Source organism: Cupressus sempervirens, chromosome 10, assembly GCF_028749045.1.
Source record: "Cupressus sempervirens isolate cs-2001-9-10 chromosome 10, ASM2874904v1, whole genome shotgun sequence".
NCBI classification, from domain to species: domain Eukaryota; kingdom Viridiplantae; phylum Streptophyta; class Pinopsida; order Cupressales; family Cupressaceae; genus Cupressus; species Cupressus sempervirens.
The window spans coordinates 370,291,761-370,435,939 of record NC_143127.1 but is presented as its reverse complement, the minus strand read 5'-3'; the positions used below and the strand labels follow the sequence as shown (position 1 = coordinate 370,435,939).

Here is a 144,179-nt window from a genome sequence, read left to right as displayed (position 1 = left end):
CCATTTGCAAATTACATCTCTCTATTTCAATCTGCCATTCTGCTCAGCTTTCACTCACTTCAACTCTGATAGCTTGTTCATCCTTCAAGTATCCATATCCCTAAGCCTTCTTTCTCATCATTTAAATTTAGACTCTTCACTTAGGTCACTAAATGAAGCAATACCCTAGACTCCTTTTCTTCCTTGGGTTCTTGCACATGACAACCTTTGCTTTTGACTAGCCATCCCTATAAATAAAAAATTAAGATATTTTTTCATTCATTATCCATTGTCCAATTTAGGGTTAGGTTAGATGAGGTAGTATTCAATGAATCTACCCCTTATTTCATTTTACCCAAGGTAAACTTGAAGCAACCCACCTTGAAAAAGACATATAAAAATATTGGCAAATCTTACATTATTTTGAAAAATAAAAATAATTTCTATTATTAATTGGTGCATCTTTAACTATTTAAATATTTTTTATAACTAAATCTAATAAAAATGTGGCAATTTTTAATATTTTTAAGAACTAAATTATTAGCCAAAATTTCCTAAAATTAGCCAATTAGTGAATATTAGCCACTAAAAAATACCCTGATTTCACCCCTTTCTAGAAAATTCTCCTTCAATCCTCTTTGAATTCACCTCAAAATGGTTTACACAGATTCTATACCACCATCTCATCAATATTATCTTCTACATAGTTTTCACAATCCAAGAAAACAAACTTGTTAGATCAGATCTATCAAATTCATGTTCTTTCAAATAATGTTGATATTAGGCATTAACTTACTTTTGATACTCGACACATACTGCATTGCTCGGCATCCTCTATGAAAACACTCAGCATGAACTAAAGCTTACTAGTGCTCAGGATTAACTAAACTTTACTTCAACATCAACTATTTTACTTGGCATACACTAATATAGACTTTTACTCAACTCCAACTAATTTTTTGATTGGCTTGCACTAACTTTTCTCGACACCTACTATCTACTCAGTTAAGCTTGGTATATAAAATTTATTTAACTTGTTCTTCTAAACTTTCTTAGTGTAACCAAAACTTAAAACCTTAAGTAGATTATGAATGCACTATGTTATCACTATCTTAGTTGATTCTTGTACACCTTTTCATATCATAACTCAACCTTTCCTCTAGGTTCTGTTGTACATCTTTTGATCAAATCCTCTTCATCAATCAAATAAGTGATAGTACTTCAATTATATAAGCAATTGTCTTACCAATAACTACCAGGTTTGATTTTAGAGACAAAAAAATGATTGAAACACATTTATCATATTTGTATCAATCTATTTTCAACAATCTCCCACTTTGACATTGATGGAAAACCAAACTGATCAACCAAATTGACTCAATTAAAACAATAAGACCAACAAAATACCAAAAAGAAAAATAATTCCTTTTATTGAAATCTCTCCCTTTATAAACAATGTTTATCTTCTGAATAGGTTACAAAAATTTGTTCAGTCATCCTTATGACTCCTTTTGAATTACTTCTTATATCTTTCCTCTTACTAGGTAGATGTAATCAGAAGATACACTTTCTTTCTTAGTATTCAAAATTTCTCCCTCATACTGTGTGTTAGGATTTCTCCCTCTTTGTTCAATATCTATCATTAATATCTTTTTTTTGATCAATGTCTATCTCTCTCATATCTACCAATCTCTTGTATTTCTCCCAATCTTCTATATATCTCCCTCTTTGATAATAATGCCAAAGACTTGTCATCTTTATATGTGGGTATGAAATTCTTCTATTTTTCACTCTATCACCTTGCTTGTGACTAATTTCTAGTTTCAGCTCTGTGATTACTTTAGGCAGCTCCTAAAGTAAGATCCACTGCATCAATTTGTAACATATTGCAATTAGCTTGTTTGATGAAGGGCACTCCTCTTTTTTTCTTAGATAGACTTTTATAGGGGTATACCCCTATTTTACCTCTTAGATACTCATGAGCATCCTTAGTTTATGCATTTGTGAAGATATCAGCAATTTTCTCTTTAGTCTTAACATATTCTATCTTCACTTATTTATCTAGTGTAGAAGAACCTATGTAGGCTAAAGGGTAGACCTAGAGCTTCTTTGGTGTTTTGGTTTGTAGTGATGTTAGCCACATAACTAGTGTAATAATAGGATCAACTTGGTTCTAAGGTGAGGTTAAATAGGTTTGAAGACTAGTTGCTCAAAAAGTGCTCGTTTGGCTTCATAGAGCATTTTTTGGGTTTTGATAGCCAAATAGAGTAATAAAGTTTTTTGTGGTCCTTATAAGGTTTTTTGGATCCATCTTAAGCCTTTTTGAAAGTTTTATAGAAATTAGAGCAAGTTTGGCTAGAAAATTTACAAAATTGCAAAAATTGCTCATTTCTTGCAAAGTTGTCATTAACAACTTTTGCAACTTTTATTCAAAAAGAGAAGCTTCTTCATGGGAGCCCTTCAACCACTTAAATTAGTTGGAAACATACATTCCAAGACTATATAAGGTAGAACTCTACCTTTTCAAGAGGTTCAAAGAAGGAGAAATGAAATTGTATAGAATGTAATCAACATTTCTCATTATTATAGCAATTTCTTGTTTTCAATGTTTTTTTCATGCTTGTATGGATCAGAATTGGGGATTTATGAGTTTTAAGTGTTATTATAAGTTTTATGAGTTTTACATAATTTCTTTTTTTATTTTGTGCATTTTTTTAGAGATTCCTTTGTGTTCAAATAAATTACCTTGTAAGTTAGCAGGTTGTCATTCTGAACTAGGCAGCTAGCACAAAATGGAGTCTCAGGGCCATTTCCCATGTATAAAATGTATGGTCTCTTTGGATTTGGAACTATACTTCTTTTACATTATGTATAGAAAATGAGAGCCCATGGGAAGCATGGAAAGCATTTCTAGTGTGATGCCCTAGGCAAGCAAACCATGTTTAGTTACAGATCACAAATCTAAAAAAGAGAATTTGGAGTGGATTGAAAGGTCTTATTCTTCAATCCAAGAATGTGGTAAGTATATGGTGAGGGCCCACTCCAATCCAAAGGAGGAATCTTGGTAAGGATTTTTAGGAGGTTTAAAACCCAAACAACACAAAATCCTTGAAACCCTCAAATTAAGCCTAAAATTGTACTTGGGTTGTATAGATAAGTAAGGGGCTAAAGAGTTACAAAATCTTCAAGTACTGCAAAAAGAGTATCTAGAAAGGTGATTTTTTTTTGGCCATTTTTAAGGGATTTTTCAAAATATCTCAATTTTAGTGTGTTTGGAGGGCTAATTCTTGTAGCCTTTTTCCAAGCAATTGAGTACAAATTGACCTATGGATTGCAATTTGAATAGGGTTTTGCACTTTTTTTGGGTGTAGTATGTTGATGAGTAACCTAAGGCATGCCTAGGTGGAAAGGTCCAAGGATCATTGGGGTTATTTGTGGGTTTTTGGAAGTTTGAGCAATCTTATACTAACCTATTGATCTACACTAGTTCAAGAAGTGGGATCTCCTTGATAAAATCCTTAGAGGCATAAGAGGTGAAATAAGCCCTATTTAATTATGTGGAAGACCTAAGAATAGCCTAGAGAGATTAGGTTTTGTGAGAAATATTGGTTGTCACACTAGAGTGGTATCAAAGCAAGTTAAAGATTTGGGAATAGTTGGTGGATGTCTCAACTACTAGATAGTCAGTAGGTGAAACAAAATGGTGACAAATGTATAACTAGCCAAGTAAGTTGATGAACAAAGGGATAATAAAAGAGTTCTTGAAGAATACTTAGTAGAGGTGAAGGTGAAACTTGATGCATTTACTAAAGCAGCCAAGAGAAAGGGAGAAGAAGAATTTGAGAAGGGTAAAGAGGTAGCAAAGGAGAATGTAGTCCGTAAACCTAACCCTATCTTAAATGAAGATCCTTTCTTGAAGTCTATCAAAGCCCTAGGAGTAAAATCTTTGGAAGGTTTACTACTTTTTAGTGGAAAGATGGGCATAGATGCAGTCATGGACTAGATAGATGACATGGAGAACCATTTTGAGTGTGAGGGGGTACTAGAGGCACAAAAGGTTAAAGTTTCTAAGCCAAGGCTTAGAGGCTCAGCTCTAACATAGTGGAAATGTGTGCAAGATGAAAGAATTGGCATGGGTAAGACTCCTATAGCTAAACGAAAGGCTACGATCACTAAAGTGAAGCAGAACTTCCTGCTTGAAGACTTTGAAATTCACCTCCACAAGAGAAGGAAAGGATTGAAGAAAAAAGACCTAGATGTGACCTATTATACTGAATAATTTCAGAGGTTATGTTTGAGATCCAAGCATAAGAAGATGATTCAATCAAAGTGGCAAGATATCTAGGTGGCTTGAAGTGGAATATCCAAGAGGAGCTCAGTTTGTGGGCACCTACCATAGTTTAAAGATGCCATTAGATAGCACTAAATGTAGAGGAAAAGAATAAAAGGAAAGGAGATTATAACTTCAAGCATAGAGGCAAGGGTAGAAACCAAAGAGGGAAAAGAGGAGGCTACTAGGGTAGACGTAGTGAGCAAAAGAATCAAGGTGAAAGAAAGTTCACAAAGCAAGCTAGTGATAACTCCTCAAGAAGTGGTTGTAGTAGAGGGGAAGGAAACCAAGGAAGATCATGTAGAGGGAGAGGATAAAGAAGATCCAATTCATACTTTGCAAGTATGAAATGTTACAATTGTGGTCACTTGGGTCAGCCAGCTTATAGATGCCTAGAGAAGCCTTCTCCCTCGAATCAGGACAAAAGAATGGCATATGTCCAAGAGGATTATAGAAAAGAATCTAATGTAGGAAAAATTTAGTCTAAAAAAGGTGAGAAACTCATGTTTAGGAGAGTTCTGATCAAACAACCAGCTCCTAATGAACCTAAACATATGAGGGAATTCTTAAGGATAAAATGCAAAATCATAGGAAAAGTATGCAAAATAGTGGTTTATTCAAGTTCTAATGATAATGTGATACCAAAGGAGGCTTTTACTAAGTTGAAATTGTAGAAGATACCTCATGAAAACCCTTACAATATTACTTGGCTCAACAAGGGACAAAGCATCTTAGTGAATGAGAAAGCTTGGGTGGAATTCTCCATATCAGGATACAAGGACAAACTATTGTGTGATGTTTCTCCATGGATTCTTGTCATCTTTTTCTAGGTAAGCCTTGGTAATTTGATAGGGAAGTTTTGTATGATGGTAGGCAAAATTTCATAACTTTTTTAAAAGGAGGAAAGACCTTCAAAAGTTAGTCATTATTGGAAGGGGAGGTAACACAAGAAAAAGTGCCTAGTGTGCTATTTTTTAGTGGGAAAGAGTTTTTTAAATACCTCAAGGATGTGAAATGTCAAAGTTTTGCAGTAGTGTTGAAGTCTGAAGTAAAGGAGAATCTAGCCAAGGTACCCTTACCAATTTAAGTCCAAAATTTTCTAGAAAAGTACAAGGACATAGTGAGTGATGGTACTCCAACTACTCTACCTCCTAGGAGCATTATTAGTCATCAAATTGACTTTGTTCTATGTGCTTCCTTTCCTAATAAAGTAGCATAAAAGTTGACTCTAGATCAAAACTTAGAAGTGGCAGGACAAGTCCAAGAATTGATTGATCAAGGTTTGATACAAAAGAGCATAAGTCCATGTGCAGTTATAGTTGTGTTGGCATCTAAAAAAGAAGGTAAATGGAGATTATGTACAGATTCAAGAGTCATAAATAGGATTAAAATTAGGTATAGGTTTCCCATACCTAGGATTGAAGACCTTATGGATTGTCTTGGAGGCACTAAATACTTCACTAAGCTAGATTTGAAGAGTGGTTATTAGCAAATAAGGATAAAGGAGGGAGATGAATGGAAAAAAACATTTAAGACTATTGATGGTATTTATGAATGGCTTGTAATGCCATTTGGTCTTTCCAATGTTCCTAACACATTCATGAGGCTCATGAATGAAGTGCTCAACAATTTCACAGGCATATTTACAATGGTGTATCTAGATGATATACTTATCTTCAGCAAGACTAGTGAAGAGCATATCAAGCATGTTGAGGCAATTTTGAAGAGGCTTCATGAGGAGAAGCTAGCCATAAATCTTGACAAGTGTGACTTCTTTAGGAAGAACTTGTGCACCTAGGCTTTGTGGTATCTCAAGGAACATTAAAGATGGACAAGGAGAAGGTTGATGCTATACTAGATTGGCCTACACCTACCACATCTATTGAGGTAAGAAGTTTCCATAGTTTGTCTCCATTCTATAGGAAATTCATTAGGAATTTTAGTGGTATTTGTGAACCTTTGTTGGATACCATAAAGGGTGGAGTCAATTCTAAGTTTAAGTGGACTTTAAAAGCTGAAAGTCATTTGAAATGTTGAAGAAACAAGTAGCTACTCAACCTATCCTACAATTGCATAGTTTTGAGAAATTGTTGACCTTAGAATGTGATACAAGTGGCTTAGCAATAGGTTGTTTTTTGAGTCAAGAAGGTAGACCAATGGATTATTATAGTGAGAAGCTTAATGAGGCCAAGCAGAAGTAGTCATCCTATGACTTAGAGCTCTATGACTTAGTTTTGTGTCTTAGGAAGTGGAGACATTATTTGTTGCCCAAGGAAATTGGTGTGTTTATAGATAATTAAGCTCTTAGATACATCAACACTTAAGGGAAATTGAGAAATAGAAACTTGAAGTGGATGGATTATTTGTAGGCCTTTACCTTCACAATCAAGCATAACAAGGGATAGTTGAACAAAGTGGCATATGCACTAACTAGGAGGATTATGGCAGCCCAAGAGATTCAACTCCAAAGCATTGGAATAGAGAGTTTTCATAATCTCTACAAAGAAGATGAGGACTTTTCTAAAGCCTACAAGGTATGCATGGATTTTGAGAATCATTTTCATAGAAATTTTTTAGAATATACCTTGCAAAATGGCTTGTTATTCAAGGGTAATCATTTGTGTGTACCAAGGGGATCCATAAGAGAGAACCTAATATAGGAGAAGCATAATGGCAGCCTAAGTGGTCATTTTGGTATCAAAAAAAACCATAAAACTAGTGCAAAAGTTCTACTATTGGCCAAAATTAGCAAGGGATGTAACCAAGTATGTGGAGCAATGCATAGTGTACATTAAAGCCAAAGGATAAATCAGAAATGCAAGTTTATATCAACCTTTACCAATTCCAAATAGGCCATAGGATTGTGTATGTATGGACTTTGTTGTAGGTTTACCAAAAACCAAGCAAGGTTATGATAGAATTTATGTTTTTGTTGATAGATTCAACAGAATGGGGCATTTCATTCCATTTAGGATAACTAATTATGCTAGTCACATTGCCCACTTATTTTTCAAGGAGGTTGTATGGATTCATGGACTCCCATTAAGAATTGTATTAGATGGTGATGTTAAATTTGAGACATTTTTGGAAAATCTTGTGGAAAAAGCTTGGTAAAAACATGTCATTTGGTTTAGCTTACCATCAGTTTGATCAAAGTTGGGATGTTATCATTTCACAAGAAAAGCATGCCTATAATAATAGAAAGAATAGGACCACTGAAAAGAGTCCTTTTGAGATAGTTTATGGAATACATCCAAGGGGTGTATGTGAAATGAGATATCTTGGTGATATGGATCAAAGAAGTGGACAAGTTGAAGACTTTATTCAAACTATGAAGGAGATTCAAGAGAAACTCAAGAAGACCATCCAAGATAACACTCAAAAAATCAAGGCCAAAGTGGATGAAAAGAGGAAAAATGTTCATTTTTTTGTTGTTGGCTATGTAATGACTCATTTGAATAAATAAATGCTTCAAAAAAGTGTTCCTACCAAGATCAAATGAAGAGGGTAGGGCCTTGCAAAATCTTGGCAAAGTATGGAGAAAATTCTTATAAGGTAGACTTACCTTCAGATTTAGGCATATCCCTTATTTTCAATGTGCAACACTTGGTGGAATACAAAGGTCCCTTACCTCAGATCATTCTAGGTGTTCATGCTGACCTTGAACTTGCTACAACACCTAATATCAACAAGTTGGAAGTGGAGAAAGTGTTAGACTTTGAAGAAGTCTATAAGGCACAAGGTGTATATGGAACATCTCATTCAATGGAAGGGAAAGACAATTCAGAGGGTACTTGGGTTGATGAAATAGAGTTCAAGAATTTTGGAATACCCTTAGACATGTTGCCATCAGGTGGGACCTAGTTTTTTTTATGGGGGAAGTAAGGTGTAGGAGAACCTAGGTAGGCTAAATGGTAGACCTAGGGCTTCTTTGGTGTTTTGGTTTTTAGTGATTCTAGACACATCACTAGAGTAATAATAGGATCAAATTGGTTCTAAGGTGAGGTTAAATAGGTTTGAAGAGTCCCACAATGCAATATTGCTCCTAATTGCTTAAAAAGTGCTCATTTGGCTCCATGGAGCATTTTTGGGTTTTGAGGGACAAATAGGGTAATAAAGTGTTTTAGGGTACTTATTAGGTGTTTTGGATCCATCTAAGACCTTTAGGAAAGTTTGGTAGCAAGTAGAGCTAGTTTGGGTAGAAAATTTGGAAAATTGCAAAAATTGCAAATTTCTTGCAAAGTTGTCATTAACAACTTTTACAACTTTTATGCAAAAAGAGAAACTTCTTCTTGGGAGCCCTTCAACCACTTAAATTAGTTGGAAACATAAATTCCAATTCTATATAAGGTTTAATTCAACCTTTTTAAGAGGTTGGAAGAAGGAGAAATGACATTGTACATAATGTAATCAATATTTTTCATTATTACAATAGTTTCTTATTTTGAGTGTTTTTTTTATGCTTGTACAAATTAGAATTAGGGTTTTATGAGTTGGAAGTGTTAGTAGAATTTTTAGTTAATTTATATTTATATTTTATGTTTTTTTTCAAAAAAAATTGTGTGTTCAAATAAATTATCTTGTAAATTAGTAGGTTGTTGTTTTGAACTGGGCAACCAGCACAAAATGGAGTTTTAGGGTCATTTCCCACCGTATGAAATGTATAGCCTCTTGAGATTTGGAAATAAACTCCTTGTACATTATGTATAGAAAATGAGATCCCATGGGAAGAATAAAAAGTATTTTTAGTGTGATGCCCTAGGAAAGCAAACCATGTTTGGTTAGGGATCACAAATCTGAAAAATAGCATTTGGAGTGGATTGAAAGGTTTGATTCTTCAATCCAAGAATGTGGTAAGTATATGGCTAGATCCAACTCAAATCCATATGAGGAATCTTGGTAAGGAATTTTAGGAGGTTTAAAACCTAAACAACATCAAAATCCTTGAAACCCTCAAGTTAAGCCTAAAATTGTGCTTAGGTTGTACAGATAAGTTGGTGGTTTAAGAGTTACAAAACCTTCAAGCACTCTGAAAAGGGCGTCTAGAAAGGTTTTTTTTTTCTGTTGTTAAGGGGTGTTTTAAAATATCTTAGTTTTTCTATGTTTGGAGGGGTAATTCTTGTACTCTTTTTCCAATAAACTGAGTACAAATTGACCTGTGGATTACAATTCAAATAGGTTTTTTCACTTTTTTTGGGTGTAGTATGTTTATGAGTAACCTCAGACATGCATAGGTATTCATTTGACCAAATGGAAAGGTCCAAGGAGCATTGGGGTTATTTGTGTGTTTGTGGAATTTTGAGCAATCTTGTACTAACCTATTAATGTGCATTGGTTGAAGAAGTGGGATCTCTTTAATAGAATCCTTAGAGGCATAGGGGGTGAAAGAAAACCTATTTAATTATGTGGAAGACCTAAGAAGACCCTAGAGATCTTAGTGTTTGTGAGCAAGATTGGTTTTTACACCATTATCTTGAACTAATTCTCTCAGGTAATGATACTTGATAGTAATGTTCTTAGTCTTTATGTGCATCACATGATTCTTTGATACATTTATAGCATTTTTATTATCACAATAAATTATCATGGGTTCAATCATCTCTTCCTTTATACATTTGAGTAGCTATTTGATCCACACAATATCTGTACAATTTAAAGCAGTAGCAACATATTCAACTTCAACAATAGATTGTGAAGTGCAATTTTATTTCTTGCTAGACCATGTAACAACCTCTTTCCTAAGAAAATGATCCTCCACTAGTGTTCTTTCTATCATCAATATTTCTAGCCCAATCAGCATCAGTATAAGTTCTTAATTCAAATTTCTCCTTTTTCTTGTAGTATAGACTGTATTCCTCAGTTCCTTTCAGATATGTCATTATTCTCTTTATAGCCATCAAAAGATTCTCCCTAAAATTAGCAGAGAATATTGCAACCATCCCCATAGATAAAGAAATATCAGGTCTGCTATGTGCTACATATTGCAATTTTCCAATCATAGACCTGTATAATGTTTGATTCACCTCAATTGAATCATCATTCTTTGAAAAATTATGTCCTATCACCATATGTGTACATACTATCTTGGAATCCTCCAATCCAAAAGTTTTTAGTATCTCCTTTACATACTTTGACTGAGTGATGTATATACCATATTTCATCTAGTGTACTTGTAAACTCACAAAGAACTTAATCTCTTCTAACATAGACATATCAAATTCTTTCTTCATTTCATTTTTAAAAGCCTTACATAAAGTATCTTGACCTCCAAACATGATATCATAAAAAAAAAATTCAAATAACAAAATACATTTTCCTTTCTCTTTTTTTAAGTACAAATTGTTGTTATCATTAGTCGTTTCAAATCCAATCTTCACAAGATAATTATGAAGCCTCTCATACCATGCTCTTGGTTTTTTCTTCAAATCATATAAAGCTTTGTGTAATCTACATACCATTTTTTTATTCTTAACATCAAAAAATCCTTCTAGATGTTCTATATAAACTTCTTCCTCTAATATACCATTTAGAAGTGCAGATTTAACATCCATCTGATAAAATTTGAAATCTTTGTATGCAGAATAGGCAAGTAGTGTTCTTACTCCTTCCAATCTAGAAACATGGGAAAATGTTTCTCCATATTCAATCCCTTATTCTTCTGCATATCCTTTACAGACTAATATTTCCTCGTTCCTTGTGACTTCACCATTTTCATCTAACTTGTTTCTGTATACCCACTTGGTGCCAACCACAATTTTCTCTTCTGGTCTAGGAACTAGAGTCCATGTTATTTTTCTCAATTTTTTCAATCTCTTCTTCAATGGCTTTACTCCATATCACATCTTCTAATGCATCCTTGATTGTTTTGGGTTCCTTTATGCTCATAAAACATGTATCATTTCTCAATTTTTTCTTTGTCATTGACATCTTTATCTCTAATGATTTTTGTAGCAGGATGATGTCTCTTGACATATTTAAAAAATCTTGGTTCAACTCTAGTTTCTTCATTTGGTCTTTCAAATTATGATTCACTATGTACATCTCTGTCAAGTATTTCATTATTTATTTCATATACACTAATCTTAGAATTAGAATGTGCCTCAACTTCATTTTTTAACTTAGCACTTGAATGTAGCTATGTTACTGAATGCAACTCGACATTCATAGTATGTGACTCAACGGTCACTAAAATGTGTTGTTGTTTTGTAGCTTAATTTGTAGCATCTTCTTCAGTAGGAATACCTTCATAAAAGTATACAAATGATTTGTATTCTTCTAGTTCCTTCATAGATTTAGACTCATATAGTTTGTATATTCATCAAATTTCACATTTGCACTTTCCACAACTTTATCAGTTTTAGTATTTAAACACATAAACTTTGCTTCTTATGGAATAACCTAGGAATATACCTTCTTCACTTTTTGCATCTAGTTTACCATTCCTGAAGTCTTTGATAATATAGCATTTTCTTCTAAGTACCTTAAAATACTTTACATTTGGTGAGTATCCATACCATAGTTCAAAATGTGTTGAATGAGTACCTTTCATGACTTGTACACAGTTCAAGGTATAGACAACTGTACTTATAGGTTCTCTCCAGCATTTCAAAGCAATATTTTTCTCCATCATAAGTGTCCTAACACAATCCATTATAGACTTATTCCTCCTTTTAGCAATTCCATTTTGTGGAGGGGTTCTAGGAGCAAATGTTTGTCTTTTGATTCCTCTGTCATTACAAAACATCTCAAACTCATTTGATGTAAATTCTCCTCCTCTATTAAATCTCAAATATTTTAGACTTTTACCTCTCTCTTTTTCAACTCTTTCTAAGTATTACTTAAACATTTGGAAAGCGTCATATTTCTATTTTAGAGACATAACTATCATCATTCTAAAATAATCATCAACAAGAAGCATAATGTACCTATCTCCTGTGTAGCTTTGCACTTCAATTGGTTCATACAAGTTAGTGTGAACAATCTTTAGTATTCCCTTAGAGGTATGAGTTTTATTCTTAAAACTTGACTTTGTCATCTTGCCTAACTAACATTGCTTCCACATTATATTGTCAAGCTTCTTGGACTTAGAAAAACCTCTAACTCTTCTCATGTTACTGATACTAACCAACTTATCAAAATTAACATGACATATACCCTTGTTCCATAGCTAAAAATCATCAAATTCTACAACTAAACAAGTAGCATCCTCTATATCAAGGTAAAATAGATTACTCCTAGTTTGATCACCCTTTCCAATCAATTTTCCATTAGTATCATATATCTTAGAAATCTTATTTTCAAACTCAACCTTGCATCCTGAATTATTTAGTTATGACACACTCAACTAATTATAGTTAAGTCCAACATAGTAAGCATTGTCACAAAAGATCTTTTCTATGAATTTGATAGAACCTTTTCCTTTTACCAAACATGATGCATCATTACCAAATCTTACACTATTTCCATCATAAAAATTTAAGGTAATGAACTTACTTTTATTTATAGTCATGTGATTTAAACACCCACTATCAATGATCCTAACACAAGGAGGGATGAAATAACTAGGGCCAATAGGCACACCCAGTTATCTAAACCGCCATGCAAGAGTTAACACAATGGAAACACAACACAAAGAACATAAATCAAAGGAGGAAAAAGAGAAAAATACTTTTATTGATTCATCTGATAATCAACATACACACCCAACTTTAAGGCCTTCTAGGTTATGGCTAGATATAAAATACAACTTGTAGATCCATGATCCAACTTTAAATTTGCATTCCTAGACACATATGCATTTCCTTTCAAACCCTCTAAGTTCTACCCTAACTCTAAGCCTAAACATCCTATTTTTACTTTCCAAAATGGCTTACAAAATATTCTAGATCATTACATAATCAGAAGGCTGACCCAAAAATGGTCTGCACACATCCCAAGATAAGATCTTATCATAAATGTCACAATTGAAATAAATCTCGTAAGTCATCTCTCACTAAAAAATCCAGAAAACATAACCAAAATTTTGACACTCAACATAAATAGGGGTTCTTAGTACATGAAGGATCACTCGGCATACACTAAATAACTTGGCACACACATGATAACTTGGCACACACTGGATAACTCAGTAGCAACTAGAAACTGGCACTTGGCAATAACTTAAAAAATGGCACTCGGTAATAATTGGAAAAAAGCACTTAGTAGTAACTAAAAACTAGCACTTAGCAGTAATCAAAAAATTGGCACTCGACAGTAACTAAAAATTTGGCACTCAATAATAACTGAAAATTGGCAATAACTGTTAGAGTGAACAAAAGTGTAGGATTACAAGGAAACCTAGTATGCTCCTACATCAAACAATCATGGCCAAAAGAAATGATTCTCCTAAATCATGGAAGTTTCACAACCTAAGCTAAATCCAACTTAGCTTGAGAAATCCATGTAGCATTTTCAATTGGTCTATTCTTCCACTTCACCAAATACTCATAGTAATATTTTTCTCTTGTGCTCTTACCAATTCTTTGATCCAATGCCTTTTTAGTTTCTTCAATCTGCTTCTTAGGATAATCATCTAATACAATAACTTCATCATCTGACTCATGATACTTATATAAATCAGCAACATTGAATGTAGGAGATATATCCATGTCATTGGGTAACTCAACTTAATAAGCATTTCCACTATCAAACTTCTTCAAGATCTTACAAGGTCCAAACTTCTTCATCTTCAGCTTACTATATGTTCCAATAGAAAATCTTCCTTTCTTTAGATGAACCATCACCTCATCGCGAACTTAAAAATCATGATGTCTTCTAGACTAATTAGAATTCTTCTTATACTTTTGATTACTTTGTCCTGACCTCAAATTCACTTATGTAAAAATTTTATAAAATCAAAAAGTGTCTTCCCTGTACTCCTATTTAAAGAATTATTGTATGCAAATTCTACTTGTGCCAATACCAACTCCTAATTACTTGGCTTATTCTCAACTAAACATCTTAGCAAATTACCCAAGCTTCTATTCACAACCTCTGTCTATCCACCTTTTTGTGGGTGGAATGTAGAAGTAAACTTCAACTCAATACCCATCTTCTTCCACAAAGTCTTCCAAAAATAACTAAAAAATTTACTATCTTTGTCAGAAATAATACTTCTTAGTAGTCCATGTAATCTCACAATCTCTTTAAGGAAAATTTTAGCAACATCTTAGAAAATCTATCCACTACAACAAATATGGAATCATACACCTTCACTATCTTAGGTAATCCAAGAACAAAATCCATACAAATGTCACTCCAAGGTTTCTCTAGAATAGTAATAGGTGTATACAAACTAGTATTTTGACTCACTCCTTTTGTAACTTCACAAACTCCAAAATTCTAAAAATTTCTAAACATACTTATACATTTGTGGCCAATAATACTTCTTCTTTAGCGAACTCAATGTCTTATCAATTCCAAAATATCCAGCCAATCCACCACTATATTTTTCCTTAATCATATTCAACCTCATAGAACTTCTCAGAATACATAACTAAATACCTTTGAACAACATACCTTCTTGAATGAAATACTCATCATACTTACTTATATGATCTATCAAGTTTGGTGCTCTACACTCTCTCTATGCCTCAGAAAATCAAGATCAACATCATACAACTCTTTCATTTCATCAAAACCAAGAACTTCAACCTTCATTTAAGTCAAAAAAGAACTTCTACTCAATTCATTAGCAACTTTGATAGTAATTCTACTCTTATGTTTAATCACAAATGTAAAACTCTACAAGTATTCAACCCACTTCATATGTCTCTGATTCAATTTATGTTGACTTCCCAAGTATTGTAAAGATTTATGATCAGTATGCAACACAAACTCCTTAGGAACCAAATAATGTCTCCACTTCTTCAAGGCTTGAACAATAGCATAAAACTTGATCATACACATCATACTTCCTTTTAGCATCATTCAACTTCTCACTAATGAAAGCAATAGGTTTACCTTTTTGACTTAATATAGCTCCTATTGCATTACCACTTGCATCACATTCAACTTGAAATACATTATTGAAATTAGGCAAAGCCAATATAAGTAACTCAAAAACCTTTTATTTAAAAGTCCTAATACTCTTATCAACTCAATGTGTCCACTTGAATTCCTTTTTATCTCCCCTCCTTCTCTCAGTCATAGCGTTACAAAAAAAATTGAAATTTCTATTGAACTTTCTATAGAAACAAGCCAAATCATGAAAAGATCTTACCTCACCCACATTCTTCGGCATAGACCACTCCAAGATTTCTTTAACCTTCTTAGGATGTATCATTAAACCATCAACTTAAATCACAAATCCCAAATACACAATCTCCTCTTGCATAAAAGAACACTTTTTCAGATTAATCAGCACATTTCATCTTTCAATCTCTGCAATACTTGTCTAACATGCTCAACATGTTCTTCCTTGGTCTTACTAAATATTAGAATATCATCCAAATAAGCAATCACAAACTTACCCAAGAATATTTTTAGAACTTCATTCATCAACCTCATGAAAGTACTAGGTGCATTAGTCAAACCAAAAGGAATAACCAAACATTCATAACAAACCATATTTTGTTTTGAAAGTAGTCTTTCATTCATCACCTTCTCTGATTCTAATTAGATCATAGCCACTCTTCAAATCAATCTTGGTAAAATACTTTTCTCCACTCAAAAAATCCATTATCTCATCCATCCTTGGCATATGAAACCTATATTTCACTATGATCTTGTTAATAGCTCTAGAATCAGTACACATTCTCCATTCTCCATCCTTATTAGGTGCTAATACAATAGGTACAACACATGGACTCAATATTTCTCTAATAAAACCTTTCTCCAACAATCCATGCACTTGTCTATTAATTTTTTCATTCTATATAGGTGTCAATCTATATGGTGCTTTTTTTGGCAAACTAACTCTAGGAATCAAATCCATACAATGACTTATACTTCTCATTGGAGTTAAACCATCGGGTATATCCTCTACAACAATATTTTTATTCTCATTTAGTAATTTTGGAATTTCTTTTGGTACTCAACTACCACTATCTATTGTCACTCTGTCATTACCAGCTTTTGTTGCTTGGTCATTACTACCAACACTTGATCCTCTAGGAACTATAGCAACACAAACTTGATTCTTCTTTACTTCCTTTTCAAATTGCTTTCCATTAACCAAGCAAATTTTTATTGTAGTAAAACTAACTTCATTTGGACTTTCAATCATAGGCAACAATATTTGTTTTTTCCCATTTACCCAAAGAGTATATTGATTCAATCTTCCATCATGTATAGCATATCTATCATATTTCCAAGGTCTACTCAAAATAATATGACAACAATCCAATCTCAAACTTCACAATACATTGCTCACTTACCAATATCTTATACTCATCTTTGATCTATGAAACATGATAAGGTTTGGGATGTTTCAGCCTCTACAATTGCAACTTTGTAACTAGCTCTTCTGATGCCAAATTTGTTGATCATACACTATCAATGATCACCTTGCAGCATTTACCATCCATCTTACATCTGGTCTTGAAAAGACTTCTTCTCAAAATAAGTTCCTCATCACTTCCCTTATTACATAAGGTTCTTATCACAATTAGACTTTCTCCATCCTCAGGTCCGCTTGGTGAACTCTCAATGTCTTCTTGAATCACAACATTTCTATTATTCTGCCCACTTTTAGAAGATCTACATTCAAAGATCTATGCCCTTCTTTACCACATCTAAAACAATTACCATGAAAACCACCTCTAAAATAAGAATTACCTCTTCCTTAATAAGATCTAGTACCTCCTCGATATGAACTACCACCTTTCCACTAGGTCTTGTCTTTTTCACCATTCTTCCATTCATATTTTCCATTATCATGCATAGCACTATTAGATCTTCCACCTTCTCCATAAGATCTACCTTTGCCTCTCTAAAATCTACCACCTCTACCTCTTTGTCTTTGTTCATGCTTCTTTGTCAAGATCTCCTCAACTTTCAAGGCATATTGATATGCTTCTTCCACACTTTCCAACTTCACAAAACTTATTTCATATTGAATTCTAGATCTCAATCCATTTATGTACCTTAAAATTTTCTCAACATCATCATCCACATGTCTAGATTTGATGTCCAATCTATAGAATTCTTTGGTATACTGTTTCATAGTCATGTCCTTTTTTTCTCAAATTTTGCATCTTTCTCAACAAGCTAACTTGGTAATCAGTAGGAAGGAATTTGTTCTTTACCTTGTTCACCATCTTTGGCCAAGTTTCGATCTTCTCCTTTCCTCTCCTTTGTCTATCGGTATGCAAATGCTCCCACCATAGTGAAGCATGACCTTTCAACCTAGTAACTACAATATTCACCTTCTTATTATCAGGAATTTTTTCATACTTAAATAGCTTCTCCATATCTAAGATCCAATCTAACACAGTATTGGTATCTAATTTTTCATCATAAGGAAAAACTTCTATAGAAGGTTTCGAATGTGCCTAAGATAATACTCTCAACAATATTTCCTTGTCTTGATCTACTTCAAGTTCTGGATTATGGTTTGGTGTTACTACTTCATCATCATTTATATTATCAATATGTGCTCCTCTCCTCTGGGCTATCTCAACAACGTCTAATGTGGTTGCAATTTGTCTCAATTGATCCAATATAGCATTATTGGCATTTCCTCTACCATGAACCATCTTTGTAAATTAGGTTTCTACAAGATCATAATCCTCTACAAGTTATAGGTAAAATCCATAGATCTAGAACCTTACAACCAAATTTGAAACAAGGTTCTCCTTGATCTTATCACCACAAGGATGAACCTCAAGCTTTGATACCACTTGACGTAGGGAGGGATGAAATAACTAGGACTAGTAGGCACAACCAGTTATCCAAACCACCATGCAAGAGTTAACAAATCGGAAACACAACACAAAGATTAGCAATCAAAGGAGGAAGAATAGAAAAACATTTATTGATTCATTGGATAATCAACATACATGCCTAGCTATAAGGCCTTCTAATTTATGACCAGATACAAAATACAACTTCTAGATCCCTGATCTAGCTTTAAATTTTCATTCTAGATACATATAATTTTTTTTCAAACCCTCTACATTCTACCCTAACTCTAAGCCTAAACATCCTATTTATACTTGCCAAAATAGATTATTGAACATTTTAGATCATTATATAATTGGAAGGTTGACCCAAAGATGGTTTGTACACATCCCAACATAAGTTCTTATCATAAATGTCACAATCAAAATAAATCTTGTAAGTCATCTCACACCAAAAAATGAAAAAAACATGACCAACATGTTGACACTCAACATAAACAAGGGTACTTGGCACATGAAGGATCACTTGACATACACCAGATAGCTTGGCACACACTAGATAACTCAGCACACACTAGATAACTAAGCACACCCTAGATAACTTAGTACATACTAGAACTTGGTAGCAATTGGAAACTAGCACTTGGAAATAACTAAAAAAAAACTAGCGCTCAATAATAACTGGAAACTGGCACTCAAAAATAACCAAAAAATGGCACTCAATAGTAACTAAAAAACTAGCACTTGGTAATAACTGAAAAATTTGCACTCGGCAATAATTGAGAACTGGCAATAACTGTCAGAATGAACAAAAGTGTAGGATTACAAGGAAATCTAGGATGCTCTTACATCAGATCCATCTATCATTATTGTTCACACAAGACATAAGTGTAGTTGCCTCATCTTCATCAAATTCATCCTTCATTCCAAAATACACCACTTCATCATCATGTTCATCAAATTCATCTTGCGTTTCCTCTTCAGCAATGTAGTAAGACTTCTTTCATTTGTCTTTGTAATCTTTGTTGTCTTCATCTCTTCTATTGTTGTGCTTGTCACTACCTCTGTAGTTCTTCTTCTCTAGACATCTAGTAGCAATATGACTAACTTTATTGCAATTGAAACAAATGATAGGTGATTTACCTTTAAACTTGCCTTTACCTCTATTAAATCTTCTTCCCAATAGTGCTTCAAGTTGATCTCAATCCTCCTCAGTTGTATCACTATCACTAGACACATATTTTGTCTTTTTCTTCTTCTTCTTTTCATCAGGTTCCTTCAATGATATATTAACTTTGAAAGTAGATTCAATATTTTCAAGTTTTTTATTATCAAAATTATATAGCTCAAAAGTAGTGATTCTACCTACCAAATCTTCAAGTGTTAGATCATTCATTGGTACACATCTTAGTTCTTGTATTGTAGAAACTCTAATAGCATAGATGGGTAGTTGTGTTCTCAAAACTTTGTTTAGTACTCTATCAACATCTATTTTACCAGTAGCTCCTCTTATTGCATTAACAACATCTTGTATCCTAGAGAAATATTCTCACCTTCTTTCATTCTCATATCATCAAGCTTACCTCTGAGACTTTCAACTTTGGCTCTCAGAACATTCTTGTCTCCTCCATAGATGGTGTGTAGAGCATCCCACATTTTCTTTGCACTACCAAAACTTTTGATATCATCAAACTCAACATAGCTTAAGGCAGAGGCAATCTCCAACATTGCTTTGTTGTGTTCTTTCTTCTTTTTCAAATCCTCAGCAATTAGGGATCCAGTAGGATCAACATGCTTAGTAGTAATGGTAGATTGTGCATAATCTCCAAGTCCTCCAATGTGTAGCTTCATTAGATTTTGCATGCAGGAAAGTTATCTCTATTAAGCTTGGGTACTTTTCTTTTTTAAATCTTTATCTTTGTGCTTCTAGTACCTTCAAACTAGTCCTCTTAACTAGAAGATGGCTATGATACCAATTGTTGGAATTCTTTAGAATAACTGAGAGGAGGGGTGAGTTAGTTATCAAGGCTCCAAATGTACAATTAAAAATTTTCACAACTTAGTGAACCCATAAAACATTTAACATATTGATCTATGTGCTTCTAGTACCTTCAAACTAGTCCTCTTAACTAGAAGATGGCTATGATACCAATTGTTGGAATTATTTAGAATAACTAAGAGGGGTGGTGAATTAGTTATCCAAGCTCCAGATGTACAATTAAATTTTTTTAGAACTTAGTGAACCCATAAAACATTTATCATCATGCATGTATCCATAAGATTATGCAATCACTTAAAACTTGTAGGTTACTATCAAATCAATTTGCAAAAATGTAAACATGAAACATAATAGATTCAATAACACACTTGACACAATGACTTACATGGAAACCCAATTTGGGAAAAACCACTAGCAACATGCTACTCTTTCTCACTCTTCTAAAGTGATGCCTTGCAAAAGGTCAACCCTACTAAAGGTTATAATGCACACTGTTAAATGTGACCTGATTAAAAGATTTCAATCACCCTATTAAGAGTGAGCCTTGTTAGAGGACTTTAGACCATTCACTTGGAATGTCACTTGGTTAAAGGATTTACAAATGGCTATTAGTTCAACCTTAATCCAAAGTATTTACCCTAGACTAATTACAATTATTAGAGAGTAATAGTAAGGCTTGATTTGATAACAACTTACAACTCCATTTGTAGATTATAGATCTCCATTTCAGTTTGCCATTATTTAAAACTTCATTTGTAGATTATAGATCTCCATTTCAGTCTGCCATTATACTTTTCTTTGACACACTTCAACTCTGATAGCTTGTTCATCCTTCAAGCATCCATATCCTTAAGTCTTCTTTATCATCATGCCAATGCAAACTCTTCACTTAGGTCACTGAATGAAGCAATACCCTAGACTCCTTGTCTTCCTTAGTTTTTTACACATGACAACCTTTGCTTCTGACCAACCATTCCTATAAATAGAGAATTAAGATATTGTTTTGTTCATTCTCCATCATCCAATTTAAGGTTAGGTTAGATTAGGTAGGATTCACTGAATCTACCCCTTATTACATTTCATCCCTTTCTAGAAACTTCTCCTTTAATCCTCTTTAAATTTTCCTCAAAATGGTTTACCATAGATTTTGTGCCACCAGCTCACCAACCTTATCTTCCACATGGTTCACACAATCCAAGAAAATAGACTTGTTGGCTCAAATCTATCAAATTCACAATTTTTCATATAATGTTGACACTTTACATTAAATTTCTTCTAATGCTCAGCACATACAGCATTGCTCAGCATCCTCTATAAAATTACTCAGCACAAACTAAAGTTTACTAGTGCTCGGCATCAACTAAAATTTACTTGGCATCAACTGTTTTAATCGACATGCACTAAAATAGACTTTTACTTGGCTCCAACATATTTTCTACTTAGCTTGCACTGACATTTCTTGGCACCTACTATCCACTTGATCAAGCTTGGCAGAGAAACTTTTTTTAACTTTTTCTTTTAAACTTTCTTAGTATAACCAACCTTTTCAACCTTAAGTAGATTATCAATGCACTATGTTATCACTCTCTTAGTTGATTCTTGTACTCATTTTCATATCATAACTCAACCTTTCCTCTAGGTTCTATTGTTACACCTTTTAATCAAATCCTCTTCATCAATTAAATAAATGATAGTACTTAAATCATAAAAGTAATTTTCTTACCAACAACTAGTAGGTTTGACATCAGTGACAAAATAATGATTGAAACACATTTATCATATTTGTATCAATATATTTTCAACACTATTAAATTAGGGAATGATATTTTATGTCTAGTGAAAGGTAGAGGTTCATTGATATTAAATTTTTTATAAAAATATGATTATGCATATAGGGTGCAAAGATTAAAATGTAATCTTTTGAGTGTTTCTTAGTTCAATAATACATGTCAGAAGCTAGAACTTTATAACACGAAAGTCAAGATCTATGATTATAATGATGGTAATTTGATTAGCATGAGTGAAAAAACAAAAAGTAATCTTTTTTATCTTGATCCTATTGTTGACACACGTCTATTTACAAAATTTGTAGATGTGAAATTGTGGCACAAAAGGCTATGCCATGTTGAATTTGAAAATATGGTCAAGGTTATTAGAAAGAGAAGAGTTAGAGAGTTACCAAATTTGCATAAACCTTAGAATGCTATGTGCAAAGAATATCATCATAGTAAGATAACAAAGTTATTTTTTTCAAGACACATACTTCTAATGAAATTCTAGAATAAGTGCCTACTAATTTCTATGGACTAATGAGAGTAGAAATTTATTATGATAATAGATATTTCATAGTGTTTGTTGATGATTATTCTAGGATGATGACTTTCATTTCTATGGAGTTGAAGTCACATGCTTTTGATATGATAAAATGGTATAAAGTTAGAGTTGAAAGAGAGACTAGTATTAAACTATTAAAATGTTTGACAATTGATAGAGGTGGTGAGTTTATGTCTATTCAATTTACAAATTTTTATACTAAGAATGGTATGAAGGGATAGTTTTTATCAGTGAGGACACCACACAAAAATGGGATTTCTTAAAGAAGGAATAGTAACTTGTTGATTGTGCAAGAACATTTTTGATTCAAAAATAAATTGCTCAAATGTTTTGGAGAGAAGCCATTAGCACTACAATTTACACTCTTAACCTAGTTCAACTAAAGAATGGAGCAAAGAAAATACCTTATGAACTTTGATATTATTATACACCTGAGTTATTTCAAGATATTTGGAAGTAGATGTTACATTCATAAAGATGCAAGGAATGGAAATTTTGGTTCAAAAGGTGATTAATGTATTTTCCTTGGTTATTCTTCTAAGAGTGAGGCCTAGAAATATTTGAAAAGGGATACTAATACAGTTATTAAAAGATAAAATCTAAGAATTGATGAGTTATAGACAAGAACAATGAGGAAAAAAAAAGGAACTAGATGATTACAAAAAAATTGTCTGTCTATGAAGATTTTATTGGCATAAAGCCTAAGAAACAATAGAGAACCACCAAGCATCAACCTATAGTACCTGAGACATAGACTGAACAACCTGAGAAATTTGTTGAGCCCCAACCAAGTGAAGATAATGTTGGAAATTAAAAAACTAAATATGTGCTAGAACAATATGTGATAAGGAACCATTCACCTGAATAAATTATTGGAGATAAAAGTGTTGGATTAATGAGAAGAATTAAGTTGAAGGATAGTACATGTTTAATTGTTTATTTTGGATCAAGAACTATGAAAGTTGTACTTGACAATGAAGATTGGATTAATGTTATGCATGAAGAGATTAATCAGACTGAGAAAAATTACACATGGACAGTAGTGTTGAGACCATCTAATAAGAATGTGATTGGAACAAAGTGAATTTTCATTAAAAAAATAAATGAAAATGGTGAAGTTGTGAGGATTAAGGCTAAATTTTTTTACCAAGGTTATGCCTAAGAAGAAATAATTGACTATGGTGAGACTTTTTCCCATGATACTAGATTGGAAGGAATCATAACTTTGTAGGCTTATGAGAAGAAAGAATTGACTATGGTGAGACTTTTGCCCGTGATGCTAGATTGGAAGGAATCATAACTTTGTTGGCTTATGCTACATACAAAAGATTCATAGTATATAAAATGGATATTAAGTCAACATTTATAAATAGAATACTTAAAGAGGAAGTCTACATAGAACAATGTGAAGGATTTGTTGAACCAAGTCATAGGCACCTAGTTTTCAAATTAAAGAAAGCTTTATATAGACTGAAGCAAGTATTGAAAGCATGGTATAAAAGGTTACATTCATATTTGTAAGGTCCCTCCTCACATGTACTTTTTTTTAAAAAATATGAGTTTCTTTATTAAATTTGTATAGGAGATTTGAATGGATATGAAGTAATGTTGTATGTGTTAGATGTCCTAATGAATATTGAGATCAGATAATACATTCATGTTTTAAATACTCAGTGATCTAAGAACTACTACATTATCTCGACTATTTAAACATTAAAATTTCACTAATGATGATACAAGGTGTTTTCACCTGATGATGAGGGTATTGATTGTGGTACCTCGATGATAAGGTTCTATGCATTCAAATAGTTCAATGTGCCCTATTTATGATGTTTATGATATTTAAATATATGCAAGCCTAATGGTGATTATTCTAGTATTTTAATTTGAATTAATGAATAAGTTATGTTATATTAATTATATAATTACTGATGATTAAATGTGAGAAAAAATGAACTAAATAGTTAATTATATGAAAGATTTATGTATTGATTTATGTGATTATCCAAATAAGTTTTAAATATATGCATGTGATTTTCTTGAGCTACTGATGTGTGAAATGAGTGTATAGGATATTCTAGCCAAGAAATCTAATGGAGAATTGGAACTAAACCCTATGTACCATTTGTGAAAACCAAAGTTGAGTCTAACAAAATATACAAATGTCATTGTTCATATTTTATTTATATTGTGAGTTGAATGAATATATCATTTTGTAATAATTAAGTGTTAATATTTTGTAACAATATCTTTATAGTGTCGCTTGACACTCAAGAATTATATATACATTCCAACATGGTAGTTAGGGTTAACCGAGTAACCTAAAGATCTAAGTTGGACAAGGTTAGTGACCTTTTCAATAATTATTTAGTAATTGAGATTAATTATCCTAATCAAGATTAGTGAGTAATATGCATTTTTGAAAGTTGTTAGAAAGTCTTAAAATTTTCAAGCTTTTTGTTAGGTCCCTAATTAGTCCTAAAGGCCAAAAATTATGAAATATAAGTACCTAAGAGGTATGGGTATGGGTTGGAGGCATTTTCCACCCCCTAACCTCTTTTGTTGACTTTTATGGTCACCCAAAAACCCCATTTTTTCTTTATTGTGAAAATTGAATATTTTCATCATGAGTTGGATAACTTTAACTCCACTTTGAAGTTAGCCTTATGACTAGTTGAGTTAGAAGACTCTAGAACATTTAAGAAAGTGTGAGAGTTATTAAATTTTTTAAGTGGTTGAGTTTAGGATCTTATTTAGAGATAATTTTGAAAGAGAATGAGTGTTCACCCAACCTCCAGTTTTAGAGAGCATTTCATGATTGAAGGAGAAGGAGAAGGGAGGGAAGCTCATCTCAAATTTTCCAATTTTCATAACCTTATTATGAAGGTAGGAACCCTTTAGGCTCTTTTGGTCTATGTTATGTTTGATGCTTAAGTCATTTTGTGTTGCATATGTATGTTTGAATGTTTGTTGAATATGTTTGGGAGGGATTGAAATAGGTTTTCTTAAATATTTTTCCTCTGTATTTTTGCTTTGAATTTCAAAGGGATTGTATGGGTTGTATTGGCATTACTCACCCTCGGATAGGGCAAAAGTGGCAATGTATAGGAGGAGGTCTTTAGTTAGATTCCAACACTGTAGAGTCTCTTTTCAAACGAGAAGAGGGAGAGAGAGTAGGGTGTTATAAGCACCTACTCATCAACACAAACCATTTTTTGAGTTTTGAAAGTTGAGAAATGGAAGAACAAAAGTTCTTGAGTTTATAGCCCCAAAAGGGCACCTGTTATGGTGTTGTGTCTGACATCTCCTATTGAAAAAATCCACCTTCTCTCTAGTCTGGTTCAATGTCGAACCTATTGTGCAAATTTGGATGGGAGTGAATATTTGAATTTGTCTTCATGTTAAGTTTGGTTGTCTTCCAGTCAGTTTTCATTTTCTCCATGATCACCTTGATATGTTGCAGACTTTGTAATGGTTTTCCTATTGTGAAGCCAAGAAGGAAATTTAGAATTGTTATTGAACTTCAAATATGTTGGAAGATTTATCCTCAGGATAGTAATACTGTGTAAAAATGTTATTTTAAACTTACTATGGAAATGGCTACAATGTCAGATTTTTTTCCTGGTTCTTTCCCAGTGGAGCCTTTGAATTAGGTGGTTCAATAAAAAAATTGAGTATCATTCTTTCAAATGAGTCTTCTAGTTTTTTTTAATTTTTGCATATGTTATTTAAAAATCAAATGTGATGATGTTTACTCTTCTTGCGGTATTTTTATGTTTCGTAATCATATTCATTTAATTTAGATTAATTAGATAACATGGTGTTATATATTAAATTATGCAAATTAAGTTCAAAATATGTTAAAGAAATTCAATTACTTGAATGTTAGATTATTTTGCATTTTTCGTAATTATCAGAATGCATTATAATATTTTTCGACCACTCAAACAAAATATGAAATCTCTATGTTAAAATTATATATATATATATATATACCCCTTACTATGTAAATTTAATTTAGAATCTAACACCTTGAAAAAAAACATATATAGACAAATGTGTGTGTGTGTGTGTGTGTGTGTGTGTGTGTGTGTGTGTCTGTGTGTGTGTGTGTGTATATATATATATATATATATATTCCCCTTGGTCAAATAGATATGCTTGTACAAATCCAATACTTGGAGAAAAAAAAAAGGAAAACACAAAAAAAAAAAGATATTCTCCTTTGGCAAATTAAAACAACTTAGAAAATGTACACTTAGAAATATATTGGGCTTAAAAAAAAGAATTACCCTCTAGAACAAATAAAGTCTTGAAATTTGTATGAAGAAACAAATTAATTCCCCTTTTTGAAACATAGCATAACATAAAGATTTCACTAATATTTTTATTTGGATATATTTAATACTATATATTTAAATAAAAGAAGAAAAAAGAAAATAAAGTAAAATTTATTAATACATATCATAAATATCTTAAATACCCTATCCTATTATAAAAGACCCAACTACTAAACTTTATACGTTATGAACCCTACCCTCCTTTGTTGACTTTACGAAATTTGTAAAACCATAGCAAACACCAGAATTAAAAGATCGCACAACTAGAAATAACACAATAAATTCTTTTCTCAATCACATTCCATGAACATACATTCACAAAAATATGACACATTTAGGCAAGAATCACTAAACTCCAAATGTGAGCACCAAAAGCATATATTATTGCAAAATAATAGTAGCCTTGATTACATATTACAATCCCATATTTATGAGAAATCATCCCCTCAATTTTTGTTGAGAGTGAGAGGTATTTTTATGCAATTATATACTTCTAATTTAATAAAACAAACTAGTTATATACAAACTAACTATCTAACGGGTGCTTTGTAGCACTCAGTCCATTTTTATATCATTAATTGGATGCATGAGCCTTTACATGTCATAAAACAAAGAAATTATGAGAGGACAAGAAAAAGAGAGCCTTTAGTTGTGTAGAAGTGTCTCTCAGAGTTAAACTATTGTCAGAATGTGTTTTAGATGCATGGAAAGCTCTAACTTTGGAACTAGTAGTTAACTGTCAATGCACCTCTAGAAAAGTACATGTCTGGGTGCTTGCCCTTGAATTTATCTATTATCTTGATGACCTGCATTGCATCCAATAAATCTAAGGCATTATATTTATTTTTCACTTTCTGCCTATAATTATCCACCTCTATACGAGTTTTAGAAAAATCCTCGAGTTTTATATCAAGTTCCAACAAAGCTTCCTCTATCCTAAATGCCTATTAGATATCATCATCATTCCAAACTTCATAAAAAAAAAAATTGGAATCTCTAAACTACTACCTCTATAGGTATTAATTTCTCTCATGCATCATCTTCAAAAATGTCTTGACATGCATCACTATATTGTTTCTCAACTTCCAAAATTTTCTCTTAGGCTTGGTCCTTAAGCCTACTAATCTTTGCATGTAATGACTCCATTACTTTATTACTATTTGCTATCTTCTCAATCCAATCATCTATTAAATCTAGTTCCTCTTACATTTATACATCCATGATCATCTAATACCTTTGGCTTTTGATCACCTATAATACCTGTAGATCCTTTCCCTATGTAAGCACCTCATTTGTAAGACCAAAATATTGATTCAAAATTGCTACAATTTTATCTATATTTTCCTGCATGACATGTAGTAGCTTAAGATTCCCTTGGATGATGAGTACACCTTTCTCCTTAAAAATTTCCCACCATTGTTGACAGACATTCAGAAATGAATCTAATTGCACTACTCCCCTATCCCTCCTTTCAATGGTAGTTTTCAAAGTCTCCTCAGGGTTAGCAAGATCCAAAGGGCCAAAAACTTTGTTCAAATATAATTTTAGGATTTCATTTTGTCACTGAAGTGTCACCAACTCTGCCCCATCTTGTTCCAAGCTTTTGAAAACTCCCTTCATCCTTGTAGTGACCATCAACTTCATAGTTTTGAAGGTTAGCTTTCCAAGCATGACCTCCCAGATCTGATAATCTTGTGGAGTCAATTCTTTGACATTTGATTATGGAGGAGGAAGAGCTACATGAGAAAAAAGGTCCTAATTTGAATCACTCATAATGAAGGCTAATAGTCATGCATCCTTCAGAGGTGAATTAGGTTTCTTTAGTACTTCTATTAATTATATTCTATCCTCCTCTTCACTAGTGAACTATTGCTTCTTGCTTCTGATTACTTCTTTTCAAAGTCACCTTTGAATATGGTACATTGGGGACTTTCCTTATGAGAATGAAGGAGTTTTTTTGGCTACACTCTTCCCCTTATCACTCCTTTCTGGGGTCTTCTTTCTTTGTGAGGGCTCTTTGCCTATATTCTCTATTTCTATGGAGCCTGCAGTTCTCACCTCTATTTCCTGGGAAGTTTGCTAAGGTTGTTCAACTATTTGTCCCTCTTTTGACACTTCATTGGTGGATACTTTTTGTGGTTCCTCTTCAAGTTCTACCTAGACCTATTCAATTTCTATTCCATGAGGAAGAGGGGTATTCGATCCCTTGTCAATACAAAATGTGACTTGCAACTGGGATGTGGGAACCATTTCCAGTCCTTGTGACTCAGGGGGCATCTGAGTCCAATCCTCCCATTGAGATTGATTGGTTGGCATATCTCTGATCTTATCCCCAACCAACTTAGTACCCATAGGCATAAAGTCAAAATATAACATCTCAAAGACATCAGTGCCCTCTAAATATTATTCATCTATCTGTTGTTACATCTCATCCTCCAATGTAGTGGTTTTCAAAGGCTCATTTGGGATAGTTCGAGGCATAACTTTAGAGGTTCTCCTTCATTCTTGTTTTATTTCTCTAGCTAGTTAGGTCCTCTAACTCAATGGTATATTATCTTCTTCATCCTCATCATGCTCTTATTCTGCTTCTTTAGAGATGGGTTCAAGTATGGATGGAAAAGGGATCACTTTCTTGATCACCTTTTGTCTCATTCTCACCAGAGTCTTAATCTTTTTTCTTTTTTACGCTAAGTGGGAGGCTTGTTCTACTTTTTGAGGAGGGAAAACCTCTTCAACATCAATTTCTATTTTCATTTGGCTTGGTGTAACTAGTGGAACTTAAGGATCAACTTGGGAACTTTAGTATTCTCTTACCCTTGTATATTTGCTTCTCCCTACTATGGAGGTGCTAGGATTTCTCATTCTTTAGGTTCAACTCTTTGAGGAGAATTCCTCTTCCTTTTGCCCTTGCCTTTACCCTTTTGAGCTCTATAATAACCAACTAACCTATCAAGTTATAGAGAGGGGAGGGGTGAATCAATAACTTTTAAAATTTAATCCTTGTTAGCTATTAATCTTTTACATGTATTTTGATCTAGTTGCATGCATGAGAAATTGAAAACATGAAAGCATGCATAACACTTTAACACACAATTTGGTGACCCAGAAACCTTCGAAATAGAAAGTAAAATTCTGGTGGGGATGATACCCACAAGCTTTAGTACTATAGTATAAAGTTGGCTAGTTAAGGCTTACAATGATCACTTCTAATGATCTACCCTGTTAGGAGCAATAAGGATTGCTAGGTTCACCTTGCTAAAGGATTTACAAACATATAATGAAATATGCACTCAGTAAATATATTTACATATGACCGTTAGGTCTACCTTGTTAAAGGATTTAACTAATCCACTTGTTAGGATGAAATAGTATCTTGATCTCTTATCTACAACTTGTCTTGCTAAATGAGATACCTTTGAGTGTAAAATCACCTTGTTGTGATAGATAAATCTTTGTTGCTCCTCATACTGCTTATGTCCTTGTACTTCACTCTTATGTTCTCTTCTACATTGCTTTTCAATACTCTATTACACACTTTGGATGTGATAGAATTCATTACATATATACTAATCCAATTAATCAAATTACAAAGTCAGCCAAAATACAAGTTTACACAAAATGCACAAAGTTGACCCATACTGTAGGAACACAGGTTCCAAAGACTAACTTAGTGAGGTTCTGATACTCAACATCCATTTTCAATGCTCAGCATCATCATACACTCAATAGATGTAGAAGCTCGGTCCATACTGATCACTTCCAAGTAATCTTGAACTCGGTCTACATTGGTGTCTCGGTGAATATTGTGAAACTTAGTATATAAATTGAACCACTTGATTAACACTAAGTGGCCTTGTCAACACTAGATTCTCACTATTATAACTAGGAATTCGGTAGCAATTGTAGAGCTTGGTTTACACTGAGATGCTCAATAAAAACTAAAACTATCCAAGGGACTTGGTAGCAACTAAAATGATTGGTTAACACTGTTAACTATACAATATGCTCGGTAGATGCTTACAATCTAAATAAGTGCATGTCACTAATAACAAACATGACTATAATGTCAACAATCTACCACTTTGGAATTAGAGACAAAAACACTTATTAGTTAAAACTGAATTCAAAAAGTCCATTAACACTTTTATCCATCACCTATCAATTAAAACTAAATTCAAAAATCTCATTAAAAATTTTATCCTATTGGGAGTAAAAATTGCATGCTTCATTTTCTGTCCTATTTTAAAATTTTGAGAAAATCAAGCCCTATGAATGCCTTTTTGATAAGATTGTACCCAGCTATCTGTATGAGGCCTACATGTTTTTCAATGCTTCTAACACTGTCCATCCACCTGTCTCATGAAGTTAAATAATCATTCTGAGCTATTTGGCGAAGCCCTGTTTCAAACATTTGTCAAATTTCCAATTCTGCCCTAGTGTCAAACAGCGACAGGAGGCTGTGTTTGCTAATGAATATCTCACACCCAGGAATGTTTTGTGATTCACCACTTTGAGAGTGTCTAGTTTCCATACCCAAGAACCTATGTTTCAGATTTCAAGTCATTTAGGGTTCATTTTATTAGGTTTTGAATCCCTTAAAGTTGGTAGTTTACTGTTTTCACACATTTGCGAATTGCACACGTTTCTGAGAAGCCCTGTTTGACGTACTATAACTTTGATCTAGTTGACCAAAATGTTGAAATTCTTGTTGCACTTCATTTTAGATATCAGAGACTTGTTATGTTTCAAGTTTCAGCCTATGACGAATACATTTGATCAGTTTTCAAACGTGATTCCAAATGGAATTTCTATCTTTTCACTATTGTCAGCATTTGCAGATTGTTTGGTACCTTGCTCAGGACATTATATCTCCTAATCCATGATAGGTCAAGTCAAATGGATTTTACCCCTGTGTTGTATACTGAAAATACTATAAGTGTGCCAGTTTTTTAGCTTTAACGAATCCATTTGCACACTTTTCTAGGTCAATTCCATTTGCAAAAAATCGTTATCTTGTCAATGTTTCCAATTAGTAATTCTGAGTAGCTCACTTTGACCTCTCGCCATTTGCATCTTGTGATTCATCATGAGCTTGAATTGCATATTCATAATGTCCTCATGACAGAGAACCAGCACCCCAATTTTTGTCTTTCGAAGTGTCTGTTTGCCCAATTTTCTAGGTCATTTCCAAATGCAATTTCTAGCTTTCTGACATGTTTAATTGCAGGTAATTTCAAGTGAGCAACTTAATTGGTCGATATCTTTTGACCCTGATGTCATCATGTGATGAGATCAGGCAAACTTGTTGAATGTGTCAGAGAAAATAATGATCCTAAGTTTTAGACCTCTGTCAGATGTTTGAATCAATTTTCAAAGCCCAAAAGCAGGCCTCCTAACAGAGATTTCACAGTGGTGCATATATGATTAAAGTGTGTTTTCAGCGATCAATCTATGATCCAAATTGATTCCAATCAGTCTAAGAAGGTCAATGGACTAGTTTGAAGGTTCAGTTGTTTGGAAATGAAATTTTTTTTTAGCCAGACCCACTTTTGGGCCCAGCTAAATTCATCAATATATAGGAAGCAAGTAGAACCATCAGCACAAAAGATCTCTCACAATGATACTCATAGGGCTGGACTAGATGCAGCACCAAATAATGATACATTAGTCATTCCGAAACATACTTCCAAGTTAAAGATACATAGTGGATGTGGTTGGAGGACTGATGCCCTAAATTCACCCAATGTGACACAAGTAATTTTGTTAGTTAAGACTCCAGTAGAGAAAGTGATAACAAACCAATGATCTGAACTACCTCCATTTTTAAAAGAAAGTAATACAAAAGATGGTAGAATTTATTGCAAGAAATGAAACGAGTTTGAAGGCATCATTGTAAATCCATATAGAACAACTCAGGTATTTCTATTTCTTATGTAAAACCATTCGGTATATCTTGAAGTGCTAGAGTAGGCAATAATGAGGAAGTTTGCACTTAAAGGAAGGCACCCATGGCTTTAAGAAGCGGGATGCTAGTTTGAGATTCAAACAAGGAGCCTCGTGTAAAGAAAGAAGACGCAGCCTCTAAAGAATACCATCCACGTTAGGCAGCCCATGTTTGAAACCACACATGTGATTAAGGAGGAACCCTACGCCAAAGTAAAAGAAGAATGTCCAACAGTTATAAAACTAACTCACAGATCACCCATGTTATAAGAAAGGACTCCCACACTATCATGAAGACAACAAAGGTAGCGGCAAACTTCGAAGGAATAGCCAATGCATTGAAAGTGCAAAAGACACCTTCAAAGCCAGTAAAAATTCCAAACCACTGCAAATAACAGAATGCAAGTTAAAAGGCATAAAAAGAGCCTCCATGCCATAAAAACAAAAAAGGGGAGGATTTTATGAATACGCAAGCAAATTGAAAGAAAATACTGAACACACAGCCAACCCTGCAATTAACGCCAGATGCACAACCAAGACGCCATGCAAGGAATAGAACAGTCCATGCCATAAGAGGATCACGCCCAATAAAATAGGGAGAACACGTGTGGATGAAGAAGGCAGGCGACATTGAAAAGCAAAGAAAGGAAGCTCACGCATTTGCAGCAGCCAGCGTTAAAAAAGGAATCTCATCCATAACAAACAAACAAGCAGGCAACTCACGTTCAAAGCTGCAGGTCAGAGCTTTTAAAAAAAATGACCATTCATGCAGAGAATGGAGGGGAAAACAATGATAAACATTAATCCCACATTTACTGTGGAAGGGGACAATATAGTTTTTAAATACTATGCAATACATATTTCAATGTGAATTCAAGTAAAGGCCTTTTGTAAAGGCAACCGCATGCCATGGCCCCCCCCCAAATCCGACCGAAAGCAAATTGACCTCAGTTGTCCATAAGGACATAAATTTTGAAAGAACTTGCAAATACAAGAAATGATGTCAAAAAATTGTCAGCAAGGTCCAAAATTTGACGACTCGCTACCTCGCCATTGAAAAATGGTGAGAAATTTCAGCTAGCAAGGTAGCGACTAGCTGAAAATTTTTTGAAGCTCGACGGGAATAAAAGCCAATGTAAAATGAAAAGTGGGTCCCATTTATGAATTGAAAACAAATCAAGTAGCACCAAGTGGCAAATGGTTGAGCGAGCAAGAGGTGATATGCCAAGATCAGATCAATTGCAATGAGATTGTGCCACGTGGCAGATCTGACGGTTCTCGCTAACTCAACAAGCAGAAGATGCACGAGATTTAGCATAGCGAGTTAGTGAGAAAAGGACATGTGGCATCCATTATGCAGGCCCAGACTAATCAGAGTGTGCCACGTGGCATTGGTCAAACCTGGAGTTGACCCAAAATTAAAGAGGCTCGGGAAAATAAAATGATTTTAAAATTTTTATTTTAAAATTATTTTTTCAAGAGACTGACGTGCAAGTTTTTTAAATTCAAAGAACAATTAGGCTAAAGTCTAGACTTTAGCCTAATTTAAATTTTTCAAATTTTAAAAAATGTGAAGAGTCACAAACCTGAAGTTTCTGGCAGAGGAGGACTTTTTCAAACTGTGATTTTGGAGGCTTCTGGTATGCAAAGTATGCCTTATCATATACCGCCAGAATCATGAGAAGATGAATTTTCTGATTCCAAGGTTAGTTTTTGCATAGGAATCCATCTGTTTAAGCAGTACAAGGTTTTCTTTTAGGTACCTAAATTGCAACCACATTTAGACCAAGAAGTTCAGTTTTGATTTTTTGTCAAGGTAATGACTTGAATATCAGTAAAAAATAGTTGAAATGTAGTATTGGTCAAAATTTGAGCAAATTCATTCAGTAAAAACTAAAATTTCACCAGCATTTCAGTGGGTAAATCAGATATTTTGGTGACTCAGCAAGTTTTCATCATTCAGAAACAGACATTTGCAAATCAGTTGCAAGAAATGATGAAAAAAAAACTCAGATCAATGGTAGAAGGAAGGAAGAGGTTTCTAGTTGCCAGAAGATTGAATTTCAAGTGGACACTTGTCAAGTAAAGATCAGATCCAGGAATTCTTTCTCTTTTATATCTTTCTATCTTTCTTTGATGAATAGGTTCTAGCTTTTGTGACTCTGAGACCATGGTTGGTAGAAAAGTTGCAGTCATTCTGTGAGACCACTTCATTGGACCCAGAACTGTAATTCCACCTTCATTCTTCAGCATTTTTCTCTCATGTGAACAATAGTAGTGCAGATAATACAGATAGTTCTAATATGTTTGGTATTTTCATGTTTTCATTTCATGTATCTGAATGTATATTTTCAAAGAAAGTGAATACATATGAGCAGTATTTCATTAGTTTTATTCTGGTTCTCGTCTCCTGTCTTAGTAATCTGTAGTCTTATGTGGTCCTGGAACAAAGAGTTGAGATCAATTTGCTCCACCTTAGGGTTGTATGTTTGATATATTTTGCTATTGGAACAAAGTGCCAAGTAAATGCTTAATGTGTTTTGATAGGGTTATTGGTTATGTTGAGAAGGATATTTTGTGAGAATGAGATCTAAATGAACATTGATGTCTGAATCACAAGGTGATTAGATAGATCTGATGTCTGGGCATACAGAATATGTCCTGATGTCACAAATGTATGTTTTGGATTCATGAAATTTCCCAATGGATTAGGCACTGATCAGTTATAGGATCATTAGGTTTTGTTGCATGCTTGAGGATTTGTTGAACATCAACATCAATAATCAACGCTTTTCCCTTTCATGTTGAAGAGCTATAATAGAATGCCCTACTCAGCTTATGAGGTTCATAGATCTGCACTTACCTATCATAGGTCTATGTTATTTCATGAGTTCTTAGGAGAAATAAGGGTTGTATCTACTTAATAAGATTCAGGGAAATGTTTTGCACCGATACGATATCATTTGAATCTGAGGTCTACCCACCTAGGTCTAGCAAAACCTGAAGTAGAAGAAGGGTCAAGCCTTATAGTTGGCCTGGTGTCTAAATGGGCATGTTGAAAATGGGAGTTAGCTGCCCCTAGATGTGTCATGTTCTCATCGGGATAATTAAAAACCCTCCAACATTTTCAAACACCAACAAAATGTTGACTCTACTGGGGACTCTATGAAGAAATTCATTGTTAGAATTACTAGAATCTCTAGTATAAATAGCAAGGTCATGAAGTATTTTCCATTTCTTTGCTGAAGATTTCATGTCCCCCAGTGTTCTTATTCATTGAAAGCAGATGTTTAATTGAATTGAATGATTTGCAATATCAAAGTCACTTGAAGTTTTGATAAGTTGCTGTCAAAATTCAGAGTTGATGTCATGTTCTTTTAGTTTGTCAAGAATGTGAAATTCCCCTGTTGTTGAATACAATTTGCAAATACCAGTTGTAAGTTCTGGACCATCTTGTTTTGTTTTGCAAGTTGGTTAATCTTTTCTCACTAAGTGAGTGGCGACTCAAAGTAAAATCTCTGCACCAGTGCTTCATCAATGTGAAGGTATTATGAAGAGAACAACAGTGGGAAGGCAGATTTGAAGAATTCATTTAAAGTTCTTGACACTGGGTAAAAGAATCAAATGAGATGCAGTTCAAGTGTTAATAAATCTGGTTAAGATTTGAATCTGTTGTTATTTGCAGAATTGAAGTAGTTGCATGCATCCATATTGAGAGGTATTTTCCACTTTCATGTGTTCTCATTTACATGAAAGTAAGATTTCAAAAGTTTCTCCAACAAATGGTTTATAGCATTAAATAGGAGATTGGTTCAGTATAGTTTAACATGCTTTGTGGAAAGTAGATTCAGCAAAATTGTTTTATATGTCAAAGTGTGTTTGAAGTTTTGAATTGGTAGAAAGAACTCCGATCTACTGCAATTAATAAATTCTGAAAGTGTCTAATGGTGAATGAGTCTTGAGTTTGAAGAATGTTGAGTTTCATCTCATCTAGTATGCAGCCTGTTAGTGAAAGTTTTAGATCTGTTTCTACAAAGTGGTATATGCCATTAAATTTTAATGGTATCCATGGTTTCCCAAATACTATGCCTTGTAACCTCAGATAGTATTTGCCTAAGTTTGGTGGAAACCATAAAAATTTAGCTAGTCATCATGTTCAGTTGTTTAGTGACTTGGTTGGTGATTTTGAAATTGCTCATGAAGACATTCAGATGAAATTGTTATTCCAGACTTTAGAGGATGATGCTAGGGACTGATTTTCATTCCTACCAGCATGTTCAATTTCATACTGTGATGAATTAATGTCAGCCTTGATGATTCAGTTCATGGAAAGAGTAAGCATCTTTGATTATTTTGATAAGTTTTTGAAAATTCAAATCAGGAATGGTGAGTTAGTTCCTGAATTTAATATCAGATTTGCAAAGATTTTAAATGAAATTCTTGAAAGCTACAAGTTGGATGATCAAATGCGTTTAGTGGTTTATCTCGGTGCGTTTGATAAGAAGATGAGCTATCTGTTGAGAGATAAAGAACCTAGAACTTTGCATCAGGCATTCATGATAGCAATAGAGATTGAGAATAACATAAAATATGGATTAACCAGGAATCACTTCTCTAGAAATATTTTTCAGCAAGACGAGGTGCAAAGAACAAATCAATGTCATATAGAATGTTTAATTTCATATCAGCAAATAAGAACACTTGTTGTTGTAAATAGTTTTGTTGAAGGTTCAGAAATAAAAACATGTGAACATGAAGCCTCTTTGTTGCAAAGAAGAAATGATTCGATTTGTGCTGAATTGAATGCACATGTTTATGGTATTACAACAGTGAATGATAGAATTGATTCACTTGATGAGTTATCCATGCAAGATATAAATCCAGTCATTCATTTTCCCATTGATGATTTGCATTGTGTTGAAAACATAATAAATCAGGAAGAGGAAAGGAATTTATCTCAGTATGAGGATGAAGAACCTGGAAGTGATGTATCAAGTGATAAAGATGAAACTGTTGATCTGACATATTGTGAAGAAGCATCATATGAAGGAGATGATGAGAGTGGTTGCTTGAATCATAGTGAAGAAAAAGACATTGTATGTTCACCTTCATATGAATCTAATTTTGATTGGGAGGAAAGAAATGATGGCAGTGAACATTCATCTGAAGCTAAAGGTATGAATTTTTTATTTTGAAAAGGAAGGTACAACTCAATTTTTTCATCATACAAATCAGTTAGCCAATGAAGATTTTAATAGTGATCTGTCCCCAAGGTATGAAGATAAAAGAATGATGAGTCCAGTTAAGGTTAATAATTCTGAAAACTTCAGTAGAAGGTTTTCAAATGCTTTTACATCAGACAATAAAAATCCAACATGTAGTGAGGAGTTTAGGAATGAATCACAGTTAGTTCGTAATGGTTATCCTAAACAAGTTGATAAAGAGGATGTGAATATAGACACCATATGTTTGGTAGAAGAAATAGAAAAGGAGTCATCATACAGTTCAGACTTTTCTTCATACAATGAAAGTTTCCATGAGGATAGGATGGGTAATGAATTTCAAGTCTATAATAATGTTTTATATGATGATGCTTGTGAGGATGATCAGCCCATGTTTTGTCCTAATGTTCAAAAAGGATCACTACATGGATTTATTAACCCATTGTTTGAAGATGACATGGAGGTTTCATGTTTAGCGGGGTTAGATGCAAATGATGATACTCTATCATACTACTCTAATAAATCAAATTATTGTTCTTCTATTTCTGATATTGAATCTTCTAATGATGCTATATTTGGTAAGTGTGAAGATGAAGTGTGTGATGGAGTTGTCATTGAAGAGAAATCGACACTTCATGGTAAGTTCTACGATCATTCAAATGAGCTAAAAACCAATCAGCACTTTGATTATGAAGATATATTAGGTGGTTGTGAAGTGATGTCAGATTTTGATGATGATGTCATGTGTGAATATAAATCTGACTGCTCTTTTGACATTCAACTGGAGATACTTGAAGAAATGCAAAGTCAAGGTGAGTTAAAAATGCATGATATATATAACTTTTTCTGTGAAGTTGAGAATGAGCTCTTTGCATTTCTGACAGATAGCATGCATGAATCAAGCAGTAGGGATGAGTTTTAGTTTGATGTTGGTATTCGAGAGCATGCTGATGTTCTTTTTCATAGTGAGCAAGAGGTTAAATTTGTGCCTTATGCACTATGAAAGTGAAGGTGTTAATCTCATTTTACCAAGTGATTCGTTGCATGATGCTGATCTGATTGGTGAAATGGGTAGAAGTAATTTCATTTTACCTCATGAAAGGAATGAGAATCAGGTATATGATAGAGGTAAATAATTTTATTCAAGTTCGGTGGCCTGGGGCCATCGTGTGTACATAATCTTGGTAGTTGTAGTTGTTTCCCTGTTCTCAATAAAGCTGTTTGAGGAAATTTTGTTGTTCAGGTGTGTGGTCTGCTTCACCCAGAGATCTAAGATCTTACCATGCCCGCAAGGGACATGCATCCCCAGATAGAGCCACTATTGGGACTAAAAATTGCATGCTTCATTTTTTGTACTATTTTAAAATTTTGAGAAAATCAAGCCCTATGAATGCCTTTTTGATGAGATTGTACCCAACTGTCCGTATGAGGCCTACATGGTGTTCAATGATTCTAACACTTTCCATTTAGCCTATCCACCTATTTCATGAAGTTAAATTATCATTCTGAGCTATTTGGCAAAGTCCTATTTCAAACATTTGTCAAATTTGCAATTCTGCCCTAGTGTCAAACAGTGACAGGAGGCTGTGTTTGCCAATGAATATCTTGCACCCAAGAATTTTTTGTGATTCACCACTTTGAGAGTGTCTAGTGTCCATACCCAAAAACCTATGTTTTAGATTTCAAGTCTTTTTGAGTTCATTTGATTAGGTTTTGAATCCCTCAAAGATGGTAGTTTACTGTTTTCACACATTTCTGAGAAGCCCTGTTTGGCGTACTATAACTTTGATCTAGTTGACCGAAATGTTGAAATTCTTGTTGCACTACATTCTAGATATTAGAGACTTGTTATGTTTCAAGTTTTAGCCTATGACGAATCCGTTTGATCAGTTTTCGAACTTGATTCCAAATGGAATTTCTATCTTTTCACTGCTGTCAGCATTTGCAGATTGTTTGGTACCTTGTTCGGGATGTTATATCTCCTAATCTATGATAGGTCAAGTCAAATGGATTTTACCCCTATGTTGTATACTGAAAATACTATAAGTGTGCCAATTTTTGAGCTTTAACGAATCCATTTGCACACTTTTCCAGGTCAATTCCATTTGCAAAAAATCGTTATCTTGTCAATGTTTCTAGTTAGCAATTCTAAGTAGCTCACTTTGACCTCTTTCCATTTGCATCTTGTGATTCATCATGAGGCTGAATCGCATATTCATAATGTCCTTGTGACAGAGAACCAGCAGCCCAATTTTTATCTTTCCAAGTGTCTGTTTGCCTAGTTTTCCAGGTCATTTCCAAATGCAATTTCAAGCTTTTTGACATGTTTAATTGCAGGTAATTTCAAGTGAGCAACTTCATTGGTCGATATATTTTTACCCTAATGTCATCATGCGACAAGATCAGGCAGACCTATTGAATGTGTCAGAAAAAATAATGATCCTGAGTTTTAGAGCTCTGTCAGATGTTTGAATCAGTTTTCAAAGCCCAAAAGCAGGCCTCCTAACAGAGATTTCACAGTGATGCATATATGATTAAAGTGTGTTTTCAGCGATCAATCTATGATCCAAATTGATTCCAATCAATCTAAGAAGGTCAATGGATTAGTTTGAAGGTTCAGTTGTTTGGAAATGAAAATTGTTTTTAGCCAGACCCACTTTTGGGTCCAGCTAAATTCATCAATATATAGGAAGCAAGTAGAACCATCAGCACAAAAGATCTCTCACAATGATACTCATAGGGCTAGAGTGGATGCAGCACCAAATAATGATACATTGGTCATTTCGAAACATACTTCCAAGTTAAAGATACATAGTGGATGTGGTTGGAGGACTGATGCCCTAAATTCACCCAATATGACACAAGTAAGTTTGTTAGTTAAGACTCCAGTAGAGAAAGTGATAACAGACCAATGATTTGAACTACCTCCATTTTTAAAAGAAAGTAATACAAAAGATGGTAGAATTTATTGCAAGAAATGAAACGAGTTTGAAGGCATCATTGTAAATCCATATAGAACAACTCAAGTATTTCTATTTCTTATGTAAAACCATTCATTATATCTTGAAGTGTTGGAGTAGGCAACAATGAGGAAGTTTGTGCTTGAGGGAAGGCACCCACGGGTTTAAGAAGTGGGATGCTAGTTTGAGATTCAAACAAGGAGCCTCATGTAAAGAAAGAAGCCACAACCTCTAAAGAATACCATCCACGTTAGGCAGCCCATGTTTGAAACCACACATGCTATTAAGGAGGAACCCTGTGCCAAAGTAAAAGAAGAACATCCAATAGTTATAAAACTAACTCATAGATCACCCATGTTATAAGAAAGGACTCCTGCGCTATCATGAAGACAACAAAGGTAGCAGCAAACTTAGAAAAAATAGCCAATGCATTGAAAGTGCAAAAGACGCCTTCAAAGTCAGTAAACATTTCAAACCACTGCAAATAATAGAATGCTAGTTAAAAGGCATAAAAAGAGCCTCCACGCCATAAAAACAAAACAGGGGAGGAGTTTATGAATACGTAAGCAAATTGAAAGAAAATACTAAACATAGCCAACACTGCAATTAACGCCAGATCCACAACCAAGATGACATGCAAGGAACAAAACAGTCCATGCCATAAGAGGATCATTCCCATTCAAATAGGGAGAACACATGTGGATGAAGAAGGTAGGTGACATTGAAAAGCAAAGAAAGGAAGCTCATGCATTTGCAGCAACTAGTGTTAAAAAAGGAATCTCATCCATAACAAACAAACAAGCAGGCAGCTCACGTTCAAAGCTACAGGTTAGAGCTTTTTTTAAAAATGACCATTCACGTAGAGAATGGAGGGGAAAACAATGTTAAACATTAATCCCACATTTACTATGGAAGGGGAGAATATAGTTTTTAAATACTATGCAATACATATTTCAATGTGAATTCAAGTAAAGGCCTTTTGTAAAGGCAACTGCATGCCATGGGCCCCCCCAAATTCGATCAAAAGCAAATTGACGTCAGCTGTCCATAAGGACATAAATTTTGAAATAATGTGCAAATACAAGAAATGATGTCAGCAAGGAGGTAAGTTGTCGGCAAGGTCCAAAATCTGGTGACTCGCTACCTCGCCACCGTAAAGTGGTGAGAAATTCTGGCTAGCAAGGTAGCGACTAGCCAAAAAAAATTGAAGCCCAGGGGGAATAAAAACCAATGTAAAATGCAACATGGGTTCCATTTTTGATTCGACAACAAATCAAGTAGCGCCAAGTGGCAAATGGTTGAGCGAGTAGGAGGTGATATGCCAAGATCAGATCGGTTGCAATGAGATTATACCATGTGGCAGATCCGACAGTTCTCACTAACTCACCAAGTAGAAGATGCATGAGATTTAGCATAGCGAGTTAGTGAGAAAAGGACATGTGGCATCCATTGTGCAGGCCCAGACTAATTAGAGTGTGCCACGTGGTGTTGGTCAAACCTGGAGTTGACCCAAAAATAAAGAGGCTAGGGAAATAAAATGATTTTAAAATTTTCATTTTAAAATTATTTTTTCAAGAGATTGACGTGCAAGTTTTTTAAATTCAAAGAACAATTAGGCTAAAGTCTAGACTTTAGCCTAATTTAAATTTTTCAATTTTTAAAAAATGTGAAGAGTCATAGACCTAAAGTTTCTAGCAGAGGAGGACTTTTTCAAACTGTGATTCTGGAGGCTTCTGGTATGCAAAGTATGCCTTATCATATACCGTTAGAATCTTGAGAAGATGAATTTTCTGATTCCAAGGTTAGTTTTTGCACAGGAATCTGTCTGTTTGAGCAGTACAAGGTTTTCTATCAGGTACTTGAATTGCAACCACATTTAGGCCAGGAAGTTTAGTTTTGATTTTTTGTCAAGGTAATGACCTAAATATCAGTAAAAAATAGTTGAAATGTAGTATGGGTCAAAATTTGAGCAAATTCATTCAGTAAAAACTAAAATTTCACCAGCATTTCAGTGGGTAAATCAGATATTTTGGTGACTCGGCAAATTTTCATCATTCAGAAACAGACATTTGCAAATCAGTTGCAAGAAATTATGAAACAAAAATCAGATCAATGGTAGAAGGAAGGAAGAGGTTTCCAGTTGCCAAAAGATTGAATTTCAAGTGGACACTTGTCAAGTAAAGATCAGATCCGAGAATTCTTTCTCTTTTATATCTTTCTATCTTTCTTTGATGAAGAGTGTCCAGTTTTTGTGACTGAGAGACCATGGTTGGTAGAAAAGTTGCAGTCATTCTGTGAGACCACTTCATTGGACCCAGAACTATAATTCCACCTTCATTCTTCAGCATTTTTCTCTCATGTGAATAGCACTAGTGCAGATAATATAGATAGTTCTGATATGTTTGGTATTTTCATGTTTTCATTTCATGTATCTGAATGTATATTTTCAAAGAAAATGAATACATATGAGCAGCATTTCATTAGTTTCATTCTGGTTCTCGTCTCCTGTCTCAGTAATTTGTACTCTTATGTGGTCTTGGAACAAAGAGCTGAGATCAATTTGCTCCCCCTTAGGGTTGTATGTCTAATATATTTTGTTGTTAGAACAAAGTGCCAAGTAAATGCTTAATGTGTTTTGACAGGGTTACTGGTTATGTTGAGAAGGATATTTTGTGAGAATGAGATCTGAATGAACATTGATGTCTGAATCACAAGGTGATTAGATAGATCTGATGTCTATGCATATAGAATATGTCCTGATGTCACAAATGTATGTTTTGGATTCATGAAATTGCCCAATGGATTAGGCAATGATCGGTTATAGGATCATTAGGTTTTTCTGCATGCTTGAGGATTTGTTGAACATCAACATCAATAATCAACGCTTTTCCCTTTCATGTTGAAGAGCCATAATAGAATGCCCTCACTCAGCTTATGAGGTTCATAGATCTACACTTAGCTATCATAGGTCTGTGTTATTTCATGAGTTCTTAGGAGAAATAAGGGTTGTATCTGCTTAATAAGATTCAAGGAAATGTTTTGCACTGGTACAATATCATTTGAATCTGAGGTCTACCCACCTAGGTCTAGCAGAGCCTGAAGTAGAAGAAGGGTCAAGCCTTATAGTTGGCTTGGTGTCTGAATGGGCATGTTAAAAATGGGAGTTAGCTGCCCCTAGATGTGTCATGTTCTCATTGGGATAATTGAAAACCCTCCAACATTTTCAAACACCAACATATCCCTCACCTTATGACTCCAACTCGGTATAGTATATTGTTTTTGAGATTTTTTTTTTAATTGGTTTTTTAAAAGATGCATTTTTGTACATGATAATGCTCCCCATACATAATATACAATATACATTTTATCACATCTGATATATATATATATATATATATATCTTATCTATAGTCTTCAATCTTCTCCCCCTTTATTCAATATACATCTTTAATGTTCAATCTTCTCAAATTTTTGAATCTACTCTTCTCCAATCTTCTCCCCCTTTTTGACATTAATGCCAAATATTTATCCTATTTATACTATACAGTAATGCCAAAATGTGACAAGAAATCTTAATTTACTTTCAAGATTAGTGCCAAAGTCTTGTCCCAATTCTCTTGCAACACCTTGCTTAGGTGCAATGCAGTCTACATTTGTCCTGATAGCTCAACCATATGGCCTACAATGGAAAAATTATTGTCATGGATGAGTATTTTTGCATGTGAAATGTATTTCTACAATGTGTCCATATTTGGGAGAATCATGTTCTAAATGTCTATCAATGAACCTCTTATTCTTGCTTCTTCTCTCGGCAATTTTGCCTGCTTATCAATTAGAAATCTAATTTTATTGAAGTGGATAGAACTTGAACTCAAGTCAAGTTGCAATTGTTGTGCACTTTCCTTAAGATCCTCATCAATTTTTGACAATTTATCTTTTATTTCCTTGGTAAAAATTGATATGTCATAGAGTTTACCAAAAAGAGAAGATACATTGTTGCAGGAGGTCTCTAGTGAGCCTAGAATAGTAGATAATTCTACTTAATGAATGGAAATTTGTTGAGCAATAAATTCCAAAACTTTATTCTTAAACTTATTTTCAGCTCTCTGCAACAACTTTTCTTGTCCATTTAGATCTTCATTGTATCTTTGGACTACCTCTACTAACTAAATCAAAATTGTTTGAGAAGTATCAACCCCTATTCCTATAGCCTTTGAAATGATATTCTTGGCATCCTCTATTATCTAGAATTCCTTATTCCTTTCCTCTCTAAGCCTCTGCTGCTTGGCTTTCTTCTAAAGAAGTTTTTTGAAAGTTTGCATCTGATCAGGTTTGAGATTGGAAATATCCCAATTAGGAATCACAATCCCCTCATCAAGATCTATGTCTTCTTCCTTCTCTTTTCCTTTACTCAAAAAAATTATGCTTAGTTGAGGCTTGGTCTCAACTATCCTTGCACTTGTTAATTGCATGCTAGGAATAGAAACAATTGTGGAAATGGTAGGGCTTACCAAAAAAGTGGAGATAGTAATTATTGCCAAATTAGAAATAGTAGAAATAACAAAAGTTACCAAAATTGATGTAGAAGGGAGTTTTTTCATCTCAGTAGATGAAGTGTCTAACACTTCAATCAATGAGGTGTTGAGCTAGATAAGTGCAAGGATTGATTAAGTGCTTGTGCTAGTTGTATTTTCTACAATCAATCCTATTGAAGCTTTCTTCAAGCTAGATGTTTTCATAAGTTTTCGTGGAGAATGAGGAAGTGAGGCTATGACCACTGTAGCAATCTTTACTTGGTCAATCTCCTTAGTATCTTGTACATCTTTCTCGGTAGCTTCCTACCCATGTTCCTCTTCATCATCAACATTATCCAAATGAGTGACTTCTTCATCATCAATATCTTCATATTCCTTTTGTTCATCATCATCCTCATCCTTGTCACTAACACTAACTACAAAATCACTTGGCTTGTGAAGAAGATAGACATTCTTCCAAGTGTTTGTAGCATTCCTTACTACATATTCAATATCATTCAATAATACAAGACAAGTGTTGAATCTCAAAGTAAGTTTTTCTTCATTCTTCATCAGAGATTTCTTTACCTCCTTGTCATTTAAACTTGGCATGATTTGCCTCAGGGTTTTCTCATTTATGTCTCCTTTTATTTTGATGGAAAATTCCCATCTTGGCTTTATTTTATCCATCAAAACATTAGGAATCTAGAGTGCAAGTTATTCTAATGAGTACTTCCACTTACCCATCTTGGATATTACCAAGTCTTCTATTTCTTCTACTCCTCTTCGGTCCTAGTTTCATACTTCAATTATTTGAATTTTTTTATACTGGCCCCTATTTCTAATTCTTTTAATCTTTCTTGGAAGGTGGGTGGAGGCTTCCAAAAGATTATATCTCCTCCTTCCTTGTCTACTTTCTTCCTAGATGCTCTTCTAGTGAACACAATAGTTTTGGTAGGCTTGGTAATGATTACCTTGCCTTTCTTCTTCAATGGTTCTTTATCCTCAATTTTTTCTTCATCATCTTCTCCTTTTCCTTTAGTCAACAAGAGAGGAGTGCTAGTTTTTAGCTTGGAAATTCTCCTTTTTCTCTTGTTGGCTGCCTTGGGAAGTTTGATCTCCAACATGTTTGAACCTTTCTTTGACTTGCTACTTGTAGATGCCATCTTCATTCTGTAGGGCTTTGGGAAACACAAAAATCTTCAACAACTATTCACTTAAATCACTTGAATGCTCAAAAGATCACTCTACACAAATAACTCTCAAAAATTCTTGGTGAGAAATGACTTTGATTTCACCCTTTTTATCAAATTTTTCCATAAATGCTTGGTACAATTATTTTCTCAAATGACAAACTTTCATCCACTTTACTTGCATTCAATGCTTGATAGAGTCTTTCATGACTCGATAACCACACTAAACTTTAGTTACTCTCTACCTTGCTTGGTAGAGTCTGCAACCAAACCTTGCTCTATAAGATAGTAACTTGACCTCACTTGGTAATGATTGCCATCTTTTGCTTGGTGATCCTTTGCATCTTGAATGTTGATATTGATCTTTCATCCTACTAACTAAAACTTATATTAGATGTATTCTTCAATATCCTAGTTCTAGTTGTCTTTTAAGAAATTAAGTGAAAAAGGTGGAGTCACCCAATTCTTGAGTGACTTGTTCATCATAGCTTTGACTTGAATTTTGAGAAGATTTTGGAACCCATTGCTATATCATCTTCTTTCTGATGTTATTAACTTTTGCCTTCTTTTCATCTTCAATTCTTCTAGTATTCATATAGTTCTTGGCAAGATGACCAAGTTCTATACAAATGAAACATCTTTTGGTAGTATCTCTTGTCTTCATATGATGCTTTACACAATTCATTCCAATATGTCCAAGTTCTCCATGATAATGACATCTACACCAAGTGTTATAGTCCCAACCAAATATAGCTTTCACAATCTATTACGTTGGGTTTAGTATTTTAGTTTTGCATTCTGATGACTTGTGCCCATGCTTGTTACATTTGTGACATTTTCCTTCAAACTTAGGTTTCTCTTTGCATTCATTAGCCCTATGACCATGCTGATTGCAATTGTAGCACTTTCCATTGAATTTTGCTTTCCCATTGCTCCAACATTTGTTTGATGTATGACCTATCTTACCACAATAACTGCAAGTAGGTCTTTGATTCTTTTGAGCTCCTTTCTTAGATGATTCACCTTCTTCTGTATATCTAATTCTTGCTTTTCCTTTTTGTCTATAATGACTTTTCTCATTTAACTGATTTATGTTTGCTTGAGATTTTATCATTCTCTCATTGGTTTTCCTTTCAATGTTTAGATCATTTTGCAACCTTCATTCTCTAATATTAGATTCATGATTTCTTCATTTGTATTGGTGATCTGATTAATGAAGTCAACTTGCTAAAGGGATAAATGTTGAATATCATTATTCTTTCCTTCTATTTCTTCTTTTATCTTGTTTTTCTTTTCCATAACTTCACATAGTCTTACTAACTAAATTTATTTCTCTCTTCTTAATTTTCTTACTTCTTATTGAAGCGAACCATTCTTTTCTAAAAGTTCTTTGATTACTTCATTGGTTCAATTCTTTCTTCAATGTAGAGATGATCATTCATTTGGATTGCAAGATCTTTTCTTCTTTTTAGAGATTGAGAGAGTTGGTCCTTATCTTTCTTGAGTTATGCAATAGCCATTTCCAAATCTATCTTCTCATTATCAATAGCCTTGTCAAGTCTAAATATCTCCATAGCCTTTGATCTTTTCTCAAGCTATTAAACTTTTCTCTGAGAACCAAAAATGCTCTAATACCAATTGTTGGAAATATTATGATACGCTAAGTTACAGAGAGGGGAGGGGTGAATTAGTAACTTGTAAAATTTAATCTTTGTTAGCTATTAATCATTTACATGTATTCTAATCTAGTTGCATGCATGAGAAACTAAAAACATGAAAGCATACATGACACTTTAACACACAATTTGGTGACCCAAAAACCTTCCAAATAGAAAGTAAAACTAGGGTGTGGATGATACCAAGAAGCTTTAGTACTATAGTAAAAACTTGGTTGGTTAAGGCTTACAATGATCACTTCTAATGATCTACCCTGTTCGGAGAAATAAGGATTGCTAGGTCCACCTTGCTAAAGGATTTACAAACATATAATGAAGTATGCACTCAGTAAAGAGATTTACATAAGAATGTTGGGTCTACCTTATTAAAAGATTTGATTGATCCACCAGTTAGGATGAAACAGTAGCTTAATCTTTGATCTACAACTTGGCTTGCTAAATGAGATACCTTTGATTGTAAAATCACCTTGCTTTGATAGATAAATCTCTATTGCTCCTTATACTACTTATGGCCTTCTACTTTTCTCTTCTACTTTCTTCTTATTACATTCCTTTTCAATACTTTATTACACACTTTAGATGTGATACAATTCATTACATATATACCAATCCAATTAATCAAATTACAAAGTTGGTCAAAATACAAGTTTACACAAAATGCACAAAGTTAGCCTGTATTGTAGGAACTCAGGTTCTGAAAACTGACTCGGTGAGGTTCTAATACTCGACATCCACTGTGAATGCTCAGTATTATCATGCACTCAATAGATGTAGAAGCTTGGTCCATACTGATCACTTCCAAGTAGTCTTGAACTCATTCTGCACTATGTGACTTGGTGAATACTGTAAAACTCAACATATGAACTGAATCTCTTGGTGAACACTGAGTGGCTCAATCAATGCTAGATTCTCATTATTATATCTAGGAACTTGGTAGCAATTGTAGAGCTCAATTTTAGAAGTGAGTGTGTTGCCTTATGTAGGGGTGAGGGGTTATTTGCAAGAAGAGGGTAATTTAGACTGTTTAGATTTTGTGGCATCCTTTTCCAAAGCTTTGGGCATTGGTAATTTAGGACAAGTGGAGTGTTTAATCTGGTGCTATAGTGGTCATTTATCCCAATAGGCTTGTGAAGAGTTAAAAGGCAAGGATAGATTAGTTGATGAACTTATAATGCATGATCATAAGGTATTGGCACATATTGAAATGATGGGGTCTTTGGCTAGGCAACCTATCAGCATTATGTAGATTGATAACCCATTGAGCAGCTTGGAACTCTTGGTAGATTTGGCACCTTCTTAGATGGAGCGGGAACCATATTGAGGAGTATTGACTGACTACATACTTGTACAATTGGTTTTTTGATGAGACTAGTAATGGATATAACATGCCTTCTACTAGTTAGTGGTTTTATGGTATCATGCTAGTATAGTTGGGGAGATTCTTTTTCCCTTTTATTTGGATACGTAATTCATTTTTTGCATACCAATTCAAGGCCAAGGTTGTTGGGCTATATAGTTGTCATTTTCACAATTTTGCAATGCTTTTTGTAAATGCGTGAATTTTTATCATTCACAAATGTAACTTTTAGAAAATTTAATTAAGGTAAAGACTAAAGGGTTTCTTGTTGAGTTCTTCCCTTCATGAGCCTTTGAACCATCTTTATTAATATATGTATATTCTCACGGCTTGCCACCTTTCACCAAAAAAAAACTGTAGAGCTCAGTTTACACTAAGATGCTCGGTGCAAACTAAAACTATCCAAGGGACTTGATAGGAACTGAAATGCTTGGTTAACACTATTAACTGTACAATATGCTTGGTAGATACTTACAATCTGAATAAGTGTATGTCACTAATAAAAAACATGACTCTAATCTCAACAAAAATCTCTTAACTAAGTGGACCTATCAATTCTTTAAAATATTATATGGTAACATCAATTAGTGATGTTTTTATGTCACTTAGAGTAGGCCACTCTTTAGTAATGACAAGGAGTGATGAGATCTAGATGATCTTTCATTAAAATCCTCTAACTAGGTCACACTAAAAATGATGTAAGGGCACCTGAGGTGCCTGAATATTTTGGCATTTTTGGTGGAAGATTGGAGGTGTTTGATCATCTCTATGGTATTTCTCAGTTGGAGGCTCGACTGAATGGACTTGGTGGATAAGCTTGGTGTTTGGTCAAAGAAGAAGAGTGAATACTCAATTATTACTAGGCATAGTGTTGACTAAGGTACTTAGTCGTTGTGATGCTTGGTCATAGAAGGAGCTTGACATATATTATTTCTTAGTATGTACTATGTTTCTAAACAATTCTTATGGGAGATCAAAAATGCTTGCAGTTTGATTAATGCTTGATAGTGTGGTTGAAGGATGGAATTCTTATAGATTGGATTGGTCAACTTGGTGCATTTAATTTATGTAGTGTTTGATCATGATGTGGATTAATCTGGAAGTCTATGTGGACCTATTTGGGATTTGGTTACCTCTCCTATGTACATTTAATCAGTGTTGTAAGCTTGGGGGCTTTTCCTAAGTATGTCCATGTGGTTATCATAGGTTAATATAAGGGTTAATGTTTTTCTAAGCTGACTTATGGCTTACTTGGGTATAAGTAAGGGGGTTTTAGGGAGTCTTAAGTCACAATCATGCAACTTGAAGAAGAGGATAAAGTAGAGGAGTGAACTTTGGGAAGGGCTAGAAGCTAGGGCTTGGGAAATAAGGAGATTTCTTGGTGGTATTGCGAGCATTAGTTTAGATATTATTTTGAGGTTTCTACCAGAGTGTGGATCTAGACTAGCTAGGGTTTGGATTGGATCATAAGGGATTTAGTAGAACTATTACTTTCTTTATATTTGGTCATAATTAAGAAGGCCTTACAACTTGATACATTGCATTTAATTAGTTATTTTATGAATAAAGAGTTATGTTTGGTATCAAATTTTGTATCTTGTGTTGTGTTTCCACTATGTGGTTATATTCCAGGGGATAGGACATCTCCTTTGGTAATTATCCTACCTTGCACTGTGTTAGATGGTATTAAAGCACAATTTTTCCTATGCATGTAGATAGATTGCCAAAGCTAAGGCAGTTTACACTAGGACCTTGTGTTTAGAGAAGTTGATTTGAGAAGATCTTGATCTTATTCTTTCTAGAGTCCTAGATAACTTGGTTTTGATGTGGTAGATTATGGTTCTGACTTGTAATTGTTAAAGAGTCACAGATGGATCGATGGATGTAGAGATGGAAAATTGATCTTGTTGAAACATGATCACATAGAGCTTGTATGATTTATGTTGCAAATTTTTGTTCTTGGACTTGTGATTTATTCTTGGTTATTCATCTGAGGTGGTAGTTTGTGATCTGACTTGCAAACAATTTGGGTTTTCACAAGGTGTGTGGGAAATATTTGTTATAGAGGGTTTGCAAAGATCTTGGAAGATATATTCAAGAAGATTGGATCTTGGGATGATTGTGAATCTTTGTGATGTGGTACAAAAGAAACTTTCAAAGATGTTTGCTTGGTTTGAAGCTAGATTGACCACTTGAGTTAAAGAAGGGATGGTTGAGTTTCATATAAATTTATGGAGCTAGAATCTATCAATATGGAAGAGAGTTGTCTATCTAGTTAGAAGGCTTTTTTGAGAGAGAAGATGGCATAGCAAGGTCAGGGTGGAAGAGGTTGGTTTTTTTGATTAGTTTGTAGAGAAATTTTTTGTTATTATCGAAGAGGTTCCTAACCTTGTTGATGTTGGGATGGAGATTGGTCTTCATGATTAGTTGTTTGATTCTATCATGGAAATTATAAAATGCTTGGTCATGGATAATTAGGTTGTTGTGGATGATGATTTACATGTTGCAGAACATCTTGTTATGAGTAATGAAATTGTTGGCATTAGGAGTTTGGAACCTAGTGATGATGCTATTGATGTGTATTTGGTTTTAGATCTACATGTTGATGTTGTAGATATAGAGTTTGATGCTCTTATCAATTGTAGTCATAAGTTGCATGGAGATTTTTTAGTGGTGATACAAATGATTTTGGTGTTTGGATGGATGTCATAGATGTGGGTGATTTGCAGATTTGTTCTTTTGTTTGTATAGATTGGCAAGTTTTGGGTGAAGATGAAGTGGACATCTAGTTCTTATGGACGGAAAAAGTGTGGGACACACTTTAATACCTCCAAATTCTAAAGAAAGGACATCTGAGGTTCCTAAAGATTCTATAATTATTAGTGGAAGACTCAAGGTTCTCATTCATCTTTATGGTATGTCTCAATTGGAGGCTTGACCAAATGGGCTTGGTGGATAATCTTGGTGCTTGATCAAAGAAGAAAGGTGGATACTTGATCATTATTGGGCATAGTTTTGACCAAGGTACTTAGTCATTGTGGTTCTTGGTCACTAAAGGAGCTTGGCATATACTATTTCTCAGCATGTACTGTGTTTCTCAACAATTCTTGTTAGATCTTGGTGATGCTTGTGATTTTATAGATGCTTGGCAGTGTGGCTACAGGGTGGAGTTATTATGGATCAGATTGGTTAAATTGGTGCATTTAATGCATGTAGTGTGTAATGGTGACATGGATTGATCTTGGAGTTTGTGTGGACCTATTTGGGTCTTGGAAATCTCTCGTATGTGCATTTAATCAATGTTGTAAACTTGGGGGCTTATCCTAAGTATTTTCATGTGGTTATAACGGGTTAGCATTTTATATTTAATGTTTTTTGTGAGGAAAATTTTGGCTTAGTTGGGTATAATTAAGAGGGTTTTAGGGAGTCTTAAGTCATAATCATCTATTTGAAGAAGAGGATCAAGTAGAGGAGTGAACTTTTAGAAGGGCTAGTAGCTGAGGCTTGGGAAACAACAAGATTGCTTGGTGGGCTTGCAAGCACAAGTTTAGATCTTCCTTGGTGGTTTCTACCAAAGTGTAGATCTATACTAGCTAGGGTTTTTATTGGATCTTGAATGATCTTGTAGAACTATTACTTTCTTTGTATTTGGCCATAACCAAGAAGGCCTTACAGCCTAGCACATTGCATGTAAACAATTATTTTATGAATAAATAGTTGTGTTTGGTATCAAATTGTGTATTTTGTGTTATGTTTCCACTGTGTGGCTATTTTTAAGGGGCTACGACATCTCCTTTGGTGATTCTCTTGCCTTGTAGTATGTCAAAAATGTGCATGTAAACCTTTAAAAAGGTTAGATCCTAGCAGAGCTCACTTCAAAAGTCTAAAAAATTTAGGTTGTCAGTTCCCAATTGGTTTTTTCCTTTACAAGGTTTCCATGTTAAAAATTTATGTCAAATGTGTGAATTCTAATGTGTTTCAAAGTTTATTTTCATGTTATTAGCTTATTATTGCAACTCTATATAAGTTAAGTCATTGATCTGATACTCGGTATAAGTAAGAACAGTGAAATAATGGTTTGAAGTAAAGTTGACATAAGTTTGATTTGAGAAGTTGAATATGATTATCGAGTTATTGTTGTGAAAGTTTATAAAGTTTGAATTAGTACTTTTTAAAAAAAATTCATGTAGAATAACTATATATAATTGATTCATCCCCCTCCCCACCTTCTCTTAGTTATCTAATAGAATTTTTGCACCTAGACTAAATGTGAAAGATTCACTTTAAGCCTAATTTTTTTGGCTCCTAGAATCCATAATTCAGTTGACTTTAAGATATGACCCCCTATAATATGTATTTGATTATTCTAAAAAGACAGTTCAAACTTGGTCAAATTTATCCTTAACTAGGTCAAGTCAACCTAGTCCTAAGGGTTTCTAGACAAAAATGCAAAATGGATTAGATATAACCTTGAGCCCCTATTTTTGGATCTATAATGAAACCTACACTTCTAGAACCTAAAAATCTAAATGTGTGTGTGTGTGTGTGTGTGTGTGTGTGTGTGTGTGTGTGTGTGTGTGTGTGTGTGTGTGTGAGAGAGAGAGAGAGAGAGAGAGAGAGCAGAGATATATAGGGGTTTTCCTTAGTCACACTCCAATTTTGATGATTTCTACCTCTACGAATAGCCATTAGAATATGTAACTTGTGTGTTGTGCCTATTAATCTAGAGTATGTCAAGAACATAACTGATCTAATCTCCGTAGATCCAACCCTATATGTAACAGAGTGAAACTTTAGCATGTAAATACAAAAAATATTTATTGAAATCATGAAAATGTATACATTAAAGTATGAAGTATCCATGTGTAGATTTTTTTTTTTTTTTTTAAATCATACAAAGCCCTAGTGAGAAAATGTGTTAGAGTAAAAGGTTTTAACTTAATTATTTTATTAAGTTACCTTTAATGTCTTCTTAAGATTTCATTTTATGCATTGTTCACATTTAATAAAAAAAATTATTAAATATATTTCCTTTAGGGTTTCGTGATCTCCTTTTATAAGGATTGACCATTTTTATTCCGTAATCTAATTTTATAAGGGTTTAGAGATTTTAGAGGTTTTTTTATTGGATTTAGAGGTGAGCCTTTTTTTCATATAAAGCACATCAAGTTTGGACATTATTGATTGGTGAGGCAACAAAAAATTGCCACTAGGTTATACGACCTTGGAACATAAAATGAGGATGTCATTTTTTTATCAAAAAAAATTATCAAAGTCTATTGGCAATTTGGCTAGGTTAGAGTATTTGATGTTGTTATTTATGGAAACATATTTGATGTGTGAAGAGGGTAGATTATAAAGATGAAGACATGATATAACTGTACTTAGAAAATTTTCTAAGTATCACTTAGTATATTTGGTAGAACATATAGAGTTTTGATCAATGTAATTTACAAAGGTAACATTGACATGTGAGGAGTTAGGTATGGATATCTAACATCATGATGATGAAATATCCAAGTGTGTTGGTCAGTACAGATAATACGAATAAAGTTATGGACAGATTACCAATTACAACACTATACAAGAAAAACAAAGCAAGATAGAGTAATATGTATTTTGGGCTAAGGAATTATTTTTTTACAAAATAATTACTTAACTAATTAGGGAAAACATTGTAGATGTTAACTCTAAGAGGTAAAAAATTAATTTTATATTTTGATAATTGTATGAAGGTCGACTGGACAGATAATTTGTAATTAGCAAAGTATAAAGGAAATATTATGAATGCGAAGTTAAGTGTGGTACAATGTGATATTGATGTAATGATCTATGATGTGAATTCTGATGTATGATTAAAAGAATGTGAATTTTGTGATGAGAAACAAAGATAATATTAGATATACAACATATCAGTAGCATCAAAGATGTTTTTTGTATCTATCTCTTTGTATTGAAGGAACTATATTGTAAATTGCATGTGTGGGCAGTGGTCTCATCTTGCATACATCTTGTATTTGTATATACTAACTCCTGATAGAGTTGAGGCTTCTAAAAATGCCTTGTCTTCTAACAAGGAATGAGATACTATATAAATGTAATAGACTACTAATAGGGTCAATATATTTTACAAGATATTTTTGTGGGCACCATTCCCACCAGGGCTTTCCCTTGGCCAGTGTTCCCCTAGTTAACAAAATATGGTGTTACGAGTTCTCTTATTGCATGGTTATGTTTACTTTTCAACATAGTTAGTTTCTTTCATATGCAATTTATAAGACTATTATTAATATCCAACTTTAGGCTAAAGTTTGTAAAATAATGATTCATGCCCCTCCCCAGTATTTCCTATTTCTAACAAAAAACTTGTTGAAAAAAAGTAAATGGGTTTAGTTAGAAAGTGCATGGATTGATAAGTGCACATTTTTTTAGAGGAAAACTTTGGGGCCCACAATACCCTACTGACACATCACTTGCATACTCTTTATCCATGTTAGGCCATTGTCTATCCTGTAGGCACTACTCCAATTACCTTTTTTCTTGTCTCCCACCCTCAGCTTGTAGGCTCCACACCACTGTCAAACTTCTATCTAACCATGTGGCTTCCACATGATCACACTTGCAAGTAGGTCCCCTCCATGTGGTGTCATATAAAAAGAGATCTTTGGCATCTACAGCAATGCCACATGGTCAATCACTAGTGCTCCCAACACTTCCTATGCCTTGTCTTTTTTATAGTGCCCATGCATATGCTTTTTTGAGTATTTTGCAACAATTTTTTCCTACCTTAAATAGTCATTTTACAAGTTTGTAATAAGCATTTTTGACTTTGGGCGACAATTTTGGATTTATGGTTAGTGGTTACTCAAGACTAGATTGTTTTTTTTGGCCTTTTTAAAATGGTTTCTTGGTTATTAGCAATATTTGGCTTATTTTCATGTGTTTTCTAGTAATAGTCTTTTTTTTGGTCACCAAGATATTTTCTCAGCCATCAAACATTTTTCTCAAAAAAAATTCTAGTAGAGGGCCTTTTTACGATGACTTGGCTTTTTCTTGTTGGTTTTTCTAGTAAGGGAATATTTTTTTCCAATGATAACCATTTCTTCATCAAATTTGGGCTCCTTAGTGCCATTTCATCACTACATCATCTCCCAGCTAGAACTTTTGGCTCTATTTGAACCTACCTATATTTTTTTGGCCATATCTTCCTCATATGGATTCTATTTTGGGCAAATGAGATATTACCAAAAATTTGGTTTCGAGCCCATCACTATGGCATAGGTGTTTTTTCATTTCAATGCATTTTTAATGGCATTTTTTTATTATCAAAGTTCATGGTTCTATTTTACACTTCGGGAGACATATCTTGAGCATCTAGTCTTCATTTTTGGAAAACTTTATATCTTTGGAAAAGAAAAATTTTACTCTTTCCAAGCATGCTGGATATTTTTCCAGATTCTTCTCCAAGCATATTTTATTAAATTTTTTGTATTTTTTGCACGATTGTGGACATCTTGATTGTTTTAGGTATGGAGATCATTTTTGTTACATGAGATGACTCATCTTGTGATGTACTTTCTATTCTATTAGTCTAATGTCTCTTCTAATATTTTTTTTCATGTTTTATAAGCATGTTGATGTAAGTGCACTAATATAAAGTGTCATATTTTATTTGTCTTGTTGGTATCTATTACATCTTGTGCCTTATTGTACATGCACTATAGATAAAGTTGTTGGAAACTACAATTGGAAAAATTCTTATGTTGTCATTGATGTCAAACCTATTGTTGAGATAGTTTTCTATCTGATCTAAGTGTCATATCTATTTGATTGATGAAGAGGATTTGAGAAGTTGTTCATAACAAAAGTATCTAGAGGATAGGTTGAGTTATGAAGAGGAAACTATAAATAGGCACTTGATTAGTTGGGCTTTGAAAAGATAGATAGATTTTCTAAATCATGTTACAAGTGGAGAAGAAATTAATGTTCAAGTCTCAAAAGTGTGAGCAAAGGCAGATCAAATTCATAGGCTTGATCGAGCATTAGAGAAGAAGATAAAAGAATTTGAAGTACATGTCAAGTGATGCTAGTGTCTACTGAGCCACAGTAAGTGTTGAGCATAATTAGTGTTGATTGAGTCATAGTGTATGCACTAAGAAAGAAATTTAGTAGTGACCAAGTAACCCAATGATGATCGAGTGTTAAAATACAATGTTGGCCGAGGAACAATATTTAAATAGTTTATGAGAAATTGCAATTTCCAGCCAACTAGGTTAATTTCTTGGAATATGGAAAGTGTGTTGAAGGTAAGGATCAATGAGTTAGATTATTTAATGCCAAAAGAGGATTAGGTAATTGACCTAAGGAATGGATTCTTAGAAAATTTTCTAGAAAAGAAGAGGATAAACAAGATGATGATTAGATAATTATATGTGATGAATCTAATTATAAACCCTAAGATCTATGGTGATGATTAAATAGAAAAAGTTTAGAATTACCTATTTAAGGAGATACAAGGGTGAACTTTCAATATGTTCCAAAGAGAGTAAAGAGTAGGAGTAGTTGTTGATATTATTGACTAGTGAATATAAGTAGAAGTTTGAGAAGAGGTGAAGAAGTGAACAGTGATTGCTTGAAGGGTTGCTAAGAGAATTAGAGACCGAGATGACAATGGAGACCAGACAGTGAATTAGTATTTATGAGCTAAACTGATATTTATACATGCAAAGTGAGTTGTACTTAATAAATCAAAACATAATGTTACTTTCTAACCATTGTAAATAGTATTTGAAATCCTTCAATCAGGGTTAACCTAATAGTCATATATAAATCTTTTAGTAGGGTGATATTCTAAGGAAATATTCTAAATTCCTCTAACAAGCCCACCCCTAACAGGGGGATTAAATCCTTTAACAAGGTCACATTTAAAAGTGTGTTTTATAATCTTTAACAAGGTTGGCTCCTAATAGAGCTCACTTCAAAAGAGTGAAAATTAGTGGCATGTCGTTGGTTGTTTTTCCCAAATTGGGTTTCCACATTAAATCCTAGTGTCAAACTTGTGTGGATGTTATTTATGGTGTTTTATTGATTAATGTTTACATTCTACAAGTTTTTTACATTTAGGATAGTGGACAACTAGTTGATGTTACTAAAAGTTGACTATATAGACCGAGCTATGGACTAATAAGATCTAAAGGTTATTAAGTGTGTTCTTATTCAATTGGTACATCTATGCCTTGGATGACTAATTCACCAACCACCACCCCCCCCCCCCCCCCCCCCCTCAGATATCATAAATATTCTAAAAATTGGTATTAGAGCATTGGTGCTTACAGAGAGAAGTTTTAATGTACTCAAAGCTAAACATCGTGATGTACAAAAAGGAGGTACCAAACTTGAACAAAGAGGATTTTCCTACATGGAAAATGTTGATGAGGTTACATATAGCTAGTACTGGTGATGTTGCAATAGATTTTCTAGACAATGCTTATGTGAATGTAATAATAGTCCCTCTAACCACTCAATAATTGAAAGAAAAGCAAGAACACAATTAGGCAATGTTGGAGATTGCTATGGCCCTAAGTTATGATGAGTTTGATGACATGAAAGAATGAAAGAATGTAAAGGAAATGTGGGATAAAATGAATACCATAAATGGAGGAGATGATAATGTCTTAAGAGCCAAATTAGAAATTTTGAGAGGAAAGTTTGATGAAATGAGAATGACAAAAGGTGAGAATATAGTTCAGTACTATGCAAGAATCAAAGAGATTGTTAATGCTATTCGAGCAGAAAATTAAAAGATTGAGGATGAAATAATCATAAGAAAGGTATTGATAACTCTACTTCCTATCTATTCTATAAGGGTTTCTGCAATACAAGAACTGAGATGTACAATGAGTAATAACCTAACTCTAGAAGGTGTAATTGGTAGGCTTACTACTCTTGAAATGTCTAATTTTTATAATTACACTTCTACTATTGATTCTTCTTTTAAATCAAAACTGGTTCTTAGAAAGAAAGGAAATGGAAAACATGTGAAAAGTGACAATGATACTTCTGATGATGAACTTGATGAACTTGAGGCACTGATTACTAGAAGACCTAGAAGAGCCAAAAGAAAATACAAAGGTCAACTTCCTATAATATTTTTTCATGCAACAAAGTTAGTCACATTGCTAATAGATGTCCTGACAGAGAAGACAATGATGAGAGAAAAGAAAGCAAGTACAAAGGAAGAAGAGATGAGTGAGACAATAAGAGGAACAAGGACTACAAAGACAAAGTTAAGAAATCTGATTACTTTTCTAATGAATAACTTAATTTTTAATCTAAAAGTAATGATGAAGAAGTAGTCTATGTCATGATGAAAGAATATTCTGATGAAGATGAGAAAACAATCTTAATCTCTTATGTGAATAAAAGTGATAGATTGGTAATTGATAGTGGTTGTTCTAATCACTTGATTGGTGATAGAAGTAAATTTAAGAACATTGGACGATACAAGGGTAGCTATGTTAAATTTGGTAATGATGTTTCATGTCTTGTGAAATTTAAAGGATCAATACAACTGATTGATAAGATCAAATGTGACAATATTTATTAGGTTGAAAGACTTAACTATAATCTATTGAGTGTTTCCCAGTTGAACAAATCAGGTTACAAAGTTGAATTCCATCACAAAAATGCAAAAATATTTGACATTGATGGTAAACTATTTGGAAGTGGTGATCAAACAAGTAACTTGTTCTATCTAGATTTATCTAATGAGACATGTTTATTTGCACAACATGAAGATATTGGTTATGACACAAGAGGTTATGTCATGTAAACTTTGATAATTTGGTTAGCATTAGTAAAATGAAAAGAGTAAGAGGTTTGCCAAAACTAAAAAAATTTGACAATGATATGTGTAGACAATGTTAATTGGGAAAAATGACAGTCTAGTTTCAAGAGCAAGACATATTCATCTGATGATATTTTGGATTTGGTTCATAATAACTTATGTGGACCTATTGGTGGTTAAATATATTGTGGAGACAAATATTTCATTCTATTTGTTGATGACTACTCTAGAATGATGACATTGATGTTCGTTAAAGAAAAGTTTGATGCTTTTAGTTATTTAATAGTTATTTGGCCAGAGTTGAAAAGGAGATAGGGAAGAGTTTGAAGTGCTTAAGATCTAGTAGAGGTGTTGAATTCATTTCCAATGAATTTAACATATTCCATAATGATAGAGGAATCAAAAAGATAGATGTTATCACCCTAGAATAGCTGAAAAGAGAAATAGATCAATCATGGATTGTGCTAGAAAATTGATGATGGAGAAAAATGTGTCATAGAAATACTCAAAAGAAGTTGTAAGTACAACTTGTTATACTCTAGATAGAGTACAAGTCAAGAAAGGTACAAATGCTAAACCATTTGAATTATGGTATGGATATACACCTAATGTTAAGTATTTCAAAGTTTTTAGAAGAAAATGTTACATATTTAAAGATAATAGAAATGCAAAACTTGATGTTAAAAGTGATGAAGACATATTCCTAAGATACTCCACTAAGAGAAAAGCTTACAAGTGTTTTAACTCTAACACTAACAAAGTTGTGGAAAGTGCAAATGTAAAAGTTGATGAATATATAGAAAGAAATGAAGTTGAATGCAAGATACAACCTGAAGAACATAATTCATTCATATATGTAAATGATAGTGCTCCTATCACTCCACCTGAATAAGAAAACAAAGTTGTATATCTACATTAGATTGGGAATCCCAAGTTGCAATAGCTAGTTGCCAAGCAATAGACTATGGGTGTAGAGAAATAGGGAAATGATGTTGAGTCACAAATAGAGGAAGTTGAACATAAAGAAGACAATGAAAAGCATGTTGATCATGAAACAACACCTAAACAAGAGAGAGATAATGAGCTTGGAATCATTTTTCAAGATGAACCTTTTGAAGAACAAAGAAAAAAAGATAATGTATTAGCAAAATGTGTGAGAAGACATCATGCACTTTAAAAAATCATTGGAGATAAAGAATTTGGTGTTATGAAAAGAAAAAGACTAAGAATTGATACATGCTTACTTTGTGGGATTGAGCACAAATCTATGAAAGATGCTTTGGAGAATGAAGATTGAATACAAGTAATGAATGAAGAAATTGAGCAGATTGAAAAGAACAAAACATGGACACTAGTACCCAGACCTAAAGAAAAAAATATTATTGGAACAAAGTGGGTATTTTGGAATAAGTTGAATGAAAATGGTGAGGTCACAAGGAAAAAGGCTAGATTAGTATGCAAAGGATATGCACAAGAAGACGGTGTTGATTATGGGGAAATATTTTTCCCTATAGCAAGACTAAAAGGAGTTAGAATACTTCTTGCATATTGTTTGTAATTCCCTACCTGAAGATCCTTGGAACACAAGGATAAAACATGCACTGAATAATTTTTTTCTTAAGATAAGTTACTTAACAATTGGATAAGTAACCAAGTGCAATAATGAAACACTAGGACAAGATGATGAGAATAGGGAACATGGAAAAAGTCACATGTTTGCCTACACCAGTGGAAGTCTTACAAATGCTTCCAAACATCTCCAAGCTTAAAATTGAAACTCACAAACCAAGAACACATGAGTCATGAGAATATACCAAGGGGATGTTATCATTCAATGCCAAAGAAAAATATCCTAGCATGGTTAAACATACAAGTCCAAATCCACTAATCCTATCATCATCAAGAATCACAAGAAGAAACCAACAACGGTCGTGCAAAAGACAAGGAGTCAAAGTTACAACCACTCATCTACCAAACACCATGCCGAAAGATAATACTAACTCCTGAAATTTGGCTAAGCCTAAAATTCTGAAGCCCTAAAAATTGGCTAAGTTTGAATTTTTGAAACCCTAAAATTTCCTAGAATCTTTATCTTAACCTGGAGAGGTATGGAACCTATCTCAAATGAATCATTGCATATATTAAAGTATATCTTAATTATATATATTTAAACTTATACTTAAATGGTATATTTTAATCTCCATAAATACATCTGTGAACTAGGAAGGAGTGCAACCAAAAAGGGTACTCAAAACACCAATCAACTCTCAATAGAAAAGTCCATAGATACTTGTTGTTTACCTAAGCAGGTTTTTGTAAGAAAATTAGATGACACTTTAATATAGTCAGGCAATACTTTTTGTTGAGGTGATACTTTTCACTATAACCAGGCGATACTTCTCAGTATAGCCAGGCAATAATTCTCAGTATGACCATGTGATACTTCACTAGTAGCATATGATATTTTGCACTACTATGGTATGATACTTAATAGTATCGTACAAGATTTCTCCTTCAGGTATGTGATTCTCTTTGAGTATTACCCAGTGCTGAACTAATGTCACCCAAGATTGAAAAGAAACAACCTGAGCAACAATCAAAAGGGAAAAATAGTTAGAACCTCCACATTGGGGAGTACTAGATCCATTGTAATCGAGGCTTGGACACTCAAATGCATGAAATACAAAACACCATGCAATAGGAAGTAGAATAATACTACCCATCTAATCCATAGTAGCATATGAAGGAACATGCAGAAAGAAATATTGCAATGTACATACATGGTTCATAAACCAACCATCATATGAAAGAAAACATAAACAATAAAGCACTAACACAACTAAAAATCATGTGCAGTTCCTCCCAACAATAATAGAATCATGATACCTCAAAGGTCCTAGCCATCCCCCACACATAACATCCCAAACTATCAACCAAATAGTTAGAGTTCTCTTATGAGGGCATCACTACTAAAGTGTAATAACATCATAAGAACAAGAAAATCTAATATGTTGATCTAGTAAAGCAATAGATACTCCAACTAAGTATATCACATCATCTGATCATATTCTAAATATTATAATAAGGGAATGCATCAAATAAACTAACATCACCTAAACAACACATCCAAGCTTTGCAATGAAAGCATACATCACAAGAAAACATAGTCCAGAACTCAAATTTTCAAGTGAAAACATCAAGAAATAGTCACACTAGAACAATAAACCATCTATGTACACATGATCCCTAGTAGTGGTGAAGGTAGCTACACCTCCCAACCATGTGGAAGTCATAGGTCCACTCCTATCATGTTGATGGAGATAATGATCCAACCAAAAACACACATAATGCAAACATCCATGGCTAACACTCACACTAGATAGTAAGATGACTGAAACCAAGATCATGAGATAATGAAAGTACAACAGGTCCTAGTCAAACACTCAATGGGTTACTATGTAGGGGATAACATCATGGAGAGTCACTTGGCATCAAAAATCCCAAGTTTAGATCATGCGGCTTAGCTCCCCAATGAAAGGCTCTTGCACTAAGTATTTTATTATCTTAAGTTTTATTATCACCTAGTATTTTATTTAGTTATCACTTGCTTTAAACTTCCTCTGCCAACCCACTAAGCAATGGTCACTAGGCTATGAGATAAAAGTCCCCTATATATGCTACCCTACCCTACCCATGCTCATCCAAGAATGAGTGCATGTGGACATGTATATCCCCAACCCAACCCCAAATGATCATAACTCCACCAAAATAAAAATGGGAGATCTGGCCTCACAATTCACCCATCAATGTATGCACACTTACTTGGGTGTGGTGCACCACCATCACAAAGATCATAACAAAAGGATTGGATGAGAACACAAAAAAAATAACATTCAATTGAAAATAGGCTTGAGAGGATAGATTCTACATGAATCCTAATGAATAATATAACCATACATCATGAACTCACCAAACTAGCCTAAATCTAGGGGTATGTATTCTGCAAGAATCCTAGAATCCATGAAATAGTAACAAGGGTCCAAAATAAACAATAATATCATATACAAAATGACTCAATCGAATATGAAGTCAGGAGTATAGATGTGACATACATCCCAATGCAACACAAAAGTGCAATAGTAGTTTGACTGACATCCTGCAAATAATCCAAGTCCACAACCAATGTCATGAAAAGAAAACCTAAGAAAATTGGGCAGGATGCAAATCAAGGTAAAAACCTCAAAACTCATAAAAATTGAAATTAAAATTCATTTGGTCTTATGGCACAAGAGCCACAAATATCAAATAAAATTTGGGTTTGAAGTCTGTATTAAAAAATAGTTAGCATAACAATACAAAACCCCAAACCCTCATCCTAGAAAATAGGGAAATGCTCATACCCACCCAATCAAGTAGAGCTAGCATATAGAAATATAGGGGGAACACTATTTCTCTACCTCCTAAAAAATAACTACCAAAAATAGATGTAGAAACAAAGCTGAAACAATAAAATGGGAGAGCCCTAGCTCAGAGCCAAAAGGGGGAAAATGGGAATCTGAATAATAAAATAGAAATTCCATAGAAGTAGCTGAAAATCATGGCACTCCAAGGTCTCCCTAAGATGGATCCAACAAGACTGATCTCATGATGATCTCATGTCTATAGCTCCCACAACAAATAGAACAACAATTTCTCATGAAGAGGATTTTGGATTTTACTCTCAAACTTTCTAATTCAAAAGTGAGAAGTGAGGAATTAAATTCCTTTTTGGATACTAATTCACTTTTTGAGTGAATAATTAATTAGGGTAAGTAACCAAGTAACCTAGTTAAACCCTGAATCAACCCAAACAAAAATAGGCTATTCCAAGTAATTGGAATTCAACTACCAAAAAACTATCGGGAATTAAAATTAATAAAAATAAAGCTCGAAAACCCAAAAATCAAAATCACATAATTCCTTAAAAATTTTACAACAGTGCAAACCTCTAAATGCATAAACATGTTCACGGATCTAATCACATAATGAAAATGAGTCTAGATTTATTAAATCACTAGGAGGTTTAATTTAAACATTTAAATAAGATATGTTGACCATATAGGGATGAGATTGGTAAAATATGCATAGCTGAATCACTAACTCCATGTACCACTGCCAGGGATATAAATCTACACACTAAAACACTTGATCAAGTGCAATTGCATATAATAACATAGCTAAAGTAATAAATGCATTAAATAACCTAATTTAACCATTTATTTAATTATAATTAATCCATTTACATCACTCACTTTCACATAAAGCATCACAAAGTAAGAATGAAGTAAATAACCACAACATTAAATCCAACATATAAACATACTTAGAGGATATGTCCCATATGAGATAACCAGATATCATCATAAAACACATTGTCATCTCAAAAGAAAGCATCATCATTCATATATGATTAACTAAACAACATAGTAATCTAACATGGACAATTTATTTTAAATTATTTAAGCATTTAATAATGGTTGATTAAACAACATGAAAAAGGCACTTAAGACACATAAGTAAACATAGTCATATACATGACTAACCACTACTACAGGGACCTAATCTAGTCTAGCAGGGTAATAGTGCACAGTGTAATCTCTATAGACATCTTGGGGTAATCATTATGCAACATCATGATACCACATTGATCCTAGTAACCACTAGCACAAACCTTAGTGAACCATCTAACACATCATAATCTCATAAATCAATCATAAGCATAATCAAAGCAACTAATACAGTATCATAAATCAAATCACCTCAAGGTTGTAGACCACTCATGGTCCCAATCATTATCACTTACTAAGAAAGATCATCAAGGTTGCATCCATCAGGATGACTTTTAGATATCAAATGGGATAGGCATTATATTCTTCTTATAAAGGATTTAAGGTATATCAAATGGATGCCAAATCTACATTTTTTAATGGGAAACTTGAAGATGAAGTATACATCGAGCAACTTGAGGGATTTGTAGATCCTAACAAGAAGAATATGGTGTTTAAACTTTACAAATTTTTATATAGTTTGAAACAAGCCCCTAGATCATGGTATGAAAGACTACATAACTACTTGGTGAAGATTGGTTTTGTAAGAACTAATGATAACAAAAATTTGTACTTGAAGACTAGGAAGAATAATGAGGTATTGCTATCTGAAAGTTTTGTTGATGAAATCATATTTGGAGGCAAGGAAGCATTATGCAAATAATTTTCAAATGAAATGAAGAAGGAATTTGAAATGTCAATGCTTGGTGATATCAAATTCTTTTTTGGCTTACAAGTATATCAAGTGAAGAAAGGTATCTTCATTACTCAATCCAAATATATCAAGGAGATACTAAAAACCTTTAGAATGGAAGATTCAAGACTAGTTAGTACACCTATAGTTTCTAGACACAAATTATATAAGAATGATTATTCTAGTGATATGAACTAGAAATTATACGTATCAATGATTGGAAAACTGCAATACGTTGTTCATAGAAGACTAGATATTACATTAGCAGTTGGGATATTTGCAATATTTTTTTCAAGTCCTAAGGAAAACCACATGATAGTAATTAAAATAATACTAAGATATATGAAAGGAAGAGAAGACTATGGATTGTATTACAAGAAGAATGATAGGTTTGAACTAAAGGTATTCATTGATTATGATTAGGCAGGAAATGTTAATGATAGAAAAAGAACAAGTGGAGGTGCACTCTTTCTATGAAAGAGATTGTTTTCATGGACAAGCAAGAAACAAAATTGCATTTCCCAATCAATAGTTGAAGCTGAGTATGTGGTAGAAATAGTGAATTATTCAAATATCATATAGATCAAGCAATTGTTGAAAGGTATGTAGGAAGAAATTACCGATGTAGTAGTTATTTGTTGTGATAACAATAGTGCTATTAACATATCAAAAAATCTTGTAATGCACACAAAGACAAAGCATATTTCTATCAAGTATCATTACTTGAGAGAGCTAGTTTAAGATAAAGAAGTGAAATTGGAATATGTGAACACTAAAGAGAAAATAGCTAAAATGTTCACCAAAGATTTACCTAAAGATGCTCATGAATATCTTAGAGGTAAACTAGGGCTGATTCCCATAGACAAAGCTACTTAAGAAAAAATATGGTGCTTTGCATGAAATATGTTGTTCAAACTATCTTATGAATTGATGTGAATAGTTCTAATTTAGGAGTTACCCAAGGTAGTAGTGAAGAAGAAGAACAAAATGATGAATTAGTCATACAAAGAAGATAGAAGAAGAATTCATAACTGACATGAAGGTATCTACATGAAAAGATGTGTGAGTTGAAGGTGTCTTTGGCATTATTTTCAATGAGGGAGATATTACTAAGAGGGAGTTCATATTTATAGAGGTGAGAATTAGAATGAAACTAAGGATATTAATGAAGGTATGATACATTGAGGGTGTTTCTCGAGACAATACAAGTTTTGGATTGCATGGTGACTTGAGGTGTTTCCATCAATGCTAAAGAGGTATATTGTTGGAAACTACAATTAGAAAATTGTTATGTTTTCACTGATGTCAAACCTATTGGTGAGACAATTTTCTATCTGATCTAAGTGTCATGTCTATTTGATTGATAAAGAGGATTTGAGGAGTTGTTAATAACAAAAGTATCTAGAGGATAGGTTGAGTTATGAAGAGGAAACTATGAATGGACACTTGATTATTTGGACTTTGACAGGATAGATTGATAACTTAAATCATGTTACAAGTGGAGAAGAAAATAATGTTCAATTCTTGAAAGTGTGAGCAAAGACAAATCAAATACATAGGCTTGACCGAGAAATAGAGCAGAAGATAAAATAATTTGAAGTGCATGTTGAGTGTTTCTAGTGTTGATTGAGAAACAATAATTTTTAAGCATAATTAGTGTTGACTAAGAATCAGTATTGAGTGAGTGACAATGTACATGCCAAGCAAGAAATTTAGTAGTGACTAAGTGACCCAGTGAGTTGGCCAAGGAATGGTATTTTAACATTTTATGAGAAATCATAATCTCTAGTCAACTAAGTTAATTTCTTCGAATATGGAAAGCATGTTGAAGATAAGAATCGATGATTTGGATCATTTAATGCCAAAAGAGGATTAGTTAAATGACCAAGGAATTGATTCAAGGAGAAGCTTCTAGAAAAGAAGAAGATAAACAAGATGATAATCAGATACATTGTATGTGGTGAATCTAATCATAAACCTTAAGATCTATGGTGATGATTAAACGAAAAAAGATTAGAAATACCTATTTAAGGAGGTAGAAGGGAAAACTTTCAATATGCTCCAGAGAGAGTGAAGAGTTGGAGTAGTTGTTGATGTTATTGACTGGTTAGATAGTGAATCAGTATGTATGAATTGAACTAAGATCTATACATGCAAAGTGAATTGTACTTAATAGATCAAAACCTGTTGTTACTTTCTAACCATTGTAAATGATATTTTAAATCCTTTAATCAAGATTGATCTAATAGTCATATGTAAATCCTTTAGTAGGGTGACATTCTAAGGGAATGTTCTAAAGTCTTTTACCAAGGCCACACCTAACATGGTGATTAAATCTCTTAACAAGGTCACATTTAATAGTATGTTTTATAACCTTTAATAGGGTTGGCTCCTAACAAAACTCACTTCAAAAGAGTGAAAATTAATGACATGTTGCTAGTGGTTTTCCTCAAATTGGGTTTCCACATTAAATCCTAGTGTCAAACTTTTGTGGATGTTATTTATGGGTTTTTACTAATTAATGTTTACATTCTGCAAGTTTTTTAAATTTAAGATAGTGGATAACTAGTTGATGTTACTAAAAGTTGATTGTAGAGACTGGGCTATGGAATGACAAGATCTTAAATTGATTAAGTGCTTGTTTTTTCAATTGGTACATCTAGACCTTGGATAATTGATTCACCCCCCACTCCTCTCAGTTATTTTAAATATTGTAACAATATTTTCATAGGGGTTGATATTTTCCTTTTTTCCCATCTACTTTTTTCGAGTGGGTATTTCTTCCATGACATTAGCCTTGTGACTTGTCCAAAGATTGATAGCCTCATGACATTGTTATGTACTTCATGTGCATCTTGATCTTGGTTCATTGATATGCAATGCTTGTTGGCCCACTTTTATAGTTTCCTTCCACCTCACCATTGTTTGCATTAGGGGGGATTTCTCATGTTGGTTCTTATGCTTGCTGATTTTGATAGAGTGAGTTGTGAATATAGTATTTGTTCCTATGTAGTAAGTGGATTCAATGGTTGGCTACCTATGCAATTTGGTGAGATGGGTCATTTACCATGTGGATACTATTCTTTTTGTTCATACTTTGGAGGGAGCCTTCTATGTTTAATTGATCAAATTTTTGGGCCTTGGTGTTTTATGTCATCTATATCTTTGATTTTAGTTGTTTGCCTCTCAATTCAATTAGTGTCATATAGGGGAACTCATGCATATTATAGTCTTGTCTACCTATAGTTAGCTTATATATTAGTGGAGGTTCTTCAAATCAACAATTATCTTTTGATAGTGTTTTCAACTTTTGTATGATTCAATGATGTTCTTAATGGTTTTCCTTTTATTCCTAATTTTTGAGACATTCTCTAGTTTGGGGGCTTCTAAAGTTATTCACTAAATTTTCAATATTCTTTCCATCTCTTCTTGGAGTAGAGTTTTTCCCATGTGACTTTATTGATTTCTCTACTTTATAGAGATTTACTTGTGATTAGGTACCTCATCAGGCCTTGTTTTGAGGACTCAAGTTTTCTTTCTGCACTGTAACTTTCCTTACTTTTTATACATTTTGTGTAGCTACATTATCACTTATCTTAAGGGGGGTATTAGAGTAAATAGTTTAACCTAGTTATTTTATTAAGTTTCATTTTATACCTTGTTAAGATTTCAGTTTATGCATTCTTCACATTTAATAATTATTTTATTTATTAAATATTTTTTATTTAAGGTTTCTTTAAAGTTTCATGATCTCCTTTTATAAGGATGGATCCTTTGTATTCTATAATCTAATTCCATTCTCTAATCAATAGATCTTTCATATTTTTAAATATGTCTTCTTTCCTTTTGCTCCATTCTTCATTGTCATAGGTTATTTTGCCTGTAAATGATTCTTGGGCTCTATGAAAGTGTCTTTGACAAATTCTATAGAATGTGCTCCTATCCATCCTCACAATTTATTTCAAAACATGTGCTAATGTGCAAATTAATGTCTTGAATGCTTGAATGAGAATGTAGATGCTTAATGTGATGAAGTATTTAATATCAAACCCTTGCTTCAATAGATGTCATCAAACTAGGGCTTGCACCTTGTTATTGTTTGTTGTGATCAAAATGAGTTTTTCACTTTGTACTTGATTTTATTAATTCAAAATGAAGCAATTAGGTTACTTTCACTAGAATCAAAGAATACCAAGAAGGGGGATTAATCAACACTCTACAATTTTTTTCTTTACTAATACATTTCTTAACCATAAACCAAATGCAATAAATGATAACGATAAAAAAACCAACCATCCATGACATTGTAACATCATGATTTTTATCATAGAAAACCCAATTAAGTGAAAACCCATGGTACGAATAGAATACATAAATTACTATGTTAAAAGTAATGCCCTATTAGAAGATTTAGTGCAAGGGGTATGTACTTGCATACATGATCATTTCCTAGAGATAATTGTCTAGATTACAATATAGAAGGCTTGCTACTTTACAATACAAATATGGATTATAACTAGAAGGATGAATCAAATAAAAAAATCAATTATGTATGAATAGTTTAATAGAATACCATATTGTGATCACATACTAAAACTCTTTGGTTCTTCTCACATGTTCTCTAGCATGTACTTCCACATATTACTAGTAATTGTACCATCTTAAAATGGACACCTTTTATGAACTTTTAGCACCATGTCCATAATGTCTTCTTTAGAGCATGAATTTACTCATGATCAATCCCCTTTTCTCCTATCTTCTTCCTTTTTCCACCCCATTTCTTCTGGTATCTGTCTCTTCTTTTTCTCGCACTCTAGACCTGATCTTTGAGACCAAGTTGACTTAGGTCAACTTGTTTTGGACTAGTTTGACCTAGGTCAACCTAGTCCTCAGTGATTTTGGGGCTTGAGGCTTGCAAGGACTTAGGGTTTAATTAGTTTTATTTTGCTCTCTTGTCAGCTTGTATTATTTTCCCACCTGAAAACTCATATATAGGGAGGTGTAAAGACTTCATTTAAAAAAAAAAATTCAATTCCAAGATCACATTGAACTCTCAAGCTCTTGCTCTCAAGTCAATATTTTTGTCTTTTAAATTCAAGGAGTTTAAGTATTCAATATTTTCAAGCATTCAAGCAAGGAGATTTCTATCTAACATTGAAGGATCCTCCATGAGCATTTACTCTTCAAGATCTAGCTTATTGTTTCCCATTAAGAGAGGAGATTTATATTTAATCATTCATCATCTTCTTTATTGATACACATTTACATCAATGGCACCATGATGGGATTATCGTAGATTTGTTGCAAAGTGTGGAGATACCCTGCATTCCTAATTCAAGATCTATAATACATTTACATACAAAATCTTTATTGACAAGGATTTCAAGTAAGGTGAATCCTAACATTTATCTTTTGTTTAAGTCATTTACATTTCTCATTATGGTTAATTACTTAACCTAGGTCTTGGCCAAGTGAAGCCCTCATCCAACCCAACCAAAAAAACCCTTCTTTTATGTGTTTATTTGTAGGATTTCAGTTGAAGTGTACGAATCTCAAACCTAATACTTGACAACTCTCTGAAGAAGTTTATCGCAGAATTGCCAGACTACATCAACTAGGTCATAAGGCCTCCTTCCAATTCAAATTTTTCCTTTAGTGCCTTTTTGCTAAGAGATTTTTGGGTTTTTTTTTCTTTGATCATTTCATTTCAAGATCCGCAGTCAAATATCCATAAAATAATTCAAATCCATGACTTTTGGAGTTAAAACATGTCTTCCTCTATGCATTTCAAGGTGATTCTTTCATATTATATTTCATTTCATATCTTTATCCTTTATCTATATCTTAATTGGGATAATTTTACACACATAACATCTAGATTTACATTATTTAAGCGATTGGTTCAATTTCACATTCACATTATCCTATTAAGGGCCAAAGAGTACATTTTCTTGTGTTGCATTCCCCTTTATAATTCAAATTTAGCATTGGTTTCCTTCTTCCTTTGGGTTCTAACTAATCTAATTTGGATAACAAGTGGAATTGTATTTGGAAATTCCCCTCTTTCCCTTTCATACATTTTTGAATGGCTCAGTGGCCTAGATAAGCTCAGACCTACAACCATATTAAAGTGTCTCCTTTTCCTCCTAAACAATTTGGTGAACTTAACTTGTGCCCCTATATTTTTGGATTTAGATTTTTTTTTACCTTCTTTTGGTGAACCTGACTTGTCCCCACTCTTTTGGGTGCTAGATTATTTTAGGTGTTTACCTTCTTTTTGGTGAACCCTTTTCTCTTTCTAATCATAGAGTTAGTTTTGGCTATCTTGTGTGTGGTTAGATCTCTCTTTTATGCTCTTTATTGTATTTTTATGGTTATATACCATTATATTTTTCTTTTATGATCTCCTATTTTATGATCTTGATTATCTTAACCTATAGCATTCCTATTAGGAAAAGTCGTAGACTAATGGGCTCCTGTGATCATCATTCCTCTTTTCTTCCTAGGACAGATGATGATACTTTCCTATTTTCTCATTACCTTAATCCTATAATAGAGCATAAATATTCTCACTCATCCCATGATGAAGATGACACTTTAAGATTTCCTCCTTTGCATGTTGATAAGATTTCTCAAAAGAAACTGGAAACTTGGCTTGCACAAGAAAATCAAAATCTTGATAGTGTTGCTTCTATTGAATCTCTTAAGAAGCTTATTAATAATGATAATAACAAAATTTCTATCTTGCATGGTATATCTCACCTTATTAATACTCATGGTAAGTATTTGATGGAATGTTCCCAAGAGTTAGGATATCCTCCTCCTTCAACAACCATTGAACCTTGTATTCTAATTTCTACCATTATTTCTACCATACCTACATATGCTCTACCTATTATGACTACTTATACACAACTTTCCACTCCTTTAAGTGTTGGTCTTCCTATCCTTTAACTTCCCTCGAGTGTTCTTCCTACTTCCATTCCTTCTTCATTACCTTCATATAATGTGGTTCCTTCTACTAATTCAAACCCTTTAACTATTCCTTCTAATCCCCCACCGACATCCTTACATATTCCTTCCCCATCTTATAACTTTCATAATCAATCTATCATACATATTCCTACTAGTGTATCTTCTACCTTTAGTGCCTTGATTCAATTTTCATTGTTTTACAACAACAACTTTCTCATTTAACTCAATCTAAGTACAATATTCCTACGTGCAGTTTTACTAATACCCTTTCCTTAGTTATTCTTTGTGTTGCTATTCCATAATATGTTGATGTACCACATATTAAGACTTATAAAAGCAAGGGATATCTTGTAATTCATGATCAAACTTCCCAGACTATATGTACACTTGATTTTTCTCATGACCATAGGCTTATGGCTAAGTTGTTCCCACTTACATTTAGGGGTAGAGCCTTGCAATGGTATTGCTCTCTACCTCTTATTCTATTGATTCCTTTCAAAATCTTGCTAATGATTTCTTTCAAAAAATTTATAATAATATTGGTCCACAAATTCTTTAACTAATTGAATGCATGTTAATTAGAATGATAAAGAGAAAGTTATTAAATTTATTGGTGGATTTAAATATTTTTACCCTTAGATTTCTTACCCTAAGAATCATGACATTCAACACATCTTTATTTCTAATTTATAGAAAGACATTAGAGATAAGATTATCCTTACTAAATCATCTATGTGCACTACTTCACCATTGCTTGTTACAAGTGAGTTAATTCAAGGGATCTACTCTAATGGCTCCTATCTCCAGTGATAAGAGTGATGCCACTAGAAATTCAAAAAAAATCTCTAAACCTAATAATTTAATAAAATTCAAGACTATAAATATAGTTTTTGATCAAGTGGCTACTACATGCACATGTACAACTACTTTTTTCTTTTGTATATCATCCAAATCATAAGTACACTCAATTATCTAAACCTTTTTTTGAGCTGATGACAAAATTTATTCAAGCTAGAATTCTTAACCTTCCTCCTATTTTTCCTATTGATACTATTAAACCACTACCTAAATATTTTGATTCAAATTATTTGTATTAATATCACCATCAACCTGGTCATGATACTTAAAAGTGTTATGGTTTGAAGAATGTTATTCAAGAGCTTATTGATATTTATTAATGCTCAAGTTACTAATATGAATAAATTTGTTGCATCACCTAATCAAAATTTGTAGATTTACACTAATCCTTTACCTTCACACTCACTAAATTTTATTAATCAACCTTCTTCTTCCAATCATCATATTGATTATGATGAGAAGATACAAGAAGAAAATCACATGGTTAATCATGTTGAGCTAGAGCCTCAACCTTTGATTTCTTCTCCACTTGAACCTAAACATACACCTCTTATTAGCTTTAGTCGGTCTACTATGTTCAAGGCACCTAATCACCCTCTTTACATCACTATTAGAGTTTCTCATATTCCTTCTCGTGGTACTTTGGTAGATCCTTCTTCCACTGTAAATGCTATCAAAAGAAGGGCATCTTTTTAACAAAGGGTTACATGGATATACTTATGATAAAACTCCTATATGGATTCAAACTTGTAATGGTTTTCTTTGTCATCCTCAAGGTTCTATCACTTTACTTGTTACTCTTTCAGGGAAATTTTTTTTTACCACCTTTACATTATTATTCCTAATTCTGATCAATTTCAAGTTAATCGTGTTATTCCATTGCTTTCTTCCATGCAAGTTATAGCTTCTCTTATTCATAAATGCCTTAAATTTACTTGTAATGTAAATATTATTACTATTAATCATTCCCTTTATAAACCATCACATCCTATAGATTATGCTGAGATTGATTTCTATTGGCCATCTCATCCTGAAAAACCACCAACTTGTCCCAATCATCTATATAAAAATTATCAAAAACATAAAGTAGCCAAGATCATGGAACTTAGTCATCCTAAAGGTTATTCACCTACGCTTATTTTTCCTACTCCATTTGCTCCTTCTATTTCTAAACCCATCCCCTTGACTATTATATCTAAACTTGTTAATGTTCCTTCTTTAGAACCTATGGTAGTTGATCCTAATCCTCCTACTACATCTCATAAGACTATTCGTAATCAACATGCCCATCAATATAACAAGAACTTTCAAGCTTAAGATGAGGCTAAAGTTCATTCTCTTGCTTCTTAACCTATAGATTTATCACAACCTTTGCCTCTTTTTTATCAAACCTTGTGTGAGTCTTTGGAGTAAGCTAAACAAGGTAACACTATGCATATGGATAAACATGATGATTATGTTCATATTTTAGATTCTATTAATATTGATATGGAAGATACATTATATGATGAACATAATATTTGTGATGAATAATTAATTGATATAGGTAATTATTTTCCTAACATGCTTTCTACATAGCTTACAATCAGTTCTAGTAATGAGCATAGTGACTCCCAAAGTCCTTGCTTTGAACTCGTTGTGATTCCTACTATGATAGATGTTGCTCCTCTCATGATTCATCATCCATCCCCTAGAATTTTTTACCAAGATGGGGTGGGGCCACATGGAATGCTTGATGTGGACTTCATCAATCACAGTAGTCTTTATGTTCTTCTGATGTTTTTTTTCTTTCGTGTATTGTTTTTTTTATCTACAGTTTCATTTTTATTGATTTAGATGATCCTTGTTTCTTTGTTGAGTATAAGAGGATAAAGTGATCACCTTTTGTAAACATATTTTGTTTGTATCTCTTTTCTTCTCTATGTTGTTATATGTTATGTTGTACTTGTGTTATTATTCACACCAGTGACCTTGTGTAGTCTTCTTGTTTTCTTATGATATGGTAGCACTTATTCTTTTTGGTCTCCATGTTATTGGCCCAAAAAGACTCTTCCTTGTATCTCTTATGTATCTTTTCCTCCATTGTGTTGTAGTTCTTCTTCCTTTGGGGAATGATGTTATTTTCATACTTGATATAATATTACATATTATCATTTGATCTTACTGACCCCAATGTTAGTAGATCCCTTTGTGCTCTCTTTTTGTTATGTTCCCATTTCCATTAAAATGTTTCTCTTCTTTGGGTGTCTCATAGTGGAAACATTCTTTGGTGTATGTATGTACACTTTCATTGAAGCCATTTCTCCCATTAAACTATTTGAAATCACTTAACATGGGGGCATACACTTTTTTCATTTCCTTTTTCACCATGGAATACAAATACAAATTTTGTATATAGGTTGGAATACTTCAGCCTTTAGTGCTTGGTATGATTTCTAAGGTATACCCAAATCAATGCATTGTTATTTCATGCTTACCTCTCTCTCTCTCTCTTTCCTTATAGTTTCCTAGAACTATTGATAGTTCCTAGGGGCTTGGTCTCTCTCTCTTTTATCTCTCTCTAAACCATTGAAAGTTTGGGAGGCTCGATCCTTGTTTTGGACCCTTCTTTAGACTTCTAAAATTTTTGGAAGCCTGATCTTGTTTTGATCCCATAAGGATACACACACCCTTATGTCGGGGTCTCTTTTGATTCTTCTTTTTGGGACATAGAGTTCCCTTGAAGTTAAATCCTTTGATGGACTACCTAACATGCCACACATACTTGTTAAACCATTTGGTTCATCTTTGAAGGGTTGACTAGTGTGTTACACACACTTGCTAGACCATTCAATTTCATCCACTTTTGAAGAGACCTTCCCCTCTCTTTCTTTTTCTTCTGTGATTCACAAAAAGGCATAGTGGCACTTGCGGGGTAAACTTTAAGAAATCCCCCTCTAGAAAAAGATATAAATTATTGGTGAATCTTTCATTATTTTGAAAAACCAAATTATTTTTATTGGTGAGTCTCTCAATTTTTTTATTTTAAATATTATTTACATTGGAATATTTTGGAATTATAATTTTTGAGTAGAAAATATTGATGAATCTCAATAATAATAGGAAGTTCACTAATTGTCAAGGAATATTACCAATCAAAATTGAACATGTTTTATCTCATGGAAGTTATGAGGATAATTACATTATATTTTAAATAAATAGTGAAAACTAAATATTTGTAATATATCCCTAAAGTAACTAATAATTATGATAATTATTGATGTAAGGAAACTTGGCAACAAAGAATATAACCATTTCCACATAACCCATAATAGATCTGAAATAATCACGAAATTAAAATCCACATGCAAGAGAATAGACAACATACCCACAAAATGTGACACAAGGTATACCCTAGGAAACCCTCATTGAGGGAAAAACCCAGCCTCCAAAAGCATCCATCACCATGTATTATTCAGCAAAAAATACCATTGCCATACAACCATGGAAGCCTTCATGGCCATAGCCACAACCGAGCAAACTATGTGAACAAGCATGAAGCCACACATCCCATGCCATGCTTTCAACCTTCACAAATGCTCCCTTGGCTAACCTGTCAAGCCTTGTCCTGCTTGACTCTTGCCTTTCTCACTCTCACTCTACAACAACTACCCTTGTGGCTACTTATATAGTAGCAAGTCCCACAAAACCACTAAGTGGTATTACATAAACCATGTGCTAAAACCATGTGCTACCTAACCCACTGACCCCACATTTAATATTGGGCATTTAATTCTTTTCCCCAATATTAAATAATTACATAAAATATTTTTACAATGTTACAATACAACTCATCAAGAATATTCTATGGGAATCTTTACATGTTGCACATCCATATAGGCACAACATTACATAATAAAATAAAATAATAAAATATAACAATATTATGCAATGTGTGCAACACCCATTATCTCAACAATCTCCCACTTGTTGTATACATTGCATAGGGTCAATCCGTAGCCACATAAATGAACAAGGGAACAATCCCTCCCAGCACATCCACCATCATGGATCAAAATACACTAAGTGCTCCATCCTGGTACCCACAACAAAATCAAAGTATCCAGCATCTCAAACATGAATGATCTCACCTCCTATTATGTCACTACCACTAGACATACATAGAAGCCATCCAAAGAGAAAACCACCCAACTTGTCGCATTAGAAGATCATAAAATTCTGTACCAACTAAAATTCCAAGCACAAATAACCCGATCTAAAGGTAATCACATGTATCCGTAGTTGTCAAAATATCCATAGCTGAAATAGCACCCACAGCAAGTGCCAAACCCATCCAACTATCCATACCTCAAAGGTATAACAAGTGAATCTCATATCACTAACATATCCAATCTATAACTTGCAATCACAAGCCTCAAGAGCAATACCTACCACATATATACCAAGAAGCTCCCACTGCAAAAGATAATGTCAAATCTATAACCAATCCACTCACAACATCTCAAAGAAGTGAATCCATGTAGTATCAAGGACATCTGCAATACATAAACTAATATCTTACAAGAACAACTCTCATAAAAAGTCTCCAACAGTCTCCCAAATTCTCCACAACCAACAAAGGAAAGAGATAAAGGAATAACCATGTCATCTCTCACATGACATACATGAGCACAAAACAGTGATCACAATCTCTAACCAATCTCAAATCCAATGTAAGCAAAATTGAACATCCAGTAAGATAACCAAGACCAGAGAAACCATGCAAATCATAACCTGTATCATGTCCTTCTACACACACCTCTAGATGTAAATTATACAAGTATGATCTCCTCCATAAAACCCCAACAAGAAGCCTCAACAACACCCAAACCATACCATATAACTAATCATGGATGTAAGCCTCTCACAAGAAGATCAAACTCAATAAAATCATTCCTAAACCAAGGAATAACCATTCCTAATCCAAGGAATATGCCCAATATAAAACCATCTCCCAAACTCAACCAGCATAACAACATATGCACATGGAGATAACCAATGCTAAACCATCTCTCAAATGAACCCTCTAGAACTAACTCATGTAACATAGCTCAAGATCCATATCCATGAAAGACAAGCATAAATATAATGCAACTAAGAGAAAATAATGGGTTATACCTCTCAAGTAGAAAACCGCCGAGTAGACCAAGAGTGGGGAATGAGAATTCTCATCAAGATACCCAAGTCTCCAACCAAGACTCATCTAAGAACAATCTCCTCTCAAGTCCATATCAGGTGACTGCCCCTCGGACTTCCTGCTGAAACCATCAACCATCCCAACAAATACTTCTCTAATCCAAGAGAAATCAGCATCACCACCATCTCTAAGTATCCATGAGCATCTGTAACCAATCAATCCATGCCAACTCCAAATGCAACATAGCAATATCATGAAGTATCTAGCTTATGATCAGTGTACTCAATACCAAGAAACTAAACCAAGATCAATGTCAAAATTCCAACCATGGCCTCAGGAACATAAACATGACAACATGATTTAAAAAATCTCAACCAAAGAGATAACATGCTCCATTTGAACACATCATATCATGTCACAACTCTAAACGTGTATCAAGAGTATACCATGACATAATAATGAAACCATCCTCATACCAAGGATAACATGCCAAATAAAAGCATAAATCACACCTTTGCCAAGAACCCTGTGAGTCCTCAAGATGCAACCATCTCCACACACCATGAAAAAAACCATCTCCACATACTAGGAAGAACCATCTCCACATACCATGAAGATAACCAAGAACTCCATGAGTCCTCAAGATCTAAACATCTTCATACACCATGAAGATAACAAGTGCACCATGCAAATGTCAAAGATGCTTCTACAGCAATAGGATCTAAGACAAACCTCCAACATCTGCAAACACTCAATAAATATATCAATGCCAACAACTCCCACTCAACTGTGGTACCAAGTCACCTATGGCATCATAAAATCCATCCTCTCCAAACCAAGAAGATATAAACCAAACCAGGAACTAATCCTGCACTGTCACCTCATCACTATCACAAGCTCCCACTAAGCCATGTATCCAAGCTATCCATGACATCATGATGAAAAACCCATCCTCTTACCATGAGAATCAACTAAGGCATCAAACCATCAAAGAACTCAAAGTGCACATCATGAGCTCCTCAAAAGAAACCAAATAACCATGATCCTCAACCAAGAAGATATACCACCATAACTGAATCAAAAAATCCAAGCTAATGAACATCAAGGATGTACCTATATATCCAATCATGTCATGCCAAAATCCATGACACCATGATCACATCCATGAACTGAGCATCTATCTCTCAAAGTGTCTAGCCTGTAAGCATAAAATATTCAACCACAATCCTCCACCATGACTGTACCTGGTAACAACATCTCATCCCTTCTACATGAAGAAAAATAGTAAATCATGTGACTTAGGGCATAGACAACCCAAATCCAAGCCACCAATCTGAATATGCATCAATAATGAAAGATCAATGGGCAAAGACAACCCATAACTAAGCTATAAATGTAACCTATAAGTATAGACTGCTTACAACACTGCACAACTTGTAGACCCAACAAGTCATCATGCATATCCAAACCAAATACTGATAACCATATCATCATGAGACCAATCTAAAATATGAACTGAGTATACAGTGACATCAAATCTTAAATCTCCAATGCCATAAACTCACAATGTTACCATAGTCAAAATATACCTATAAACTATTTAGATCAATATATCAACAAATAAATCATGCCAAACCTATACCAAATTTGAACTAATGTGTAGAGTTCTCCAAGAGCTTTTCGTTGACTACTCAAAGTCCAAAATCTGACTCTGTATGCCCAAGTTATGCCCTAATATGTGCTCAAAATAAATAACATCTAACTTTAAGGCTCTTAAAACGTAACAAAATGTCAAAATCATAGAACCAAACCTAAACCATGTTGTAGTGTTCTGAATTAGCTTTCCAACGCCTATAAGAACTATGAAATCTGATATTCTGAGAGAAAGTTATGATCATTTTACTAAGACAGTCTTTTTACCATTTTTAGTACGATTGTTTATTTTTTATTTTTTCAGTGACTAAAATTTTGACAGGATTAAATTTGACGATCATCATGGGTTGAAACCAAAAAACTCTTTCATTTCCTCTTAACATGGCCAAACTAGGGCATATTATATATCAAATTTTATGGAAATGTCGACCCGGATCCAATGGTGAGGTCTTTTTTTACCCAAGAGGTCATTTATGCAAGCTACCCCCCAAAACCCTCATTTAAATGAAACATCCAAAAAAATCCTTTTCTCCGACAATTTCACATGCCCAAATCTTTTAACATCCCATCATAACAGCAAATCCAAAACCCTAAAGATCTGCAATAAATCATTCATATATCTTGCCCTTTTCTTTTATCCTCTCATGCATTCCCATGGATTCAATCTAGGGTTACAATAATAAAACCATAGCTCTGATACCACTTGTAAGGAAACTTGGCAACAAAGAATATAATCATTTCCACATAACCCATAATAGATCTGAAATAATCACGGAATTAAAATCCACATGCAAGAGAATAGACAACATACCCACAAAATGTGACACAAGATATACCTTGGGAAACCCTCATTGAGGGAAAAACCCAGCCTCCAAAAGCATCCATCACCATGTATTATTCAGCAAAAAATACCATTCCCATATAACCATGGAAGCCTTCATGGCCATAGCCACAATCGAGCAAACTATGTGAACAAGCATGAATCCACACATCCCATGCCATGCTTTCGACCTTCACAAATGCTCCCTTGGCTAACCTGTCAAGCCTTGTCCTGCTTGACTCTTGCCTTTCTCACTCTCACTCTACAACAACTACCCTTGTGGCTGCTTATATAGTAGCAAGCCCCACAAAACCACTAAGTGGTATTACATAAACCATGTGCTAAAACCATGTGCTACCTAACCCACTGACCCCACATTTAATGTTGGGCATTTAATTCTTTTCCCTAATATTAAATAATTACATAAAATATTTTTACAATGTTACAATACAACTCATCAAGAATATTCAATGGGAATCTTTACATGTTGCACGTCCATCTGGGCACAATATTACATAATAAAATAAAATAATAAAATATAACAATATTATGCAATGTGTTCAACACCCATTATCTCAACAATTGATGCATGAATTTTAATTTCTTCGATAATATATAATATTTAGGTGAATCAAATCTAATCATGTACTGAATATTGTGGTGAATCTTTGAGTTTAAATTTTTTTAATAAAATAAATTATTGAGCAATTGTAAATATTTTAGAACAAAATTTAATAAAAATATGGTGATTTAGGTTGTATTAAATCTTAAATTATCAGCCAAAGTACTGGCAAAAAAATTCTAAAATTTGCAAAATTATGAATATTTACCACTAAAAAACTCCCTAAGGCACACAAACATTATTGGGTGAGTAACTACACCCCTTTGTAGTGCTCATCTCTTTTATTATGATTTTGGATGTGATAAAGACTCAAGTCTCTTAGGGGCTTAATGGTCTCCTTTCCTCCTAGATTATGATAAAATTACCTCTTTTTTCTTGATCTACTTAACGCAAGCTTGAGAAAACTCATACTCCCACTAAAGCAGGGGCTAAATGTACCATCTTAAAATGGACACAATTTCCTTTTAAGACCTTTTAGCACCCTTCTCAAAATGATCTCCATCTTCTTCCTTTTTCCACCCTATTTCTTTCAGTATCTGTCTCTTCTTTCTATGGCACTCTATGTTGGAATTTACAAGTGGGAAGGTTTACTTCTGAGGGGAGGGTGTGGGGGGTGAATCAAAAGTAACTAACTTTAATCTTTTAAAACATTTTAGCTAAGATCATTCACATGCATCTAACATATCTACTCAATATGAAAATAAAGACATGCATGAAAATAAGTAACACGAGATTTTGGTCACCCAAAAACCCTCCAAAAGGAGAAGGTAAAACTAGGGTGGGGATGACACCCACAAAGTATCATTGTGGCAATATGTAACTATTTAAGGTTACAAAATTTTACCACTTCCAATGGTCTTCCCTATGAAAGGCCTATCCTGTTAAAGATTTTACACTCTATTAAAAGCAACTTGGTTAGAGGATTTACACACTCACTTGGAATGTTACCCTACTAAAGGATTTAGCACCTTGTTGAAAAGGCTTACAAAATGGCTATTAAACCAACCTATCATCATAGGATTTTCATTCCTAATATAATGGCTAGAGAGTATTAGAAAGTCTTGACCTGATGACTTGCAATCTTCAATTGTTGATTCTAGATCCCAATTCTACTCTATCTTTTCTGATCCTTCCTTGATCTGATATGCCTCTTAAAATTCTAATGCTCTACTCTCATAAACTAAATTTGGCAATGTTGTTCTCCCTTTTCTAAGTCTTTACACCCCTCTACACTTTGCTAGCATTTTTTTTTATAAACTCTCACTCACACCGTCGAATAATGGGGTTTCATCCTCCTTTTAAAGTTTTTGAAGACTTAGGGTTAGGTATGAATCTACAATCAATATTCATTCTTCTTTTTCCACTTAATTCTTTCATTTTTCCTATTGGCTACATGCTTTCTCCATTTTTCTTATTGGTTACATGTTGGTTACATAGGGAATGCAAAAGATTGGATCTTATCTTCAAGATCCTTCGAGATTCATCCTGAGTTAGCTCAAAAAATGGTTTACATCTAAGTTTGTGAAGGCACAAACTCATATGTTGATTCTATGTTACTCAACACTTACTAGTTGTTGATGCTCAACACATATAGGAATTTTGTCTCACTTGGCTCCTATAGTAATTCTATTTAGCTCAGTATCTATACTTCACTAAGCACCTATAGTGACTCAGCATCACTTATTACTTAGCACTTGAATCTTGCTTGGCACCTGAATTTTACTTGGCACCTATTGAATTTTTGGCTTGGCACATACTACAACTCAGCATCTGTATTATACTCAGCATCATCTTAGAAATTGGTTGTGTGTTGACACTCAATTGTCAAATCCAATCTAAGACCAATAATCTCCCCCTTTGACATGAGTGGCAAAAACACTTAACTAAGCATTATGAATCTGATCTCTATGAGTATAATATCCTATTTGGCATATGTACAAAACTTCAAAAACTTGTTCAAAACTTTGTAGATGATTATATATCTCAAAAACTTGTAACTCCCCCTGAGCTAATGTGCCATTTCTATAGCCAAAATTCCTTTAAGCTAAATTTGTCTCATTCTAATGTGTCTGATACTCTTTGCCTTTTTTTCTCTATGTTTGGTCTATATCTACTCTATTTGTACTCCCCCTTTGTTTTTGCTCCCCCTTTCACACATCTCCTTGCAATTTTTCTTATCCTTCTAGCTTTATTTCCTTATCAAAATTGTATTATCTCCCCCTTCATTATCTCCTCCTTTTTATTATCATATCTTTATTATTCTCCCCCTATTTTTGACACTTATGTCAAAGGGTCCTAAGAATGAACTAAATACTTAGCCAAAAATGTTTTATTTACCTCCATTATTATCTTCAAAGAAGCATCCCAATTGTCCAATGCTATTTCCAGTGCTTTGAGTTGGATGGCTATCTCTGCTACAAGATGTTCAAGGCCTTCTAATGTAGAAAGATTTGGATCTTTCTTCAAAACATTTTCTGCATAGGCCATCTCTTTATGTAATACTTCCAAATGTGGGGTGATTGCAGGCTATAATTGTATCAATTTGGTCTTAACATTAGCCTCTTCTGATATTAATACAACTAACTTCTTCTAAGTGTGAAGCATTATGGAAAAATGCTTCTCACTTTAAGCTAGATCCTTAAGTAGCTATGTGCTTGATATCTTAAGGTTCCTCTCCAAGCTCATTATTCTCTGGCTAGTCTCTTGTATGAAAATTGAGGTATCATATAGTTTGGAGTACAATGAGAATATGTTCTCAAGCAATGTTTTAACCTTTTCAATTTTCTTAGCCAGTTCAACTTGTGATAGCGCTATCTCACTAGATATCTTCTCATTTACTTTCATTTGAAATTTCTTTTCAGACCATTCTAGTAATTTAACATTAGTATCAAGGTCTTCATTTTGTACTTGGTCCACTATGTTGGACAGTTGCTCCATGATGGGCTTTGTTTCATTAGCTACTTACAAGCTGAATGCATCAAGGAAGATGTCTTTAATTTCTATTAGTGCTTACCTTTGCCTATACTCATTCCTAGGTATCTCCTACTTCTTCTTCCTCTCTAGTGCCTCTTGCACTTCATTTATCTATGCCAAGTTCATTGTCTTGTACTCATAACTTGGTATGACCTTTTCTTCATCAAGTGCAGGGTCTCCATAGTGAAGTACCCTTGCTACCTTGGTTGAGCTTGAGCTTGGTGCTAAAATTTGCAGTGGTACTCCATCGGTGCTCAGCTGCTTGGTAAGAGTACCTATGGTAGGAAAATTTACTAGAGTTTTTATTGCCTCTTGCTCTCTTTCCTTGGGGGTTTCTCCTCTTCCTTGTCTTATTCTCTTCTACTATGGTCAATTACAATGATTTGAGGAGGTGCACCTTGGCTTTGTGTTGTAGGATCATTTTTCCATGTTTTCTCCTTTGCTAACTCATCTGCAGTTGTTGTTATTATCACTATGGAAACAACCTTAGCAGTTATGTCTTTTGCTGCTTGCTCTTCTGGTTAATCACTTGTAGCTATAGGAGGTTGTGAAGGTGGTTCTTGTTTGTTCACCTTCTCCTTAGTTATTTCAGCTACAATTTTTTGTAACTCTGCTACACTCACCAAAATAGGATTTGTGCACAACTATGATTGCAATGTTGTTTGGTGAAGGATCTTTTTGAGATCCTTTGTAGTTAATGAATTGCTTTTCTAACCTAAGGTGTCAGGAACATCCTTCACAATTACAATTTCTATAGATGTAGGTGTTGCATGTGGAGGATTGGGTGGTGGCAATTGGGTGTCTTGGACAATCTGTTCCTATTGTTTCTCTTCAGTTGTTGCCTCATCACCTTTCTTTGTTTCCTTCTCCACTTCTACCTCTTCCTTTTCTTTCTATCCTTCTTCCTTTTTATTTTCCTCTTCCTCATCATCATTTCTTCCCTCAAAGGGATCTTCTTGTCCTTCTTTGACTATTGTTAGCCCATAAATCAATTTCCACATTTGTGTGGATTTCTTTACATCTTCTATTTTATTTTGTAGAATGCTAAAGGCTCTCTATTCGGGTGAAATTTACTCCCATGTTTCTTGCTAGCCTTACTTCTTTGACATTTTGTAAGGTCTAGCATTACACGAGCCAATGTTGACTCACTTAGTTCCTTCTCCATGTTTAGGCAAAAATGTCATTTATTTTCAACAATGGAGTTTAGCTCCTTAGGCATAGAATTGTCAAGCTCAAGTGGAGTAGTCTTGAACTTGGCCATCATAGTGTAGATAGACTCTTCCACTATGTTCTGCTCTTCTCTACTCAACTTATTAAAATCAATGGTCTTTAAGCCAGTTAAATTTACATTATCGCTAATATTATCACAAACATTTTCCAAGCTAGATTTGGTGGAATGTCTTACCACTCTAAATTGATCATTGTCAAATTTTGTCTTCTCTTTATCTGACTCTAAGGGTGCTACATATTTTCTTCTTTTCTTTTCTATGGGTCCTCCTTGCTCTATGGGTTTTTTCTTTGCCTAATCCTTAGACACTTTTGTTGTTACCATGGTGTCTGTCCTTGTAGTAGGCTTGGCTGGGCTCGACTTAGCTACTTTCTTCTTCCCTTCGGACTGTGCAGTAGGCTATTTTTATGCTTTTCTCTTCTTAGGTTAAGCCTTGGGTGCTTCCTACTTAGCACCTTCTTCTTCTTCTGCATCCTCACCCATGCCTTGGGTCGGTGCTAATGGTTCTTGACCTTGTTCTTCTTCATCTTCTTTTTCTTCTTCATCTTCTTCCTCTTCAGCAATACCCTCACCAAATTTAACCTTTAATTTCTTAGCTAGTTTGTTATTTTCTTTAGTGTGGAGGCATTTTTCAACTCCATGTCATCAAAAGTCCCAAAATGTGGTGCACTCTTGTCCACTTCTACTACTAATAATGTAGTTATAGCTGTAGATGCCTCATCTATATTTATCTCATATTCAGGAGGTCTTAGCCATCTAACCCTTGGTATGGCTTCTTGTATGTAAGTATAATCAATATCTACAAGAAAACATACATCATTTACATGTTGTTCTACCACTGAAACTAGTATCCTTAGCCTCTATTTCATGGATTTCTTGAAATCCTCAAAATAACTTGTCATTAGTGTCTCAAAATTAGCTCCCATTTGTTCAATATATTCATTTGCTTGAGCTACTATAGACCTATTGGTTTTCTAGCTTACTTTTCCAAAGGATGGAGATTCATTTTGTAAATAGAAAAATATGCAAATCAAAATTGCACCAAATTTACACTATGCTCCCTTTGTTCTCCTTATTGTTGCTAAGTTCTCATTGATTTGTTGCAATTGCAATTTTGTAAGATCATAAGTATGATTCTTTTTCACTAGTTTGTAGCCAACATCCACTATAATGCAAGGTACACTGTTAAGTCTACTGGATTGATAAAATTTGCGTGAAATATTCCTAATAGCAAAGTCAAAAAGAGGGTCTTGGATAGTATCTATAGTCATTCCTCTCTTGTTCTATTTTTCACCTATGTTCTTCTCAATTGCTTAGAGTCACTTCTAAGGGTCTTTGGTTGATCTATGGTTGGATACCCTATTACTCTATTTACAATCTTTTTTCTTTTTTCTTCTAGCCACAAACTTCCATCATGAATCCTGCTAAGTATAATTCTAATCCATTCCATTTGAAAAATAGTGAGGAATTATAGGACACAAGTCAAACCCTTCTTCTCAATGATTTGGTATTCTTCTTTCAAGACTCCATTTTCACACAAATTTTCATAGGCTTCCCTCATCTCCATATCTCCTATGGCTCCAATTTTTCAGTTGTAACATCTCCTAACATCTTGGACCATAACTACCTTAGGAGGTATAACAGATAGGGCTTCGGTTGGATCATTTTTGTATGCCATTTCAGGGATTTGCTAGAAGTCAGATTTTTTTACTTTGTTAGACACAAGTTGGACCTCGAATAGCTCTTTCTTCTATGATTTCCTAGACTGGAGGCCATTTGTGCAATCTTGGGTTTGAACACAAGGAAATTGTGAAACTGTGTAGCTCGGCACTAGTATAAATACCTTGAAATTGATGAAATTGTGTTGAATCATTGTTGAAATCTACTCAAATGTTGGATTCTCTACTTTGAAGTCATTTTGCACTCTTCCTCATCTTTTCTCTTCATTCATGATGAAGAAACATGGTTCAAAATGTGATCATAAACCCTTATTTTGCAACATTTAATGCTTAGTGCATTTACAGTTGTCCACCTGGCTTCTTAAGCATTTCTGCATTACTCGGCTTCCATTGTCTTTCCACCATTCAACATCCACTAAAGTATCCATATTTAACTTCAACTAAAATTTCTCTTCACTTGGCTTCCACTACCAACTCAACTACAATTAACCATTCAGCTTCTATTGACTTTGGCAATCAACTTGGCATGCATTAGAATTTTACTCGGCATCTAAGGGCAACTCTACAACACTTATGAAATCTTGAAATTTTAACTTTGCATCCTTATTCATGTTGATCTCTTCTATTGCTTACTTATCTTGGAACTGATGTATGATAAAGCTTCATATATCAGTTCCACATGCCTTCTTCTGCTTAGTTGAATGAAGTGTGACCTCTTGACCTTTCAGGTGAAGTGATCCCTTCATTTGATGTGTTGCTTCCATATTTCTTCTTCCATGTCTTATTCATTTATCCTCTGATGTGTTCAACATCTAACTTCTCTTTTCCTTTGCTAATCTCTGAGTTGGGTGCCTTTGACCTTTTTGGGCAATTCCTACTAATATGTCTAGTCTTTAAACAACTAAAGCATGTGGTTTAGCTGAGTCATCTACTATAGTTTACACTAAAATGTGTTCTTATGCAATTTTTAGGGATGTGTCCATATTCCTAATAATAATGGTAGTTATACCTAGTGTTGTAGTCCCAATTATAGTGATTTCCCCTTGCTAGTTGATTAGGTGTCCACATAGGCTTTGATCTATACTCATAAGCTCTATGTCCATACTTCTTTCAATTATAGTAGTGACCTTCAAATATTGGTGTTCTAATGGTCTTAGTCCTGTAGTCATGTGCTTGATGTCCTTCCTTGTTGCACTTGTGACAATGACCCACATTCTTAGGTTTGCCAAGCTGATGGGTGTTCTTGCTCATGCACACATTAGAGGTATTTCCCTTTTTACCACAAAAATGACAAGTGGATTTAGTGTTCTTACCTTTGTCACTTCTTTCTTCTGTTGTCTTGGATGACTCTCCTTGTTTAGTGCTTGTGTATCCTAGTTCTGCAATTCAAAGTAAGTGATGGCCTCATTAGGTTTGTTGAAGCTCTCTACAATTTCATTCTCTCTTTTCAAGTTATTTTGTAGTTTTTCATTTTGCATCTTCAGTGTGGAGATCTCAATGTCCTTGACATTCAGTTCATGATGTGCATTCATCATTTGACTTAGGGTGTCTAGCTATATGTTGGAAATTCTTGCAAGCTCAATTGACTTTTCTTCCAATCTGTTGGCAAGATTTCTCTTGTCATCTTCTAGCATAGCCTTATCTTCTATGGCTCTTTTCTCCTGTTCAATTACTTCACAAAGCATCATGGCTTGAGATTCTTGTTCAATCTTGAGAGTTTTGATTTCTTCTACTTGAGCTCTATTTTTCTCCATTGGGTATGCTATTGCTATATCAAACTCTTTAGAATCTCCATTTGCAAACAAATTTGAGGTGTCAATCTCCTTGTATTGTGTATCATTCTTAGCTATGGCAATCTCTCTTCTTCTCTTTAGAGATTTTCTCGGTTCTTCCCTAGCTTCTTCCAAAGTGTGTAAAGCAAGTTGTATATCAATAACCTAGTTTTCTATGACCTTCCCAAGTTTGTAGACTTCCATTTATAGATCTTTTCTCCAAGCTGTAAGACTCCTTGTGAGAACTTCACTTTGATACCAATTGTTAGAATTTACAAGTGGGAAGGTTTACTTCTGAGAGAGGGGGGTGAATCAAAAGTAACTAACTTTAACCTTTTAAAACATTTTAGCTAAGATCATTCAAATGCATCTAACATATCTACTCAATATGTAAATAAAGACATGCATGAAAATAGATAACACAAGATTTTGGTCACCAAGAAACCCTCCAAAATGAGAAGGTAAAACTAGGGTGGGGATGACACCCACAAAGTATCACTATAGCAATATGTAACTATTTAAGGTTACAAAATTTGAGCACTTCCAATGGTATACCATATGAAAGGCTTGTCCTATTAAAGACTTTACACTCTATTAAAAGTGATTTGGTTAGAGGATTTACAAACACTCACTTGGAATGTTACCCTATTACAGGATTTAGCACTTTGTTGAAAGTCTTACAACATGGCTATTAAACCAACCTATCATCATAGGATTTTTGTTCCTAATAAAATGGCTAGAGAGTATTAGAAAGTCTTGACCTGATGACTTGCAATCTTCAATTGATGATTCCAGATCCTCGTGTTGCTCTATATTTTCTGCTCCTTCCTTGATCTGATATGTCTCTCCTCAAAATTTTGATGCTCTATTCTAATCACCTAAATTTTGCAACGGTTTTTCTCCCTTTTTTAAATCTTTACACCCCTCTACACTTTGCTAGCATTTTTTTTTATAAACTCTCACTCACACCTTCAAATAATGGGGTTTCATCCTCCTTTTAAAGTTTTTGAAGACTTAGGGTTAGGTATGAATCTACGATCAATATTCATTCTTCTTTTTCCTCTTAATTCTTTGACTTTTCCTATTGGCTACATGCTTTCTCCATTTTTCTTATTGGTTGCATACTGATTACATAGGGAATGCAAAAGATTCAATCTTATCTTCGAGATCCTTCAAGATTCATCATGAGTTAGCTCAAAAAATGGTTTACATTTGAGTTTGTGAAGGCACAAACTCATATGTTGATTCTGTATTACTCGATGCTTACTAGTTGCTAATTCTTGGCACATATAGTAATTTTATCTCACTCAACTCCTATAGTAATTTTGTTTAGCTTGGCATCTATACTTTGCTTAGCACCTATAGTGACTCGGCATTACTTATTACTTAGCACTTGAATCTTGCTTGGCACCTAAGGTTTACTTGACACCTATTGAATTTTTGGCTCGACACATACTACGGCTTGACATCTATATTATACTCAGCATCATCTTGGAAATTGGTTAAGTGTGTTGACACTCAATTGTGAAATCCAATATGAGACCAATACTCTAGACCTAATCCCTAGGACCACACTGACTTAACTTGACTTGTTCTAGACTAGGTTGACCTAGGTTAACCTAGTCCAGGACTAGTTTGAACTAGGTTGACCTAGTCCCTCATGATTTCAAGGCTCGAGGCTCGAAAGGCCTTTGGGTTTAATTAGTTTTATTTTTCTCTCTTGCTAGTTTCTATTGTTTTTTGCTCAAAAACTCATATATAAGGAGGTTTGGAGACTTTATTTTCAAAAATAAATTTCACTTCAAAGATCACATTGGGCTCTCAAAATATTTCTCTCAAGTCAATATTTCTTCTTTTTGCATTCAAGGAGTTCAAGCATTCAAGATTTCAAGCATTCAAGAAAGGATATTTCTATCTAGCATTAAAGGATCCTTTGTGGGAATTTCCTCTTCAAGATCTAGCTTATTATTATCTACCAAGGGAGGAGATCTACATTGAAGCATTCATCATAGTCTTCATTGATGCACATTTACATCCATTGCACCATGATGGGATTATGGTAGATTTGTTGCAAAGTGTGGAGATACCTTGCATTCCTAATTCAAGATCTACAATACATTTACATGCAAAATCCCTATTGACAAGGATTTAAAGGAAGGTTAATCCTAACATATATCTTATCTTTTATTCATTTACATTTACATTTTTTATTCATTGTTAATTCCTTAACCTAGGGCTTCATCCAACCCAACGAAAAAAAACCCTTATTTTATGTGTTTTATTTGCAAGATTCCAATCAAAACTTACTGATATGAAACCTTATCCTTGGGAGCTTTTTGGAGAATTTTATTATAGAATCGTCAGACTACATCAACTAGGTTGTAAGATATCCTTCCAAGTCGACTTAGTCCTTTGATGCCTTTTTGTTGCAAGATTTATGGGTTATGTTCCTTTCATTATTTCATTTTGAGATCTCTAATTAGATATCTTGAAAATAGTTCAGATCTATGACTTTTGGAGTTAAAATACATCTTTAGTTATGTGTAGGATCATGGGGGGCCAAACTATACCCTTAAGTGGCAACATAAAATCAGCAAATTAGGTTTATCTCAACTTGAGATGCAATTTTGAACTAGTTATGAAGTGTATGTTGAAAAGTTGTAAAAATAGAATCTATAGGAAATTGAATTTAGTTTCTAAACTACTAAGTCTTATCTAAAAATAACTTAATCTAATTGGTCAAAACTTCATATTTTAATATAGTAGAACAAAAATAAGAAGTAGGTGTATGTCTATTCATCTTAATCATAATCAAAAAATGATATCTATTAATAAGATTAAAGATATTGAAAGTAGACTCATGCCTAAATGTGACGTATATTTTTGGGTATTTTTAGTCAAAGGAAATAATTAATAATGAATTTTCTACTACAACATTTTTTGGGGAAAAAAGGATTGTGTCTGACCCCTTAACTAATTGAAAACATTACCATTTTTTTTTGTTTTTTTTTTTTGTATTAGGTGAAACATAGAATGTGATGCATCTTTCAAATTTCAAAAATGTTTTATAGTTTCAAATTTATAGTTTATTTTTAATCAACATGAAAATCAAAACCTTATAGGTATCTTTTTTTGAAAAATAAGTAATAATTACTTGTTGAACTAATATCTTGGTGGCAATTAAATCACTACAAAGTTGAGAATGTCCTCAAGAATCCCATTTTCATTTTAGAGAATTTCATTAGATTAGAAGTCGTTAAATACCTTGATGAACTTTGAAACGCCCCTAAACACTAAAAATTCACATTATTTCAGTTGACCAAGAAGGTTTGGTGATTACTAGGCCTAATCGGATAGCTAATATATTGGGTATCCGATTAGGTATGGTATCAGATATATTGGGTATCCAAAATACCCAACGGTTGATAAGTTTTCATCGTACAAGTCAAAAAAATCACATTAAAAATGGAGGGTGAGGATTAAAAGTTAAGAAGGAATCTATAAATTATCTCCTCCATGATCCATGTGATTTACAAATTGTGTCATTTTTATTGTTATAAATGAGCTCCTAATAAACCATAATATGTATTATTTTTAATTGCAAACTATTGTATTTAATATGTAGTTTATAAGATATATTATTATAATATTATATTATATTATATTATAATATATTATATTATATTATGTTTTAATATATTATATTATATTATATAGTATATAGGATATACTAATTAATTATGATAAGATATATAGTATACCCATTAAAACAAATATAGTATGTCTCTAGGGGTCATAGGTTCCCTAGGAACATATGTTATCATTGAATGGGTTCAAAGGGGTCCTAAGATACCTTATGACCCCTTTCAACCAAGTAAATGACAAAATCTAAACCTCAAACATATGTTATCATTAAATGGGTCAAAAGGGTGTTGAAATCTGATTGAAAAGATCATTGTTGAGAAAGGGAGATTGTTGAAGAAGAATGTTTCAATCATTTTTTTGTCACTAATGTCAAACCTACTATTTGCTAGAAAGATAATTGCTTATAATATCCAAGTACCATCACTTAGATTGATTAATATAGAAGATTTAATCAATAAGATGCAACAACAATACCTAAGGGAAAGTTTGAGTTATGATTATGTAATGAAGTACAAGGATTAGTTAAGACAATGGTGAAATAATTTATTGATAATATACTTGAAGATACAAAGGTTGGCTACACCTAGAAACTTTAGAAGAATAGGTTATACTAAGACTATCTACAAAGCTTGACCAGAGTTGATGGTGGGTGTTGAGCAAAGCTAGTTCATGCTGAGTACAATGTCAATTAATGCTAAGCAAAAACAAATTCTAATGTGTGTTGAGTAACATAGTTAGTGCTAAGCAAAATGCAATAAGTGTTGAGCATCAGTAAATTGCAGTTGAAGCCGAGTGAAAACATAATAGGTTTTGAGCAACACAATATGTGTTGAGCATTAGAAGGATAATAGTGTCGAGTTGCTACATTATTTGAAAATTCAAAGATTCTCCAAATCTAAGCCGATAAGTTTGTTATCTTGAATTTTGTGAACCAGGTGGAAGATAAGGATGATGAGCTAGTGGTATAGAATTTGATGTTAACCATTTTTAGGTGATTTCAAATGGATTCTAGGAGAAGCTTCTAGAAGAAACAAGATAAGGGTAGATATATTGTATCCTACCTAATCCATCCAAACCTTATTTTGGATGATGAAAATAGAGTAGGAAAAGTATTCTAAATTCCTACTTAAGGAATGACTAGTCATGAAGAAAAGTGGTTGGAGTGTGTGGTGTCAAGGAGAAAACATTGAGAAGGTCAAAAAAGACCAAGGAAGAATTGAGAACTGAGACTATGCTTCGTCAACTGACCACAAGAGTGACTGCATTGGCACGACAAGAAAGAAGGCTTAAGGAGACAAAATCTTGAAGAGTGAACAAGTTGTCAAAGCTATAGAGACTGAAAGCCAAGCAAAATTTAGAATTGAATTGAGATCTAAAATCTGCAAGATATTTTGTAAGTTGTATTAGATCAAAATCCCTTATTGTTACTCTCTCGCAATTGTATCAGTTAGGGTAAAATCCTTTGGACTAAGGTTGACTTAACAGTCATTGGAAAATCCTTTAACAGGGTGGCATTCCAAGTGAATGACCTAAAGTCCTTTAACTAGGCTCACTTCTAATAGGGTGATTGAAATCCCTTAATCGGTTCACACTTAACAGTGTGTGTTGTAACCTTTAACAGGGTTGGCCTTTTATAGGGCATCACTTCAGAAGAGTGAGAAAGAAGTAGCATGTTACTAGTGGTTTTTCCCAAATTAGGTTTCCACGTTAAATCATTGTGTTATGTGTGTTGATCTTTCATTTTTTATTGATGCATGTTGGTTTATTAGTAACTTGCAAGTTTGAATGGTTACCTTGGATGTATGAATGGTTAATGGGTTCACTAAGCTGAAGTAAAGAAAGTTTTATTGGTACATATGGACCTTGAATAACTAATTCACCCCCTAAACCCCCCCCCCCCCCCCCAACCTCTTAGTTATTCTAAAGAATTTCTAACAATTGGTATCAGAACCATCTATTGATTAGACTAGTTTGAAGGTACTATAAGCATAAAGATCAAAGATGTCCAAGAGAGAAGTGCCCAAGCTCAACAGAGACAACTTCCCTGCATGGAAAAGTATAATGAAATTACATCTTGGAGGAATAGGAGACCATGTACAATCTTCAATTACAGTGGAACATGTTGATCCAGTTGGTGTGCCTACTTCTAAAGATATAAAAAAGAAGAAGAAGGAGCACAATCAAGAAATGTTGGAAATTACCTCTACTCTCAGCTATGCAGAATTTGATGACATCAATTGATGCAAAACTACTTACAAGATGTGAGAAAGCTTGCAAACCATCTATGGAGGAGATAAAAATGTATAAAGAGCCAAGTCAAAGAGCCTCAGAGGTAAGTTTTATGACATAAGAATGGAGGAAGGTGAGAACACTGCTCAATATGTTGCTAGAATAAAAGAAGTTGTGAGTGCTATAAAAGGTGCAACTAGTCATATTGATGATGACATTGTTCTAAGTAAAGTCTTAAGAAAATCATTACCCATCTATGCTATTAGAGTATCTTCTATACAAGAATTGAGGTGCATTCTAGGGAACAATCTAACCCTTGAAGGTCTAGTACGAAGACTCACCGCATTTGAGTTATCCAACTTTGACAACTACAAGCCAAAAAGTATTGAATCTACTTTCAAGGCCAAGTTGCTACTGAAAGATTCTGATGAAAAGAAGTAGAGGAAGAAGAGAAGGATAAAACATGTGTCCGATGACAATGACACTAATGAAGAAGATGCCAATCAATTAGAAGTACTGCTGGTAAGAAGATTCCACAGAGGAAAAGGAAAATTTAAAGGTAAGCTACCCATCATTTGTTTTAATTACAATGAAGTTGGACATATTGTTGATAGGTGTCCAGAAAAGAGAAACTACAAAGGAAATGACAAATACAAAGGCAGAAGAAATGAAGACAGTATAGAGTACAAAGACAAAGGCAAAAAGTGCTACATTGCAGAAGAAGATGATTCAAATGAAAATGATGATGAGGTAGTCTATGTTGCAATGAAGAATGAATCTGATGAAGATGAGGCAACTACACTTATAACCTGTGTGAACAAGAATGACAAATGGATCATTGATAGTGGATGCTCACATCACATGATAGGAGACAAAAGTAAGTTTTTCACCTTAACCCAGTATGATGGAAATAGTGTTAGATTTGGAAATGATGCCCCATGTCTAATAAAAGGCAAAGGTTCCATTAAGCTTACAGAAAAGATCTCATTTGATAATGCATATTATGTTGAAGGATTGAATTACAATTTGTTGAGTGTGTCACAGGTAAGCAATGTAGGTTGCAAAGTAGAGTTTTGAAATAAAACTACCAAGATATATGACACAAATGGAAATCTGATAGGAAAAGGAGACCAAACTAGAAGCAATCTATTTTGCCTAGATATAGAGGATGTTTCCTATCTTATTGTAAAATTTTATGATGTTTGGCTATGGCATAAAAGGTCATGTCATGTGAACTTTGATAACTTGATTAGTATCAACAATATGAAGAAAGTGAGAGGTTTGACTAAACTAAAAAAGCCTAACAATGTAATATGCAAACAATGTTAGCTAGGCAAGATGACTAAGTCAAGTTTCAAAAGTAAAACCTATACCTCTAAAGAAGTATTAGAGATTGTTCATACTGACTTATTTGGACCTATAGAAGTACAAAGTTATAAAGGAGACAGATATATAATGTTGTTTGTAGATGATTACTCTAAGATGATGGTAGTCATGTTTTTAAAGAAAAAGTCTGATGCCTTTCAAATATTTAAATGGTTTCTAACAAGGGTTGAAAAAGAAACATGAAAGAGTCTAAAATGTTTAAGATCAAACAGAGGAGGAGAGTTCACATCAAGTGAATTTGAGATGTTCTATAATGACAAAAGAATCAAAAGATAGACTTCTACACCAAAATCCCCTCCACAAAATGGAATTGCTAAGAGAAGAAATAGATTAGTTTTGGATTGTGCCAGAACACTAATGATGGAGAAGAATGTTTCTCTAAAGTATTGGAGAGAAGCTATAAGTACAACTATCTACACTCTAAATAGAGTACAAATCAAGAAAGGTACAAATGCAACACCTTTTGAATTATGGTATGGTCACTCACCTAATGTGAAACATTTCAAAGTATTTGGTAGCAAATGCTATATTCTTAAGGATACTAGAAATGGTAAATTTGATGCAAAAAGTGATGAAGGTGTATTCCTTGGATACTCCAAAAGAAGCAAAGCATATAAGTGTTTAAATACTAACACTAACAAAATTGTGGAAAGTGCAAATGTAAATTTTGATGAATACATAGAAGTTCATGATGATGAACCCATTGAAAGACCAGAAGAATACAAATTATTTGTATACTTCTATGAGGGAATGCATGCTATGGAAGATGTTTCCAATCAAGTGGAGATCTAGCAACAAGTTTTAGTAACTATTGACTCGCAACTAGTGAATGCCAAAAAAAAATTAGGTATCAAGCTACATTCAAATGTCAAGTTGTAGAATGAAGAAAATGCACATTCTAATTCTAAAGTTAGTACACATGACATAGATGTTGAGTTACCTGAAAGAAATATGCATAGTGACGTTGAAGCTGAAACACCAAATGTAGAAAGAAGGATTGAACCAAGACTATCCAAGTATGTCAGAAGACACCACCATGCTAAAAAAATCATTGGAAATAAGGATGCTAGACCAATGACAATGAACAGACTAAGGAATGAATCATGCTTGTTGAGCCAGATAGAACCCAAAATAGTGAGAGATGCACTAGAAGATGATGATTGGTGCAAAGCTATGGAAGAAGAATTTGAGCAAATAGAGAAGAAAAAAACTTGGAGCTTAGTTCCAAGACCAGCTAACAAAAATGTGATTGGTACCAAGTGGATGTTTAGAAACAAGCTAGATGAAAATGGTGAGATCACAAGAAATAAAGCCAGACTAGTTTGTAAAGGATATGCCTAGGAAGAAGGAATAGACTATGGGGAAACATTTTCCCCTGTTGCAAGGATGGAAGGAGTAAGAACTTTACTTGCATATGCTACCTACAAAGGATTCAAAGCCTATCAGATGGATGTTAAGTTTGCATTTATGAATAGTATAGTGGAAGAAGAAGTCTACATAGAACAACCAGAAGGATTTTTGGATGACAACAACAAGGAGATGGTATGTAAACTACATAAAGCACTTTATGGCTTGAAAAAAGTGTCAAGAGCATGGTATGAAAGACTTCATAAGTATTTTGTGAAGATTGGATTTGAGAGAACTGATGAAAACAACAATCTGTACATGAAAATAGAAAAAAGTAAAGACATACTATTATCTGAAATCTTTGTTGATGACATAATATTTAGAGGAAAAGATGCTTTGTGCAAGGATTTTGTTAATTAGATGAAGCATGAGTTTGAGAAGTCAATGTTTGGTGAAATCAAATTCTTTGTTGACCTACAAGTTTATCAACTAAAGTATGACATATTTGTTACCCATTCAAAGTACATCAAGGAGATACTAAAAATATTTGGACTGGAAAGTTCAAAACTAGTGAGTACACCAATGATAATAGGACACAAGTTATCAAAGAATGATGAGTTGGCTAAAGTGAATCAGACACTATATAGGTCAACGATTGGTAAGTTACAATATGTTGTACACAACAAACCTAATTTTGCATTGTCTATTGGAATAGCTGCAAGATTTTTTGCAAATCCAAGAGAAAATCATCTAATGGTAGCGAAAAGAATAATGAGGTACTTAAAAGGTATAGAGGACTTTGGCCTAAACTATAAGAAGAATGAAAAGTTTGAATTAAGAGCCTACAATAATTTACTGATTGGGGAGGAAATATAGATGACAGGAAAAGCACTAGTGGAGGAGCACTCTTTTTAGGTAGAAGACTATTTACTTGGACTAGTAAAAAGGAAAGTTGTACCTCATAATCCACAGTTGAAGCTGAATATGTTGTAGTTGCCATAAAGTGTACTAATATTGTATGGATTAAGCATCTACTAAAAGGTATGAAGGAAGAGATAATAGAACTTGTGATACTTTATTGTGGTAATGCTAGTGCCATCAACATATCAAAGAATCTAGTGATACATGCCAAAACAAAGCACATTGCAATATAGTATCATTATGTAAGAGAGCTAGTGGAAGACAAAGAGATGAAGATGGAGTATAAATTCAAAGGAACAAATTGTTGACATCTTCACAAAAACATTACCTAAAGATGTGTATGAATATCTAACAAGCAAGTTAGGGGTGATAACCATATCTAAGGTTGTTTAAGTAATAGCAAGACTACCATGCATCAAATAGGTTGATAGTTGAATGACATAAATTGATGTAGAGGTTCTTATTTTAGGTTTTTCCTAAACTAATCAAAGTGCTAAAATACCAAATCAGTCACAAGTAAGGTGACTGAGGGAGAAATTGGAGCTATTACAAATTCTATATCTGCATGTTAAGATGTTGAGATGATATGTCTTTGGCATTGTTGTCAAAGAGGGAGAAATAGCAGAAACTAATCAAATCTTAAGGATCAAAAGAGATAGTGAAGAGAGGGAGAAGTCATAGCCAAGAGGGAGAAGTAGTACAAGATAGCAGATCAAAGAGGGAGAAAAGAGATAGTGTATCAACAAAGGAGATGATTACCCTAATACTTTGAAAGAGGGAGCTATTAGAAAAGAAAATCAAAGGGAGTCATAAGAAGTTGGAAACTACTAATAGAAAGAACAATTTTGAATACAAGATTTCTTTTTGGCATTGTCTTACTATTTTAACCTAGGTTGACCAGTTTGGTTTACCATCAATGCCAAAGAGGGAGATTGTTGAAATCTGATTGAAAAGATCATTGTTGAAAAAGGGAGATTGTTGAAGAAGAATGTTTCAATCATTGTTTTGTCACTAATGTCAAACCTATTATTTGCTAGAAAGACAATTGCTTATAAGATCCAAGTACCATCACTTAGATTGATTAATGCATAAGATTTAATTAATAAGATGTAACAACAACACATAAGGGATATAATGAGTTATGATTATGTAATGAAGTACAAGGATTAGTTTTAAAAATGATGAAATAATGTATTGATAATATACTTGAAGATACAAAGGTTGGCTACATTTAGAAACTTTAGAAGAATGGGTTATACTAAGATTTTCTGCAAAGCTTGACCAAAGTTGATAGTGGGCGCCAAGCAAAGTTAGTTCATGTTGAGCAGAATATCAGTTGGTGCCAAGTAAAAGAAATTCCAATGTGTGTCGAGTAGCATAGTTAGTACCAAGAAAAATGCAATAAGTGTCGAGCATCAGTAAATTGTAGTTGATGTCGAGTGAAAACACAATAGGTGTTGAGCAACATAGTATGTGCCAAGCATTAGAATGATAATAGTGTCGAGCTGCTACATTATTTGAAAAGTCAAAGATTTGCCAAATCTGAGATGATAAGTTTATTATCTTGAATTTTTTGAACCAGGTGGAAGATAAGGATGATGAGCTGGTGGTACAAAATTTGAGGTTAACCATTTCTAGGTGATTTCAAATGGATTCTAGGAGAAGCTTCTAGAAGAAACAAGATAAGGCGCAGATACATTGTATCCTACCTAATCCATCCAAACCTTAATTTGGATGATGAAAATAGAGCAGGAAAAGTATTATAAATTCCTACTTAAGGAATGGTTGGTCATGAAGAAAAGTGGTTGGAGTGTGTGGTGTCAAGGATAAGACATTGAGAAGGTTAGAAAAGACCAAGGAAGAATAGAGAACTGAGACTATGCTTCACCAAGTGACCACAGGAGTGACTACATTGGCACAACAAGCAAGAAGGCTTAAGGAGAGAAAAGCTTAAAGAGTGAACAAGTTGTGACTAAGAGCTAAGTAGAATTTAGAACTAGATTGAGATCTAAAATCTACAAGATATGTTGTAAGTTGTATCAAATCAAAAACCCTTATTGTTACTCTCTAGCAATTGTATTAGTTAGGGAAAAATCCTTTGGACTAAGGTTGACTTAACAGTCATTAGAAAATCCTTTAACATGGTGGCATTCCAAGTGAATGACCTAAAGTCCTTTAACCAAGCTCACTTCTAATAGGGTGATTAAAATCCCTTAACTGGGTCACACTTAATAGTGCTTGTAACCTTTAATAGGGTTGGCCTTTCACAGGGCATCACTTTAGAAGAGTGAGAAAGAAGTAGCATGTTACTAGTGGTTTTTCCCAAATTGGGTTTCTATGTTAAATCACTATGTTATGTGTGTTGATCTTTCATATTTTATTGTTACATTTTGGTTTATCAGTAACTTGCAAGTTTGAATGGTTAGCTTGGATGTATGAATGGTTAATGGGTTCACTAAGTTGAAGTAAAGAAAGTGTTATTGGTGCATCTAGACCTTGAATAATTTATTCACCCTCCCTCTCAATTATTGTAAATAATTTCTAACAAAGGGGTCATAAGGTACCCTGAGACCCATTTCAACCCATTATATCAAATTTAATATGTCCCTAAGGTTCCTAGGACCCCTAGGAACATATGGTATTGTTGAATGGGTCAAAAGGGGTCATCAGGTACCCTATGACCCCACTCGACCCATAAGAACAAATACAATATGTTCCTAGATATATATATATATATATATATAATGTAATGACTTTAAAACATATAATTACCTTCCCTTGTCAATTGTTTATGGCACAACCCCCTCACATTGTCCCCCACTGATAGGTGAAACCTACAAGAGAAAAAGAAGATGAAAATTCATGTAAAATACAAATATCAAACAAGAACATAATGAGTAATAAAACAATACACATCGTAGAGGTCTCAAGGCCAAATGAAATGGCCAAAAGTGTGATAGCATCCAAATCTCTCATCTCCTCTTCTATCATCTATTGGACATAAATGAATCACATAACGTACATAAGTATGAAGTAGTCAATTTTTTTTTTTAAATATAAATTTTAATTATAATACTAAGTTTCTAGATTAGATTGTGTAAATATTTTTTTCATCAATGTTTCAAATCACACTATGTGATCCATCATCAAGATGAGAGAGCAAGAGGTGTAAAACAATGTAAGTTCAATATCTTCCTTTTATGCTTTTAGTTTGTATCATGGTTGATTTCATTGGTTTAGTTTCCGCCCCCCCCCCCCCCCTATTTTTTGTCTTTATTTTATTTTATTTTTCTTTCTTTGGGTCGTGTGAAATCCCTCTCTTCCTACTCTTCTTTATTTGGTGAGCTTGTGCCAAATCTGCAACTTACATTGTTTTACACCTCTTTCTCTCTCATTTTGATGATGGATCATGTAGTGTGATTTGAAACGTTGATGAAAAAAATCTTTACACAATCTAATCCAAAAACTTAGTATTATAACTTTCATGGATTGTGGAAATCTGATCGCATTAATTAATTTTAATTTTAAATTAACAATGTTATGATGAATCAAATGTATAAACCTAATGTAATCAAAAGAGTTTATGTCTCTGCCCTCCCCTCTTGGCCTCTAGTAGGATTTGTGTGTGTCTCTACAACCATGTATGTTGTGTCATCATCCCTGACCTCAAAGTAAAACTCATAACTGATAATGGGTCCTAGGGAAATATTCTTGCACATAATGCAAGTATGCGACACACAAACATGTGATGAGTTGACAAATGTACTAGCACCAACATCTTCAACATGAAAAGGCAATAATGACCTAGTTTGGGTGACTAAGAGATTTCTCAAATGGTGAATGGCTCTAATAGACTTTGTACTAGCCTCAGAAGAGACATTAGGATGCTTCATTGGAGGAGGAATTGGGGTGGGGTGGACAAATTTGGGGGTTTTCTTCCGCTTGGCCTTGGGTCTATCTTGCAGAGCTCCACCCCCTTCCGCCATGTTGAGCATCATGCTCCAATAATTAGCTTTAAGCCCTTTAACAAAATCAACATATAATTTTCTTAGGAAATAGAAGGGTGCCTCCAAATTGTTGTGTAGTCGTTTGTCAAAAACCATTCACCAATGATCCCAAAAATGAGTTCTAATGGCCTCATCAATGCACCATTTGATTAAAAATTCAAATTTTCTAGGATCAACTAGTATACTAGTTTTGGAGTCAACAAATAGGCCAAACAATTCATTTTTACAAATATTAAGGGTCGCAACCCCATCATAATCCGTCTCCATCATATTGGTTGTGCATCTCATCATGCCAATGAAGAGCCACATCATGTTGCTTGGTAAGGGTCTCAATATTAGCCACAATAGTATTAAGGGTGGCTAGCATTAGAGATAAAGTAGGGATAGTGTTATATGTCTATTGCACAACCCTTAGTTGATTTAGATTTTCTTGAATTAAGTCTTGAATTCAGGGAGGGTTTTGAGGGGATAACGATGGTTGTGGATTGTTTTGAGGATCATTGGTTGGTGGAGGATTGTTTGGAGGCTGGTTAGGGTCTGTCATGCCTATTTATAATGCAAATAAACATATAATTACAATTTGAATGAACAATTCATAAACCAAACTAAAAAACTTTTATTTTCATTACTTAAACCTTTTTTTTTTAAATGAATTAAATTAGTTGGAAAACAATAAAAATTGAACTTACATGTTGTTCAATGCAAAGTGGAGTGGAAATTTGGCAAGTTTTTATTGTATACCTGAATATTTTTCCTATATCCAATGGTGGAGGCCGCTGCTTTTAAAAGAAATATGACAAACAATGTTTAGATTTTTTTAAAAACCTATGTGCAAGTTTTGGGTATTTGATATATTGGGTACCTGATAAGCCTTGGTAGATTTTTTTTGGCATTGGTATAAGGATTGGGGGGGAAAAGTTAGAGATAATTTCAAATCACTTTTGGATTTTTTCAAACTAGATCTTTTTTCACATCGCCAGTTTTTGGCCCACTATGATCCTTGACATACCCCTTCCTCTATGCATTTCAAGGTGAGTCTTTCATATTTTATTTCCTATGATATCTTTACCCTAGATCTATATCTTAATTGGGCCAATTGTACACACATAGCATCTAGATTTATATTATTTAAACAAATTGTTCAATTTCACATTTACATTATGGACTATTAAGGGCCAAAATCTACATTTCCTTATGTTGCATTCCCCTTTATAATTCAAATTTAGCATTGGTACCATTCTTCCTTTGGGTTCTAGCTAATGTAATTTGGATCACAAGTGGAATCATATTTGGAAATTTCCCTCTTTCCTTTTCATACTTATTCAAATGGCTTAGAGGCCCAGATAAGAAGAGACCTACAACCCTATTAAAGTTTCTCCCTTTTCCCTAAATAGTAAAATTATCAAAAATATCTATAACATTTCAAACATTCTCTACATCTGATTAACTCAAAGACTCAATCTTTTATATCATTCACCAAAGACTATATTCTTTATCAATCAACCCAATAACAGAACATAATGTGTGTAAAGAGTTGGCTAGATCTTTGCACACAATGTTGACCTAACCTTTTTTATCACCACATATCTCTTATGTTGGGTTGGCTCTATTATCTTAAACTCATTGTCCAAACCAACATAAATATGACCTATTGGATAGTGACCAATTTATCAATCAACTATCTTTGTTCACCACTAGTCTATGTGAAATTTATACTCAAACTATCATAACTTTCTTACCAATCATCACCAATTGAAGCAAAGCTAGAATATGGTAGAGTATATATTCTTGAAACTCCCTAGGTTCTCTTCATGATTCATCTACATATGTTTGTATCAAATATTTTATTAAACCCTTCTCACTATCCCCATTTTACCATACTTAGTCATTTTTGTCTTCTAACTTTTAGTAACCCTTCAATTATCCTTCATACTATAAGTTACCATAGGAAACATGCGGTCTCACCATTACTGACAATATACAAACCATAGTTTAGTTTCTATTTCCAACATTCTCCTCCTTTGGTAGTGATAGAAACACTAAGTGAAAAATGACTAAGTGTCTATGTTAGAAAGGACTGGGTTTATGTTGCACCAAAAGATCGACCTATTAATGCCTAATACAACCAATAGTCTTATAGAAACATAGGAGGTAGTTAAGCCATGTCATGAATCCTATGGGACACTAGCCCACTACCAACAATCTCACTTCCATCATCACTCGCCATAGCCAACAGGATTCAAACCTTTGACCAAGCTATAATACTAATTGTTATAAAGAAAAGGGTTGTCGTTGCACCAAAAGATCAACCTATTAATGCTCGATCCAACCAATAGACTTATAGAACCATAGGATGTGATTAAGCCATGTCAAAAATCATGTGAACGACATTGGCTCACTGCCAACAGTGTATAGTAAAATTGTCAAAGACCTCCTATTACTTATCACCCAAAGATGCATGCTCCTCCTAAGATGAATAACTCTCTCTCAATCTATGTCTTATACTTCCCCCCCTTTGACATCGATGATAAAGTCAAGGGTATACATCAAAATTTTCTACCAAAATCATAAGTATTTATCATTGCATATATACAAGGTATATTTATAATATATTGAAAATGTATAAGATGCCATTTCTTAGAATTGCAAGATTTCTGACTTTACACATTAAATTTTCCCATAAACATTGTATGCCATTTTTAGCTTAAACTAGATCTAATGGGTCTACCTTGATGTATATGACATTTGCTTCCTTTACACCTCTAAGAAGAACATCCAATTTGGGTATCATTGAACTTTGCATTTCATTGATCTTCCCCTTCATTCTCTCTTTTCAAAACAATAGTGTTTGTATTTTATCACTTAGGACCACCACCTAGGTTGTATAATTGGATGCCAAAGTCATAATGGGATCATAAGCCATTGATACTTCTAATAATTTTCCTTCTCTTTCCCTTATTGTTTTATCAATATCTTGTACGCACTTTGGGTACTCTATGAAAAATTTGTACACTTGTCTTCCTTCAATTAGAACATATTTTAGCCTTTGAATTGCAACACCCAATGAATTTTTTTGCGTGAGATCACACAAATCGCTTGTGGCTATCTTTTACTATCAAACTCACATTGTAATTTTAACATTGCCAATTATTCCAATGATTCAAAGTGACGATTTACAACCTTCAACAAACTTTCAAGTTGCCCTATAGTAAATTCATGTTTTTGAGAGTATAGGTAGGCATTATTCTACTCAAAACATTAGATGCATAGTTTATAATTTGTTTTCCCTTGACTTAGCTTGTGCAACCTCTACAAGCTTCATCATTTGAACTGGACTGAGTGTGTCAAATTGAATTGGACCTTTTGATATCTCTATGTCCTCCAAGTCTATGTTCTCATCATCCATAAGGTCACTTCTTTTCTTAGTAGTGCCTCTTGCCTCCAATTTATCATATTTGGAATCTAAAACTTTGTGCTTAGTTATCTCCTCATGATTTTTTGTCCTATCAACCTTTTTGACCCTTTCCTAATGATCTTTTGTCTGTTGTTATTTTCTTCTTTTGTTTCTTCACTTATCTTCTCAAGTTGATCAATGATCTCCACACCATCAATATTTTATTCACTAATTAACTCCTCCTATTTTTCAGAATTTAATGTCATATGGATGGCATGAGCATTTTTTTTAAACATGTCTTCTTCATCATTATAAATTGAATCATTCATGGCCAATATTACAAGTACTCCTAATTCTTTATTTGTCATAGGGAACAAAGTTCCCATGTTACACAATGATTCTATAATTGATAGTGGCCTTTTGAGTTTCACCTTCAACATCCTTCAACCTAATATCATACATGCTCCTTAGCATAATTTTATTTATGACCTCTTCTATTTCTTGAACTACTTCATCAGTCTTTCCAATCATGAGTTTATTTGTTCTTCTTTTGCTCACAAGTTCTTTTTTGGCTGGATCAAGAAGATCATTCAACTCCTCTTTTTGTATCACTAGAAAATAATTGATCATTATTTTTCTCTAATCTTTTTATTGAGTTACTCTATACAAGTAGAGTTAACCTAGTGGCAGAGAACTTATAACATTTTAGTTTAGAATTTAGAGGTTTCCTTATTTTGATATCTCTCCAACAATATCAATTAATGGTTTATTATACTTGTTCAAATATGTTCCATCATTGATTCCTTCCTTAATCATTCACTTGTCTTGATCATTGTACTTTTTATAGTACTTCTTAACTTGAACTAATAATCCACACACTATTAATTTCTTACAAGTTTCCTTGATAGTGAAGAGTGACCCATCGAGGTTAGTTCTTGTTATGTTTTAGATATCTAGCCTCTAGTCACTTGGCTACCTTTGTACCTTAGCTCCCTAATTGTTTGATGTCTTGATCTAAACTAGTTTCTTCTTCTTCTTCTTCTTCTTCTTCTTTAGTGGTACCTTTGTATCTAGCTTTAATCTTTTCCTTTGATTTGTCCATCTTTGATGGAGATTCTTTTCCAACTTTAAAGTTATAGCTATAGATGATTCACATCCAAGAATTTTTAGAACCAAATATCAGATTAAAAAAATAACATGTGGATTTTAGTATAAACTTATTGATACTTTGAAAAATATAATGTAGCTAGTTTGAATGCAAAGTTGGAGATGCAAGCAAAAAAGAAGAGATAAACTTTTTAATCCACCAAATCCAAGGGTTTTGAAAAGTACTTGTGACAAGAGAATATTAATAAACATCTCCACAACTCTTTGCAAAACAATGGCAGATGAAGAGAACAAACACCAAGAGAAAAATCACCTACATAGCTCTCTACAACACAATGGTGAATGAAGAGAACAACCAATGCTTCAAAACCCTTCTAACAATAGTTTGTGCACAAATGATCAGTAATTTTTAGTGCCGAAAATAGACAGACCCAAGCAAAATATACATTCTAAAAAAGTAAAGTTTGCAATATGATAAAACTATTTTTGAGGCAAAAATAAGATATGTAATCCTATTCATAATTCTCATTTGATGCACCCAAACATAGCATTCCACCCATATTCTGCTTGCAATATGGACCCTTTCCTTTTCCCTTTTCTGTGATTTTCATTTCTAAAAATACATTATTATCTTGATAGATGTGTACAACCATTGATGCACATGGTAGGTAGAGAACAATGGAGTACATTTCAAATATCAATGAATACGTACAACTATGGATGTGGACAGTTAGTCTGCAAGGTCCACAAGGAAAAGAACAAAAAGCTTTAAACCTTATGTTCTTCATGTATCCTATAGACCTAGGCCCCATGGGTTTGATACCAACCCTATTGAAGCTATCAAACAAACACTTTTCTGGTCCACTGACACACAAATTGAATCCTTTTGAATACTACTCAATCATGTTGAACCCCAAGAAAAACATCTATGTGCTTAATGAAGGTAGCCTCTTCAGTGTTCTACAACAAGAAAGAAATGGAAAAGGTTTTTTCTATGAATTTTGGCAATGGAGAGTACAATTATGCTCAAAATTCCACTTGATAGGTTTGATTCCTCCCTGTCTCTTTCTCACTCAATCTCTCTTCTTCTAGGATAACATTTTCCCCAATGACCAAGGTAGGGTGTTTGATAACCACTACTAGATCAAAGCTTCCTGGAGGATGCACCATATACATTTCAAGTAATAGGATCCTCAACTTTTCATCAATTCTTTCAACAACTTCCTCCAACCCCACATGCCAAGCTAGATCAAAAATGTTGCAACAGAGATGAATCATGGCCCACTTATCTATCCTAGCTCTAGCCAAGCACCCAATGAAAGCCCCTGTTATGTCATTTTTGGTGTGCCAAGTAAACTCATAATCAAATATACCTTCTCTAATGGCACAACACACATCAATTTTGGTCATGTTGTCTACAGGCTTTAGGATCCGACTCCATCTTTCCAGTTTTACACTTCCCCAAAATGCTATGGTCCTAACTTCGGAGGCATGAAAAAGATAGATGTTGGTATCCATTTTTGGGGAGAAATGAAAAAATTGATAGCAATGGAAACTCCAAAAAAAAAAGGAGGAAGATAAAACTAGCCTACTAAGGGTCTAGAGAAGTCGAGAAAGTGACATCATCTTTAAGTGATGCCATCTCATGATGCAAACACCTAGTGTTATCAAATGATGAGTAAAGGGAAGGAAAAAGTTAGCATTCCCTATAATAATGATCATGCTATGGTCACAGCTAGGAGGAAATTATGAGATAATGAAGCCAAAACTCGAACCATACCAACTATGAAGGAAAATAATAGACAACTAGGAAGGGAAACCTAAAGGTTATAACCATAAAAATAGTAAATAAAGAAATCCAAAGAGGCTCCTTACTGAAAGAATTAGCTCCATTATGAAATTAATAAGCCTAAATCTATAAGGGAGAAAAGAATACTCTGACCTATCAAGGGGGAGCAAATACAAAGAAAAACTAAATGGAACCTAAGTTGATCTACCAAACTAACTATGTAGACATAATATTTAAAATTGGACTTGATAAAAATACAAGAGAAGGAGGAAGAAAAGGAAAGAAAATTTTAAAATATCCAATCAGCCACTTAGGACCATAAATTATTAAAAATAAGAAAATTTTCTCCATCAGTGCCTTTATTAGCCATGATACAAGGATGGATAGGGAAAACTAGGGCCAATGGCACACCCAGCTCTCTAAACCACCCTACAAGAGTTAACACGATGGAAGAAAACACAAAGAACAAAAACAAAAGGAAGAAGAAGAGTGAAATACTTTCATTTATTCTTCAAATATCCAACATACATGCCTAGCTATAAGGCCTTCTTGGTTACGGCCAGATACAAATTACATTCATACACAAAGATCAACAGCAAATTCACACTTTCCAGTTCTGCTCTACAATCCTCTTCCAAAAACTACCCTTTTCACTTCTAATTACTCTAGCTCCTAGCCTAAACATTTATTTATACTTTCCAAAATGGCTTAAAAATCATTCTAGAACATAGAGAAGCCACAAGTCGGTTCTCAACAAATATTAAATGAAAAACAAATATAAATTAAATACACAAGTCGGCCTGCATCAGCAATTAACTATCCTAAAATTGATGTCCAAGAAAAATTATGATATCTCCTAGATCCAATTGAATTAGGGATCAAGTGGCTTTGAACTGTAGGAAGATATCTAGGTCCTCTACAAACCCTTTTGTGTACAAAGGCTGATTTCTCAAGGAAAAGTGTGCATCCACTCTGAAAGTCAGGCATAGAAAATTGTCGTGCAAAACTGCCAGAAATTGATGTTCTGAGAGAATTACCATATCTCCCAAACCATAAGGAGTTAGGACTTGTGCATTGGAACATAGATATTAATCTAGGTCCTCTTGAATACATGAAGTTCATAGATCTTCATTCATTAAGGAAAATTAGTTACATGCTCTGCAATAGGCACCTAGAAACCAAAAAATGCAGTTTCAACAGAACCCAATTTCAACATCAAGATAAAAATTGAAAACATGTAGGATAGAAGTGTAACCAAGGATGCTCCTACATTGGATAAATAGGGTTGGAAGAAATTATTCTCATGAATCATTGAGATGTTGCAACCTAAGCTAAATCCAACTCAGATTGAGAAATCCACGAAGCATCTTCCATAGATTTGTTCTTCCACTTCACTAGATATTCATAATAATATTTTCCCTTTTCCCTTTGTGCTCTTACCAATTCTCTCATCCAATATTTGTTCAACTTCTTCAATCTACTTTTTAGGATAGTCCTTTGATACAAAAACTTCATCATCTGACTCATGATACTAGTATAAATCAACAACATTGAATATAGGAGATATGTCCATGTCATCAGGTAACTCAACTTCATAAGCATTATCACTATCAAATTTCTTCAAGATTTTATAGGGTCTAAACTTCTTCATCTTCGGCTTACTATTTATACCAACTAGAAATCTTCCTCTCTTTAGATGAACCATCACCTCATCACCAACTTGAAAATCATGATGTCTCCTAGACTAATCAGAATTCTCCTTATACTTCTGATTACCTTATTCTAACCTAAACTTCACTTCCTTATGCAAAGACTCCATAAAATCAAAAAATTCTTCTCCTACAATGCTTCTATTTTCTTCACCAGCAATATCTCTCAAATTTGATACTTCTCTAGGCTTCATTCCAATAACAATCTCAAAAGGTCTCTTTCCTGTACTTCTATTCACATAATTATTGTATGCAAATTCAGCTTGTGCCAATACCATCTCCCAATTACATGACTTATTCTCAACTAAACATCTTAGCAAATTACCCAAGCTTCTATTCACAACCTCTATCTATGAATGAAATGTAGAATGAAACTTCAACTCAGTACCCATCTTCTTCCACAAAGTCTTCCAAAAATAACCAACAAACTTAGTATCTCTGTTAGAAATAATACTTCTTGGTAATCCATGCAATCTCACAATCTCTTTAAGGAAAAGTTCAGCAACATGCTCAACATTTGATGTCTTCTTACATGGTATGAAATGAGCCATCTTAGAAAATCTATCCACCACAACAAATGTGGAATCATACCCCTTCGCTGTCTTAGGTAATCCAAGAACAAAATTCATACTGATGTCAATCCAAGGTTTCTTAGGAATAGTAATAGGTGTATACAAACCAGTATGTTGACTTACTCCTTTTGCAACTTGACAAACTCCACAACTCTTCACAAATTTCTGAACATCCTTACACATTTGTGGCCAATAATACTTCTCTTTTAGCAAACTCAATGTCTTATCAATTCCAAAATGTCCAGCTAATCCACCACTATGCTTTTCCTTAATCAAATTCAACCTCATAGAACTTCTAGGAATACACAACTAAATACATTTGAACAATATACCTTCTTGAATTAAATACTCATCATACTTACTTATGTGATTTGTCAGATTTGGTGTTCTGCACTCTCTCCACACCTTGAAAAAATCAGGATCAGCATCATACAACTCTTTCATTTCATCAAAACCAAGAACTTCAACTTTCATTTCAGTCAACAAGGAACATCTTCTACTCAATGCATCAACAACTCAGTTAGTAACTCCACTCTTGCACTTAATGACAAATGTAAAATTTTGTAAGTACTCAACCCACTTCATGTGTCTTTGATTCAATTTATGTTGACTTCCCATGTATTGTAAATCTTTATGATCAGTATACAACACAAACTCCTTAGGAATTAAATAATGTCTCCACTTCTTCAATGCTTGGACAATAGCATAAAATTCTTGATCACACAGAATACTTCCTTTTAGCATCATTCAACTTTTCGCAAGAGAAAGCAACAGGTTTACCTTCTTGACTTAATATAGCTCCTATTGCATTACCACTTGCATCACATTCAACTTGAAATAGTTTATTGAAATCAAGTAAAGCCAATACAAGTAATTCAACAACCTTTTGTTTCAAAGTCTCAAAACTCTTATCAGCTCCATGTGTCCACTTGAATTCCTTTTTATCTCCCCTCATTGTCTTAGTCATAGCATTACAAATAGAACTAAAATTCTTTATAAACTTTCTGTAAAAACTAGCCAAACCATGAAATGATCTTACCTCACCCACATTCTCAGGTGTAGGCCATTCCAAAATTTCTTTAACCTTCTCAAGATCCATCTTCAAACCATCAACTAAAATCACAAATCCTAAATACACAATCTCCTCTTGCATAAAAGAACACTTTTTTTCAAATTAATCAGTAACTTTTCCTCTTTCAACCTCTGCAATACTTGTCTAATATGCTCAAGATGTTCTTCCTTAGTCTCTCTGAATATCATAATATCATCCAAATAAGCAATCACAAACTTACCCAAGAATATTTTCAAAACTTCATTCATCAACCTCATGAAAGTACTAGGTCCATTAGTCAAACCAAAAGGCATGACCAACCACTCATACAAACCGTCTTTTGTCTTGAAATTAGTCTTCCATTCATCACCTTCTCTAATTTTGATTTGATGATAGCCACTCTTCAAATCAATCTTGATAAAATACTTTTCTCCACTCAAACAATCCATTATGTCATCCATCCTCTGCATAGGAAACCTAAATTTCACTGTGATCTTGTTAATTGCTCTAGAATCAATGCACATTCTCCATTCTTTTTAGGTTCTAATACAGTAGGTACAACACATGGACTCGAAATTTATTTGATTAATCCCCTTTGCAGCAATTCATGCACTTGCTTTTCATTCTTTGTAGATGTCAATCTATATGGTGCTTTGTTTGGAAAACTAGCTCCTGGAATCAGATCCATACAATGACTTATGCTTCTTACTAGAGGTAAACCATTAGGAATATCATCAGCAACAATATCTTTATACTCATTTAGATATTTTGTAATTTCTTCTAGCACTCTATCATTACCAGCTTCTGATATCACTTGGTCCTCTAAGAATGATGGCAAAACAAACCTGATTCTTCTTTACTTCCTTTTCAAATTGCTTTCCATTAACCATGCAAACTTTTATTGTATTACAACTAATCTCATCTGGACTTTTAATCAAAGGCAACAATATTTGCTTCTTCCAATTTACCCAAAGAGTATATTGATCCAATCTTCCATCATGCACAACCTTGGCAATATGACAACAATCCATAGGCATAATATCACACAAGACTTCATCAAAGCAATGTCCAATTTTGAACTTCATAAGGCATTTCTCACTTACCAATATCTTATGCTCATCTTTGATCCATGAAACATGATCAGGTTTGGGATGTTTCAACCTTTGCAACTATAACTTTGTAACCAACTCTTCTGATGCCAAATTTATAGAACTTCCATTATCAATGATCACCTTGCAACATTTTCCAATGATCGCACATCTGGTCTTGAAAAGACTTCTCCTTGAAATAGGTTCCTCATCACTTCCCTTATTACATAAGGTTCTTCTCACCATCAAATTTTCTCCAGCCTTAGGTCCACTTGGTGAACTCTCAATGTCTTCTTGTATCACAACATTTCTATTATTTTGTCCACTTTTAGAAGATCTATACCCTTCTTTACCACATCTGAAACAATTACCATGAAAACCACCTCTAGAATAAGAATTACCTCTTCCTAGATAAGATCTAGTACCTCCTCAATATGAACTACTACCTTTCCACTCGGTCTTGTCTTTGTCATCATTCTTCCATTCAAATTTGAATTTATCTTGCATAGAACTATCAAATCTACTACTTTTTCCATAAGATCTACCTCTACCTCTTTGGAATCTACCACCTCTACCTCTTTGTCTTTGTTCATGCTTCTTTATCAAGATCTCCCCAACTTTCAAGGTATATTGATAGGCTTCTTCCACACTTTCCAATTTCACAAAACTTATTTCATTTTGAATTCTAGATCTCAATCCATTTATGTACCTTGCAATTTTCTCAACATCATCATCCACATGTCTAGATCTGATGTCCAATCTATAGAATTTCTCAGTATACTCTTTCATAGTCATGTCTTTTTGCTTCAAATTTTGCATCTTTCTCAACAAGCTAACTTGGTAATTAGCAAGGAGAAATTTTTTCTTTACCTTGTTCACCATCTTCAACCAAGTTTTGATCTTCTCCTTTCCTCTCCTTTGTCTATCAGTTTTTAAATGCTCCCACCATAATGAAGGATGACCTTTCAGCCTAGTAACTGCAATCTTCATCTTTCTAGTATCAGGAGTATTTTCATAATAAAAAAACTTCTCCATATTTGAGATCCAATCTAGCATAGCATTGGTATCCAATTTTCCATCATAAGAAACAACTTCTACAACATGCTTTGAATTTTCCCTAGACAACACTCTCAACAATCTTTCCTCATCTTGATCTTCTTCAAGTTTTGGATTATGATTTGGTGTTGTTGCTTCATCATTACTTACATCATCAAGATGTGCTCCTCTACTCTAGGTTGTCTCTACAACATCTAATCTGGCTGCAATTTGTCTCAATTGATCAAATATAGCAATATCAACATTTCCTCTGGCATGAACCATCTTCACAAATCAGGTTCCTGCAAGATTGTAACCCTCTACAAGTTATAGGTCAAATTCATAGATCTACCACCCTACAACCAAATTTGAAATAGGGTTCTACATGATCCAATCACCACAAGGATGAACCACAAGCTCTGATACCACCTGATGCAAGGAGGGATAGGGAAAACTAGGGCCAATGGCACACCTAGCTCTCCAAACCACCCTGCAAGAGTTAACACAATGGAAGAAAACAAAAAGAACAACAACCAAAGGAGGAAGAAGAGTGAAATAATTTCATTGATTCTTAAAATATCCAACATACATGCCTAGTTGTAAGGCCTTCTAGGTTATGGCTCGATACAAATTATATTTATAAACAAAGATCAGTAGAAAATTCACACTTTCTAGTTATGCTTTGTAATCCCCTTCCAAAAACTGCCTTTTTCACTTCTAACTACTCTAGCTCCTAGCCTAAAAATTCTATTTATATTTTCCAAAATGGTTTAAAAATTATTCTAGAACATGGAGAAGCCACAAGTTGGCTATCAGCTAATATTAAATGAAAACAAATCTAAATTAAATACACAAGTCAACCTGCGTCAACTATTAACTGTCTTAAAATCAATGTCCAAGAAAAATCATGATATCTCCTAGCTCCAATTGCACTTTGAACTATAGGAATATATCTGGGTCCTCTACAAACCCTTTTGTGCACAAAGGTTGATTCCTCAAGGAAAAGTGTGCATCCACTCTAAAAGTTAGGCACAGAAAACTATCACACAGAACTGTCAGAAATAGATGTTCTGGGAGAATTGAAATATCTCCCAAACCATAAGGAGTTAGGACTTGCACATTGCAATATAGATAGTACTCTAGGTCCTCTTGATCCTTGAAGTGCATAGGTCTTCATTCATTAAGGAAAATTAGTTACATGCTTTGCAATAGGCATCCAAAAACTAGAAAATGCAATTTCAGCATAACCCAGTTTCAGCATCAAGATAAAAATTGAAAATATGCAGGATAGAAGTGCAACCTAGGATGCTCTTGCCAATTGATCCACCTTTTTTTTATGTTCCTTTAAAATATTCTAAAATTTTATATCTAAGAAGAGGTCCATAATATTAAGAACTTCTTCTAATTTGGAGTTGAGGACCCAATTTGGCATCAAGCATTTCCTGATAGCATTAAGAACAATTTGGGAATTGCCTTAGATGATGATATTCATATATCCTAATTTGAGACATATTTGCAGACCTACTTTCAAAGCTTCTAATTTCACAATATTATTAGTGGTAGGGTCTAAAGGTTTAGCTCTTTTAGTGATCCACCTACTGGACGCATTATTGATGATACATCTGATGTTGGCAATACTAGGATTACCTCTGGAAGCCCCGTCAAAGTCTAACTTCATCCACCCCATTGTAGGTAGAGTCCATTTGCAAAATTCCCTTGCTTCTTTGTTCTTTTTTTTATATAGGTAAGAGGGGGAATAATAAGATTCATCCAATTCTTTTTTATAAAACTATCCCAATTCAAAAATGAGCCTTCCTCAATCTGATTTTTCCTAAGATATGAATTTAAGGTTTTGATTATGCAAACTTTGATTTTTTTGAGGATCTCCTCTGATTACATATCGATGTTACAAAAAATTCTTCAATTTCTTTCTTTCTAGAGTTCCCACATTAGAATAGATGGGCTAATATTCCAAATTTTACTATATACATCGTTGCGAGGCATAGTAGGCCATCCCTTAAGGACTTCAAAGAGGGAATTAGGCAAAGGGGTGGTCCAACCTAACCTCTGTCAAAGCCAATCCCAAAAAAGTTGTGAATATGAACATTTCTACAAAATGTGGTTAGTGTCTTCACTCTCTTGTCTACATAACTCACATCTTGATGGACCCTTGATACCTATCTTTTTTAAATGATCAGCTGTTAGAATTCTATTTCAAAAATCTAGCCAAAGAAAGAAGCTAGCCTTGGGCAAACATGACACATCCCAACATAGATTCAAAGGGATGTCTACTTTTCCCCAATCAAAGGAGTTTATGATGACTCTATAACCATTCTTGAAACCATATCTCCCATCTTTAGAAGTAGCCCATATGAGATTGTCCTTTCATTCTAGTTGCATTGTTTTCCTATTCTAGAGGAGTTCCTTGAATATCTTTTTTGCAATTGGGTCTATATCTAGGTTATCTACTAACTTCTATTCCCATTTAAGAGCTTCATCAAAACAAAATTCAGTTTGGTATTCACTGACCTTACACCCCCAGGCATTAGTTAGATAATACTTGATGCTTTTTGGAATCCCCAAACTATCTACTACAGGATACCCATCCCAGGAGTCTTCCCAAAAAAGGGCTTCATCCCCCATCCCTACTGTTAGGAATAAGGTGTCCCAACCTTGGATAATTCCTATTCTTATTATTTGTTTTGTAAAATGTATTTCTTGCAAATAATTTTGATGTGTTGGCATCTTGAATTGTGTATAAGGAGATTATAGCTAAAACAGTTATGATAGATTCCTATGACACGTAAGAGCTATGTTAGGAAGATTCAATGACAGGTGAAGACATGTGGCAATTGATATGGTTACCTTTGGGAGTAGGCCTAAAAATGAAGTGCATGTTATAAGCATTTTTAGGGTTGCGAAGAGGTGGGATGCGAAAAAGTGTATTGTTGGTACTGTGAGTTGCTACTGGAGTCTTCTGTTGTCGCTGTTGAACTTGCATTGCAAGTGTATTGTAACCTTGTGTTGAAGATAATACATTGTGCAGGTTCTGGAGGGGTGGGGTTGTTTTATCGAAAGGTTTTTCTTCATCGAAAAATCTTTGTGTTATGTGTTTCTTTCTCTGTCTATTTTCTTTATGCTTTCTTGGCTGAAATATTGTTGTTTACATGATATTGAATCTCTAAGTGCAAAATATTTTAATAGGATTTGCACCATACTTCTCTTAAGAGATTAGTGTAGGAAGCTGTTTCCGCACCTGAGTTTCCTTACACCTACATCCCAAGTAAGGTATCCACAAATAAGGTCTTGACTTTTAGCAATGAAGTTCAAACTCTCAGAGCCTTTGGGGAGAGACTTCATTCTAAAAATAGAATAGAGATCAGCTGCATTAAGATGTTTATTGAGGGCAAGGGAAAAAGAAGTGGTGGAGGGAGGGTGTATGTTTTTGGTGCTTTTAGGCCATTTGAGAGCAGAGAGGAGGTAGCCTACTTCATCTACTTTATGTTGGGAGGCATAGGGTTTGCCATTAAAGACCTGGTCTCATAGGTGCATACCCCTGTCCTTTTAAGCTAGCTTTTAGGTCAATTTGTTTCATTCAAAAGATTTTAAAGAACAAATTTTTAGCTTGTCATATAAAGTTTAGAATTTGTCATATATAGTTTAGAAGTATAAAAATAGTCAATACAACAATTAACTTCTAGACATAAATGAAACACAACATAATATTTTTCTAGTTGGTTTATATAAGATCATAGTAATTGATGGATCCCATTAAAAACAAAAATAGTGTAACTTTAAATTATATGTTTAGTTGGTTAAAATAGTTGACTTAAATTAGACAATTGCAAAATATTCCAATCATTATCATAAGATATGGATTCTTATAAGTTTAAGATATGGATTCTTATAAGTTGAACTCTAAAAATAATATCATCATTTGACTTGAATTATTATATATAATCCTTTATTAAATAGAAAGTCCCAAATAAAACACTAATCTCTAATTATATAGCTATTGTTTCTTTATAACACTCAAGGGTAGCTAGATATTTCTTAATTAGGATGACATACATTTAATCTTTCCTATCAAAAGTATAATCTATTTAGTAAAAAGTGTCATTGTCAATGCATTTGGTGTAATTATTACAATTAAATGATATGATGTACTCGATTTATTTGTTACCTATTTTACTCATTCCTATAACTAATCTATTTTTAGAAAAAACACATAATTATTCTTGTGTATTATCCTTTATTGTTAATAAACTCTTAAATATATTTATATTCCCCAATATAAAGAAATTACTTCTACACAATGCTCTTACTTATCCAAATATTTCTAAATTGGGATGTTAATACATTTAGTCATTCCTAACAAAAACTCATATGTGTTTCTAGGTAGTGCCTTTGATAATGTATTCCATGTCATTATTTCAATTAAACAATACCTCATTTTCTCAATGTTCTTATATATTTTTAAATAATTTCAAAGTCATACTATAGTTCTATGTGCTTATCTGTTCAATCATACTTTATAATGGCAACATAACTTTGTTGTCATACTTTAAATATATTGGACGAGTTCAAGCGATTATCTTAGAGTAAATAGGACTCTTTAGCTATCTAGTTCTTTTTTTCTAGTTCTATATTATATCTCTCTTCATGCTTAGTTAAGTTCATGTATGCACTTTTTTACTTTATCCCACATTGGTAGTGTTTTCAATCTCTTAGGCATTAAGTCATATATATACTCACACATCACTCTTATATGGGTATATTCATTATTTATATGCTTTGCATTCTCTTGAGTTAGATACATCCAACTTGGTTCATATCTAATTTATATTTTGCTTTCTTTTATTCATTTGCATCCTTGGATGGCTTTTTAGCAAAATTGGGTATAATATTATCTTACAATAACATTTTCAACCATATCAATTTCTTGGTTTTTTGACAATTTTATACACACTCTACTTCTATACTTAGAAGATAAAATATTGGTTGTTTCTTACTTGCCTACAAAGTTGCATCTCCATTAAGAATAACTATCACTATCTCCCACCCAATATGCATCACCATATGGTTTGTGCTTGAAGATATTTGTAAATTATATTGATTACTACCCAATTCAACATTTCTAGAAAAATAACTTGTAATCCTTGCAACATGTGCAATATTAGGTCAATTAGAAATTACTTTCATTAATTGTGATATTGCTATCAGGATTTAACTGTCTGATTTTGAGTCAAACTCATTGACCCATGTTTCATGAGTAGTGATTCAACATGAATCCGTCTCTCATGAGAATAAATGGAACACTTAGCACTCATTGGATCTAGGTGATGCTCATAGGGGTGAAGCACCAAGACTTCTTGGGAGGTCACCCATCCTAGTACTACTCCAACTTGAGCGCACTTAACTATGAAGTTTCCTCCATGGTTAAACCCAAAGCTTGCAACCCCATTTGAAAAACCTTCACCAAGTGTTGTGCCTTATGAACCATTCATTAGAAAGCCACTTAAGCTCATCAATTGATAAGTAGGAGATAATTTCCATAGTAAGTCAAATTGTGATATTGCTATCAGGATTTAACTGTGTGATTTTGAGTCAAAATCATTGACCCATGTTTCATGAGTAGTGATTCAACATGAATCCATCTCTCATGAGAATAAATGGAACACTTAGCACTCATTGGATCTAGGTGATGTTCATAGGGGTGAAGCACCGAGACTTCTCGGGAGGTCACCCATCCCAGTACTACTCCAGCCTAAGCGCGCTTAACTACGGAGTTTCCTCCATGGTTAAATCCAAAGCTTGCAACCCCATCCGCAAAACCATCACCAAGTGTTGTGCCTTATGAACCATTCATTAGAAAGCCCCTTAAGCTCATCCATTTATTCTCATGAGAGATGGAAATTATCTCCTACTTATCAATTGATGAGCTTAAGGGGATTTCTAATGAATGGTTCATAAGGCACAACACTTGGTGAAGGTTTTTTAAATGGGGTTGCAAGCTTTGGGTTTAACCATGGAGGAAACTTCGTAGTTAAGCGCGCTCAGGCTGGAGTAGTACTGGGATGGGTGACCTCCCGGGAAGTCCTAGTGCTTCACCCCTATGAGCATCACCTAGATCCAATGAGTGCTAAGTGTTCCATTTATTCTCATGAGAGATGGATTCATCTTGAATCACTACTCATGAAACATGGTTCAATGAGTTTGACTCAAAATCACACAGTTAAATCCTGATAGCAATATCACAATTTGACTTACTGTGGAAATTATCTCCTACTTATCTACTTTCATTAAACTACCAACAATATTTTGACATGGATTTATTCTGATATGGTTTGCTTCTTGTGGTTTAGGATATATTTATAATGTTATTTTCTTTCATTATAGTGCTTATTGCCTTCTAATTTCCCATCCCACATTACTTGATAATATTCCCAACTTGCCTTTCTTAATTAATGTGGATTTTATTTTCCTCTTGTTCCTTAAATTATGAGTACCCTAGCCACAATGGATTTCACCATTATAGGTCATCTCAAATATATAATTAGTTAAGACATAAAAGAAATCTAGCATTTAAGATAATTATTCATAATATAGTACTACCAACATATAGAACTAAAAATATCCTCAACTTACAGAATTGCTTGATGTACATACTCAAAATAACATTTCAACTAACATACCCTTAATTTAGGAGAACTCATCAATCTACTCTAACCATATTCTTGATAAGTATATCAATCAAAATAATTTCTTCTAAAGCATGCATATCTACTAGACTCCTTTCTTTCATTTATGTAGCCTTAGAGATATTTTGCATAATTCTCAACAACCCATTTAATTTTTTAACATTTTATATCAAATTAATGCACATAAAGATTAAGTATGCTATAATTCTAAATATACCTCTAAAGGATGTTATTGACCATGGGTGAGAATATGTCACATTAATTCAAACCTACAACTTTTGGGTGTATATTTTTCCCAATTGAACCTTGTAATGGTCAATTGGTCTACGTGTCTTATAGTTTTTTAACAACCACTTACAATCAATTATTCTCCTTGTAGGTGAAAGACTTGTGAATTTTTCATGTTTTTATTTTTATTAGTGAGTTTATATTTAGCATCCATTACATGTTTCCAGTCTACAACATTAGCACTTTCAAGTGCTTCTTGAGTAGTAAGTGGCTCATCATATTCTTACTTCTAAATGGGCTATAAATTTTGTATCATTATAAGTTCAAGTGCTCTTGCTAGTCCAATTAAAATACAATTCTTGTCTTTAAGCTTTCCAAAAACATAATAAAAAATTCTACTATTTTAGCCTTTACATTCACCATGTTGCGAGTCTATTGAAAACTAAATAGCCATAAAAATGGCATCTCCTCTTTCTAGAATATCATATGTATTATGGCTTCGTAAAGTTTATATTCTTTTAAATCTAGGTTGTAACCAATCATCATGCCTTTATTTCTCTTAACATCCAATTTCTTTCATTCTTCATTTGGTTGTGTAGATATGCTAATTAAGAATAAAAACTTTCGTAGTAATCTTGCTTTCATGTCATGTGTCTTATTTTGAGCTACAATAATTGGTAGCCAAATTTGCACATATCTAGCTATAATCATTATTATCCAGCAACATCAACAGAAGTGCACTAGACTCTTCATTCTAAGTAATACTGATTTCTTGGAGTGACTAACCAACTATTCCTAATTAGTTACGATACGAAGGAATCCCCTACTATTATAAGAGGTTGAGGGAATATCTATCTACACACTCTCCTCTATGCAATGCCCTTTTCAACCCCATATAGATTTTTTAAGGTACAAATCATATTTAGGGTAGGGCCATATCGCCCATTAGAATAGTAGGGGCCATATCAAAAAGCACACTTTACATGCATCCCTACAATGCCCTTTCTTGAGGGCCCCGAAAACCAAGCTCGTATCCTCACTTCAAAGAATTAACTACGAAGAATTAATACACTAGAAACCTCCATTTTGTTAGGGATATGGACCACTCACTATAGGGCTCCCTTTGGATCTATTTGTAGGGGCCTTCTGCACACATACCGATGAACCCTATAGAATCTCGAATCTAGTCTAACCAATTATGGTTATTGGGGGCCCACATGAGTGTATGCCCTACAAGTTCATAGGAATGTTATGTCTAAAACATAGCCTTTAGAATAGTAGCCCCCCATTAAAATAGTAGGGGATGAGCAGGGAATAATAGATTAATAGGGCACCCCCCTACCATGGTCCTTACCCTTCCCTGGCACAATAGCCCCCTTCGCTACCAACTAGGGTCTGCTTAGAATAGTAGGGGCTAACTATAAAACAAAGAACTCTAGTTGGGTTGGAGGGAATGGTTATTATGGGGTGGGGGGAAATTATTGCTATTATAGTTTGGCCCTACAGGGCGATTGTCCTACAGTCATATAGAATCATCATCTCCAACCCCTACTATAACTAACTATAATGGGGCCCTACCCCCTACTACCCATAGTATAGGGCCAGCTTACTGAAGACTTAAAAGTAAGGGACTCTCCCAAGAGAGTCCTAAACCTTGAGACAAAGGGAAGGCAAGTGAATTTTTTATTGAATAGCCTAGCTTGCATATGAGGAGTGATGGGACTTGTAGCCCAAAAGTGAAGAGGGTCCAATGCAAACTATAAAGGAAGGATAGGCTAGTCAAAACCAATAAATGATAGGTAGGTCCAATCTAGAAGAAAGAAAGGGAGGGGTGGGCCAATCAAAGATAACATAAGGAAGGGTTGGGTTGGGCTGATCATAAAAAAGGGAGTGGTGGGAGCAAAGAATAAATAGTAGGGGTAGGACCACAAACCTTACCCAAATAGGTGGGGCCATTGAGGTAGATTAGGTAGGGGAGGGGCTCGCCCCAACTATCCTCAAAGCAAAGGAATGAGCAACCCCTTTCCTCTCTCCATAGAGCTTTGACTAGAGCCCCTTCGGGTTTACCTAATAATTTCAGAAGCAATAAATAATCTATATCATAAATGTAACACCATCCTTCAACCCAAAAAATAAGGTTAGATTTAAGTCACTATGTTTAGGCATACATTTGGCACTTTCAACAAGGGTTTGATTCCTTTACTTTATATGATAATATTCTCATAAATATATCTAGCTACTATCTTTTGATGTGCAATTCTATATCAATTTCACTTGTACACATTTAATTAAATATTTAATACTTGTTATAATGAATTATGTGTAGGATTTAAGGCCAAGCTACCAAAAATGGTCATAATCTATTTGAGGCCATCTTAACTCTAATGGAATACAAATAAATAACAATCACATGTTTTGAAAGAAATTTGATATTTAGTCATACCAAACTATCATACAACTCCATTTATAAAAAAAATATTCTCACCAAGAAATTAGCCAAATAAATCTCATCCAACTTCTTCTAGAGAGATACTCTAGTGGCTTCTTCATGCATAGTCAATAATATGGAGTTTAACAAACATAACCTAGTAGTCACTTTATTTATTTTTCCATTTTTCTTAGTATTTTTTTGAAATAATAGAAAGTTTGGGGCTAGATACACATATACCTCTACCCATGAAGATATTCACCATCACGAGCTTCAAATCTCAAATTTTATTATTGAAAGTTTCTCTTTTTCTATAATTGGCGTGCTTGTCATTTTCTTATAACAATACCCTATGTGCAAGTTCCTAAACAATCTATAACCAGTATAATAATCCTAATCGTAATACCTAGAGTTTGAGGTGATTAACACCTAACATAAACTAAGAGGGAACATGAGTACATACTTTATTCCTAACAACATATTTGAGAAAATATGTCTACAAACAAATTATTGATGTTTCTAGTTGCAAGGAAAGTATAGTTTAAAATATATATATATATATATATATATATATATCATAACATGACTTTACACTAGAAAAATCCCTTTGCAAGGAAAAACCCATAGTCCCAAGCATGTACCAATTATAATATCAACAAAAAAAGGTTACACTTAGAATTGCATAGGGAAATACCTTTACAAGGGTATAGTCAAAAATCAATTTAGAATAATTATGGTAGTATAAGACTAGAAATAATTTAACTTACTATGTAACCTCCATCTCAATACCCAATGAATAGGAGAAACAATAGATGAAAAAATCAAATGGAAGACAAGAAAACATGAGCTAAAACCATCAAAATGGTGTGCATTTACATGATAAGTTAGCCAACATATTTTGTTCCTTAAATATTCTTACACATTTTTAATGTGAGAGGACCAACATTCAAAGCTCATAAATTTGGGTAAATGAAGAAAAGTGAGCCCATTTTTAAAATTGTAGAGCTTTAAGAGATTATAGTGAGACCCATTCAAAAACAAGTTAGGGCAAAAAATGAGCTCTTTAACCTAGGTATTAATGTAATGGACTAGTATAAAATTCAAATTTAATTATATTTTATAAAGTTTCTATTGATATTGAGATGTCATGCTTTAAACTTATTTATCTATCATAAAATCTGATTAGGCTTATTATATTTTAACAAAAACCATCATATAGTATAAAGCCCAACTTCTTGTATTTATTAATGTGTATGTGTACGCATTTCCCTCTATTTTGAAAGGGCTTTAATAATATTTACATATGGTCAATAAACTAAAAATTTCTCTTTAGTCTATGTGTCTTCTTTTATTTCGATGCATGAGTTAGAAAATAATTATGTTACTTTTTTGTTTATTTTGATTTAATTTAATTCAACATTTTTGTAGGAGCTTATAGAAGAGGAAAAATTAAATTGTTTCAACATGCCATATTATGATACATTCAAAGGCGAGTTGAGAAGTGAAGTGGATAAAGAAGGCTCCTTTATTATTGTGGGGCTCAAAGTCAACATCTGTTATGATGATTTGGAGGAGTACGATGCTAAGAAGAAAGGAATAATTATTGGTAAACAAATTAGAGTAGTTCTAGAGAATTTGATTTCAGATCATTTTGGAGAAGGGGTAGTAGATGCTTTGTTCAAGAGAAATGCAGAAGTCATTACAACCAACATCATACAAATTGATGAAGTTTTGAAAGAGTCAACCACCATTACTTAAGCACTTGAATGAGCTATGTCCACTTAAAACATATTAACAACAAATATGTATAGTTTGTAATGCAATCTAATTGAACAAACACAAATTATAATGAAAGTTACTAATGTTTCTTTATATTTATAAATGAAGTAAATCATTAAATTAATTAATTCATCCTTTTTGAGTAAAATAATTTTAGGAAAAAATATGTAAAATTTTATTCTTGGAAATATATATCCAATCTTATAGACTGAAAATTTTATGTCTGCCTTGATTTATGTTTGGCGAGGGATTGTTTGGACGTTGGTAAGGGTCTACCATTCCTATTTATAATGCAAATAAACATATAATTACAATTTGACTAAACAATTTATAAACCAACTCAAAAAAATTATTTTCATTACTTAAACATTTTTTAAAAAAAATGAATTAAATCAGACGAAAAATAATAAAATTTGAACTTACATTTTTTTTATTATCGATAAATGACCGAAGCCTTTGATTATATTAAATAATAAAATTACAAGAGAGCAAACTCTGTTCAATTTGGCACTGGTAGGAAAGAACAGAGAAGAAAACCTCCAGTCTAGCCCGGGACCACAATCCTTTATTATATCATTTTAAAAGGGGCATACCCTAGTTATTATACTTCAAAATATTTAATTATTGTTACAAGGAAACTAAAACCAAACTTGAAAAGATAATTCTGAAGACCAAACCGAGCAGATGGAGTCCTTATCATAAGGATCATTCCAACTAGAATTCCAACCTTTAAAGGTACCCCTTAATTGTTGATATCCTTACAATTTTTCTAAACATAAGAACTAACTTAAACCAACCATTAGTAATATTAGTAATAAACATTTCAAATCGGACCCAGCCAAATCTAGTTATTCCAAAACCAAAAGAAGCAGCTAGATCTGCCTAAACTCAAGGCTAGAGAGCACATGACTCATTTATATCTTCAAAAGAGATTGAAATAGAAGTTTAATGCTCACATAGAAATAGAAGCATAAAATATACATAGAGAAAGATACACTACTAACCCAATGAGAACCTATCTCAAAGCAAAGTTTAATTAGTGAACATACTAAAAGATCTAGATTATTCTTCTAAGGAACTTTGTTAAGGGATCTTACTTAAAATGTTAACTGTAGTATAAATTAAATATTTTGCCAATGCTGCATGAAATCAAACTTGAAAGAGATAACATTAGGGCAGCAATATAACCTAGATAAATAGAAATTGGTCTACACTCAAATGGAAAGGAGAAAAATGATCCTGTCCCCATTATCCAAATTTCAAATACATTAGGAGTGTTTGTTAATCTTCAAGATAGGAAAAGATCAACAAACTAGAGAATTAAGGCCAAAGTGAACCATATAGTGAACCTTGTTTAATTTGAGTCTAATATGCTTATATAATTCTCTAAACTAGTAACAAAATAGATAAATCAATATAAAATAAAATTAACAAACCATCCCACACATACATCAATCTCTAATTCACAATTTAATATAGAATTTATATATATATATCTATTTATAGTCAGGAGATATACATACAAAATCTGAAACTGAGGTATACATACTACAAAAAGCCTCCAAACTGATCTGTGACCCAAGCAGTATAAAGGCATGAGTCTTACAAATACCTGGACTTTACAAAAAACTAAAATCTAAACATAAAGCTTAGGGAAAGCTAACAAACACCAAAACACTACCAAAGCTAGAGAATACGACCAACCTATTCGAGCAAAGCCAGAACAGGGGAGAAATTAGAATAGAGGGCATCTTTAGAAAAACAAAACTTTGAACCATACAACATCAAAAAAAAAAAATCTACAAGATCAACATCTACTTCTGGAATACCATGATAGTATCTAAAATATCCTTGGGGATCTCCAATTGAAAATTTGGTGGGAACTTGACTGTAGTCTTTTCTCGACTTGAGTTTTCCATATTTGGAGTATAGAATTCCAAATCCTCTATGTTGTCAAGAACCACACCTAGATGAATGTATGCCTTAAAGAGGCCTAGATAATTTTTAAGCCAAGTTTTGCTATCATCTTCAATGATACCTCTCCAACGAAGGAGAAATTGAATACTGGCCTCCATTTTAGGCCACTCCTTGATGAAAGCCACATTTTCCTGAATGACCAGGGTAGGGCATCTGATAACCACTGCCAGATCAAAGCTTCTCGAAGGATGCACCATGTACATTTCAAGTAATGGGATCCTCAACTTCCCGTCGATGCTTATAACAACTTGCTCCAACCCCACATGCTAGACTAGATCGAAAATGTTGCAACAGAGACAAATCATGGCCCACGTATCTATCCTAGCTCTAGCCAAGCACCTAATGAAAGCCCCTATTATGTTGTTGTTGGTGTGCCAAGTAAACTCATAATCAAATGTACCTTCTCCAATGGGACACACATCAATTCTAGTCATGTTGTTTATAGGCTTTAGGATCCGACTCCATCTTTTCAATTTTACACTTCCCCAAAATGCCATGATCCTAACTTTGGAGGCGTGAAAAAGAAAAATGTCGGTATCCATTTTGGGAGAGAAAGGAAAAAATTGATAGCAATGGAAACTCCAAACACAAAAGGAGGAAGATAAAACTAGCCTACAAAGGGTCTAGGGAAGTGAAGAAAGTGATGCCATCTTAAAGTGACGCCAGCTTGTGATGCAGACACCTTGTGTTATCAAATGATGAGTAAAGGGAAGGAAAAAGTTAGCATTCCCTATAATAATGATCATGCTACAATCGCAGCTAGGAGGAAATTATGAGATAATGATGCCAAAACCCGAACCATACCAACTATGAAGGAAAATAATAGACAATTAGGAAGGGAAGCCTAAAGAAAATAACCATAAAAATAGTAAATAAAGAAATCCAAAGAGTCTCCTTACTAAAAGAACTAGCTCCCTTATGAAATTAATAAGCCTAAATCTATAAGGGGGAAAAGAAGACTCTGACCTATCAAGGGGGAGCAAATACAAAGAAAAACTAAATGGAACCTGAGTTGATTTGCCAGACTAACTATGCAGATAGAACATTTAAAATTGGACTTGATAAAAATATGAGGGAGGAAGAAAAGGAAAGAAAATCCTAAATATCCAATCGGCCACTTAGGACTATGTATTATTAAAAATTAGAAAATCTTCTCCATCAGTGCCTTTATTAGCTAATTGATCTGCCTTTTTGTTACCTTCCCTAAAAACATGCCGAATTTGTATATCTGAGAAGAGGTCCATAATATTGAGAACTTCTTCTAATTTGGAGTTGAGGACCCAATTTGGTGTCAAGAATTTCTTGATAACATTAAGAACAATATGGGAATCGCCTTCGATGATGATATTTGTATATCCTAAATCGAGACATATTTGTAGACCTGCTTGCAAAGCTTAGAATTCCACAAGATTGTTAGTGGTAGGGTCTAAAGGTTTAGCTCTTTTAGCGATCCACCTACTGGATGCATTATTGATGATACATACGATGTTGGCAATACTGGGATTACCTCTAGAAGCCCCATCAAAGTTTAACTTGGTCCACCCCATCGGAGGTAGAGTCCATTTGTAGAATTCCCTTGCTTCTTTGTTCTTTTGTTTATAGGTAAAAGGGGTAATAATAAGATTCATCTAGTTCTTTTTTATAAAATTATCCTAATTCAAAAATGAGCCTTCCTCGATCTAAGTTTTCCTAAGATAGGAATTTAAGGTTTTGACTATGCAAACTTCAATTTTTTTGAGGATCTCCTTTGACGACATATCCATGTTAAGGAAAATTCTTCAATTCCTTTCTTTCCAGAGTTCCCACATCAGAATAGATGGGCTAATATTCCAAATTTTACTATATACATCGTTGTGAGGTGTAGTAGGCCATCCCTTAAGGACTTCAGAGAGGGAATTAGGCAAAGGAGTGGTCCAACCTAACCTCTATCAAAGCCAATCCCAACAAAGTTGTGAATATGAACATTTCTACAAAATTTGGTTAGTGTCTTCACTCTCTTGTCTACATAACTCACATCTTGATGGACCCTCAATACCTATCTTTTTTAAACAATCAGCTATTAGAATTCTATTTTAAAAAGCTAGCCAAAGAAAGAAGCCAGCCTTGGGCAGACATGACACATCCCAACATAGATTCAAAGGGATTTCTACTTTTCCTCAGTCAAAGGAGTTTATGATGACTCTGTAACCATTCTTGACACTATATCTCCCATCTTTAGAAGCAACCCATATGAGATTGTCCTTTCATTCTAGTTGATTGATTTTCCTATTCTAGAGGACTTCCTTGAATACCTTTTTTGCAATTGAGTCTATATCTAGGTTATCTATTGACTTCTATTCCCATCTGATTGCTCCATCAAAACAAGATTTAGTTTGGTAGTTGCTAACCTTATGCCCCCAGCTTGATGCTTTCTAGAATCCCCAAACTATCTATTGGAGGATACCCATCCTAGGAGTCTTCGCAAAAGAGGGATTTGTTCCCCATCCCTACATCCTAGGTAAGGTATTTACAAATAAGGTCTCAACTTTTAGCAATGAATTTCTAGCTCTCAAAGCCTTTGGGGAGAGACTTCATTCTAAAAATAGAATAGAGATTGGCTCAATTAAAATATTTATTGTATAGAACTTTAGCCCATTTTTTTTCTCTTTCAATGAAGAGATGCCAAACGAGTTTAGCCCTAAGAGCTTCATTCTGCCAACGTAAGTTTTTAATGCCTATACCCCCTAAATCTTTTGATTTACATATGATGTCACATTTGATAAGAGCCAACTTATTCAAATTTGCTAAATCATTCCAAAGAAATTTCCTAAATTTGTCCTCAAATTTATTATACATATTTTTAGCTAAAGGAAGGCGGGATAGAGGATAGGTTGGCAGGGAAGATAGGACAACCCTAATCTTAGTAGTTTTACCTGCTTCAGTGAATCATTTATCTTTCCAACCTCCTATCTAAGAGTCTAATTTATTGAGAACACTAAGCCATGCCTTATTTGATCTACTTCCTTTTTCTAACTCTGTTCCTAAATATTTGCAGGAAAAAGATCATTTTTTTATAACCCATGATGTTACAAATCTGAGATTCCTTTTTAGACCTAGTGTTGATGAATTTTTTTTCAGATTTAGAGGCATTCACTTTTTGGCCAGAAGCTACCATATACCGTTGGATGATAGATTTAATGTTTAGGGCCTTTGTTGTTAAATTTTTTCAAGGTAGGATGGTATCATCTACATATTATTGATGAGTGATATTAGGAACATTTTTCATGACCTTGATACCATTAGTTTTCCCTTCTAAGTGAGCTTTGGTTAGTGCCCTTCCAAAGGCTTCTGCCATGATAATGTATAATGAGGGGGATAGAATATCACCTTGCCTAATGCCTCTTGACATCTCAAAGAAACCTTTAGGGGTTCCATTAATAAGAACTGATATTTTGGTTGTGGAGATGCATTGATAGATGTAGTTTATCAATTGATGAGAGAATCTGAAGGCTTCTTAGACTTTTCATAAAAACCTCTAGTCAACTATGTCATAAGATTTTTGGATATCTAGTTTCAAAAACATGCTAGCCAATTTTTTTTTGTTAGTTGAATGCAAATTTTCTTAGATAATCAATAGACCATATAAGATGGATCTACTTGGAACAAACCAAGTTTTCTCTTCTGATATAATTTTGGGAATAATAGGTTTAAGACGATTGGCAAGAATTTTAGATAAGATTTTATAAATGGTGTTACAAAGGGCTATCAATCTGAACTCACCTAAATTTTTAGGAATCAGGGTGAGGAAAGTGTTATTAATTTCCAATAGTATCAAACCCCTGTTTCTTAAAGCTTTGATGGCTTTCCACAAATCAATTCCAATAATATCCCAATATCTTTGAAAGAAAAAGGCTTGGAAGCCATCTGGGCCTAGGGATTTGTCTAGGTTCATGTCAAACACCACACATGTAACTTCTTCCAAGGTTATTGGTCTATTTAATAATTTATTATCTTCGTGGGACACCACTCTTGGAATGGCCTTCAACATCTCTGATTGAGATGTTAAATTTGAATGTTCATAATTATTTAGTAAGTTCTGATAATGGCTAACAAAGACCTCAACTATTTTATCTGGGTTGTCTATGGTTGAGCCCAATGAGTCCTTGATTTTAGTTAACTTTCTTTGAGCTCTGTTCTAAAGGGTGCTATTGTGAAAATATTTTATGTTTCTATCACCTTCTTCTAGCCATTTTTCTCTAGACTTTTGTGTTGGAAATGATTGAAATGATCATGAATAAAGAGAAATGGAATTGGTAAAGAACGTTTCAATCATTGTTTTGTCATTGATTTCAAACTTGCTACTTGCAAGAATGACAATTTCTTAAGTGATCCAAATACTATAAATTGGTTGATTAACAAGGAGGTGGCAATAAATAAGATGTAACTAGAGTACCTAGAGAAAGGTTGAAGTTATGATGTTGTAATGAAGTATAAGGATCAGCTAAGCCATTGATGAAATAGTGCATTGATGACATACTCTAAGATACAAAGGATGGACACACTGAGACACATGATGTAAGGATTAACTAAGTTCTAGGTAGTGTCAAACAGCCTTTAGGTGCCGAGTGAAGATCAAGTCCCGAGTAGCCTCCAGGTGCCGAGTGAAGATCAAGTGCCGAGTAGCCTTCAGGTGCCGAGCAAGATACAAGTGCCGAGCACCAGTAAATAATATTAAGAAGTCGAGTAACATAGAAGGTGCCAAGCATCAGTAAACCAATGATGTAAAGTTGCTACATTATTTTGAAAAGTCAAAGATTCGCCAAATCTAAGCTGACATAGTAGTTATCTAGAATTTTGTGAACCAGATAGAAGATAAGAATGATGAGCTGGTGATACAGAACACTATGTAAAATATTTTTGATGAATGATAATGGATTTATCATGAAGTTTCTAGATAGAAACAAGATATGAGATAGATAAATTTTATCCTACCTAATCAATTGAAACCCTAAAGTTGGAGAGGGAGATTTGAGTGTGAAATCAAGAACAAAATTTCTTTATAAGGAGTTACAGGTCAGAGATTAAGAGAATATGCATGAGAGGGAGTTGGTCATAAGTGTAATCATGCGAAGAAGAGTAAGAATAGAGCATTAAGACTCTAAATTGATCGAGTGACCAGAGAGAGCTTTGGCATAACGAGTGGAAGAACTCAAGGAGACAGATCTTCAAGGGTGAACAAGCTGACAACACTGCAAGGGAGGAAAGCCAAGCAAAAAAAAAAGGACTGAAGAGCGATCTGAAATCTGCAAAGTTGAAGTTACAATTTGCATCAGGTCAAAACCCTTCTAATACTTTCTTACCATTGTATTAGATATTGAAACCCTGCATTGCTAGGTTAGCTTAATAGCTAGGTGGATAAGCCTTAGGAAAAGGATAAAGAGATCCCTAGGAGAAGGACAAAGTTGTATTGGACATCATTGGACCTTGGATAACTAATTCGCACTCCCCCCCCTCTCTCAATTATTCTAAAGAATGCTAACAATTGGTATCAGAGCTCACTACTGATTTGTTTCAAGGTACTAGTAGCAAGAAGATCAAGATGTCCAAGAGAGAAGTTCCCAAGCTAAACAAAGACAACTTTTTTGCATGGAAACGTTTGATGAAGCTACACCTTGGATCAATAGGTGACTATGCACAAACCTCAATCACAATTAACCATGTAGACCATGTAGGACCCCTCACTGCAAATGACATGAGCAAGAAGAAGGAGCACAATCAAGCTATGTTAGATATTGCTTCAGCACTAAGCTATGTTGAGTATGATGACATCAAAGGATGTGATACTTCACATCAAATGTGGGAAACATTATCAAGAATCTATGGAGGAGATGATAATGTTAAGAGAGCTAAAAGAGAAAGCCTAAGAGGAAAATTTGATGACATGAAGATGGAAGGAGAGAATGTTGCTCAATATGGTGCAAGAATGAAGGAAGTAGTCAGTGCCATAAGAAGCCTAGGAGGATAGTTAATAGAAGAAATAGTAAGTAGCAAATACTTGAGAACTTTGCTTCCCATCTATGCTATAAGAGTATCAACCATCCGAGAGCTAAGGTGTGTACTAGGCAACACAGTGACATTTGAAGGAATAATTGGAAGACTCGCTGCCTTTGAGCTATCCATCTTTGACAACTACAAGCCAAAAAACTTTGAATCTGCATTCAAAGCCAAGATGACAATAAAAGACAATGACGAGGTGCAAACAAAGAAAAAGAATGGAAAAGGAAAGTATGTATCTAGTGACAGCAGCACTGATGAAGATGACGTGGACCAATTGGAGGCATTACTAGCAAGAAGATTTCACAGAGGAAGAGGCAAATTCAAAGGTAAGTTACCAATCATTTGTTCCAATTGTAATGAAGTTGGACACATTGCAGCCAGATGCACACAAAAGAAAAATTATAAAGATGGAGGCACCTTCAAGAACAAGAAAGAGGACAACAAGGACTACAAAGGTAAAGGAAAAAGATGCTACATTGTTGAAGAAGACTCTGACGAGAATGATGATGAAGTAGTCTATGTGCTTATGAAAGATGAATCATATGAAGATGAAGCAACTGCTCTGGTAACCTACATGAACAAGAATGATAGATGGATCATAGAAAGTGGATGCTCTCATCACATGATTGGAGACAAAAGTAAGTTCATTACCTTTACCCAATATGAAGGAAATAGTGTTAGATTTGGTAACAATGCACCATGTCAGATAAAGGGAAAGGTAGTATCAAGCTTACTAAAAGGATATCATGTGATAATGCATACTATGTTGAAGGACTGAATTATAACTTGTTAAGTGTCTCATAGTTAGGAAACATATGATGTAAGGTTGAATTTGAAAAAGGAATAGCTAAGATTTATGATTCTCAAGGAAGTCTTATAGGAAAAGGTGATCAGACTAAGAGTGTTTTATTTTACCTAGAAATGGAAGATGCTTCTTGTCTTATTGTTCAAACTAATGATGTATGGTTATGGCACAAGAGGCTATTTCATGTAAATTTTGACAATCTGATAAGCATCAGCAAAATGAAGAAAGTCAAAGGTCTACCAAAGTTGAAGAAGCCTGACAACACCATGTGCAAACAATGCCAACTAGGGAAGATGACCAAGTCAACTTTCAAAAGCAAGACTTCTACTTCCAATGAAGTATTAGAGTTAGTTCATACTAACTTGTGTGGTCCTATCGAAGTACAAAGCTACAAAGATGATAGATACATAATGCTACTTGTAGATGACTATTCAAGAATGATGAAAATCATGTTCTTGAAACAAAAATTAGATGCATTCCAAATGTTCAAATGGTACTTGGCCAGAGTTGAGAAAGAAACTGGAAAGAGCCTAAAATATCTTATATCTAATAGAGGAGATGAATTCACATCAAGATAATTTGAAGAGTTCTGCAATGAAAGAGGAATTAAAAGGCAAACATCAGCACCTAGAACTCCACCTTAGAATGGTACAGTAGAGAGAAGGAATAGATCAGTTATTGACTATACCAGGACCTTAATGATGGAGAGAAATGTTGCACTCAAGTACTGGAGAGAAGTTGTAAGTACTGCAGTCTACACACTCAACAGAGTTCAAGTCAAGAAAGGTACAAATGCAACACCTTCTGAATTATGGTATGGGCATTCTCCTAATGTAAAACATTTCAAAATATTTGGATGCAAATGCTATATATATAAAGAGTCTAGGAATGGAAAGTTTGATGCAAAGAGTGAGGAAGGCACATTTCTTGGTTATTCTACTAGAAGCAAAGCTTATAAGTGCTTGAATGGTAACACTAAAAAAGTAGTAGAAAGCACAAATGTGAAATTTGATGAGCTTGCAGAAGTTCAACGTGTTGAGAACACCAAGAAATAGAAGAATAAAAGACCTTTGTATACTTTTATGAAGGTATACCTAATAATGGTGAAGTTGCAACTCAGAATGACAATCAACAACAAAATCTAGTATCTATTGAGTTAGAGATAGTGAATGTTGAACATCAAACACATTTAGAAGCCGAGATGCAGAATACAAAAAATGTTCATTCATATTTTGACAACAGCCAACAAGAAGAAAATGAACAAATACCTAATGAAAATATGCATGAGGATATAGATTCTGAAAGAGACAACATGCAAACAAGGAAAGAACCTGTATTGGAAAAATATGTGAAAAGACATCATCCTACAGATCAAATTATTGGAAACAAAGAGGTAGGACCAATGACAAGGAATAGACTCAAAAATGAAACATGTCTACTCAGAAAAATGGAACCAAAAACAGTAAGTGAATCCATAATAGATGATGACTGGTACAATGCTATGAAAGAAGAAATAGAACAAATTGAGAAGAACAAGACATGGACCTTGGTCTCAAGACTAGCTAACAAGAATGTGATTGGAACCAAGTGGGTCTTCAGAAACAAGTTAGATGAGAATGGTGAAATCACAAGAAACAAGACAAGATTAGTCTGCAAAGGATATGCACAAGAAGGACTAGATTATGGAGAAACTTTTGCTCCAGTTGCCAGAATGGAAGGAGTAAGGACCTTACTGGCATATGCAGCTTTCAAAGGATTTAAAGTCTATTAGATGGATGTAAAGTCTACATTTCTGAATGGTATACTTGAAGAGGAAGTCTACATAGAGCAACCAGAAAGTTTTGTTGATGAAAAGAACAAAAATAAGGTATGTAAACTACATAAGGCTCTATATGGATTGAGGCAAGCCCCTAGAGCTTGGTATGAGAGACTTCACAAGTATTTGGTGCAAATAGGATTTGAAAGAACTGATGATAATAGCAACATGTACATCAAATCAAAAGAAGGTAAGGATATTCTTGTATCTGAAATATTTGTGGATGATATAGTTTTTGGAGGAAAGGAAGTGCTTGGAAAAGTTTTGCTGAAAAAATGAAACATGAGTTTGAAATGTCCATGTTTGGAGAAATCAAATTCTTTGTAGGATTGCAAGTACATCAACTAAAACATGGTATATTTGTGACACAATCAAAATACATCAAAGAGATACTCTAGAAGTTTGGATTAGAAGATTCCAAACCTATTAGCAAACCAATGGCAACAGGACATAAGCTAACTAAAAATGATGAATCAGCTGAAGTCAATCAAACAATGTATAGATCCATGATTGGAAAACTACAATATGTTGTACATAGCAGACCAAAATTAGCACTAGCAGTTGTAATAGTGGCTAGATTCTCTTCCAATCCTAGAGAAAATCACCTCATGGTAGTAAAAAGGATAATGAGGTATCTCAAAGGAATTGATGATTTTGGCTTATATTACAAAAAGAATGAGAAGTTTGAGCTCAATGCATACACAAATGCAGATTGGGGAGGAAACATTGATGACAGGAAAAGCACAAGTGGAGGAGCATTATTCTTAGGTAAAAGGCTAGTTACTTGGACTAGTAAGAAACACACGTGCACATCTTAGTCCACTGCAGAAGCAGAATATGTGGCAGCAACAGTCAATTGCACAAACATTGTGTGGCTTAAAAATCTATTGAAAGGAATGAAAAAAGAGGTAACCAAACCTATGATTCTGTATTGTGACAATACAAGTGTTATAAACATATCCAAGAATCAAGTAATGCATGCAAAAACCAAGCATATTGTAATCAAGTATCAGTATGTCAGAGAATTGGTGGAAGATAAACAAGTGAAGATGGAATACATTCACACAAAGGAACAAATTGCAGATATCTTCACCAAACCATTGCCCAAGGATGCTTATGAATATCTTAGAGGTAAGTTGGGGGTAATGCCCCTAACTCAAGTAGTTTAAAGCAACATAGAACCTACCCTACATCAATAGGAGTAGATCATTGAAATATCAGAAGAATGATGCAGAGGATGACAACACGAGCAGAAACTCTAGATCAGTCACAAGCATGGTGACAAAAGGAGAAAACATGAGATGAAAAGCTTATATTTAGCATGTTAAAGATGCTACATTTTTGGCATTTATGTTAAAGATGCTACATCTTTGGCATTTATGTCAAAGAGGGAGATATAAGAGAAACTGATCAATACAAAGTAAGAGAGAGATATATATGAAGGATTAGGAATACAAAGTAAGGATGCAGTAGTCCAGAGGGAGAAGCAAAACAAAGGATTTAGATTTTGGTGGTAGCTAAGTTGATCAGCTTAATCATTTGATCAGTTTGGTTTGCCATCAATGCCAAAGAGGGAGATTGTTGGAAATGATTGAAAAGATCATGAATAAAGAGAAATGGAATTGGTAAAGAATGTTTCAATCATTATTTTGTCATTGATGTCAAACTTGCTACTTGCAGGAATGACAATTGCTTAAGTGATCCAAATACTATCAATTGGTTGATTGATAAGGAGGTGGTAATAAATAAGATGTAACTAGAGTACCTAGAGAAAGGTTGAAGTTATGATGTTGTAATGAAGTATAAGGATTAGCTAAGCCGTTGATGAAATAGTGCATTGATGACATACTCTAAGACATAAAGGATGGACACACTGAGACACATGATGTAAGGATTAACTAAGGTCTAGTTACTGCCGAACAGCCTTCAGGTGCCAAGTGAAGATCAAGTGCCGAGCAGCCTTCAGGTGCCGAGTGAAGATCAAGTGATGAGCAGCCTTCAGGTGCCGAGCAAGATACAGGTGCCAAGCACCAGTAAATAATATTAAGAAGCTGAGTAACAAAAAAGGTGTCGAGCATCAGTAAACCAATGATGCCAAGTTGCTACATTATTTTGAAAAGTCAAAGATTCGCCAGATCTGAGCTGACATGGTAGTTATCTAAAATTTTGTGAACCAGATAGAAGATAAGAATGATGAGTTGGTGACACAAAACACTATGTAAAACATTTTTGGCAAATGATAATGGATTTATCATGAAGTTTCTAGATAGAAACAAGATATGGGATAGATACATTGTATCCTACCTAATCCATTGAAACCCTAAAGTTGGAGAGGGAGATTTGAGCGGGAAATCAAGAACAAAATTTTTTTATAAGAAGTTATAGGTCAGAGATCAAGAGAATATGCATGAGAGGGAGTTGGTCATAAGTGTAATCATGCAAAGAAGATTAAGAACAGAGCATTAAGACTCTGAATTGATCAAGTGACCAAAGAGAGCTTTGGCATAACGAGTGGAAGGACTCAAGGAGACAGATCTTGAAGGGTGAACAAGCTGTCAACACTGCAAGGGAGGAAAGCCAAGCAAAAAAAAAGGGACCGAAGAGCGATCTAAAATCTGCAAAGTTGAAGTTACAATTTGTATCAGGTCAAAACCCTTCTAATACTTTCTTACCATTGTATTAGATATTGAAACCCTACATTGCTAGGTTAGCTTAATAGCTAGGTGGATAAGCCTTAGGAAAAGGATAAAGAGATCCCTAGGAGAAGGACAAAGAGATCCTCAGGAGAAGGACAAAGAGATCCTTAAGAGAAGGATAAAGATCCTTAGGAGGAGGATAGGAGATCTTTAGTGAGGGATGAAAAATTATTTTGAGAAGGTGACTGTAAATCCCATGGACTTGGGTGAGCCTAACAGCTCTATGTAAATCCTTTAATAGGGTGACATTCCAAGTTGAATGTTCTTAAATCGTTTAACAAGGTCACATTTAACAATGTGTTGTAGCCTTTAATAGGGTAGGCCATCAGAAGTGGTTGAAATCAATTGCACAGTTATTTTGTGGGTATCATCCCCACTCCAGTTTTACCTTCTTATTCTTAGAGGGTTTCTAGGTTATCAAATCCTTAGTGTTATGGTGTGATGCATGTTTACTTTTCATGGTTGTTTAATGTTCAATTACATGCATGATAATTTCAGTAATGTGCCATTAATTTTTTATAGAAAAAGTTGTATTGGACATCATTGGACCTTGGATAACTGATTCACCCCCCCTCTCAGTTATTCTAAAGAATTCTAACATTTTGTCTCCAAAAGACTTCTTCTTTGGCCAAGATAGCTTCCTGCTTGGGCAATAGTTATTTTTCTAAGTTGTAGCTATCATTATTGATTCCCTTTTTAATTACTTGTGTATTTAATTCTTTTAATTTCCCTTCTATTTCTATTTTCTCTTTAAATATGTTATTGAAGTGAGCATTAGTCCCCTTTAGAATCTTTTCTTTGATCATTTTTAGCTTGGATATGAAAATGTACATTTTGGAACCTTTGAAATTACCTTGCTTCCACCAATCTTTGATGAGTTCCATGAAATCTTTGTCTAACAACCACATTTTTTCACACTTAAATGGGTTTCTAGTTGGTTTAGAAGGTCTAGAAAATGTAAACCGAACAGAAAAATGATTTGATCCTCTATAGGAAGTATTGAAACTTGGATCTCAGCTTTTAGTTCACTGAGATCACCTTTAATAAAAAAAACCTATCAAATTTCTCTACTATATAAGTGAAGTCTTTCCTTTTGTTGTTCCATGTATACTTCCCATTGTTAAACAAGATATCTATTAGGTTGTTTAGATATGTCCAAATCTTAAACTCCCTAGTAGCTTGGAAAGTATGTTGAATACCTCTATATTTTTCATCTATGTTTAAAATAGTGTTAAAATCACCACCAAGCATAATTAGTTCATTATTGTGACTGTTAATGAAGATACTAATTTCATCCCATAATAGTTTTTTAGCATAATTAGTGGTGGGACCATAGATGTTAACTAGAATAAAGTGTAAATTAGTTTTAATGCTACTGACTCTGCTACTCAGCCATGAATTATTCCAACTTAAAATATTCAATGTGACTTTCCTAAGGTTCCAAATCATGCCTAAACCACCTGAGGCTCCTCTAGATTCATAAAAATAACTATTCCAACTACCTAGTTTCTTTTCTAATTTAGATCCTTCTTCTATATTTAACTTTGTTTCTTGTAGCATGATAATTTCTAAGTCAAATTGTTTTAAATTTTGTTTTAATATTTGTTTCTTACTAGGGGCATTTAGGCCCCTAGCGTTCCAAGTTGTGATCTTCATGTTTCCTTGGGAAGGATCTTCCCCTTCCCTACATTAAGTAGATAGTTGATCTTTTGTTGTTGTTTTGCCTTCCCATCTACTTCTCTGAGTTCTGTAAGGGATTTTCATCCCCTTTTGGCTTTAACTTTACCATAGTTAGGTGATATTAGCCCTTCTTGATTCTTCTAGATACCCAATTGATCTATATTTTCAAGCACATTCAGTGCAATATCGGGTTGATTGCCTTCTAATTTATCTTTATCTTCATTAACTAGTTCTTTCATGAATTGCTCTATCGTGAAAGGTAGATCCTTTGGAGGAGACTTCTTGCTGAAGTTATCTTCATCAGGGTCATTGAAGAAGACTACAAATTTTTTATTATCTTCTCTTTGGGGTGTTTTACTTTCTTTATTTCCAACTTCAAATGATAACAGATCTCTTTTAAGATCTTCATAAGTGCAATTGTCTCCACCTAACTATAATACTCGCTATGTAAGATCTTCTTTTTGTGAATTTTTGCTCTTGCCTAAATTCTCAAAGTCAAATACTCGAATCCATTCCTTTGAAAGTAGTTATAAATTTTCCTTTTTAGCCTCATTTAATACCACTATTTTTGTGTCTTCATCCTCTTCCAGATCCTTGTTCAAAAAATCCTAAAAATCTTGTACTGGGATGTCTTTTATCTTGTTTCCCTTTGTATTGCTCACATTGGGTCTGTATTTAGGAGATTCTTTCCTTGTAAGGGGAGTTTGCCAGAACTTGGTAAACATATTTGCTACCTTAATGTTAGATATTCTGGTATCCTTTGTAGATTTTTCAAACTGCTGCTTCGAGACCTTCAATTTATCTTCTGTATGATTAATCTTTTCATAGTCTGGATCTTCATCAAATAATAAGAGTGAGTTTTCCATTTCTTCTATATTGCTGAGTGGATTAACAAAACTCTTAGTGTCCTGAATTCTAGATTCAGTTTCCATTGTGTTATGTACTTCATTTAATTCTTTTGGGCTCTTGTCCTTAGCTTTCTTTTCTTTCCTTTTGGTTTTTTGTTGCAAACTACTATGCTCTACCTTCTAATGTTAGTCCCATCTTGAATGTGTTCATTTATTGCTTTGTTAGGGATTTTGCAGATTTGATTATTCGACTTAGAATGAATCTCTGAGCTAGGATTGATTCCTTCATGTTCCACCATTTCTGGAAAATTCAATATGTTTTTATTCTTATCTATTTTTGGGGACTTATCCATGTTCACGATTTGAAGATTTCCTTTTTATCCCCCTGTACTGACTTAATTTCTTCCTTTTGATATTCCTTGACTAGGAAAGGTAGGCTATAGTTACTCTTTGAATTTGTCTTGATTGCCTTTTCTTCCACTCCATTCTCTAGCACTTCTTCCCCTGAGTTATTCTTGGTAACCATCATGTAGTTTTTCTAAGATATACGCTCCTTTTATTTCATTCTTTGATTCCTTACTCTAATCATGGGGAAGGTAGCACTAAGATCTGATGAAGCTTGCATAATTTTGAAGGTAATTTTCCTCTCATCATCTAGCCTGATTATTTCTGAAATTTTGCCTTCACACCTCTAAAATTTTAATTTGTAGATAGATCTATTTGTAATAATTTTGATTGGTTTGAGATTCATATTATTAGCCTTACTTTAATTAGGAGTTTTTTGTTATTGCAACATTCAAAGGAGGCATCTAATCCTATTGGATCTCTCATTGAACGATCTATTTTCTTAATGATATCTATCTGTTTTAACTCTGGAGGGATAGGGTTAATGGAAAACCAGGTTGGGATCAAGAAATTCAAGTTATCTTCCTTGCAATCCGGTGACCATTCAAAAAATTTGACCACATGGCCTTTAAAAAAAGGTCAAAAGCATACATAAAATCTTTTTTCACAAACTCGTCACTACAATGAATATAAATTAATCTATTAGTATGGTGAGAAATACTTACTTGATTGTTGTAGTAGTCCTCAAGCCAATTAATAAGATTATACAGTTTTGCTCTTGGCCCATCCCAGAAAGCAAACAATCCAACCTTTAGGCATTCCTGCCATCAATTTTCACTATCTTGGTTGCTGATGATGAGGACCTTTTCTTCATACTTGGTTGAAGAAAGGATGAGATGTGGGGGGGACAAAGCAAAAAAATGAAGAAGGGGGATAGGGTTTGGCGACTTGT

The 144,179-nt window shown here is 33.9% G+C and overlaps 1 pseudogene; it reads left to right on the top strand.

Moving 5' to 3' along the window:
* The first annotated feature begins 33,416 nt into the window (after positions 1-33,416).
* On the top strand, positions 33,417-127,030 carry LOC149534206 (salicylate carboxymethyltransferase-like; annotated as a pseudogene).
* Positions 127,031-144,179: the final 17,149 nt, after the last annotated feature.